Raw genomic sequence first — 121,896 nt, 5'->3', positions numbered from 1 at the left:
GTGGCCCAATGCAGCAGGGCTGTGCTAGAGGAGGTGAGGGAGGCCCAATGCAGCAGGGCTGTGCTAGGGGAGGTGAGGGAGGCCCAATGCAGCAGGGCTGTGCTAGAGGAGGTGAGGGAGGCCCAATGCAGCAGGGCTGTGCTAGAGGAGGTGATGGTGGCCCTGGGGCAGCAGGGCTGTGCTAGAGGAGGTGAGGGAGGCCCAATGCAGCAGGGCTGTGCTAGAGGAGGTGATGGTGGCCCAGGGGCAGCAGGGCTGTGCTAGAGGAGGTGGCCCAGAGGCAGCAGGGCTGTGCTAGGGGAGGTGAGGGTGGCCCAATGCAGCAAGGCTCAGCTGCCAGTGTGGTGCCATGGCCATCCCTGCTGGCACAGCATGCTGGGGGCTGTCACAGCATCATCACCCTCTCCATTGTCCATAGCACACAGTCCAGCTCTGCAGCAGGAAACCATCCCTTCCCCTGGGCTTCTCCCTGCCTGGGAACAGCCAGCAGAGCAGATAAGTGGGGCCTGGCAGCTGTCACTGAGTGCTGTGCTGAGCTGTGCCAGAGAGCCTGGCATGATTTGGCTGGCTTCCAGCTGGCCTGTGGGCAAGTGCCAGCCCTGCACAGTGCCAGGAGCCCTGTGTCAGCTGAGCCCAGAGGGCAAGGGACCAGGGGATGGTGGCCAGCAGGGCAGGCAGCTCTGTGCTGGATGCCATGGGGCTGGTTTGGACCAGGGGATGGTGGCCAGCAGGGCAGCCAGCTCTGTGCTGGGGTGCCATGGGGCTGGTTTGGACCAGGGGATGGTGGCCAGCAGAGCAGCCAGCTCTGTGCTGGGGTGCCATGGGGCTGGTTTGGACCAGGGGATGCTGGCCAGCTGGGCAGCCAGCCCTGTGTGAGGTGCCATGGGGCTGGTTTGGACCAGGGGATGGTGGCCAGCAGAGCAGCCAGCTCTGTGCTGGATGCCATGGGGCTGGTTTGGACCATGGGTTGGAGCCAGCAGAGCAGCCAGCTCTGTGCTGGATGCCATGGGGCTGGTTTGGACCAGGGGATGCTGGCCAGCAGGGCAACCAGCTCTGTGTGAGGTGCCATGGGGCTGGTTTGGCCAGAAGGATGGAGTGGTGGCACTCAGTGTGAGTCCCAGCTGCTGAGTGGTGATGTTTGCTGGCCTGGGGGTTTTGGCTGAGGGACAGGAGCCCAGAGGAGGGGGATGGACAGAGCCACTCGCTGGGCCATGCAGGAGATCCCTTGTCTCGGCAGCTGCCCTGGGGAGGAAAGGCCCAGACAGAGGAATGTGTGTGGGGACAGGGATAACTTTGAGCTGGGTTTATGGAGTGGTCAAGAAAACACAGGAAATTGGCTGCAGCTGAAGGTCCTCCTGCCTGGAGACTGCAGCAGGGATGGGAAAATAGACAAGTGATGTGTCATGGAGGGAGCAGACAGCGCCCGATAGCAGCAAGGTATGGAAAGCCAAGCAGGGTGCCAAAGACAGCAGAGGGCTGTCCCAGTTTGATAGGGCAATAAAAAATGGACTTTATGGGCTGTTGGAAACCTAAGGCAAGGAATCATGTGGAAATGCCAAGCCTGTGTGGAAGGAGAGCAAAGAAGTGGATACAGATTGCTGAGCTAGAACTGGATGAGGGATAAGGAAAATGCTTTCCAGGCCATTAGGAAAGGAGGATGTGAGACAACAGCTGCTAGAGAAGATAGTTTAAAAATCCTTAAGCCTGAGTAACTCACACCCAGGGGTCCCTTCAGGGCTGGCTGGAGCAGGAGCCAGGATCCACAGGGCTGGGAGAGCTCTAAAGCAGCGCTCAGCATGGGAAGGGCTGTGCTCCCCAGCACAGGAGAGGAGCAAGCAGAGGGAAGAGTGCAGCCACAGTTCACTCTGGCTGGAGGTTCTTTGGACCCCTGGGATGTCTCACTGTGAGCACTGTTTGGCTGCAGGAGCCCGTTCTGTAGCGGGAAGGAATTTCACGTGTTGCTTCATGCTGTTTGGATCCTGGTGGAAAAAGCAGCAAAAGGCATGGTGCTGGCTCCACAGCCAGCACATTAAACGGGCTGTGAGCTGGGGAAGTGGCCAAGCAGCCATGGGGGGCTTCCAGCAGGTCTCATGTCCAGGCACAGGCAGGATTCCTGCGGTGCTGGTGGTGCACACTCGTGTCCCTGGCACAGAGCAGCAAACCCACAGCAGGAATCCAGCTCTGCACCAGTTCTTGGCTCTGTAAAGCCTGGTCATGGGTGGATTTAAGCTACTCCCAAGCAGCAGCTCCATTTCTCTTCCCCCAGGGCCCCCAAGAATGAATCCCTGGGATTGCTTTATTTCAGGGTATACCTGGGATCTGAGCTGGCCGCATCATGCCCTGCTGAGCAAGAGGCAGGCAGGAATATCCACAGAGCTGCTGTGCCCAGGGACACCCAGGGACATCCAGGGACATCCAGGGGAGATGCAGGGACACCCAGAGACATCCAGGGAAATGCAAAGACACCCAGGGACACCCAGGTACATCCAGGGACATCCAGAGACATCCAGGGGAGACGCAGGGACACCCAGAGACATCCAGGGAAATGCAGAGACATCCAGGGACAGCCAGGTACATCCAGGGACATCCAGGGAGATGCAGAGACACCCAGGGATACCCACGTATATCCACATACATCCAGGGACATCCAGAGACATCCAGGGAAATGCAAAGACACCCAGGGACACCCAGGTACACCCAGAGTATCCAGGGACATCCAGGAACACCCAGGAATGCCCACGTACATCCAGGGACACCCAGGGATGCCCAGGAATGCCCAGATACGTCCAGGGACACCCAGGGACATCCAGGGACACCCCAAGATATCTAGGGACACCCAGGAACGCCCAGGGACATCCAGAGACATCCATGGACATCCAGGGACACCCAGATACACCCAGGAAGGCCCAGGTACATCCAGAGTCACCCAGGGACACGCAGGGACGCGGAGGGCGCCCGGCAGGGTGGCGCGGCCGCAGTGCCTCCTCCCCGCGGCCAGGGGGCGCTGTCGCTGGCGGAAGGGCGCTCCTGGCGGGGCCGGGAGCGGCGGGAACGGCGGCGGGATCAGCGAGATGCGGCAGCAGCACCGCGGGCAGCACCGGGAGCAGCACCGGGAGCGCGGCCCGGCGCTGCCCGCCGCCGTCGGGGCGCTGTGCCGGGCCCTGCCGCCCCGCGCCCGGCCCGCCCCCGACACCCTGCGCCGCGCCAGGTTCGACCGGCCGCAGGCGGTGAGCGCCGCGCCGCCCGGAGCTGCGGGGCACCGGCACCGGCACAGGGCACGGGCACCGGCGGGACAGCCCAGGGCGGCTGGGCCCGGGGACGGGGCCTGGATGCCAGCGCCACGGGCACTGAGCCCTGGTGTGAGCCCTGTGTGTTCTGTGCAGTCCCTGTTCCATGCAGGCCCTGTTCCATGGGGTCCCTGTTCTGTGCAGTCCCTGTTCTCTGTGTTCTATGCAGCCCCTGTTTTGTGTGTTCTGTGTGTTCTCTGCAGTCTCTGTTCCGTGCAGTCCCTGTTCTGTGTGTTCTGTGCAGTCCCTGTTCTGTGCAGTCCCGGTACTGGGTATTGTGTGTTCTGTGTGTTCTCTGCAGTCCCTGTTCCGTGCAGTCCCTGTTCTGTGTGTTCTGTGTGTTCTCTGCAGTCCCTGTTCCGTGTGGTCCCTGTTCTGTGCATTCCTTGCTCAGTGTGCACCCAGCTGACACACGTTAGGGAGCTCTCAGCAGACTCAATGCTCTGGGAAGCGCTGTGTCCTACTGTGGTTGTAACTCAAGGCTTGGTATTTCACTCTTCTCAGTGTCACCTGGGCTTTGCTGCCCTTTGCCATACCCCAGCTTGGGTCTTGCTGCTTTGCCTCTGAGGCTTCTAGCTTGCACACAGGGTACCTCCCTTCCTCTGCTATTTTAAGGATTTTACGAGTGTTGACTGAAATTCCAGCTGTAAGAATCACTATTTGAGTTTGTCAGCATGCTGTCCCTGCGTGGCCAAGAAATGATTCCCACTTCCAGCTCATTCTGTGCTGCCTCTTGTTTGTGAGTTTCTGACACTGTGGTGGTCAGATCTCACCAGTGTGTTCTTGTTTGACTATGGGTGAGCTGTGCCACATGTGGTTGTGTCAGAGCAGATTTTGGAACACTCTACACGTGGGTCTCACAGTAGAAGTGCTGGGTGTGCAGCCAGCATCAGCTCTTTTCTTTCTGGGTGCTCCTTTCTGTAGATTCTGTGTTCATGAGGCAGGTAATACAGGAACCTGCCTGATCAGATGGTGTTGGCTGGGTCAGCAGGTGTGCTGTTCCATGTGTATGGGCTTAATTGCCTAATTAAGCCTAAATAATATTGCAGATATTTTTCTTGCTGATCTCCCTTCTATCCCTGTCTTTTGCAGAGCCTGGACTTCTGGAGGCTGCTGTACGTGCTTCTGAAGCAGGTCCATGGGGGCAGGTGGACAGAGTCTGATGCCATAGGTAACATCATTCTGGCTGGCTGCAGTTTCCATCTGTCCTGGGGAAGGACTGGCACTGGTTTTGTTGGTTTGTTGACCTTTGGCTCCCTGTTCCCTGTCCTGAGTGCTCCTGTGCCACCAACGTACTGGGTGTCAGGTTTATGATGAGTAAATGTGCTGTGAGGCAGCCTTGCTACTCTTTGGTGTGCTTTGTCCTGCAAACTGGGATGTTTGCACAGCCTCTTGCATCCCTGTGACATTTTATTGCAGGTAAATGTCTACAATGATATGCATTCTCAATGTCTGCAAAGACAGAAGTAGGTTTGGTTTTCCTTTGGTTCCTTCTTTTCCCATTCCCGTGGTTCTGTTGGTACTTTTCTATCCAGGCCTGTGTCAGAGCCAGGAACTGCAATGTGAGAACCATAAAGGCACTGTTTTGAAGTTTGTGTGATTGTTTCAGGGAGGCTGTGAATCATGGTTATGTGGACAGGGCCACTGCTCCAGAGAGGAGCTGAATGCAGACTGGCTTCTCAAAATAGCAGAAGACTGTTTACTTCTTAAATATATGTTATTCCAATACAACACTACTCCCCATCTTCTCTCTTGAGACATGTCTATCTAGGGCCTTTCCATTGTATCAGAATTGTACTGTGATGAATCAAGGTCTCCTCATACCAAATCCACTTAATATTCACTTTTGCCCTTGAAAGCCAAACAGCCTGAGCAACGCTGTATAAGCCCCTGAATAGCTGCAAGGCTGGTGGCTCTGTAAATGGAATTAAGGAAGGTTAAGCACTGTGGAATGCAGAGCAGAACCAGCATAGTTTTGTTGGTAGCTCAGCAGGAAGTCCTGTTACTCGCAGGACTGCTATTTTTCATTTGGCTGTTTTTATTTTCCACTCATCCACAATCTGCTGTGTATATGGCAAGTCTGTTTATTGACTGTCTCCCACAGCATTGTGGATGTTCTGCAGCACATGTGCAACCTTATTGGATCCTGGCTGCTCCCATGCTGATTGCCTGTAGCATTTGGGGACAGGATTTCCAAGTGCATGTGGCAGGTTCCTGGCTCTAGAGAGAGCAAACACAGCCTCCACTGGTACATTGTGAGGGAGCAATGTGTGGTTCTGCTGAGAACTGCCCAGCTGATTTTTGAGAAACCTTTTTAGTCTCAACTTGGTGATTAAAGCTGAAATTCAGGCTGGAGAGCTGTACTGTTTTTCAAATGACACTAATTACTTTTGCTTGGCAAGTGAATGAGTTGTCTGCTGTGAACACAATCAATATTTCACTGCTTTTCTTCTCTGCCCCAGCTCTAGTCTCTTGTGTATTTCATGCAAATGAATTAAGCCTTGGGCATAGGCACTAAATAACTTTCTCAGGTTTGTGTAGGATCCTGTTACACAATAGAGAATTGAAACAGATTCCTCTAATCCAAGTCTAGTGCCTTAGTCCACAGATCAAGCTTTCCTTTCCTGTGCTCTTTTTGTACAACCTCTTAATTACCTTGGTTAAAACAAGGAGAGCAGCAGTTGCCTGATCCCAGAGGAAGGCTGTGAGGACTCCTTTGGTGTAGGGGTTACTGTGTGCATAGAAACAGCTTTCAGGAAAAGAGAAGCCATTCTCCAGTGATCTTGTACCCTTTATTTTTCAAAAGGAAACACTGATCTTTGGCTGGTTCAGGAATCCCACTGAAGCCTGTGGATCAGTGGTTATAAAATTCTGCAGCTGGCTCCTGGTTTCTTGTTCTGTGAGAATTCTTTCTTCACACAGTGAAAAGCAGTTAATTACTGTAAACTTTGGTGTAAAATTGCTGTAAAATCCAGCCCCTTCAACATGTCACAGCAGTTTACTGGACAGTGAAGAGTCAGAGTAAGCTGTGGGAATACTCTGGGCATAACCTTGCTGCTGAAATCATGGTTGAGGGTTTCATGCATTTGGATAGTTGCAGGAAACATTTCTTTGCTGGAATTGCTGTTCACTTTTTGTAGCATGGGAAAGAGGTCTGGAGCTGCAATAGATTTTTGTTTGTTTGACAAGTTTAGCAGAAAACCTTGTTCTGAAGCAGTGGTTTCCCATAATAGCACTACCTATGCTGGTGTTTCTTGTCTGAGTGCATGAAGTAATATATCTGTGTCTGTGCTTGTGCTTGGTTTGTAGCTTCTTTCCTGCCAGGCTAGTGCATAGCCCTTATTTGAATATCATCTTGTAAATCACTGAAAATATTTGTCAGGTCTCATGGTGGAAGAGAAGAACTTGAGCACAGTTTGAAGTGAGCTGAGCCCTGATGTTCATCCCCAGCTTGGTCTTACTTACTGAATATACTTTTATGAATAATATCTGTGGAAAAGGAGATTAGTTGGAAGCCTTGTGAAGGTCTTTCTGTATAAATTTCCTAATCCTAATGCCATAAGAAGGATGTCAGAGCGGTGTCTGGTGTTATCTTCCATCTGACTGATGTTTTTTCCTCTCTCTTGGTTGCACATTATGGAAGAATCCATCTTGGTCCTGGGTACTCACATAACCTTTACTCCATTTATACTTCTGCCTTTTAAGTTGAGCACTCTAGAGGTGAGGAAAACCAAGGAACTTCTCTAAGGTCATAGGAAGGCTCTTTGAGCCCAGCTCCAGATCCATGCCTTGACTCCCAGTTCCTGACTGGTGCACCTCTCTGTGAGGGCAGCATGTTGCAGTGAAAGAAGGGGAGATAAAGGACCAGAACAATACAGAAATTCAGGTGGTGAATTGCCTTGGTGGGTCTGGCCTGAGTGATATATCAGAGCAAGGAAATGGTGATAAAAGAAAAAAAATCAACCCCTGACTTGCTCTCCTTTCTTCCACTTTGATATGTGCTTTTTTGAGGAGCTCCTTGAACTGCAGATGGCAGCATGTGATGCTTATTTGCTTTGAAAAAGGAGGAAGGCATGGACTGATGATCTTTCCTTTTGGAGTATTTCTGCCTTTACCTGTTATGGCAGCTCCTTTCTTGACAATGCTTATAAAAAAAGGAAAGGGACATGTAAACCCTGCTCATGTAAGAATGTTCTCGAGTGATCAAAATAAAATCTGTAATATCTCCATGCACCTCTTGTGCTTGAGGGATTGGAGTGTACATTTACAGCAGGATTTTTAGCAAGTCACAGGCATTTCTGCCACCCTGCCATGGGGAAGGGAAGCTGCTTGTTTCATTCACAGGGTCTGTGGAAAAAGCAAATGGAGTGATTTAGGTCTTTTGCTTTGTAAGAAAGCTTGAAGTGCATGAAACTGTAGATTCCTCTAGCTCCACCCAGCTGTGACAGCTGTCAAAGTGAATGCCCCAGGGAAAGAAAAGAGTAAATCTAGCAGGATGCTTTCACAGCATGGGGGAATATTCCTCCAGCAGTTCACATGTCAGACTTTCCAATCCAGAGAGGATATGTTTGTGTTTCATAAGTTTCCATGAGCTGCTGTTCTGTAAATCCAGTTCCTCCTTGAGCCCAAGTGACTCTTTAAGTGTCCCTCAGTGTCCCACAGTGAACAATTTCAGAATTTTGCTATGTGTGTGAAGAGCTCTCTTTTATCTTGTTTTGACTCACGTGCTTGCTAACTTTGGTGGCACAAAGTTTTGTGCTGAGTGTTGTGCAAACAAATCATCCACTCTTCAGCCACTGCACAGCACTCAGGATTTTGAAGAGTTTTGTCATCTCCATTCTTGCTCATCTTCTTGGCTTACTTCATTGCTTCTTACAATGCAGCTGTCCTGTGCTTGTGACTGCACTTGTCCTTTCTCTTTATTTCTTTCCAAATTGTCTGTAGCCTTAATGAGAGTGAAGAAATAGGGGTCACAGTGGGTAATTGTGTTCTGTTCAGTGTCCTTGCTGTGTTTCTCACACTGAGTTTGCCTTTGGATGCCAGTCAGAACCAATTGTGATACTGTCATTAAAAACCTTATCACCTGAGACTGTGTTCCTGAGCCCACTGAGCAGTTCCAGGTCCAGTCTTATGCTGTAAGTCAGTAAAGCTAGGAACATTTCTTTCTTTGTGCATGTAATTTTTCATTTTTTTTCTAAAAATACTTTTATCTGTCTTTTTAAAGCTTGGGCTCAAGGTTCTGCAGTCCTTCATGATCTGCCTGCATTCTTTACTGCTATTATCACATCAGCACCAAGTTTTCTGTCACTGTCACATTCTCCAAGTGTCATTTTGAGCTGTTTGAACAGCAGCTGTTTAGTACAGAGCCCTCATGTGAAACCACTATTTGTTCCTGCCCTCTGGTTCTTGTCTGCTGGGCACTTGTCATTGATTCAAGGGCTTTTCCTCTCCCTGCACTGCAGTGCCTTGGTTTCTTTGTGCAAACTAAATCCCAGTAGGAAGTCTAAATGGCTTGATTTGGTTGAATCTTCCTTAATCACTTGCTTCTTGTTGCCCTCAGAGAGCTCCAGAAACTTTTTGAGCAGATCTTCCTTTTACAGCTGTTGGTTCTTAGTCAGTATGTGTCATTTTCATTGTCCCCCTAATTATGTTCTTTATTCTGTTTTTGACTTAGTACAGAGCCAAGGCTTACTGGGCAGAACCTTTTTTAATAATACCTTTCTCTGTGTTTCCTCAGTATTTTACAGCCCTGCAGTGCCTGTCTTGTAGCTGTCAGGTAACATTTGCTGGTGTGAAGGAATATGGATCAGAGCCTTCCTGAGAATTTAATAGCCCATGTGCTGTGCTGCATTATCTCTGCTCTCTGGTGCTCAGAGATTTGCAGAGGGCTGTGAAACTCCTATCTCTAAATTCCAGTTCAGTTCAGGAGTAAAGTGATTCAGAGTGTTTACTAATTCATAGCATGCTTGGTGACTCATAAAAAATGGATAGGTGAGTTGGAGTCCCATTCTAGTGAGGGTGGCTAATTACCTTTGTTAATTTCTGAGAGGCCATTACTGGTCTTAATCCCAACTTTGCATTTCTTCTTTCCCCTGAGCAACAGTTCCTGTAATCAGAAAGGGGCAGTATAAAGAAGGCTTTTACCCTTTCCCTCCTGTCCTTCACCAGTTGTTGATTGTTGCATATGGGTAAAACCTTATAAAAGAAAGGCCTTATAAAACATGGTTTAAACCTTACTATTCTGGCTAAGCTAACCTGTAAAGTTCCCATGAGAAAAAAATAATAAAAATAAAAATCAGTTTACATAATAATCTATTCTTATGAGAAAACAGTTCTCACCTACAAAAATAAGAAGACTATCCTGTGAGAATCCATGAAGAAAAAATAAAAACTATCTAGGAAAAAAAACTTGATAAATATGTACACTAGCCATCATTAACCAATCAACTGAGTTTCAATAATTTGCTAATCTATTAAATTCAAACATGATACCTTCTAATACCATATGAAAAGAAACTATGTACAATAAAGATTCAGCTGTTCTGGTTAAAAAAAACAAGTATATCATCCATCTCATTTCTGTCTTCAAGGCAAGGCTGTGACAGTTGTTAAAGGACTAAGTCCCCAGTCTTCTTGAGGCTGGATTAAAAACTCTGCCTGAAGTGGTTAGCTTTTTTATTTTGCTTTTACTCAGAGTTAGGATTGAATGTTTAAGAGATGGATTTTTTTGTTTGGACTTGGTTGTTTATTAAATTTGTTTTAAAGTATAGAGTTCTTTAGTACTTTTAGCTATTAAGCTAAAAGTGAGAAAATGAAGGTAAATTTACTTAGTTATAAGATTTTTTTAAGGGCTAATTATCTAATTAAAAGTTAACATTTATATCATTAATAGTTTTGACTTAATAGCCAATTGTGACTCTACTTCAGTACTTCCTAACTAAAAACTATTATTTGAAACTAAGATGGAGAAGGAACGCATTTTGTCCTGTATTTATTACTATATTCTAAAATTCTAAATTCAAAACCCTGAACTCTAAATTCAAAAATTTCACTGTGTGAAATGACACATTTCTATTCTAACTACACACCAGTGATTTTAACTCTACTACTTAAATTTGGAAGCTTTCTCCAAGGGCTTAAGTCAAAAGCAGTGTTCTCCTGGGGGTGAGTGTCAGCACAGAAAGTACAAAACTCCCAGGTTGGTTCAGGGTTCCATCTGCCCTCAGAGGAGGCTGTGGATGTGGAGGGATGAAGGCATGGCTGCAGGGTGTCACTCTGGGCTGTTTTGTTCTTGCAGGTGGCCAGGTGAGGTTTGTGAAGTGGGCTCTGTGGTACCACGGCTACAGGCGGCCCCAGCTGCAGCAGCTTCCTGCCGATGGCTCTGCGGGCAGCCGTGAGCTGCTGCTGGCCTTCTCCTGGCTGCTGCCCAGCCTGCACCTCCTGGAGCAGCTCCTGGCAAGGAACAGGCTGCAGACAGGGGATGAGACCTCTGTATGCACGGTGAGCATGAGTCCTTCCACCCTGCCCTGCTGTACTGTAGCTCCTCACACACAGCACCAATGTGTCCTTCCACCCTGCCCTGCTGTATTGTAGCTCCTCACACACAGCACCAATGTGTCCTTCCACCCTGCCCTGCTGTACTGTAGCTCCTCACACAGCACCAATGTGTCCTTCCACCCTGCCCTGCTGTATTGTAGCTCCTCACACACAGCACCAATGTGTCCTTCCACCCTGCCCTGTTGTTGCTAGCTCCTCACATGGGGCACCAATTGGCAGTGGTCTCCTGACTGATGCAAGCATCAGTCCCTTATTGTCCTACAGGAAAACCTTCATGCCTTCTCTCTATACACTTCCCACAGGCAGCTCCACACAAGACTCCTCTGGCAGGTAACTCCCTGCTGTCCCTCACACAGCACCCTAACCCTTCCTCCTGGCAGCACCAGCACACTGCAGCTGGCCAACTCACTCCTCTTTAACACCCATCCTCCCTGGCATAGCTGGGCCCTGCTAAGGGCAAGGCTGCTTCCACTCTTTGGTAATTAGCATAGCTGTAACTCATCAGGGGTGAGATTGCCTTCAGCACTATCTGTATTTTTTTTACAATCCATCCTCCTATACCTGTACACAAGTCACCTGTAAAAGCAGCTGTGTTACCAACAGTGTGTGATGGGTTGGCAGATGAGTGATTTCACTTTTAAAAAAGGTCAGCAGTTATTTTCTTTCCCTTCTCTAAGCTTTCTGTGAGCAGGTTATCTGTGTTCTCTCTCTTTATCAAACTCCCACCCCTGCCTGAATTCCCTGATTTCTGTTTCCAGTGTAGGTGAGGCCACTGTGGAGGAGTGCAAGTAAGTGAATCTCTTCAATCTCTCTGCTGCTGGGTTTTGGGCTCCCAGAGTGAGCTGTGAGTGGTTCTGCAGGGCAGGCAAACAGGTTAGCAGTGAATGCTGTTGGGTAAAGCAGGTAAGGATAAGGAAAACAACACTTTTTGCAAACAACAAGGTCTCACATGGCAGCTCCTGCTCTTGAGGTAACTAATGACCTTGTAACCTCTTTGAGAGAACAGAGGAGTGTGTTGTTTTTGCCCGTTAATAAAAGCTGTTAGCACATAGAAAGTCTGTTCTGAAGTAACTATGGTCTAGTCAGACACTAATTACTGCTCAGTCTGCTTCAAAGTGACAGGCTCACAGAATTTTAGCTTTTTGACAAAGGACATTGAAGGTTGGAAACTCTACCTGCTGATAATCTTGTGGTGTCTAAGGTTTGTGGTCTTCCATGAACCCATATGTGTTTTTTCTCTGGTTTTCTAGAGCCTTTTTAGGGAGCAGCAAAGCAGGAAAGTGAAAGTTTGGAAAGCTGTTATTATAAAAACAGTGTCTTCAGAAAGAAAACACTTGTACAAATGGAAAACAGTTCAAAGGAAAGAATCCTCTTTGTAACAACATTACAAGAAGTATTTTGAGGGAAAGGACCACTCTTGCTGCACTACAATTATTTGCTGAGCACAAGAGGCTGAGCTGAGTGGCAGTGCCATCCACTTATGTGAAGGGTGCCTTGAGATTTTAGAAAAAACACTGCTGGAGAAGTTTTTACTTTAAACTTCTCTTTTACCTTTTTCTTGTTTTTCATCTGGGGTAGCAGATTTTTTTTTTTTTTTTTGTCTGTCCTTAATTTCTGTTATGAAAGACTGACAAGTGAAATGTGACATGAATTCAGGGAATGGGGCAGCACCTGTGTTATTTTCTCTGAAGGCTTGAAGTTTTGCATTTCTCACAAAGGGATGAAAGAGCTATGGTAATACAATGTTATCTCTTATGGCCACACACACTGGTGTGTCAATTCTCACCTGCTGTACTTGTGTTTCTCAAGAAGCATGGAATGCTTATTAAATGTTTTTACTCAATAACTGTCCAAAACAGTGTTTGGAAAGGCTTAAGGGTCTGAAATTTATTTTTTGTTTCAGTAGATCAGACAAAAATTGTACAGACTGGAAGCTGGAGTTAGTTTGTGTATGTAAAGCTTTTTCTATTCATGGAAACATTTCTTGTATGGTGTTCATCCAGCAGTGTTCATGCTCTAATAAAAATATATATTTACAAGGTAAAAAAAAGAAGGTAGTTACAGCATGACTAGTGGGTTTTGTGATTCTCCATCACAAGAAAGTTAAAACAAATGGAATTTTGAGGGAGAGGTCCTGTCTTTTATTTGATCAACTAGGCATTGCAAAATCAATAAACTCAGCCTTTAGGAGCCAACCAAATGAAGATCTAGGGCTGCAAGGAGGCAGTGGTGGGTGAGGAGGACATGAGTGGGTCACACCTCATTTTGGTCAGTGAATCAGCTCCTTATAAACCACTCATGAAAGCCTGTTGTTTGTTTGGTTCATAAAAGTGAGGAGTTTTGTTGTTAGATACTGTTATTTGCTGGCTGTTGTTATTTTGTGAGAGAAGCATGTGGCAAAGCCTGCTCATCAGCCAGTGCTCAGCAATAAAACCCCAAAATCTCAGTAAGAGAGGGGGAAGGTGAGATTGTCACTTCCCTACCTGACATCATCTAAATCAGCACACCAAGGAGTATCTGCAGTCTTAAATCTCTTCTATTTCAGTAAAGTGAAGGAAAAAGGTAAAAGAAGAGGAAAAAACCTTCACTTGGGAAAGATCTGTCTCAAAAACTAGAAGAAAGAAAAGGAAATGCTCTTTAAAACAACTGAAATGAAATTCTCAGTTGAGAACTTGAAAAATCTTCCACTGAATGGAATCTTTAATGATTACAAACAATTGAAAATATTTTCCTGAAGTGAAAGTGTTGCAAAACAAAAATCCATGCAATACATTTGGTTCTGTGCATAGCTGAGATCTCTGCCAACATGACCAAAGTGTGAAAGTCAGAACTTGCTGAAAAAGTATGTGTTGGGCTCCCAGTGAGAATAAATTAGAGAGAATCCTTACCCTTTGTCTTCATTTAAAAGGAAAGGAGTCTCAATAGTAATAGGCATAGCTCTAATTCAAACTGATATTCATGTGCTTTGCTTTTAAAATTTTGTCTGAAATCCACAAAGATGAACAGGGTCTGTTATGTGAGAAAGAGAATGGAGCTAATCCCTAAATTAAGTGTGCAATCATGTTCTGACTGTTCTTTCAGTTTAAAGTTTAAAACAAAGGCTGCTGAATTGCAGATAATGTGCCAAATACCCGACATATCAAGGGCCAATTAATTTAAATAATTTCATTTCAGGCTACCACACTCTGGCCTTTTTTTCCTTTGCAGTTCCTTAGCAACACAGTTTTCTTTCCCTGCAAATTGAACACTTCCATCAGCTCTAAAGGATTTTTAGAGGTACAAGGGTGTTCATGATGGACAAGGGGCTCAAGCTCTGTGTGGAATTGTAATCTTTTGATCCCGGCATGGGGAAAGCTCCAACAAGCTGACTTTTGCATGCACTTACATCTTCAGAACCAAAAGTTCAGTGGTTGCTGACATCATGAACCCCAAGATGATGAAAGGTGGTGAGAGGCAGTGCTGCTGCAGTCAGAGCTCACTGTGAGGTAGCTGTGGTGAGGACAGGCATGGTGGGAGGTGCTGGGAGTTGGCTCTTTTGTGTGTTAGGTAAGAGATCCCTTCCTTCAGGGCACCTCCAGCTGGTGCTTTTTGGCAGGGCAGTACAGTCTGCCCTGAGCCAGGATTGTGGTGCCTGGGGCAGGTTCCCCTGGTAGCAGGGCTGGGGAATGATCTTTCAGCCCTTCTTCAGCCTCTTCTAGCATGTGGAGTTTATAAACTGGGAAGGATCCTTCAGCCTCTTCTAGCATGTGGAGTTTATAAACTGGGAAGTTTATAAACTGGGAAGGATCCTTCAGCCTCTTCTAGCATGTGGAGTTTATAAACTGGGAGGGGAAACAGCTAAAGGAGCAAATTGTGTTGTGCAGGAGGAGGGGATCCATAATCCATGATGAACTTCAGAGCTGGGCTGCAGCAGTTCAGGCTCTCTGAGTTTACTGTGCTCATCTGTCAGCAGGTTGGTGACTCCAGAAGCAATAAGTGAAAGTTCAAACCTTGCATGGGCCAGCTCTTTAGGAGAAGTAATCACTAACTCTGTTAGATCTATAGAGACTTCAGTCTGAATTGGAGGCTCACATCGATGCACTGAAGTGTCTGCTTGGGAATTCTCCCTGCTAATTGCATTAAAGCACTGGGCCAGTCATTGATGGACATGGTTTTAACACCCCTTGTGGGTTTCCATCTCAGATATGCACCTTTGTGATGTCTGTCTCAACATCTTCTGTTGCTTTGGTGATCATGTACAGGCAGATTATTCTCAGGTGCCATTTATTGATTGCTATTCACACATAACAAATCCTGTACAATACACAGTGAAAAATACCCTGCACTGAACCTGTCTCCTCCACTGAACTTGCAAGGCACACCTGGGGAATTCTCATTCTCTTTAAGAAGCATATAATTGATATAAACTTGCCTTTTTAGCACATTCAGTATTTGACTAATTTGTATTTACCTCACTTTTTACATTTCAGTGATCTTTCTCCAAATCTGTGGTGGTTTGGGCAGGTAATAGCAGCACTCTGTGAGCAGATATTCTTTGTATTTCCAGGGAGAAATGCTGCCTTTTTTTAATGGTTTTATTTCTACAGCTGAAATTAATCTGTGTGCCCTGTAATTTAATTATGTGTGGAGGCTGCTGAGCTTTTCAAATGGGAACAGTGATGTTAGATCCCTCATGATCATCAGGAGATGTTGTACAAACACTGGTTCTTGTTTCCACTAATTCCCTATGTCTGCTTCTGGCCCTCTGAGTGAAATTGGATGCCCCTCCCCTTTTGTGAATTTTCAGTAATCAACAAATAGAGCTATTATGTCTCTTGTGCTTGGAATTCATGCATGTGTCACTTTGCATGCCAAAGTGAACTCAGTTTAATTACTTCTGGTGGGCAGAAATGGAGATAAACATTCTTTCTGACCCTTGGGTTTGCAGTTTGATTAATCTTTTGTTTGTCATGGTCTAGTTTGGCTCACTGGCTATTTCCAGTATGGTGTAAGGCTTGGTCTAATCTTGTTGTTGAAATGGCTTTCTTTTACAGAAAACTTGACAGTCACTGCTGTTCCACAAACCATGCTATTAGAGAAAAGCTGAAGTAGCAGCCAAGCTCCATGTTCCCCCCAGCAGAAAACCAGGAAACCTTGGGCACTAGTTTCAGTGCAAAGTAGTTTTCTGCGTTTTTTTCCACGACTTCATCAATTCCAGCGAGGACAAGGAGGGAATTTTATTAACCTTATTGATTCTGACTCAGAAGTGTAATTACTTTCCAGATCTTTATGGGCTATATTAGTCTGTCAGCTTTCATTTTTTGGTTGTCCTCCCTTATTCCCTCAGCTTACACGTCTGTTCTCTTTGTCCTCCTGTCTTCCTAGTAACTGTCACCATTTATGTTTTTGCCCTTTTCCTGCTATTACTGTTGCTGGATTCTGTAGCTGCTAAGGAACACTCTTTTTTTAAAATCCATCTGTGAAACCTGGGCAGGATCCCTGAAGTTTCTCCTGCAGAATTTTCCTCACCTCAGTGTGGCTGACAAGTTTGTTGTGGCATATTTTGAACTTGTCATGGTACCTTCTTCCTGTGCTATGCTGGAAGATGTGCAGTTACCAACATTTGTCTTTGCTTGACACAGTGAATGCACAATTAAGAAGTGGGTTTTTGGTTTTTTTTTCTTTTCCAGACAGCATGTCAGAGTAAAACACTCTAAAAGATAAGTCTGAACTAATCAGGAAGTCTTATAATTTATTGAATCTGGTAATGTCTGAGTTGCAGAATTTCTTGAACTTGACATTACAGCTGATGTATTCTGGTGGGGTTCAGCAGCAGGCACTGGAGCTGTGGGAGGAGAAGATGGTGAGGACTGGCTAACAGGAAGGTTTACCATGGTCATACTCTGCTGAAATCCAGCACAGGGAGCTCCTTCCTTGGCTGCTGGGGAAGCAGGAGGGATTCTGAGACGTTCCAGTGCCTCTCCTGCCCTCCAGTGCCAGGGAGCAGCCAGTACCCTTGGTCTGTTCTGATCATCTTCACAGCTTTTGGAGTTCAGTGTGAACATCTTGGTGTGCCACTGCAAGCAAGCTGGGTTTAACTCACTGGAGAGGATCCTTTGGAATAAAGCACCTTTCCCTCTCTCAGGAAGGTGTGGAGAGGGGCATGGAGAGCTCTGCCTCCTCCCTCCTGCAGGGCAGGTGCTGTTCCCCTGTGCTCCTCCAGCTCCAGGTGTGCTGTGTCTGCAGGGAGCTGCATCTTTCTGCCCCCAGGGACTGCCCCTCTTGCCACAGTGGGGAAAAAAAGCAGTGCAAGGTGTTTGTTATCTGTGTCTTGCTTTTCATGAGCTCCTCTCCCAGTTAAGGGCTACCCTATCTTGGTCATAGGATATTTAGTTCCCATGTTTTGTCTGAATATATAATGCAGTGAGCATTGGGATTTTAATGTTCCTTTAAAACCTTGCAGTTCCAGAGAGGAGGCAGTGCTGCTGAGCTCTTTTAAAGGCTTTTGCTGTACTGCAGAGCTCTAAAATAACCTCCCAAATGAGTGGGGAGGGATGGGATAAAGGACTGACTGCTCCAGTGCCTCAGGCCCATGGCTACTGCCAGAGAGGCTTGTTTGAACAAGGCAGGCATGGGTAAAAGCTGCATTCACATTTTCTGTCTTCCCTCAGCACCTTCTCTTTTTCACTCTTTGCCAAGAGTAAGCTCTTGGGAGTGCTGTTGTGAGTAGTAATTCTTACAAAAGGCATAGAAATTTAAAAGCTAAAAGGCCTTGCAGAAACACAGGATTTAACTTTTTTTTATTTTAATTGCTGGATGCAATATGAGCCTAACTTGGATGTTGTGAGCACTTATGTTTGTGGAATCTCACTCTCCTATGCAAATATCTGCAGATTTAATTGGTATGTGCGCCATGTGGGAATGGGTTTTTACACCATCTATCTTTCCCTGCATAAATCTAATCTGGATCCTGCCTTGTCTAGGAGGAAATCCATTTAGTGTTGTTTATGATGCTATTAATGAAAATACTGCTGTCCCTTTCATATTCATCTGTTCAGATTGTTCCTTTTCACATTTTCCCCTCCTGCAGATAGATATATGGCTGTATTAATTAAGAAACCATGTCTGATACTGTTATTTCTGGCTATGGTGTTTAATTAAAAAAAAAAAAAAAAAAGCTGTTCTGTTTAAAGATATGTAATTACAGAAGTTAACATATGTTATGTCACATCAAAACCACTGTGTGAATTATGAGTGGTTCAGAACGAGTGCTCAGTAAAAGCTGCAGGAGCACTTTATTGGCTTGATTTATGTGATTGCCTTGCTTTTCCTGAGCCCTGCAGTGAGCATCTAAATATGCTCCTACCCACCTTTGTGGTACCAGTCTGTGTGCTTAAGATCTGAGTGGTAACTGAGGAAATATTTTCTGTCTGGACCCAGTGGAGGGTTCAGCTGGCAGCTGCTTTGTGTTGCTCTGCTCCAGGATTTGACCTCGTGCATCTATCCATGAGTTATACACCTTATCCATGTTCCAGCAGGCTGGTTTCTCCATGGGCAGCATGAGCAGCAGAGTGCTTGCTGCTTGTCCAGATGTGGAGGCAGAGAGCTGGTGCTTGGAGGGGTTTGGAAGATGCTTGGGAAAGGCACAGCTCGGTGAGGATGAGCTGGGGTCTGTCCTGGGCCGACAGGTGGCAGCTCACAGTCAGAAAAGAGCATCTCTGGGGAGCCAGCCCTGCCACTGCTGTTTTACAGCAGTGCAGGCAGCACAGCTTTTCTTTCCCATTGCCTGCATGGTGCACAGTGAATTTATTGAGGTAAGGATTTATAAGCCTTAACAATTCCTATATCAGTAGGAATAGTATGGAAAGTCTAGATGAAGTTGCACAGCAATGTTTCCTCTGCAGTCTTGCTTAGGTATATCACCAGATCTGCAAGGAATTTTGTATTAAATCAGTTTTTGGAGTTTGTGTAATTCAAGGTGTATGAACAGAGCAGGATCTACTCTGTATCAAGTCACTAAAATCCTCAAGTGGAGCAGGCAGTGGAAAAAATGCTCCCTTCTCACATGTCTGCAAACACACTGGTACCCATGTTGTTCTTTGATGAAGTATTTATATGGTGAAGTACTTGTTTAATTTATCTCCATCCACTGTTGGTACACCTGCTCTCTGATTTCTGATAAGGTGGGATAGCTTTGTATTTCAAACCAAAAAGAACAGCTTCATTTCTGCTGTTGAAGTTGAAGCTTCTTAATCTTTAATTTCTCTCTAAGCACGTTGCATGCAAGTTGTTTCCTCAGATGTATGGGATGTGACTGAAAAGTGATAGAGCACCATGTCTTTTTCACACCCTCCTTTCTTCCACCCCTTATTCTTTTCTTTTGAGTACTTTAATATCTAAAGGCTTTTCTAGTTCACTGTATTTCATGACTCTGACTTGTCTGCTCAGAACAATTCTGCCAGGAGGACTTGGGCAGTGTTGGGAGTTTTTTTATGCACTTCCTGCATTGTCTAACCACAAGCCTATTCACACTCTCTGGGAATGATCTGACACCTTTTTTTTTTTTTTTTTTTTTTATGATTTGACTTGAAATAGCTTGGGATGGAAAGTTTAGGGCAAAACTGACTGAATTCTAAATTCATTGATTTAACAATGCAAAAATTGTTAAATCTATGCTTTTGGGACATAAACCATGTTTAGGTCTGACTAAGTCAGAGGTGCATTTGTGAACCTGGGGCAGGTTTTGTAGTTTGTGAGCTACCTTAACTGGTGTCTTGGAATGTGTATTTGTTCTGGGGCTTAGCTGTTTTATTTCTCCTGGATCTTTTACCCCAGGAGAGCTGGTTCTGCTCAAGTGTGGGCAGGGTGATGGTTCACAAACTGGCTTGGAGAGAGCTCGTGTAAATATATGCTTGTCACTTTGATCAGGCTTGTACTTGCTTTTCTTAGCCTTGCCAAGGAGTCATAATGAAAAGTTCTAGCAGTACTTGGGGCTTTTAGGATAGAAAGCTCCTTTGGGGTGAGTTATGGTGAGAGTGGAAATGAGGAGCTTCGTTCTATCTTTTGCTTAATCAATTTATTTTTTTTAATTGATTACTTTTTATTTTAATTATTTATTTAATCTTCTGCTTCATCCTAAATTGCACTGCTCAGGGTTGCTCTGGCAGGTCCACATCACCCAGTTTGACCAGACCAACTCAGCATGGTGATGAAGGCATGGATGTGACTTCTGTGCTACCAATTCCTGCAGCTGACCCAGGCACATCCCTTCTCTGAGATGGAATCAAAGAGAAGCATTAATTGCAGCAAACAATTAATTGCAGAAAATGCTTTTCTGGGAGGTGGCTGTGGAATGATTTCTTCCAAAAGTGGCCTGGAGCATCCCAAGTGTAGGAGTGCTGCTGAGGTCTCTGAGTGGTTGCCTGGGCTGCTCTCTTTGTGAACTGGACTGAAAAATCTGCACTTCTGTATCTCAGAGTGAATGCAGGTGTGTACCTGGGGTGCTGCATAGATTAGATAAATTCACAGTGGTATTTGAAGCAAAGCCTGTAGCTTGGGCTGGTGTTTTAGTGATTTTTCACCCACTGAGAGAGCAGTAAATAGTCTTAGATTGTAAAGATGGGACTGGAAATTGAGGTCACAGTATAATATGCAAGACCTTTTTTTTTTTTTTTTTACCTTGTTTACTTTATGCCAGGCTAAGTATTTCATAGCAAAAGTAAATTTTTTGTGCAGTTTGTGAAATAAATAATGGAGAGATCCTGTTAAAAATGCATTGGCTGGCTTCCTTATTTTAATATTAATAAGGCAGGTTGCTACAATAAAATTAGCTCTGCATGGTGTTTGTCACTGTACTGCCAAAGCAATTGAGTCTAATGCCATTCCTTCCTGAAATAAATCCCCAGGAGAGCAGTATTTGTGCTGTTCTGAAACCTCTAACCAGGGAAGCTGGAGTAGAACTGTAAATTATGGACAATGCAGATTTTAATCTGGGATTCCCAGGTCTGTCTTTGGCCTTGTGGCTTTCTAGCTGTTTATGTGAGATGTTTTAATGTTCTTTACACGTGGGTTTTCTGTGCTGCTGGGACTAATATCCAAGTGCTTGGCTTATATTGCTAATGGACAGCTTGGTAATCACATCTGTGTGGTTTCCTGGTCCAGAAACCATCCTATCTGGGCAAAACAGGGTATTTCCCCAAAAAACTGTGGAAAAGTGGAACCTGGAGACTTTTTTCTTTTTCTTTTTTTTTTTTTTTTTTTTTTTTTTGGTTAAAGATTAATCTGTGCCTTTTGAAGGAGAAGCCCTTTACCAGCCCTGCACCTCTGTGATTTATAGCATGTGTTTATCTGAGCCACAGAGCAAAAAGGAACAAACCTGTAATATTGATACAGTTTGGTATGTGACCAGAACAGCATTTTTTTGTGCTTATAAATAATAGGATCACTCATTGTAATAGAGGTCCTGTCAGCTGGGGATATTTAGGTTAAAACAAGTGCTAGGGGGTTATTTGATCATGGTTGTAGCCACTCTTCTGTTGAAATCTGCATTTAAGGCAAGATTAAATCTCTTCATTTTACAGTGCACTGTTAGTTTAGAATCCAAATTGGAACTACATCCAGCTTTGCCTGCCAACTGGATCCTTTGAAAATTTTCTGAACGTGGAAATCTGTGAAGCAGGGAAGCACATATGTTTAAATACCATCAAGGTCTGTGGGTCCAAATATCTGCCTAAGTGTTTTCTTGAAAACAGTCATGTTTCAAGTAGACTTTAAATTTCCACTTTAAAAAATGTCTTGAGAATCTAAGAACTGGGAGACACTTCTTTGCAGAATGGCAAACATCCATTCTGAATAACCAGGTCTTTGCAGTTCTGTGTTTTTCCTATTTCTTGTGACATTTGGAATGATAAGTTGTGTTTATTGTTTGTCATTCCCATAGACTGCATGAAATGAGAAGCTTCACTTTAAATGGTATTACTGGCATCAGAAGTAAAAGTACCCATGGCTTCTTCCCCTTTTAATTTGCAATCTGCAGGAGTCTCAGCTGAGAAGGGAGAGATCTGTCGGTACATGAGAATTATCTCTCTGTGCAAGGGGCTGGGGGAGATGGAATTCCCTGTGTTCCTCATGAATGAGGGACGACAGAAATGTGCTGCAGGAATTTCATCAGGAGATGAAGGTGTTGGCTGCTGTTGGTTTTTTATCTGCAGCAGAAGTGGGACAAGATGAACGAATGGAAATCCTTTCCTTCTCTCTTCTTTATTCCAAATTACTCTAGAACAAGGCAAAACAAGCAAGACAGATGATCCAGCTGTAGCTGGCAGTGCCTCTGTGGAGTCCTGGCCATTGCCAGCTGCATGAGTTTTCCTTTTCCTCAATCCTGCCAGACGGGAGATGCTGGATGGAGAAAATAGCTGGGCGAGCACAGGCCCACGATTTTGTCCCTATATAAGTTATTGATTTACAAAATAGGGTCTCAAGAAGACACTGCAGGAGCTAAATCTGCTTTTTTATGTTCTTTGACATATTAGAACCTAGTCAAAATACAGTTTTTCCCATCTGGGTAAAGAACATGCTTGCTGTCTCAGGAACACTGTGTCTTCCTGGGGTATGGAAAATGAAGGATGGGAGAGGAGACAGCTCACCACATCACAGCTGAGAAGCTGATACTTATTCCACACTTCTCTACTTGTTTAGGCTGTTCCCAGTCCTGTACTCTGATTTCTCTGTACTGCTGGAATTGGCTTCACTTTAGGGCGATTTGGCCCACGTACCTTGTAAGTTCACTCCTGAATGACTTGAAAATGTTGACACTCCTGCAAACCAGTCTGGTGTTCTTTCCTGCTTTCAGTGTGAAGAGGATGTGCCCAGCAGCCAGGAAGGTGCAGGTGAAGCAGGAGCAGAGGACAGAGTGGATGTTCGGTACCTGCAGTGGTTAAACGGGAGGCTGAGGTTGCAGTGGTGCGCTTTGCATGCTCAGCACCAAGAGCAGTGCAAACTCCTGCACAAGGTAAATGATTCTTCTAACTCACTGTGACATAGTTTATTATTTAAAAGCCTTGTCAGCTAGAGCTAAATGTACAGATTATTCTTGTTTGCTAGTTCTGCATTTTCTGTAGATAAGAGTGAATCGCTCTGATTATAAGCACCTCTGTCTCTCCCCAGTGTGGCAGAACCATGAGAAAATGTGTGTTGAGTGTTTGTAAGGTTGTAATTGTATAAAAGTCTCTTTTTCAGCTTGGTACATTAGTCACTTCTGCAACCACAGGCTGCTGCTGTTTTTTCTCAGAAAATGCCTGGTAGAAACATGATAGAGCATTCTGGTTCCTCGGACAAGAAGTAGCGATGCAGAACTTTAAGTTCACTGGAAATGTACATTCAGAATGTTAAGCATAAATATCGAAAGTAATAGCAAAATAAAATGCAAAATCTCTTTCCAAAGTGCTAGGGGACATCTCAGCAGAGCCCAAAATTTACCTGCTTTTAAATCAGGAATCAGTAAGGGTGCCTGCACTGCTAAGGTTCCAGTTCTCTTCCCATTTGTGAGTGTGCAGATGCATGTCTAATCACAGACATCTGGGAGCATTCTGTCTGTTCAGGATGGAACCAGCCTTCAGTCCCAAAGCTGGCAGCAATGGTGGCTCCAGAAACAAATTAAAAATTAAAGTTCTTAAAACAATCTTAAAAGTTATTAAGAATTGCTTTCCCTAGGTCCCCTTTCTACATTTATATCTCTTTAGATAACTTAAGTGGAGCCAGCTATTACTGTACTTAAAACCTTCACAGAAATACTTTTCTTTTGAGACTAAAAACGGTTGGGGGACATTTCTTCCCAAAATACACATCAAAAAGTTGTCAGAATCGTCTTCACCTTTGAATGAAGATGCCTTCTTGGTTTTGATCCCGTGTCTGGCAGAGCAGTGCTAAAAACTATAATGAGGTTACATTTTGTTCTTTCCATTACTGATTGCTAGGGCAGACATCTGACTGACAGCCCTGGGAAAGAGGGATCAGGTACTTTGTGTGCAGCATCTAAAATAACCTTTTGCTTCTCACTGCCCACTGCTGATGTGCTTCCCTGCTCTGGGAACAAAGGTGGCAATTCCCTCTAAGTGCCCAGGCAGTCCTTGGCTCTTTGCACTGTGATCACACACCGTGATGGGGTTGGGAGAGGTGAATCTCAAATGGAATGATTGGCACCTTCTCCCCCTGATAAACCACCTCTGCTGAAGGTGTGCTGCTTTTTCTAGTAGGTGAGGCAAATGCCTCCATAACTCATCATCAGTGCTCTGATTTATGTGAGGCTTGACAGTAACAAATCATTAAGGCAGCTCCAGTGCCTCAGCCTGCAGTTAATGAGGCTGAGGAAGAATTAAGAGCAGGTCAAACCTGGGAGCTGGAGCACAAACAGAGATATTCTCAGCAGCCCAAACGAGGCACTGAGGTAATGAAGAGGTGTGCTGATGGGGCAGCAGGCTAAACTTGTTGACAGGGGAGATGAGAGATGGTGACCCTCCTGTGGAAGTTGTACTTTGATACAAACTTGGCCTTTTTTTCCCCCTTTGTGGCTATCTAAGGCAAAATGTGTGCTAAAGTTAGGGCAGTCAGACAACTACAAGAGACAGGTTAGTTGTAAAGGTGCACCACTGCACCACTTAAATCAGTGGTTTGTCTGCAGTTTCTCTTCACTCAGAGTCAGGATTAGAAACACGAAGGAGATGAATTTCTCATTTGGGCTTGGTGGTTTATTAAATCTTATCTAAAGTACAGAGAGTTCTGCAACACTTCTGGCTACCAGCTAAAAGTGAGCAAAATGGAGCTGACTTAGTTACAAGGTCTTTTAAAGCCAAGCAGCCCAATAGAGAACTAACACCTATATTATTTTTATTTTTGACTCAATAACCAAACTCTTGTGACCCACAGTGCAGCACTAACTGTCCAACCAGAAACTATTACTTGAAATCATGAAGAAGGAAGAACACAGAAAGGAAGCAACACCCAAAATCCTCCATCTTGTCCCGTACCTATTACTATATTCTAAAACCTCAAATTCCAAACCCATTACCCTGTGAAATCACACACTTCTATTCTAACTACACATTTGTGACTTAACTCCATCACTCAAATTTGGAAGTCTTCTCCAAGGCCTCAGGTCTAAAGCAGTGTTCTCCTGGGGGTCAGTGCCAGAAAGCACAGAAAGCTCAAAACTCCAAGGTTTCTGGGTTTCAACAGTTATGCTGCAGGTCCCTGGGCCATGATTTCCAGAATCTGGAGGAATAAGCAGGAGGGAGAATTATGTCTCTGTTCATGCAGTTTCCCAAAGCTGTCATTACTGCCTTCTCCAGCAGTCACTGCTGGGCTGAACTGGTGCTGGTGGTGATTGTCACAGTCAGGGGTGCACAAAGGAGAGTGGAACTGAGCCTGACTCCTCCTCGTGTGAACCCACACTGATATTATGTGTGCAGCTGTGGGAGTTCTGTTCAGAGCTGTAATAAAGTGCAGTGCTCTGATTTGTATTTTAGTCTGAATAAAAAGCAGGAGGATAGAAAGGTAAATGTGACTTTGGAAGGACTTCATTACAGTGCCACCTTAATGTCAGCATTTACAGTAACACAAAATATGACATGCTTACACAATTTAACAGCTATATAAACAATAATTGATATTTCCTGACTCTTTCTAGAGAAATTGCTTTTACTACTGCAATAACTTCCAAACTTTTAAACTATTCTATGTGCTGGAAGACTGAACTGCCCCAGTGTGACCTCTATAAGAGCTGCTGCTTTCTCCTAATAAACCACAAACACAGTATGCAAGAGGCTAATGAGTGTTACATGTTTTAATTATGCTGACAGATTTACAGAGGGCTTTCTCTACAAAATGGTAATTACAGCTTTTACTCGCTCTGTTTATAACGTACCAGGTTATGTGTCTCAGCTGTGGAACAATCTTATTTACTGCTGATCAGGAGCTATAATTTTTGTCAACTAGTGGTGACACTTCTGCAGATTTCATTCTGTGATTCACACAGGCTCTAAAATGCCCTTTCCTCTATTTGGGCCTTTCTGAGAAGAGCACAGCTGGAAAATCTTCTCACTCAGAAGATGACAGCTCTTCCTTCCACTCTGCATTTTTCAGTAGGATTACTGCTGTGTCCTCTGTCTGCTGTGTCCTGCCTGAGGTGGATGGGATGGGAGTTCTGCAGTCCCCAAGAGAGGGAAGCCTCCCTGGAGCTACAGCTGCTCCTGTGCTGGGAATTGCTGGTTGGGTGGCCCTGCCTGGCTCTTCCTTTTTCCTGATGAGCTGCTTTGCAGTGGCTTCATCTCCCACAAGGCCTGTTGAGGCTTACAGAAGCACACATGTCCTGCTGTAGGAGGAAGGTTCCTGAGGGAAATCTTAACCTCTCTTGTTTCTGAGGAATTTTGCAGCCTGAGGCTATGAGCTGTTGAATAACATTTTAATGGCTTCTCAACACGGCCAGGTTGGCTGGCTTTGAAAGTATAATGTAGTAATACCATTTTAATTCCCTCGAAATTCTCAGTGGTACATATTTACCTGGTGTGCCTTCAAGTACATGGCAATAAATTACTGTGTAAGGCACGTCTCTTGCTTCCTTCTATTCTCTTTCTTTTCCTTTGTTCTGTCAAGTGCCAGAATATCTGTCTGCCCAGGTTTTGATCCCTCTTGAATCCATAGGAGAGATCAGTTGTTTTTATTTAGTCTTTGCCTTAAAAGATGTGAGTGAGTGGCCTTGCATAGTTTCAGCAAAACAGGAACCTGTAGAGTTTGAAACTTATTTTTGGGAGGGCTCTGTGAAATGCACTGTGCCACAATTGGCATGTTATAAAAAATAGAGGAACAGGTGAGTTTCTGCAAAATGGATGGATTTCCTGCAGGTATTTTCAGTTGGCTTCCATCCTGAAGTAGTGGAGGGTTAGATCAGGTTCAGAGATGTTTTTTGCTTTTTTTTAAGCAGGTGAATATCTGGAAATTATCAGGTCATGGTAAAGCAATGATAATGGTTTCAGTATGCTTGGAAATTAAGAGCAAGAGTTGTATTGTCAGTAAGAATGCAGAGCAGCACTGGGAATTACCAGTGGAATGGTTCCTTGTGCCCCCTCTAAGATCAACAACATAAAATAAGATGTAGTGCAGTGGATGGGATGGGTTGTATCTCTGTATCTGAGGTAGTAAGAGCAAAGGGACAAGGACAAAGTCTTGATCTCTGAATAATAGAGGGCAGGGACTGGCGCTGGGTAATTACCTCATTGTCAGTAATTTATGTTACTGCAATTGTTAGATGCATCTGTATCTTGACATGAAAAATCTACCATGTTACTCTGGGAATTGCTACCTTGTTTGTTTATATTTTGTCTGTTTGGTTTGAAAATCTTTGAGTTTTTCCCCAAGGTGAATTTGCCTTTAGATCTCAGAAGCACGTTCTTAATGCAGCAGAATATTTTCCTCTCATGTAAATGTGTGTGAACCATGAGCAAACCCCCTTCCCATCCTCTCTAGGTGAATTAGGCACCCTGCAGGGAGAGCAGCTTGTCTGAGCTCAAGGACATTTAGGAAGTGGTGCTGGGTGTTGGGGGCTGTGCATAAAGGTTGGTGTGAGGTTCAATCAGACCTGCCTCCACCTCTCCTGGGGATTCCCGTGCCAGGGAGCAGCAGCTGTGCATGTTCTGCCTCTCACCCTCTCACCTGCTACTTCTGCTTTGGTGTTCTTCCCCTTTTTAGCCTTATTTACCTTCTAGCTGTTATCAGAGATAGCAAAAATACAAATATTTTTGTATCCATCCAGTCTGGTCTCAGGGGAGCACCTCATTCCTCTGCTGTTCCAGCTTTGCTGTGTTTGTTTTGGGCTTTACCCAGGGATGCTGCTGCCACCTGCCTTGGAAAAGGGGCTGAGGTTCCCTGCTGGTTCTGGGGCCCCAAGGTTTGGCAGCCAGGGTTACACAAGAATGCAGCAGGGAGAGAGAGGAGTGGCAAGTGGAAAGGGAGAACATTGTGTGGGGAGGTGCTCTTTTATTTTTAAACTCGCAGAGCTCTGCACATGTGACAGATGGTTGTCACCAGCAGAGTTTTGGGAAAGGAACGCTAAAATATTCCCGAGTTTCATGGAAGGGTTGATAATTACCCAGTGCCTGTCAACTTTAAAATAGTTGTCAATACCCAAGTGTGTGATAAAGTTCGTATTAGAATAAAGGAAGAAAAGCAGGAAACATTCTCTGTCTTCTGGTAGAAATATTAATGAAATATGAGTGATTGTCTGACAAATGTGCACTGCTATCTTGTTTGGCAGCTGCAGTTATTACAGTAACAAAGGGATCAGCTCTGAATAGGAGGAATTGCTTTTTATTGTTCCCTTGACTAACTTGGGAAGCTTCTTCATCAAGTAATTGATGATACTATCACCAGTGCAGCTGGGGTAAAGTCTTGGTAAGCAAAAGCCAACAGTATAGAGCAGAAAAGAGAACCTTACTGTAGCTAGGTAGCATTTTCTACTTAAACAAAAATGATTCTGAGAATATAGTTTAGCTCAGTTAAGACTGCTGCTATCTGGGTAAATGGTTTCTCCTTTCATGCCATGCACCAGACCATGTATACTGCAAGGAAAAAACTTCAAGGGAGGATGAAGAGAGAAGCCTCCAGTTTTACTGTGGCAGCAGTGGTTGCAATTCTTGCACGTGGCTCTGGCTGCTGTGTTGGTGGCAGTACTCATGTCTCTTGGGAGAGGGTTTGAACTCACTGGTCACATCACCCTGCAGCTGTTGGGTGGTAATTAATGATGCTAATGCTCTGCTCCTTCCACTGACAAATATCTTTGAAATCAATCTGTTCCAGATCCATTTATTCACAAGTGGCTCCCACGTGGACCAGAACCTTGGACATTTTTCTGTCACAGAAGCAGATCTCACTAGACAACCAGAGAACTACAAGCAGGTAATGCTTCTCCTGTAACTCTTGGATGCTCAGGATGCTCTACACGAACATTGTGAAGACTGCATTCCTTATAACATTTTTAAACTTAGTTTCCAGCAGAAATAAGGGCTTAGATATTGAATTTCCAGTTTCTTCGCTTATTTGTATTCACCAAATCTGGTTTGATAGAGCATAAGCCCAAAGGTATCAGGGTAAGTTTTATAAAACCTGATAGACAAAGAGTGGGAAGACACCCTAGTGAAAGTGCCCCTAGAGAAAAGACTTGTAGAATAAAACACTCTAGAGAAGCTGGCTGACTTGCTGTTGTGTCCTGCCAATAACCACATCAGTCAGGTACAGTGTCTGCCTGTGGCCCTGCCTGAGCAAGACACAGCCTCTCAGGACAACATCATTTTACCCAGTGTTCTGTTTTACCCTGAAGGATAAATTCTTACTGCTCTCAATTACTCAATTATCATAGGTGTTTCACTTCATTATCTGAAGTAGTTTAATTCACTTCTTTTAATGCAGTATAATACATTTGTTTTAAAAAATCACTTTCTAAAAGTTCATTCAGTGTGAAACTGAAACAAGATGGAAATTTCAAGCTCATCCCTAACAAAACCAATATTTGGCAAATTTCTGCAGTCTGTCCAAACCTGTTTGCTCAAAGAAGATATTCTTTCAGCTGTTTGCTTAAGAATGAAAGCAGGCATTGTAAATATTCTGCACAAAGAAATTCAGGAAAGTAGATTTGAAGGTGGGAGGATAGTTTTATGTTCAAAGCCCCTAAAGTAAAGTGCACGTTAATCTTTCATTGCTGAGCATTTCTTGGATGAACAGTTCATATCCAAACTCTTGGTAAGATTCATCTGTTTAGAACATTTTTCTGGAAAACTAAGTTTTTTCTGGCCTTAAATCAGCTTGAGATTTCTTTTCCACCTGTGCCTCACAGCAGCACCTTGCTCTGAAGTCTGTGGTCCTCCAAATCTTAGCAAATACCTGTAAAGGTCTGGCAGGCTGCTATTAGAAACTTCCAGGCTGTGCAGAGGGACTTTGCAATGACCTTTTTTCCCAAAGCCTTACCCTGAGTGTGTCACTGATCTGTTGCAATAAAGCTTAATGATGCTCTTGGCATTTGGTTTTGGCTGCTTTGGTAATGAATCATTCCAGGAGTTTTTTTTTTCCTTGCATTCTGCTCCCTTTCCTGGATGCCTGCTCCAGGTGTTCTGTTCAGGGGAGGCTGAGGATAAAATGGAAGGAGTTTTTCTGTGTTAGGTAGAGTGCTGTAATCAAGAAGGTTTAGTGAGCAGCTGTGTAGTTAAAATCAACAATTTTAACTAAAAATTCCACCTTTCCTAGGCTTAAACAGCAAACACATGAAACAAAACCAGGGTGATGACTGAGAGGCAGGGTGACAGAAGATATTTTCTTTAAATAAACTACAAGTGGCCACAGTGTGTCTCCAGTTTCTGGGCTCTGACAGGTGCAATCCCAAACAGGCTCCAGCTCCAGAGCATGTGTGTTGGAAATTCCTTTCTTATGTCTCTTATTGCTTGGACTCATCCAGAACTGGAATTATTTGTCAGTACAACCAGCTGTGAAACTCTGAACCTCTTGAAGCTCTCAAACCTATTCAAGAAAGGAGTTCTAAGCTGCTCTCTTGTGCCTGATTCTAAAATAAACAGGAGAAATTGCAGGAAGTCATCACAACACTTGAGTGTAGATGCTTCTGAGAGCCTTATTATTGTTATGGTCGCCATTTGAACATTCTTTGTAGGTTTTGTCTGCCCTTACCCTTGTTTCCCAAAAGCAGCTTCTGGAAGTGACATGCTCAGTCTGTATGAAGAGCCTGCTACAACAAGGTGCTATGGGCTTGAAAAGGCTTTATTGTTTTGAGTGTCACTTTTCCAGATGGATCTAATACTCAATATGCAAAGTGATGCTGCTTTGGAAAAATGTAATAAAAGGCCTCTAATTTCCAAATATCTTGCTAGGATTAAGTGAATTATGAGCATTTGAATGGCTTGGTTTTCAAATATTGGTGCAGATGGCAACACTCTGCCAAATGTTTTCTCCAAAAACTGTGAAATTGTTTTTTGTTCTTTTTTTTCCTTTTCAAGTAAATGAGGCATTTCTCTGAAGAGTAAGAGCCTGCTGTATGGATCAATAAAAAGAGCAAGCATGTCAATATGCTTTACTGTAATGCACCCCTCTTGGTGGATAGGGTTATGAATTCTTTTTCATCCTGGGCACCCTTCAAAGCCTAGCAATGCCAAGTGCATCACAGCATCAGAAATTTACTATCACAGAAGGGACTTGGGCTCTGCTTTTTTAAGCCTGGAGTTCATTTTCATCAAAAATACCCTGTGAGAGGAGTTGCTCTGTTTGCATCAAAACAAGAGATGTTTAGTCTGACAGGGAAAGTGTGATAGGATACAGATAGCTGTGAAGTCAAGCTTCACTTTATGAGATGTAAAAGTCATGCTTGCTCCTTTTCTATAGAAGATGCATATTAACTTATTTAAAATGTTCTTTCCTGTGATTTTTGACTGTAAAACACTTTTAGTGCTTTTATGTCCGGGGATTTTACTGGACATTATTATTCTTCTATCATCATAAATGTCTTTGGCACATTCATAGGGCTGGAAGTTTTCCAAACCTAATGGTTTTAATTATGTTTTTCTCTAGTGAGGCATGATCAAAACCCCAACTTTTCCTGCAGTTTGCAGTGGTTATATATATGTGTGAGCTGCAGCTCACTGCTCTGCTCGGTTCCTGTGCTGCCTGGGGCTGTCAGTGGTGTTATTTGAGCTGGAATTCAGTTTCCAGTGGAAGCACAGGAGAGCCTGGGTCAGTGGGGATGGTTCTGGAGCTGTCTGCCTGAGGCTGAGCACACAAATCTGGGAGCTTGGCGGGGTCATTGCAGCTTTTCTTGAAAATCTCTTGCACTTACCATTTAATATCCTAGAATATAGTGCAGAGCACCTCGAGTCTCTTGTGGTCTGATGCATTTTCCAAGCTGATGGGTACTGCTGGATTCCTCTTTCTTGTCTCTCAAGTCCACTTATTTTAATTCTGCATAGCAGTGCTGCCAGTTCAGAAGTTTACCTTGGGCTCAAAAACTGTATTTTGCACTTGAGTCATTAAATTAACTTTCTCACCAAATTGTTGCTGTATGGAGATCAATGATCTTGAAATCAAAGCACCTTAGTGCTTCAGTTTCCTCTGTCTCTTGCATGTACTGCTTTGCATGTGGAATTCAATCTTAGGAGAGATTAAAAGTTGAAACTCAGGTCATTGGTGCAATGTTGGCAGTGCTGGAGTGATCACTGAAATTGTAATGAGTAAAGATGACACCTTTAAATGCCAGTAAATCAATTTGCTGAGTGTGACAGCAAATAAATAATGCAGCTGTCTGCCAGATGGACATGCAGTGAAATTTATAGAACTTGGACGTGAATAGCCAATAATTTTGTTTCAGAATTTTATGAAGAATGTTTATGTTTGATCATTAACATGTTTTAAAGGTGATTTATTTAGCTTAAGAAACTGAGGTTCTTGGTGGCAAGTAAATGGGAGCGAACAAATAGTCTGACTTTGCATACATAATATATGGTCAAGTCCATGCCCATAAAAGATTAAAATGATCTCCAGCTCTCCAAGCAGCAGGGGTTGTGTAGGATGGGATAGGATGGTACAGGCATAGCACTGAGCTGCTTTCTGGACTGTTGGTTTGTCAGGAAAGGAGAAATGGTGGTTTATCAGGAAAGGACACCAATGTGAAGTATCTGTATTGCTTCCTTCACTCAGGTGGGATCCATAAATTTCTTACTGGGTCATTCGAGGGGTAACTGATTGAGATGGGAGGTGGGGTGGTAGTGAACCCTAAATCTTGTGGCAGTTTCCATTTCAAACATCTGTCCCAGATGGCTGTTACAGATGGGTGGCACAACAGGTTTATTCTCTGTGAGAGTAATAGCTCATGGTTTGAATTAATGCAGAGCACTAAAGAGCTGCTGTTCTTTCCAGAACAAATACATTCACACTGGAAGCATTAGGAGCTGATAGTCTTGGAATCTCAGAACTGCATTTGAATGTGCATTTAACAGTTACTTTTCCATGAAAGCTGAGTCTTGGCATCAGGGGCTGTGCGCTTGCATAAAGTGCTTTGTATCTGCTGAAGTTTTTATCTGCAAGGAGAAACCAGTGATTTCACTGCATGCAAGGGACAGCACCACCTCCTGGTGATGCCTTGTGTTTTAACTTTTCTATTTTTCAGAATCTCTGCTGCTTAGTGTAACTCTGAAACTTCATGTTTGGTGTTAGCAAGTTCTCCTCATGGGGGAGTTGGACAAAACAATTCCTTTCTAGCCATAGAATCAAGGACAACTGGTACCCAAAAAGCAGAAACAACAGTGAGGGAAAGGGGGCAAGCCAGGGGCTGAGACTTCATAGGCTGGGACTGTGGTTGGACAATTTGCCCCAATATATATGAACCAAAACTTATAAAAGTGTAAGAACTCGTGACCAGGATCCATCTTGAGTTTGATTTGGGTGTAGCCCTGGCCAGGCTCTTGCACTGCCCAAGGTGAATCCTTCCAATAAATACCTGTTTTATTCCTTTTGCTCTGTCTAGTCTCTGTTCTAGGTCAGCCTTTCCATGTGTGTGGGGGCAGAGCTGCAAAAGCCAGCTCTGTCAGCTATCCCAGGTTATTTGTCTGGCTGCTGAATAATCACTGTGCTATGGTGTTATCTCCAGAAATGCACCCCAGGTTGTTCACCCTCCTGGGTGGAAGTGGAATGTGTGTGGCAGGACAGTCCCAGCTGCTGTGTCCCAGGCTATATTTGGTTTGGGACTTCCTGGAATGTTCCTGGTGGTGACAGGCACTAAATGAAAATAAACAGTGAAACCCCTGTGATAAGCTTGACACCGTGTCACGTTATTGATTTGACACAGACCTGTGCTAGTATTTCTGTAATCAACCCTGTTGTGGTCTTGTATGGTGAGGTGAAGGATATGTAACCTTATTTGAATTTCAAAGAGCCTGTTAGGGAGCCATCTGATAGTTTATAATGTCCTTCCATCTGGTGTACAAGAAGCAGTTCAAGCAACACATTTCTCAGAGTGTAGACACCAATGGAAAAAAATGACATTTATCCTATAGACCGTGATGCTGCTGGGCAGAAGATTTAAGTCAGGAAACAAAGGCTTGTACTGCATGTAAATTCCAGAAAAAAGATTGGGTGTTTAGTGAAAAAATGACCTTGAGCTTCAAGGACAATCTTCTTTCATTGGTATAAATTGTCATAGATTCATGATCTTCTTTGCTGCTCTGGCAACTAATTCTGTTTGGTCTGGCCCTCAGCTCTTTTATGTGTTTATTGTTTCATTCCCTTGGTAAAAGCCATAGTTCTGTCATTTGTGTCCTGGAATGGGATCAGTATTTTGTGTTGTAGCTCCTGTTCTAATTAAGGGCAGCTTTGTCTATTTGTCATCCTGTTTTACTTAACTGGAAGTAAAAAAACCAACAACCTTGAAATTTCTCAAATGCCTTCTGCATAAAAAAATAATACAAGAGTAGCTGCAGTGGGGCTTGTGTTGTGACTTCTGACCATTTATCAGATCTGCTTCCAGGGCTTCAGATGGACCTGAACCCTTGGATTTTGGCATTGTTACATTTTCAGAACAACAGCTAAACTGCTTGGTTCTGTAGCAAGAACGTATTTTAAAATTTTCTTTTACAGCTTTTAAGAGCTACAGGTTTTGCTACTCCAATGCATCAAATTTTTTTTTTACCTGTTTCTAAGCAAGTTTGTTTTTCCTTGATGATTGGTGATGGCTGCATGTTAAAGAAGTTCTTCAGTGATTAAATGAAATTAAGTTTTAGAGCTGCTGACCTTTAATAAATTTCAAGGTTCACCAAAGAATTGTATGTTAGGCCCATGGACACACATGTTTTGAAAAGGTCAATTATGACAAGTTTTTTGAATTTGCATAATTACACTCGCTGTGGCACTTGGGATAAAAATAGCAAATGCTTTGTCCTTTTAAGTGTTTTCCTTTCTTGCTGTCTTTAACTTGATTTTACTAAACCATTCCAGCATTATTCATCAAAGAGCACAGGGAATGTGGAAGGAGTAGGATGGATTGGGGAAGAACCTTTTTGCTCTGTGAAGTCAGGAGCTGGGAGAGGCTCATGGACAAGTGGCATGAATGAGGGCATTGTGGAAGCAAGGTAGCTCTGATGTGAAAGAATTCCCATCAAAAACTGGGAGAGGAGGGAAGCCTTAGCAGCTGAGGCAGTTGGCCTTGGTCCTGCAGTGCTGCCACACTTCTGTCCCTTTGGATTCTCAAGTTACCCTCAATAAATCTCTTAAACTGAACTTCCCATGGTGGGCTGTGCACAGGGCTGCAAGTTGTTGAGCTGTGCTGGGTAGATGTATCCATGAAGTGCTTTAGTAACTTCTAAATTTCCTGAAAATCACATCTTGGAAGTCTCAGCTAAGGCATCCAAAAGCAATGGAAGCATTTTACTTACATCTCCTTGTTTTCATTTCCCATTTGCAGCACGGCAGCAATGCTATTATCTTCTCTCACATGGGTCATTAGGGAAGATAACTTGTTTATCTTCAAGATAAAAATTCTGCCTGTAGAATGGGATTTGAATGATGTGTGACAAATAAGGCTGTGGCTTCCCTCTGAAGAACAACCAGAGTCATATGCCATTTGAAAGGAAGAGGAATAGCATGTGGAGTGTGCCCTTGCCGGGACAGGTTACAAAGAGAAACATTTTGGTTGCATAATTCCAGCCCTTATACACATGGGAGGGTCAAATTAGTGTTGTTCAGGCAGCTTGAATTCTGGCACTTTTTAACTTTGAATGCTGCAGTTTCCAACTTTAGCATTGATCCTGCTGGGCTGTGCATTAGAGGTGTAAAGCACGCTCAGTGCCATGTGCTCTGAGCAGCACTGCCAGTGAAAGGCAATGCTTTTTTCCCCCCCTGTTAAATGACTTTAATGGTTTGTGTTGCTCTTCCAGCCACAGTTACTTTAGACATTTTACATGCCTGGCAGTCAGGTTGGTGAGAAAGAACATGGGAGCTGGCATTAATATTGCAGAGGAGAGCAGATCTGATGATGTGTTGCATTATAGATGGGGCTCCAGCACCTAAATGCGGGAGGCCTGGAGGCTGACACAAGAAAGCCTGAGGGAGCTGAAGGATCCAGAGAGCTGGAATTGTGATGATGGCTGTTCAGAGGAGGTTGGAATGATGGGTTTCATGTGAAGGTCAACTGCAGGCTAAAAGGAAATATATCCTTGATGCTGCTCTATGATCAGGAGTGTAGGCAGCCCTTTCCTGACCCTGTCAGAGACTGCTGGGTGCTGCTTTGTCCTTGGTGACCTGGCATCACTCCCATGAATGGTGGAGTAAGAAATGGCTTTGAACCTCCCTGGGTTGTGTTGGTTGAAAGGTTTATTCTTTCTCTCTGGTTTTTGGTGGTGTGATGTCAGGAGCAGAGTGGCTGCTGTGGTGCTGTCCTGGGATGGGTGCAATTCCAGAGCCCCAGGGAGGAGAAGCTCTGCTGGAAATCTACATTTATATGTGTGTGAAGATCTCACCACAGTCCCTTGAAGTGTGGTGTTTTCTTAGTGGGACTGCCTTGATCACCTTTAAAATTCAGAATAGTTACTTTTCTGTGAGAGGGCTGGTTGGTTTGCAGGCTGTTGGGATTGGAAAAAGCTCTGGGGGGTTTTGTTCCTTCTGCCTGTGTGCATGGGACCCCCTCCCCAGACTTCTGGAGCAGCAGTGGGTATTGCCTTACAAAAGGGGTGATTTCCATTAATTTCCTGTAGAGCAGGAGAGTGGCTACTGAGAAAACAATTTAAAGCAGAAATCCAAAGAATGCTGGGCAATCCAGATATGATTTTTCTTCCTCACATTTCATGGCAAGGCAGGAGTAAGTGCTAAGAAAGCAAGAAGGAGCTGTCAGTGACAGCATGTGCTGCCCACCCTGTGCTACATGGCAGGAACAAAGAATATTATTGCTGCCTTTTTTAATGATTCACTTTACAGGAGGAGAGGGTAGGCTGCCATGTCATTTTCCTTCCTAAATGCTGCAGGCAAGTGGTTTTCACTTCCTTTCCTGACATTTCTCACACATAAAACATGGTTTGCTGTAGGAGTTATTAAAACCTCTTGGAAATGTGGATCCAGGTACTCATTTGTAAAAATGAGGCAGAACAGATTCAACCCTTGTCATCTGAGTAAAATCAGGAAGAATTACAGAGGTCAAATGGCTTCAAAGCTGCTTTTAGACAGTGTCTGCTTGTAGCCAAGCTCCTGATCCTTCTTAAGGAAGGGAAATCTTGGAAATCTCCGGCCTGCTGTGCACTGTGGAAGCAAGAGCAGTCAAATTGTGTGAGATAATGTATATTGGGAGTTTCTAAGGCAGACTCAAGTCGATTTTGGAAGGGAAGGCTGAAAAAAAGTTTTAATAGAAACGACTTTGAATACTTTGTGTGGTCTCCTCGTGGGGCAGGCAGTGGGCCAGTTGTCTTGGGTGAGGAATTATTCCTCTCCTACCCTCCCTGCTCATCCCTGTGCTGCTGCTGGAGGTTTTATTTTTTTTACTCACCCTCCAGAAGCAGCAGGCTTGGCTCCCACATCCTGTCTGGAAGATGGACAAGCACTGTCCAGAGCCATGAAGTAGGTGGAGGTAACAGGAGAAAGGAAAGTTAATTGAAGGAGATTGGAGAGGCTAGAAATGTATGAGTGACTCTTCCTCATGCTGTAGAAAGAAAGAAGCCTCTGCAGGAGCTAAACTGCTTTAAATCTCAAAAGGTGAATATGATCAAAACAATTCTCCTTCCTGAGTGCTCAGTGTCCCTGTCCCAGCACAAGGACCAGGAGCAAACCCAGTGAGACACAGTGGCAGAGCTGGAGCATGAACCAAACCCTTCTCAGAGGTGCCCTGGGGCAGCAGGCACAGGTTGGAACATGAGAAATTCTGCCTGGGTAAAACAGGAAAGAATTGCCACGAACTGATCAAACTCTGGAACCAGATCCAGAGAAGGGGGGACACTTGTGGTGTTGGGCAGAGCCCTGAGCACCTTGCTTTGAGCAGGAGGTTGGTTTAGAGCCCCCAGAGGTTCCTTCCCACCTGTGTGGCTCAGCAGTGTTAGCCTGAGAGCAGCTCCTTCAGCTCACATCATCAGCCATGAATCATTTAGCTGTTGAACTTTTTACTCAATTTCACTTTCCCAGTGCCCCTTCTTGGGAAGGATGCTCTGAGTTTCTTTTTTTTTATTACTCCAGACAGGTTTAGTGCTAATATATTTCTTTAGATATTTTTTTAAGCAAGGTGGCCTCTGGCTGCAGTTAGTGTCCAGTTGGAGGGAACTGGCAGCATTATATAGCAACACTAAAGCAAATCATTCTACCTCATAGCATTATTACCTTGATCTGAAAATTTCCTCAGCCTGCAATTTGTCACTAATATTGCTTTCAGCTAAACTTATCCATACCAAAAAAAAAAGGAGTTAATAGAGCTGCAGTTCTGTAGTTGCCATCACCATTTTTTTGGGGATGACTTATTGCTTAGTACATTTTACTGACCAAGCTTATAGAGTTCTTGGACCTTGAAAAATGATGCAGTGGTTTATCATAGACTCCATAAATTGTTGGACTGTGTAGCAGCAATATGTTAGACTCCTCCAGCACAGGAAAGGAAGGTGTCTCTGGAACACAGAATATACATTCTGCACTGATCATGTGCCTGTGGTTGCCAGCAGCAGAAGTGACAGAATGACACTGAGCTTCACTGCTGCCTTTGTGCTTTTGCTTGTTTTATGCCATACTTAACATAATTTGAATGCTGTGACAGTGACAGTGATATACTATAATATAATTCCACCTGAGACAGTGCAGCTGGAATTAATAAGCTGGAGAGGCAAGGCTGAGATATTTGTCATCAGTTGGCATTCGATTTTATATTTTTTTTTTTTGTTTTCCTGGTGGAAGTGCTATAAACCCAGTGTGGGGAGCAAGCTGTGCAGCTCAGGGGATGCTTTGGGTCAGCACAGGGAGGACAGGCAGGCACTGGGGTCCCATCCTTGGACCAGCATCATACCTGATGCCTGTAAGTGAAGGCTGATCCTGGAGTGCCCCAGAACTGTGGTGATCTAACTGGGACCTTGTGTTGTTCTCCACCTACCTCTGAATCAAAAATTCACTTAACCCATGCAGAAAGTCAAGCAGAGCAGGACCTGTGTTCTCCAGCCTCACTGCTCATGAAAGAAGCAGAGCCCAGTTAAATTCATATATTGCAATGGCTTTGGCCACAGCTGGACTGCTGCTGCAGAGCTGAGCTGAACTGTACTGTCTTCTGGGTGTGAGAATGCAGCTCAGATCATGAGGAGACACTGGTAGAGCTGTTTTATAGCCTTGTAAAATTAAACTTTGTGTGCAATTGGCCCATAATGTTAACTCGGCTCTACTGGCAGGTATTTTTGTTTTTTCAAATAGCCAAGGAAAAAGAGTTATAAAATCAGCTGTTACTCATGTTTTGCAAGAGATTTTGGATTTGTGGTTCTTTTTAAAGTTTGTTGCTTAATTTAAAGGAGTGTGAAAGAGACTAGCAAGAGAAATTAATTGACAGGAGGAACTGTAGCAGACTTTAAATTAGTAGTTTGTCTAGTCAGTAACACATTTTAAAATGTGTGAAAATACCTGCATGCACAAATAGTCTATGATGGCTTGTCAAAGAAGCTAGGCTGGGAGAAACTGTACTCATAACAAGTTGCAATCTTAGACTAATCCACATATTGAATCAATTTTTAAATTAATTGTCTGTGGCCTGTTAAAAATACAGGGCAAGTATATTGGGGGGAGGAAAGGAAAAAAATGAGTGTGGATAATGCTTTGTTTTGTGTACAGAAATGGTCTGAATAAAAGCAGAAGAATAATGGTCTTTTTTTGACATCAGCTGCATGGGGGTTTTGGTTGGCAGTACAATAATAACAGCTGTCAGGCAGTACTGTGATACAATTTGATGCTTTTCTTTGAAATCCTCTAGCTGAGATTTCTCTAAAGTCAATTGTGATTTTTGGTATCTACTGGAAGTGCTTTCACTGAGCTCGAGGTACCTGGTACTGCCTGAAAATTTGGCTCCTCAGGGATGCCAGGTTAGGCACCCCAAATCATTGGTACCTTTAGGGGATGGAAATGTGTACCTTTTTCAATCTTACATATATTGATCTTGGCTGTTGAAGTATAAAACTTCAGGCTTCTTTTTCCTGGTATTTTTTCCATGTTTCAATACATTTCCATGGGGAAAATGCCAAGCTGTCCCTTCATTGACCCGTTCCTCTGAAAATGAATGCCATTAATACATCCCAGTTCCCTGCCTATCAATGTGAAAGCTGCAATACAACTTTTATCTGCCAAATGTCCCATTCTGTTTGTTTGAAATATCATTTTCTCTCAGTTGCATTTTAAACAGCTGTTTTCTGAATCCCTCCACAAATAGCAGTTACATTTTATAATTTGTCACTTAAGTTTTTAACTACTGGTTTGATTTCCTGCTCTCAGCAGTATAAAACTGAGATAGCTCAGTTGGAGCTGGAGCTGTGATGGGATAAAACTGGCATAGGTGGGTGGAAAAGTCATGTATTTTAGTTTAGGTGTTGGAGATTTTGCTCCTATCCAGGCCTCTGGAATGATAATCCTGCACCCCAAACTGTTGTGTTTTGTATTTTATGTGCTGTATCTTCTGCAGAAGATTCAAGTCCTGCTTCCCTTTGCAGCACAACCCTGCCTCACCCCCTCCCAACATTACAATTTCAAAAGAGGTGATGCCCAGCAGACACAGAAATACCATTTTCTGGAGCCAGAGGTCTTTTCCTGTCCCTGCTGGGGTGTTGGCCAAGGTCCCTATGGGATCCCTAGCTGGTGCTGGAAGAAATTCTCATCCACTTGTGTCCTCCAAGAGCCTTTCAGATCCTCTGCAGTGCTTCCCCTGCTCTGTCTTGGCTCTCAGTGATATTTCAAAGCAGAGAAATTAGAGGTCTTTCTTTGCCTTGTGCCTAGAGGCTGCTTATTGTTCAGTAGGTTTGTGCTCTTCAGCTGCTTGTATTCCACACTACTCTAGCGTGACTTTCTGCTTTTCAGGCCTGTTTATTTTTGTTTTAGCCTTCAAGGGATGTGTGGCAATGAGTTAAACCAGCTTTGCTTCTGGAAAAATCACAATGTGGAACTGAAACTTGGAGCACTGAGTGTGTCCACCTACAGTGTTGTTTTTGTCCCAGCCTGAGATGCTTCTGATACTGAGATTTTCTCAGTTTGTTTTGGTGAAGGGGAGTCTCAAAACTTAGCCTTGTCAAAGTTCACTTTGGGTTGTGTGTGCCATTTTAAACCAAATTTAAACCTAAAAACCTGCCTGCTGAGAGGTTCTCATTAGCCAAGGTCTGCAGGTTTTTTCAGTTAAGGGAGTTTTGTATTGGTAGAGGAGAAGATGTGTTGAATTTTTTTTTTGTTTCATCGCTTGGTTAGGTCTCTAAAGCCTTAATCCCAGTAATGGTTTAGTTCTGGTACCATAAATGGTATAACTTCCATTAAAGCTTACCCCTTTTCTTTGCATTTTTTTGGAACAACCTTCTCCACTTAACTTCTCTCCTGTGCTTGTTAGATATTCAGAACTAGAATTCAGATTACCCAAATGCACATTGAATAAAGCCATTCCCTATTAAACAATCATTGAATAGTCTAGTTTTTCATTTCCCTACATAAGCTTTCCTGCTAAGCCAGCCTTGTCTCAAGCCTTGAGTAATTCTCCAGAGATGTTGCATTTGGGTGAGGTTTGCAGGGTTCAGGAGCCCAGTGCAACTTTTCTGTCTGCAGACATGATGAATTAGCAATGTTTTGTTTCTGAGCCAAGAAACTGAATTTATTGCTGAAAGACCTTTTTTTTTTTTTGTCTGTCTAACAATAAAATGATTTTCTGAACATTTAGGCAGAGCAAGTTTTGATTAAAAATAGTTTTGCCAGTGCTATGGTAGTTGAATTATGAGCTGTGGGCATCAGAGATTAAACACTTGTTGCAGGGAGCTCTCTGGAACTGAGCCTGTGAAAAGGGTGTATTATGCTGCAAATTTATTAAATATTGATTTCTGTAACCGTCTACAGGCACTAATGATTTTTCTAATATGGTGGTAAATAATAGGAAAGAGATTAATATCTCTACAGAAGGAGAAATTGCAAATGTGTTTAAACAACATACAAGTTGCACTTGTGGATGCTGAGAAGATCCAGCTTAGGCCTCCTGTTGAGTATCTGTCTTGGTTTGAAAGGCAGGTGTTTGTTGAGAAAGGCAGGAGCCTTTGTTGAAATGGGCAATGTAAACCCCCTCCCTCCAAATTATTATAATTTGGAAATTAAGGAGCTCTCAGGCAAAGATATGGGAATTAGGAATAACAGGTCTTTACTAGGAAAATTAAAATAGAAATGCAGTATTACAAAGAACAATCCCAAACCCTGCCAGAGTCAGAATCCAAGCTGACACCCGTCAGTCAGTCAGGGTGTTGGCACAGTCCCATTCAATGGTGGCTGCATCCTCCTGCAGGGGCAGATGTGGTTCAGCTGGAGCAGTGCTCCTGGAGAAGGTGCAGTTTCCTCTGAAGGTGCAGGGATGATGTGGAAAGGTCTGGCTTTCCTCTGGAATGCAGTGGAAAGAAGGTCCCTTGGTGTCCAAAATCTCAGTTTTTATCTGGGTAGGAAAGGCTTGGCTGCTCCCCTGGCTGGAGCATCTCCCAGTGGGATGATGGAATTTTATGAGTCATGCAGTGGGACTGAATGGGCCAGCAGCAGATGATATCTTCCTGGAGGGAGGATGGGCTGTGGGAAAGATAAAGAACACTGCCCCACCTGGTTTTAACAGATGTTGATAGAATACAAACTTTTGGTTACAACCTGCATTGCAAGACAAGACAGTATCACAGGATAAGCAGGGTTGGGAAGGACCACTGGAGGCCACCTGGTCCCACCTCCCTGCTCAAGGAGGGACCAGGTTACTCAGGGCTGTGAACAGATGGCTTCTGAACATCTCCAGGGAAGTGTCCAAAACCACCTAGCTCATCTTGTCACCTTGGACTTCTGCTGCTGAAGCTCCCACTGTTTCCTGAGGTCTGTGATCTGCCTTTGGAGGTCACAGCCACGTGCTGCAGGAAGCAAGGCAAGCTCTTTACAGAGCTGGCATCCTTCTGCATCACACTGGGCTTTGCTGGCAGCCTGCTCAGCTAGGCACAGCCCACCCTCTGTGGCAAAGCTGCTGTTTGCACCAGGGGTGGTTCCTTTACAATGGCTTAAAGAAGGTGTTCCCACAAAGCATTTGCTCTCAGCATTCATTATGGAATTGCCTCTCCACAGAGATTAGCAATTTGAATTTGTCGTTACTTTTTCAGCCAGTGTAAATATTTTAGAGCAATAACTTCCTCCAGAAGAATGAAGGAAATGGATATGGTTGTCTTAATTTTGTGTAGAGGGAAACACAATTTTCAGGCATTATCCTTAAGCATCACTTAGATACCCATGTGAGGCAGTTTTTGCCTTGCTGCTTCACTTTTTTTCATGAAACGGAATTGATATTCTTCAACAGACTTCAGTCTTTAAATTTCATTAGGAGGTGTGACATCTGGTCCTTGAAAATGGGCAGGCAGCTTTAGTTACAGCTTGGGAGTTCTGTTTTACATTTTGAGAGGATCATGCAGCATCAGAGGTGGAACAGCTCATGGCACGTGTGTGAACTCGTGTTGGTAGTAAATGAACAAGAAGTGCTGCTGTGTTTGGGGGGGATGCAGAGGTACAGTTTGGGCTTTGGTTTCTGAGATACCAGCTCTGTGATGTGTGACCTAAGAGAACATACACCATTGTGGTGCCTTAAGTTTTAGCTTTCATATTTTCCAGATTGTGACCTGCATTGCTATGTGACTCTGAACTCCATATAAAGTGTTACAAGTTCTCCTCCCAGCTCAGTCACACAAAACAATCCTTTTCCAGCCCCAGAACCAAGGACTCGCTGCAGCTTCAGCCCCAAAAAGGGCAAACAGCAGAACTGAGGAGAGAATCTGGGAGGATGGGACTGCAGAACCTGGAGCTGGAATTGGACAATGAACCCCAATTTGGAAATGGACCAAAACTTCTAAAAGTGTGAAAACTCGTGACTCTGAGCCCATCTTGGGTGTAGCCCTGGCTGGGCTCTTGCACTGCCCAAGTGAATCCTTTGAAGGATTTTTAATAAATCCCTGCTTTATTCCTTTAACTCTGTCCAGCCTCTGCTCCAGGGACCCTCTCCAGGCATCACTGTGGCCTCAAAGTCCCAAAAAGCAGAGTTTGTTAAAGAACACAAGAGAAATGCTCGTGAGAAGCAGAGGATGAGGCTGGGGGAAGGAAGCAGCCTGGCAGAAGTGTTCATTCCTAAGTGTAGGCATGTCTGAGTGAAAACCTGTCACCCCTGGGGCATGTGGACACTGTCCTTGTGACCCAGTCCAAGGCACATGGACATACAATCCACTGTCCCTTCCCAACCTTGAACATCTATTTTTTTTTAATGATTTTTGCTAAGGCATCTCACGGATATTTGTAGTACATTATTTCTTTGTTGAGTTCTGCTTTATTCTCCGTGCTGCAGTAGCATCAAAGCCTTGCAAGGCCTGTGCAGAGGATGGCAGAGGATATTGGCATTCAGGAGCAGTGCCTGGAAACTCAAATGTTGGCTATTGCAGGCCTGCCTGAGGTGTTCATACCTCAGTGAAAGGTGAGGATGCTCTAGCTGGGTAGGTGAGTCAGATGAATGCTTCCACACAAGCTGTTCGAATTTTATGTAAGTAATGAAGCAGTTAAAAGAAGAAAAAAGGCAGCAAAAGCGCCCAAATACAAAAGATCCCAAAGGGTTTGAGATGAGGAGGCAGCTCAGGAAGCTTTGATTGTTGTTAGGTGAGTTAACTGCAGCAGATCCTGCAGAGGTTTGGTGACGTTTCAGAGCCATTTCCTTTCAGTTGTGCTGTGAAAGCAAGTGGCATATGGCTCTTCTGACATTCCAGTGAGAATAAAGATGATGGCTGTGCTTTTATTAAGATCACTCTTCTTTTGGAGGCTCAGAATGAGCAGCTCCCCATCCCAACCTTCAGCCCTCTTTAGCTGTAGTGAGATGTGCTCATACTGCAATCACACACAGCTCCTGGCCACATTACAAAGCTGCTTTAAAGTCAAGTAACTTCCCTGTTGCCTGAATATTTAATCAACTTTTTGGCTGAGTTTTACTGCAAGCCTCAGGTTCCATAATGTAAGCCATTTGTGCTGTAGATGTACCTATGGAAAAAAAAAAAAAGAGAGAAAAGGAAAAAAGAGACAGAAAGCCAATTCTTCCACCTTTTATATCCCAGCTGAGCTTGAAACTAGCAGAGTCATTAAGCATAATGCCAAGTGTCTGGTGTGTGAGCAAATGTGTAATAATTGTATTTTGGATCCAGCAGTGTTTTAGAGCAAACTGCATATAATTTCCAGCAGTTACTCTTGCAAAGTGGTTTCCTTTCTTTGGTTCCTTTATCTTCAAGTAATATCTGCATAATAAAATTGCAAAGTCAACTCGTGCTTTGCACTTACTTAAATTATGTTTTGTACTAAGTAACTAAAGCAAACTAAGCTAGCAGAAGATAGTTGTCTGTATAAAATGGATTTAGCTTGCACTGGTCTGGTCCTTATCATTCTCCTCAAGGCCCTACACTCTGTGGTCATCTCAAGAAGTTGTCTTTGGTGTCAGATTGGTGTTAAAATTGTTCACTTCAAAAGTATGGTCAGAACCAAAATTGTTAAAGCTCACCAGATTTATAGCAAATTTATTTGTCTTATCATTTTTACAAGGGCTTTTTTTTTTTTTTTTACTGATGTGTAAATATTTAGTCTTGGAATGTCTCCTTCACCACAAATGTGTGTGCATGCATGTGTATCATGCATATATTTGTGAAAAAATTGTAATTTGGGTAGTTATAATGCAGCATCTCTCCTTTGAGTGCTCTCAGGCAAAGGGAGGGATTCCTCATGCAGCAGACCATACAGTTTATAAAATACATAACATTTTAGAGGGAGTTCTTCCATGCTGTTTCAGAGTGAAGGGATAGATGGGGGAAAGTACTTTTGGAGAAACAGCTTATTTTTGTGGTCAAGAAGCACAGATTTGAAGCTAGTCATTCACTAAGTATTTATATCAGAGCTCTGTCCCTTTATTCCCTCAAAACAACGTGGAAACTCAGATTTTTGTGTTGATAAAGTTGGTACATTTGGAGTGAGGGGTCAATCAGTGATACTGGAGAAGTGCTTTACTTCACATTTCCCCATCTGTTTTTAAAATGTCCTTGTAAAGGATTGTCCCCTTTGTGTACCTCAGGCCAAGCACACAATTCATGGAGCTCCCAAGTGACCAAGGTGAGCTGATTTCCTTTCCTTTGTCTCCTTTCCTGTAGCTGTTCCAGCTCCTGGAGTCTGAGACCATGCAGCTGGAAGCCTTTCTGGAATGGAAGCAGCTGGAACCAGTGTACTGGCAGTGGATGGTAACAAATCCAACTGATCTTGAGGGGTGCATCTTCCTTGACTTTAACATAACTTCCAAAGGCCCTTAAGTCCCACAAAATTAAATATTACAAACCATCTGTTCAACAGCATGTGACAAAAAGGAAAAAAAAAAAGTAAAGTAAGGGATGCTTTCATAGTTCTCTTTCATTCCTGTTTTCTTCAGTAGGACTCACCCAGCTAAGCTGAGGAATTGCAGGGCAGAATGGCAGAATTTCATATAGTTAACACAAATGAAAAGGTCTGATCTTCATCTTTTTTAATAGTTTTTAAACATAGCAGTTGCACATTTTTGTAAAATTAAATGGCTTTTCAGAAGAGGGTCTCTAAGCTTTATTGCAGTCTTGAGAACAACTAAATTTGCAGGCAGCTGATATTGAAAACAACTTCATTTTTTCCCAGCCAAATAGTGTGTTGACATTGCTGATTTCCCCTTGAACTGTGTTGAATGATCATAAGAAAATCAATAACCCTTTCTCTGTGCATCTTAGGATTTCTCAAGTGAGTGCAAACGATGCCATCCATCTCACTTCTCTCTAAGACTTTTGCCCATTCAGTGTTGCTGAAATAATTCTTTAGCACACCACATTAGCTGTATGAGCTTACAGAATTTTGAGAATCAGTGAGCTGACTGCTAATTGCCCATGTGCCTTTTTCTACACTAAAAACAAGGCAAAGGGCAGTGTGAAATTACCTCACCTGTCATGAAGGACACTTCCAATTGTCATTAGTTCCCTAAATGGTTTTTGCTTTACATGTTTACCATCTTACAGTTTTTTGGAAAGCATCAACATTAGCACAGGCCTGGCTCCCAGCAGATAAAATATAACTGCAATTATTTCTGTGTATCCACCAAAACATTTGCCTGTGACATGCTGAAGAGTGTTAGCCTGCTTTCTGGAGTTAAATTCTAAATAAATACTTGAAAACTGACCAGCAACATCTTTTTTAAACTATGCAGTGTGCTGGATGGTTTAAATTTGCCTTTTTCTTTTGTTTCACTGATGATGGTGGTTGTTCCTGGGTGCAGTAGGATGTATGGGAATGAGATGTGCTTTGAAAAGAGTAGTTTTCTCTTTTTACCAAAGTTGTGTTTTGCGTTGCTGATCTGATGGATGTTCTTGCATAACTGCTGCCAGCTTTTCCTGCTGGTGGTGGGCAGGAGCACAACAGAGCATGACATCCCTGCAGGGACTGGAATGAGTGCAGTAATCACAGAATATCCAAAATATCCTGGAAGGGATCCACGAGGATCAGTGAGTCCAACTGCACAGGACAGCCCCAAAATCCCACCACGTGCCTGAGAGCACTGAATGCTAGGTTCTGTCATTTAATCAATTTTAGAGTAAGGCACAAACAGAAGAGCCCCCAAAGCCCTTGGCTTTATTTCCCTGCAGGCTCTCATCCTGTCCATGTCCCTGTGTTCTGTGAGCTGGGCCACAGCTCCTGCAGGAGCTTCTGCAGGGTGTCCTGTGCCATTCTTAGCTGTCTTAGGAAGCTTTTTCTTGCATGAGCCTAAGAATCTCTTGCTGTGAATTAAGCCAGAGTTTTTAACCTACCTTCTGAGAAAAAGAGGAGAAAAAAAAAAATTCCCATCCTCTTTTTAGCAATCTTTTATATAAGTGAAGGCTGTTAGCATGTCACTGCCTTCCCAGTCCCTGTCTCTAGGCTAAGCAAAAGTTTTGATGTCTGTGTGTGTCCTTGCAGGCCATTCATTGGAGCTTTTGATGTTTGCTGCTGCTCTCATCTGGGACTTTCCCTCCCCTCTGTCTGTGTTTAACTTCAAGTGTCTCACCTGTATGTCAGCATTACAGTCACTCTTCTGTCCCTGAGACTTTGTGACTTTAGCAGTGTGACATTGGTGACTTCTGGCTCTCTGGTGTCTCCTCCAGCAGTGTTGCTGCTGTGCCACTAATTATGCACTTGGTTTTTCCTTGCTGGTGTACAGACCACGCTGCTCAACTGCTGAATTTCCTGCCAGCGTTCCTAAATTACTTCTTCAATTGCTAAAGATAATTTTGAATGCAAATGATGTCCTTAAAAGAGATTATGACCTCTTCTATTGAATGCCTTCTTGATAACAGTATGGAAATAAATTTTAATACTCCATGAGTGAGGCCTGTGTCCTTTAGTTATGCTGTGCTGTTCTGGCTTGAAAAATGTGTGTTTCTGCACAGTCTGTGCACCAGAGTGTATAGATGGGCTCTGATTTTTGGTTTTAGGTTGTTTTTTTTTCCTTGAGTATTTCAAAAAGCAGTTGCTACCTTGGAAGGCAGTTGCACAGTTAATTCTCAAACAAGCTAGATGGTCATGGATCATGGTCAGGCAGAGCTGCCAGCTCCTGGCCAGGCTGGAGCAGGGATCTCTGGGTGTTCCTCAGCTTGTGGAGTTTTCCATGGGCACAAGTGATCCTGTGGCTGTTAGAGCAGTGTCAGCATGCACCTCCCTGGGCATCCCTTTATTACAAAAAGCCCTAAAAGTGCATCCAAGCTCAGAATTTGGGAGGAAGCTGCAGCTGATCACCTCCATCTCAGGAGTGTTACTTTATGCTTTAGTGCAGTGGAGAGTAGCTGACTGTGCAGTGCTTTCTAAAATAAGCTAGGTTAGCAACATAAGTTTTCTGTTAACTTGGAAATATGTTATAGTGAACTGAGGGGGTTCTCTCTTAAAATAACTCTGAAATTGTGGAGCAACTGTATATTGAGATGGCAGCAGTGAATTCCTAGCTCTGAATTACCAGCAGGATGGGGGGAACCATTTTAGCTCCTGCTGGAAAGTAACTTTTACTGCTTTTTGTTTAGGAAACCGTGTTGGATAATATGGCTGAAGAGGGCAGTATGTGTGAGTCCCAGGATGCTCACATGGAGAAGAGAATGCTGCCAGAGGTGAGCTCCTGCTGCCCCTGGGCTGAGAGGCTGGCTGGACAAATGGACAGAGTATCCAGAGACCTGCTGGCTCTCCAGGAGCAGCTGCAGCAGCTCGTGGCTCAGCGAAAGGCAGCGTGGTGGGAGAAGGTAAGGCAAGGCTCTGGCTGCTGCTCATGAGCACTGGAGATCTGCTTTTTCCAGCTCTCTGCCCTAGGGCAGGCTCCCTGTGCCACCCTTGCTGCAGTCACAGTGCCAGAGCTGTGTTGATGCCCACAGCATGCCCAAGTGCTCTTTCAAACACAAATCTGTGTGCTGGAACAAAACAAGTGTTCTCTTGGAAGGGCAGGCTTCAAAGGATAGGCACTGCAGAGGAGAGGAGAAAAGAGGAGGAGGAGGAAATCATGGCAGCCCCCAGAGGGGATGGATGCAGCAGTAATGGTTTCAGTGAGAAAGTAAAGTATTTACAGGGAAAGGGGCCAGAGCTTGTCAACTTTCATTGAATTAGGAGGCTTTGAAATGTCTGATGGGGGAAGGAATAAGAGGAATTTGAAACCTGTGAAGCGAGGGAAGAGACTGAGCACAAGATTTGATGGCAGAACAGACTGGCTGTGGGAGGCTGGCTGTGGAGGAAAGCAGGTGATCTGAAGGGAGTGTGCTGGTATTTGCTGTGTAAGGATGGGGAGACACTGGGAGCTGTGGTGGGGCATAAATAAAGGAGATGGTAATGCAGATGTGGAAGGTGAATCTGAGTATCACCATACTGGCACAAGGAGAACAATGAGGACACAGGCATAAAAAAACAGTGATTTTTTTGCAGGCAGCAGTGGAGAGAAGGCTACCACAGAATGTACAAAACCTGTGGATGGAGAAGAAGTGAAAGAAACAGCTGGGGCAGACAGAGCAGTAATAAAATTGCTGTATCACCACTTTGTGTCTGTCTTAACTCACAAGAGGGCTCTTTTAGCCCAGAGTATTTGATTTTTTTTTTTCTTTTCAGTGGTTTTAGATTGGGGTGTTGGTAGACAGGATTGCAGATCAACTGACAAAATGGAAACTGGCAGGTTGTCAGATCAAAAAGTATTTGCCCAAGAGTTCAAAAGGCATCTGGCATGGGAAAAGTGTGTGGAGAGCTAATTGCTCTCTTCCACCTTAAGCACAAGGAACTAATTAGGATCATTTGGACAGGGAAGGCACAAGGAGCTGCTGCTTCACACAGAGTACAAAACTTCTTCCCACAGGGCACTGTGGGTATAAGCAGTGTACATGGATTTAAAATCTGCTGTACACATTCTTGGAAGCTGAAATCCATCAAAGACTATAAAATATGCTGGTACAAATTGCAACCTTATGAGTTAGTGGGAGAACAAATCATTGCAGGCTGGGGGAATATTCTGAGGAAGTATATCCATGTATTTACATTTAAGAGTCTTGTCTGAGCACTTACTGTCACTCACTGTCAGTGAAGGGGTACTGGACTAGGCAGATATCTAGAATCATCAGATTTGGTTGTTCCTGGGCAAAATGGGAATGACTGTTGCAGGACAACTCAGACGCCGAGTTCTAAAAATAAAATTTCCAGTGCATGATTTCTAAAGCAAGATATGCTCTGACTTCTCTTATATGTAACAATATATATGCTGTTAAATGATGTTATGTGTTATGTAATATCACACTGTTTTTTTTTTTTTAAGTACTTAAATTTGAGGTTTAAATCCAGAAAGAATTTAACTGATGACTTCTTTGAATTAGATGCACTGGATTTGAATGGATTTGAATAATGGTTGGTCATGTTGCAGTGTTTCTGAGGTCCTCTGGACATTTTATGAGTTTGTGACTGTGATAAATGGAGTGCATCTTCAGTGTGTTGTTAAAAGGCTGGTTTACCACAGATGCCTTCTCTTCTACATATGCCCTGAAACAGAATTGTTTTGTAATGCTGCATGACAGCATTTTTTGGAATGCTTGGGGTCAGATGGCTCTCCATCAATCCTCTTTATACCAAGCCTTGCTTTGCATAGTGCTGCTCGCGTGATGCTTTCTTCCCGTGGTCTGTCCTTTTTCCCCACAGCCAGGATGCTTGCTGAATGCAGGCTCCTCTATCAATTGTATGCTTCTGACCTCTTCTTTCCCCTGGAGAAATAAGCTTATCAAATCTTTCCTTCTATATTATTTTTTTAATCAAGCAAAGAGGAGATACGGCAGTAGCCGAAGCCATTATCACTAACTTTGTATCTTGCAATACTGAGACATCTGGAAATTATCTTGGCTCTTACAGGCATGCCCAGCTGAGGTACAGCACAGTTTATTACAGCTCTTATGTCCACTACCTTGTACTTGACAAAGAACCTGATAATCCACAGAGTGCTCCTGTCTGTGCCAGGCAACTGGGGAGAAACTGGACAGCACTGGGGGCATGTGATGGAACATGCCCTGCTGGGGGAGAGACAGCACAGCTCCTGCAGAGGGAAATCCTGGCTGGGAATCTGGCTCTTCAAAGAGACAAGAGCAGTGGCTGGTTGCTGTAAAGCTGTTTATTGCATGAATGCATCAGTTTTGAAGGCAAAGAGTTCAGTGTTAAAGTCCATGCTAAAGCTTTCTGGCATAGAGTCCCAAGCAGAAGCAGCAGCAGCAGCTCCCTGGCATTTCTTCTTCTTCTCCTCCTCCTCCTCTTCTCTTGTCTCTGTCTTCTTCCTGTGTTCTCTTACTTCAATACAGGGGATTTTATTCATAAATCATCCAATGAGCTAAAAACAGAATTCTAAAACATTCTTTCTGCACTTATCAGAACCTAACTTTAAAATATGAAAGTAGTGTCAGTCCTTACACATAATTTAAGCATATAGTTCTATCTGTTCACATAAATGGGAAAGCCTGCAATTGGTCCATCTCTTTATTTTGGGCTGTGTAGAGGTGTTTCAGGTGTGTTAAAGTCATTGCCATGTCACTATGCCTGGTTTGCAGCACTAAACATAATTTCTTACAGTTCAGGATGATGTTTCAGGGTCAATGAATCTATTTGTTGCAAGTTTGATCATTTGCACATTGTGATTCTGGTAGTTAAAACTGCCCATCTCGAGTCTCTTAAAAATAAGGGAATTATTTTGCTTATTTTCATTTGTTTCATTTTTCATTTCCTTGTTTTCTTTTGTTTGTTCCTGCCTACCCCCAGCTGTTTCTTTGGTTATGTGCTTGGAATGACCCTAAAATGATTTAACCTTTCAGAGACATTCACTAGAAGGCATTTGAATGCTGCCATGGGATTTGGGTGATTTGTGAAACCCTGATTAACAGGACATTTTAACTGATACCCATCTCTAGGCAGCAATGTGTTCAGTATCTTGGAGGAGGAAAGGCATATGACAGAGGTGTGATCTGAATATGGGCCTTGCTTTCTGTTAGCTTTGCTCTTTTCTGTGCAGCACTGGGCAAATAGTCATTTCTTTGGTGACATTTTGGGGATCTGGGAATGATCAAAAAAGGGAGGGAAAGGGTTAAGCTTTAAGAACATTTCTCCTCTCAGAAACAAACTTAACTATAAAAGATGAAATCTCCTAATCCCAGAAGTGAACTTGTTTGTTTGCTTTTTCCTTTCTGAATATTCTGTTACCTGCTCCTCTATTAGAGGGGAGGATTTGATTTCAGTCTGTGTTAAAACATTTGGCATCCACAAGCTGGAATGCAGGGTAACACATGGTAATTGTTTCAGTTTTCATCACCTAGATGCTTGTACCATTCCCAGCTTTTGCTGGAACTCGGGATGTTGTGTCCTGGGATCCTCTGTCTTCTCTTGCATTTCCAAGCAAGCCAGACTCCTTTGAGATGGCAGTGTGATTGGGATGGAGCTTGCTCATGCATACATCTCTGAGGCACAGACCAGAGCTGTAATCTGAGCTAGAGCAGGCTCTTTCCACAGCAGAATTCCACCCAGGAATCCTGGTGGCTGTACCTGCTTGGCTGCTGGTGAGACTGCAGTGCCTGACCCTGGTTATGGACCAGACCCCCATCATCACAGTGGGAGAGCACTGAAACCTACATTTTGTCTTTCTTTCTGTATTCTTCCCCTGATCCATCTCCTCCCCTCCATTCAGTAATCCCAAACCCTTGCAGATGTCTGCTGGGTAGGGATGGGAGGATGCCCAGAAGGGATGCTCTCCAAATTCATGGCGTGTTAGGGAGGGGCTGTGCAGGACAGGGATGTTTTGTTTTCTCTTCCTGGGCAGGGTGGGATGCAGGTGAAGGTGGTGAGGACTGAAACACAGAGGCACTTTCCCTCCATCCCCAGAGTTCTGTGGTTCACATAAGCATTTTGATATTGCCAGCTCATCACAGCACTCTGCCAAAGACCTTGGAGAGTCTGCAAAGAGAGATCTTTCTTCTAAGGTCCTTACATTTATAAAATACTTAATGGGTTTTGATTCATTTTGATTTAAGGCTTCAATATTTTGGATGGGAAAGCAGCTCCAGAAGCTGATGCTGGAACATGGTCCTACATCCTCCTGTTTGTGGTTGGGTATTTTTTTTGTTGCTCTTAGCAAGATTGAGTTGAATTTTATCTACTCACAAAAATACACTTCCAGAGTTTTTCTTTATGCTTCAATGATTGGTGAGGAGCTGTGGGTCCCTAATAGCCACTGCTAGGAAAAGATGAAGTCTTGTTGCCACCTCTAGGAAAAGATGAAGTCTTGTTGAGGGGCATGGATGGGGCTGGCTCCTGGTGGGCTGAGTTCTTCCTGCACTGATGCAGGGTTGAGTTGTGTTTCCTCTGCCTTAAACCAGAGATTTGTGGCAAAGCTACAGCTGAGCTCTCACTGAAGAACTCTCCAAGGTTTGTCAAAACCCCCCTTTTTTTTCCCTTTTTTTTGTGAGCACACTGTTTCCATCTCATCTTTGCTGTTGGTGCTGCTCATTCTCTTTGCCTGTGCTCTTTGCTAACATGAAGATGTTAGTGTAGCCAGCAGTTAATTATCTGTGCTGTCTGGGCTGGAGGAAGTGGAGGAGTGCTGGGGAATGGTTCAGTGCTGGTGCATTTCCTCAGTCAGCACATTCCCTTTCCTGGTCCCAGAACGCTTCTGTGCTCCACTCTGTGTTTGCAAACCTCCATCTGGAGCCCTGAGCAGCTGTCAGTGGAGCTCCTCATGCTTGAAGGAATTGAAGAACTAGCAAGACCACAAGAGCAGCTTTTGGAAGTGCATGGTTGGCTGGGCCCAGATGCCTGGATAGGGAGGAGAGCCCACAGAGGTGAAGCAAAACATCCATCAAAGGGAGGATGGCAAAGAGGGACAAGTCTGCTGCCTCTTATGGGCAGTTCCTGCTTAGTTAAGTGTAGGATTAAATCTGCTGCTGGTGCAATTGCAGATTTAGGCTACTGGAAACCGTACAAGTAAATACTGATCTTTACATTCACTCTTTCTCTTGGATTTTCTTGCATTGGTTTGTTTCCTCACTCATCAATATTCCTGGCAGGAGATCTGAGGCTCTGCTTGTTTCTGGTGAGTGCCTGTGGAGATCCAGGTGATTATTGATGGATTCCTTTTTGGGATGGAAGGAGAAAAGGAGCCACACCTGTGCACCTGGGTCTCCTTTTGGCTGCAGGATCTCAAATCTGATGTTCCAAATTAGCCTGGTTTAGGGCTGGTGTGCATGTGAAAGTTACTGTACATTCTGGAAGATTGATTGAAAGACTCTTGCTTGTCTCTGAGAGCTCTGTGTAGGCTGGCCAGGCTTGAAGCTTGCAGCACACAAAGGCTTGGAAAGATAAGTGTTTATTCTTCATTTGCAGATGCAACTTTTTTGTGCAGATTGCTGAGGGAGTGACGAGCTGTGTGAGACACAGAGGCTCTCTGTGTGCCAGTGGCTAAATCAGCAAACTGATTTCAAACACACACACAAAGCATAACTGGAAATAAATCACCCAGCCTGACATTTTTCATGGGGCTTATGTAGGCTAAAAGACTGCAGCTCCTTAGGGAGGAGAGGAACATTAAAAACTCGAGTGCTGTCTCCTGCTCTGTGTGCAGAGCACAGAGGGGGTTTGAAGGAAGCGTGGGTGAAAGTTTTTCTTGCTTCCCAGAAGATGCTGCTTTCCCTCCCTTTGCCAAAATGCAGAATGTTTGCTCAGGTGACAGGATCAGCTCAAGCACCATAAATAACCAGTGTTAAATATTTTACTTGCATTATTTACGAACATGTTGGATACTGACCAAGGCAATGAAACATGTAATAAATGCAGCTGGAGAATTATACTCCCAGTAAATTTCAGATGAGCTTTATTTAATGATAAAGTGTATTAAAAAAAAAAAACAATTGCAAGGAGAGAATGTGTTTTGTAGCCACTGTAAATGTTTTAGTGCATTTTTAAGAAATAAGTGTAGCACTTAGGCTCTCACAGTTAAAGCACACAATAAAACAGGGATGAAGACTGGGAATGTCTGCAGGCTCAGATGCTAAACAATAGAGAAATATGACCTGTATTATTTATATATTTGACCCAATAACTACCATCACCTTTAGTGCAATATTAACTGTCTAACCAGAAATTGCTACCTGAAATCATGAAGAAGAAGGAAGATGAACATAGAAAAGAGACACTAACTCAAAATCCTTCATCTTGTCTCATACCTATTACTATATTATAAAATCCTCAAATCTTAATGTGAAATTCCACACTTCTATTTAACTACACACCTGTGACTTTTATCACTTAAATTTGGAAGCCTTCTCCAGGGCTTCAGATCAAAAGCAGTGTTCTCATGGGGCCAGTGCCAGAAAGCACTGCAGGCTTAAAACCCAAATTTCTGGGATCCAGCAGGTCCCAGCTCGTTCTGGCTGGCAGAGGCTGTTTTGGGTACCTGAAGCACTGTGAGTGTGTTGTACTGCACCTTGCAGAGTGGATTTTGGGGACAGGAGCTTCAGGTGCCAGGCTGACTTTGCAGACTGTGGGGATGGGTTCTCCCTGTGCCAGCAGGAGCTGGGGTCCCTGAGTGCTTTGCAGCACTGCTTTGGGTTTTTGTGTTTTTGGTTTTTGTTCTTGGTGAGTTGACAGAGGTGCTTTCAGAATTATTCTTTGCATCCAGGCGCTCAAAGCTTAGCTTTGTTTCCTTTTTTCTTGAAGCCTTGGCCTTGTTCTCTCAGTTGCCTGCCTGAAATCAAGGGTACTTGATCATAAGAGAAGAAAGTATCCACCTTGTTTGTGTCTTTGTCCCCTGTGCTCTTGGAAGAGCTGACATAAAAGTACATCTGTAATTTACTGTTGTCACATGTCTTCTCTCCAGCCAGAAATGCATCTAAATAAAGCCTTAGTACTTTTCTGAGCTCCAAATTCCCCATTTTTTCTTCATTTTCCTGGCTCTCTCTGAGCCCTGAGAGCTGTTTGATGGTGTCCCTTTGCAGGCTGTCAGAGTCAGCCTCACATCCCCCTGCAGCTGCTCCTCATCCTCAGGCTGAGATAATAAACCCTGCTGAGCACACTGTGAGAGTCCTGCCTGCAGAAAATGCCTGCACTCAACCCCTGAAAGTGCTTTCTGTAGAAAATCTCCACTTGGGAGTTCAAGTTCTTTTTCCTGTGCCAGAGCTGTGTTGCTGGAATGACCTTGGCTGCTCTGGATGCAGGGTCCTGCCTTCCCCAAAAGCTGGGATAGGATGGGAGCTGCAGGACTGGCTGCTGGGGTGGTCATGCAAAGCCCCTGGAAGGGACAAGGGAGCATTTTCCAGCTGGAAACAAAACCAGTTTGGGGGTGAAGAAACTCCCTGGGCTTTCTTTTTATTTGTAATTCTTGGGGAAGAAAAACAAACAAAACCCTTTTCTGAAAGTTTGCATGACTAGGTGATGACTTCCTCTCATCTCTGTTTTAGGAGTGGTTTGTACCAACACTGCTTTTGTTTGCTGTCCATTCAAGGACCCCATTGCTTGAATATCAAGTTTCACATCCTGTTCTCTGGAAGCAGGATGATATAAGTGCAAGGCACAAGCAGCACTCCTTCTGAAGTGCCTACTTTCATGTTGTGCAGTGATGAAAGTGTTCTAAAAGCAAAGTGGGACCCTCCAAGCCTCTGCAGGCCACTTAGATCTGAGATGATCTATCATCAGTGTTTGTCTCTGCTGCCCAAGATAAAAGTTTGGTAGAACAAATTGAAAAGTAAGTGAGCAATTTATTATCCAAAGCAATACTTGTCTGTTGCCTTCCTTTGTAATTTGTAGTTGTCAGGGTCTTTTTCAGAGTAGCTCTGCTGCCTTTTTTGCAAGTGTCTGAATTACTTACACTGACATATTCTGGTTTTCATATCATATATTTTCAGTATGTGCCTATTCCTGCTTTAATTTGTGTGATCTTCTAATTGAATTCAAGGATTTGGGGAAGTCCAGAGATAAAATTGTGGTTAAAAAGAAATGCATTATGAAAGGCTGGAATGGTAGAATGGAGCTTTTAAAATTACTGTAAAATGCTCAAGGTTTCAAATTCAGAGAAGAAAATTGGGGTTTTGTTCTCTTATTTCCTGTGGTGTGCATTCAGAATTGGGTGGCAGATGAACTTTCACAGTCTGGACTGTGTCTCCTTGCAGTGCTGTAAAGAATCTGCAAGTTTGCTGGTCCTGCTTGGAGCTTCTCAGGGCAGAGACTGTCCCCATGGTCAGGCTTGCACATCTTTAAGAAGTAAGTGTAGCACTTAGACTCTCACAGTTAAAGCACACAATAAAACAGGGATGAAGACTGGGAATGTCTGCAGGGCTCAGATGCACAAGATGTGAGTGACCACCTTGGCAGGGAGCTGAAGAGGTTTGGGTGAGCTCCTGCCTCCAGAGCACAGGGATTCTGCTCAGCTGGGATGCCCTTGCTGGAGTTTCATGTCTGCTCTTTTTGTGCTGGCATCCTCTTCAGGTGAGCAGAGGTGGTGCAGAAATTTCTTTGAAGGCCATTTATTGTTTTAAGACCTGTCCTTGTCTGGATCTACAGTAGTATAATTACATTTTTGACTCCTATTTGGTTTTTTCTTTGGTGTCAGTTGTTCTCCTCAAAAGTAACTGGAAAGCAAGTTACATATGCCAAAAATCAGAAACAGCATAGAAAATACTATGGAACAGAATCATGGAATCATAGCATCATTGAGATTGGGAAAAAACCTGCCAAGATCATGGATTTGCTAACAAATCCAGCACTAAACTATGTCACTTAGTGCCACATCTATATGTCTTTTAAATCCCTTGGGGATGGTGACTCAGCCACAGGAACTGCTTTTATCAGTTGTGTGCCCTGGTATTGCTGTTTGGAGGGGGTTTTGTATTCTTTTGGTGGAAACCCTGAAAAATATTAATGTTGTTCTCTTTTCTTAGTCCTGTATCCTTTCCCTTTATCTTAAGCTAAATTGACTTCAATTCTTTCCTTGACTCCTGTTAATGAATTTAGAGACATGAGTCTTAACTACAGAGCTATTGGATTATCTTAAAGAAAAACCAAACTGAAAAGCTCCCAAAACAAACCAAGCAAACTCCAAGAAATTATGTTCTCCATCCCAACAAGATCAGGTCACTCTTGTTATGAAATTATCTGAGTCAAATGCTTTAATTAGCATCTAGCTTTCCATTGCTGTGCTGCCTCACCATCTCTCCATCAGAGCAGTGTGGATGCTGATCTGAAGGCTTAGGAAGTGCTCTGCAGTATCTGATGTTTAGCTGAAGCAGGGAGCAGCAGTGCCAGCTCTTCTCAGATGCATCTCAGGGTGTTCTGGGTATTAAAATTGTATTTTTAGTTATCAGATCTGTTCCTAGATAAGATAGGTAACCAGCTTCTCCCTGGCTTCCCTGTCAGATTGTTTTGGAATAGCAGTAGGTGCACCAGGAGCCAGCATTCTGATGCTGAATGTCTTGCTTTAAAATGCAGAAGATTGGAGATGCATACATTCCACCCTAATTGCAGGAAATTGCAGATCCCAGCAAAATTTGGAATGCAGCTGCTTGTATAATTACATCTTCTGTCAGTTGCTATAGCTCAGCTTTACATCTCTTCCAAAATATCTGCATAGTTTATGGGACAGATAATGCCCCTGTGAATGTTACTTTGGGATCACCCCTTTCATTTATTCACCACCAGTTCCAGAGGACTGAGGTTTTCCTCCTGCTGAGCTAATAACAAGTGTTACAAATTAGTGATTATATTAAGGTGACATTTTGCTTTAGCTGCTGTAATTGTTGTTAAGCCAAAAGACATAATTTAAGTTTCTTCCTGTTGCTGGTGTTTGGTTTAGTAAGAAGTACCAACTCCTGTGCCTCAGGTCAGCTTGATTTTGATAAAGGTTTTGATAAAACCTTCCCATTTTATGGCCTTTGGGAATAGAGGGTAATGGGTCATGGAAAAGTTGTTAGGTTATTGGAAACTAAGTGTTGCTGTCTGCCACTGGTCATTGGAGGGCAGATAAGACACAGATCACAATTCAGAGTTTAATGAAATGTGTTGGCCCCACTTACACCACCATCACAGGTGGGAAATGCTTGAAAAAAAATGGTTGGAAAGGATTAACAGAAGAATAAAAAAAGGGATGAATTGGGTCTGGCTTTTTGGGAAGTGAGAAGAGTGTGATTTAACCAAGGCAAAGTTCATAACTGGAGCACGTTCTGCAAATTCCTAGGCAGAAGTGGAATTTTGAGAGCATTAGACTTTAGATGAAGGATGGTGTGAGCAGACCCAGGGGCTGGGGTGGAACTTGCTGAAAAGGAATGTGTTTTGAACCAGAACTGCATTTCACTGCTGGGGTAGGGCAGTGACAGGGTAGTATTTTCATCTGCTGGAGTCTGTGTTTAGAAACCCAAAACTATATGTTTCTAGTTTGCCAAAATGTAGCAGAACATTGCAGAAATTACCAGGTGAGAGACTGTAGCCTGTGCTTTGTGATAGGTTAGACTATTCCAACAGTTTATTATGACTTTAATCCTCAAATGTATGAAAACTGGCATTAAATGGGCTATTTCAAGTCTCTTTGTGTACAATCAATGCTCTCACAAGAAGAAAGAAACCTCATTTAGGCAGGACAGTGTGGGAAGTCTTCAGCTATTAAAATAGAAAGTGATGGTTTCTAGCTCTTTAAACTGGTTAGTCTTGAGTGTGTAGAAATTGCAGCAGAAAATTAAAACCCTTGAAAGCTGACAGCAGAGAAGCTTGATTCAATGAGACAAGGCTTATAGAGCTGCAGGACTAGCTCTGTAACTTTCTTACAGGCTTGAAATTACATTTGGGCAAGTTACTATAAGACATGAATTTGAAATTAGGGTAAGGTGTTTTTTTTATAATAAAACACCTGCTTACTCAGTGCTGTAGTGTTCCCAGAACAGCTGATTTCAGAAATTGCCTTTGCTTTAAATCGTGGGCTTTTGTATATAAGCAGCAAATGCCTTTAGATTATTTTCTGAAGGTTGGGAGCCTGATTTGCCTTCCCAGAAAATGTTTGAACTTCATGGGCTCTGCAGGGTCAGGTCCCCCCTGCTCTGTGATTTTTCCCAGCAGTAGGAGCTGCAAGATTTGATTTTTCTGTCAATTATGCATTCACAGCATCCCTTGGAATAGTGCCTTTCCCTGCTCCTCTGGGGCTTCATGGGTTACTGTCTATAGCTCAGGAAGGAAAGCATTTGTCATACCCTCAACCATCATTGTTAAAAAAAAAAAAAAACAAAACCAAAAAAACTAGACATTATGTGTGAAAAAAGCTTTGGTTTTATGTCTTTGGGATCACACAGGCCTCTTGGGTTGCTGATTTTTGTTCTGTACCAGGAGAAGAAGTGCTGGCATGTTCAGTTCCTGCTGTCTCTGATGATATTTGAGACAAACTGTGCTTGGTTTGCACCTCTTTGGGTGCTGCTTTTCCTGGCTGCTCTGTGTGCAGCAATGCAGAATGAGTGAGGAAATCCTTGTACAGGAGCTCCAAGGGCTTGTGGGAGGGAATCCTGGGATCCCCCTGGCTCTTTTGGTTATCTCCTACTTTCTTGTCATATTTACAAGTATTTCTTCTGTGCTTAGAGTGGACTCTGCTCTTCCCCCTATGTCATTGATATTTCTGCTTATTGCTTCCTTTTGCTTCTTCCTTTTGTACTTGGTGCTGTTTTATCAGTGCTGAAAAGGAGGACTTGCTGAAAAGAAGTCTGCAAATCCTTGTTTATCCCTTTTTCTGTATCCCAGGTAGGCTGTCAGCTGGGATTGCAGCTCTGCAAGGCATTTCTTGGGGGGTGGCAGTGGAAAAACTGAACTGTGAGGCAGCACAAGATATAAATAATGATGCTTTATAAAGTGTTTGTACTGAAATGTGTTGGGTTATTATGCCCTGATGGCAAAGGAGCATGGCTTGGTGGCTTGGGTATTGTGTCTGTTTATATTTCCTAATTTCCTTTCACTGCCCAACCCCAAAAGACAAGATCTGAGATTTTTCTGTTTGTTCCTTGTGTCTGGGAGCACAAAGGAGGCTCCCAGGCTCATTGTATTTTCTGGCAGAGGCAGTCATCACAGTTTGTAGTATCTGTGCAGCTTGGCAAGGATAATTTGTATTTCATCCTCTATGCTTATGGGATCTTCTCCCTGTTCCTAAGGGAAATATGAGAGGAGGAGTGGACAGATAGAACTGGAGACAGAAAATGTGCCATTCCTAGGCTTGTGCAGTGTGTTTTTCTGAACAATGCTGTTCTAGCTGTTGCTGCAAAACTCCTGGAATAGCATGAAGATATTGTGATTTAAAAGTAATGACACGATTCTGGTCTTTATCACCCACTTCAAAAGAAATTCTGTTTGGTTGGAGCTGGGAGCAATACAGTCATGAAATGGAAATGCTTCTGTGATTCCCCCTCCTCTTCCTGGAAGTGGAAGTTTGGACCTTTCCTCACTGCTGCTTTTTAAACCTTCACCTCTAGCTAGTGGCTTCCTTCAAGGATGCAACTGCGAGTCTTTCAGGCTGCCATGTGAAATTTTACCAAGCTGAAATATTGACTTCCAGCATTTGGGGGATTGTCACTTCAGCTAGGCCATTTCTGGGAATGATTTAAGCAACATGATGGGGTTATCTAGATCTCTTAGCATCTCTTTGGGATGTCTTGCGTGTTGGTTACATTCTCCCTGAATAAATTCACATTTTCTGCTGTGCAGCAGAAAAAGAACTAGTCTGTGTGTCATTTTTACTGCACACTTTATCAGTGAGTTATGAAAAAGGGGAGAGCTCAGCCTCTCTGGCATGACCCCTATGGAATGAAACACAGGGTTCTGAGAAGCTCATCACCAGAAAGGTGCAGGCAAATGTCAGGGAGCTGAGGAAAGTCTCCTTTTGAGGAGGAATCAAGTGAGCTGAGTGTGTGGGACATCTAAGCATTGATGGAAGCAGAAAGACTGTGGCAAATTGGCACATGGTCAGGGAGGTGAGTGTGGGTAACACCATTCTGGCCTCAAAGCTGTGGAACATGCAGAGAAGCTGGAAGGCATCTTACTCAAAATGTGCAATGCTACCTTTGCCACGATTTGCCCACTGAAGTCATTGTTGCCAGCTTTAATCACAGCTAGAGGATTCACAGGACTGAAAATAGGTGAGCTGGTACTGGCTGTTCTTTTCATTTGGGCAGCTACCTTTGGTTGGAAGACACTCCAGAGAAGGCTGGGCTGGGGAGGTGCTGGGGGAGTTAATCATGTTGTTTGCAGGCTCAAAGCCTCTTGTGTGCATTGGTGCAAGAGTTAATCCACCATGCTGGATTAACCAAGCTGCCTGCTCAGTTTAGTGTTTGGATGTGCTTCCCCTTGGGATGTTCCCCTTCCCAGCTCTGTACTGGGCCCATCCTTTTCTGGCTTCTTAGAACATGGGAGTTACTGCAGTTTTCCCCTTTGCTTTTAGTTCCTGATGCCTTCTGAATGCTGAAGTTACCCAGAGGAAAACATCTGGGCACACTCAGGGCAGTTTGGCCACTGTCCTGTCCCAAAGCAGCTGTGCAATGAAGAGCTGGGAAGGGAGAATTTGACCCACTGCAGAGCAGGATGTGTGCCAGCTTGATCCCCTCTGTGCTTGGAGTGGAATTCCTCAAAGTGCTCCAGGTCCCTTTGGGATGAGGATTGTTCTGTGCAAGTGGAGAAGATGATGATCATGTTGTTGTAGTTATTTGGAGAGGATGTGCAGCAGCATTCAGACAGCACTACACACCTAATTGGGAATTCAAATTCCAGCTGGTAGATTGAGGCTGAAAGGCTGAGCTGTGGGATAGAAATGGGCAGGCACAAAATGCTGAGGCTCCTAATCTTTTACAATATGTTTGTTTAATACAAAGTGGTCTATTGAGATTGTTTTGCAGAGTAGAATAATCGTTGTGTGCTGACTAATGGGAGACAGCAAGCTGTTAAAGAGCATCAATTAACCATACAGGAGAAGATTATTGAGTATTTTCACAAGCATTCAGGATGTGAGGAGCAAAGGATATTGCTTGAAGGTAACCCTTGGAGATTTTTAGCAGTTGAAATCTATAAACTGCAACAGGAGTGAGTATTTGTGGCCATACATATGTTTGCAGAGCCTTCCAAGAAGAACAGAACTGGAGTTAGCTTTCCAATTCCAGACTGTGCTGATAGGAAATAAACAGTGCTTTGCTGAAATTGTTATCTTATTTAATAATGATAATTTAAAAAATTTATCCTCCTAAGTTTATCTAGTGTTATCCCAGGAAATACTGGTCCTTTTTATAGAGGATAGCATGTGGAGGTAGGTTCTGTTCCACTTCTGTTTTCCTGGCTGTGGGGCTGTTGTCCTTGTCCTTACAGCTGTTCCTGCTTCCCAAATCCTACCCCTGCTGTTGCTGTGGGTTAGAACTGGATGCACTCAGTGCTGAGAGGAGCTTGCTGCTCCTCCATCATGTGCCTTGCTTAATGGATAATAAAATTCTCCAGTTTTGACTAGTGGAGGGTATGAAAACCTATGTTTCATTAAGAATGCTTTTATACAGCCTTACTGTGCTTCTGCTGGAGTTTAATGTGAAAAATAAATAACATCTTGTGGGCTCTGTTTGCTGACTGATGTTGTTGTTTGTAACTGATGGGAAATTTTTGCCATCCTGGATTCCACTGTTAAATCCACTTTGTGCAAACATCATTTTCCATTTATTCATTGGCTGTGGGGAGACCAGATAACATTGGATTTATTTTTTCAGTTTTGTTCCTTCTGAAGTGGTGTTAGAGAGTCGCACCTCAGTCATTCTTACAGCCAACAGCAAGAGATGTCCCTGGGATTCCTTGGGGATTATGATAAAGAGGGACCCCTGGTTCTTGGACAAGGACAAAGATAGACTTCTCTCAGCTTCAATTCTCTCTTCAAATGCCTTAATCAGCAGAGGTCTCCTTTAACAGATGGTTCTGCATCGATAAAGACTTTAATGTGTTAGTAAAAATTCACAGAAATTTACTCCTTTTCTGATTTGATTGATTTTCTTAATCTCCTTTAAGCGGAGGCTGAGGGGTGAGAAGAACTCATCAGGAGAGTATGGAGAGGATTAATTACTTGGCTGCAAGACTCATGAAGATATTCTGGAGGAAGATGTGGGATGAGTGAGCGGAGCCCTGGTGAAGTTGGTGTCATTTCAGGAATTCAATGTGACTGCAGCCCTCACACCTGCAGTGTTCACTGTCACAGTGCAGGCTGATCCCCTGCCTGTCATACCCTGCTGCATTGTTGCAGTAATAAAACCTTTCCCCCCTGATCTGGGGGATAAAAACCCCTTTTTCCTCCCAGACAGCAGCTGTCTGACCCTGAGCAGCTGGAGCTTGGCAGTGGGAAATGCTGCAGGTGCTTTGCTACCTTAGAACTCTCGTCCTTGCAGCTGGGGCTGCTTTGAGCTCTGCCTGATCTCTGGTGCTTCAGAGAGCTGCCAGAACATCCCTGACTTTACAGGGAACTTGTCAAAGCCCTGATATGTGAGGTACTGATATCTTAATGCAGATCTGCAGATTTGAAACCCCGAGGAGCTGTTGAGCTTCACCCACGGGCAGGGAAGGGAGGGGATTGAGCAGTTTCAAGGCTGGAAGGGGTATCATTAGCACTGACTTGACCTGAGCTGAGCTTTGGCCAAAGGATTCATCCCTGGAGCTGCAGTGAAGCATTTCATGGTTCATTATCCTCACAGCAGGAAACAATGTCTTACTCTGGAGCTGAATATCTTAGCTCGAATTTTCATCCATTTGTTCTTCTTATGGCTTTGTCAGCAAAGTCTGATCTTTGCCACCTTTTTTTCACCACTTCATTTTAGGAAGTAAAACAAACTGTCTGTCTCCATGAATGAAATATTTTGCACTCTCTAAGTTCCATACTCTGAGATTTGTTTTTGGGCTGTGGGTCATTATGGGTAACCTGCCTGTGAATCCTACTCTCTGTTTCCCTGTGGTTTTTTGAGGCACAAACTCCAGAACTGCACACCAGTCTCAGGAGAGCTCTGGGATTTGTGCAGGTTGCAGAGGCAGCATTGCTTTTGGGAAACTTTGCTGCTTTTTGACTGAGTGGATTTGGCAGCTTTTTGCCATAGCAGAGACAGAAAATCCCATTGGGCTGAGAACCATTTCCCTGAAGGCCTTAGCAGGGTGCTTCTTTTACAGATGTTTCCCCACTGACAAGTGCATTTTGAGATGAGTCACTGAATTCATATTTAATCCACTAGTAAAATTGGCAAGGCAGTTACCATCTTGCAAGTTCTTCAGATCAAATTGTTAGAGAACATTAAATCAAATGCTTTGGAAAAATCCCAGTATATACAATTGCTTTTATAATCCAGACTGTGATGCTGTCAGAAGAAAAGCTTTTATTTTATTGGGGCCTGTCTTCAGTGAAAGTGTGATGCCTGCTACTCATTTTGGTCTTGGCCTCTGCTTGACTTTGCTCCATTATTTTCCTTTTTCTAATTGTTACCCCATAATGAGAAGTGAGGATTAAGGAATTGCTTGCTTGCCATTGTCACCCCTACATTTCAGCACTGCCAAGTGAATAAAGCATTTGCAAACTGAAATAATGCTGTTATTCACCAGGCAATGAATCTGCTATGACACCCTGGTGGCATAAAGAGAAGGTCACTCTGTGGGTCTCCCTTTTTGCTGCGTGTGTTTTGCTCTGAAGCCAACCCACCCCTCCCCAGGGCAAGGGAAGCTTGTGTGCAAACCATCCTGGAGGGAATCTGCAAAGCAATGACTCCAGGCAGCTCTCAGGGCACTGAAGTGCCTGGTTGAAAGCTTGGCTTCATTCAGTTTGCACTGCCACACTCTTGAGTTCACACTCACAGCCAGCTCTTCTTTTTGGGACATCCTAGTCCAAACCTGATGTTTCGTGTTGTTGGAGGAGGAATGCACTCTTCCCTTCCTGTTCTTTTTCTTCCCTCTACAGGTGGCAGCAGCAGAAGAACTACAGAAGGAGAGGTTCTGTGCCACTGCTGGGAAGATTCAGGAGAGTGTTGACCTGAAGCTGAGAGCTCTCCCATGCCTTGGTGCCCCGAAGAACAAAATGCACGGTTCCTGCAGGCTGGTGCTGAGGAGCAAACACCCTGGCAGCCAGAGGGGCACTGCTGGGTGTGTGCCCAAGGAGGCTGTGGCAGCTGTGGGTGCTGCAGAGGTGATCAGGGAGCTGCAGGGCAGGGAGGCCAGGCTGCAGGCAGAGCTGCAGCAGCTGTGGGAGCAGTGCCGGCGCCGGCTGCAGGCAATTGCAGAGGGCTGGGAGGGAGTGATTTGTATCTCCCCTTGAAGAGAGAAACCAAGCAGAGGGCTGGGAGGGAGTGATTTCTATCTCCCCTTGAAGAGAGAAACCTGGGCTGGGAGAAGCAAAGCAATGGAGTGGCTTGGTCACGTTGTGAGAGCTGAGGAACCGAATGTAATTTCTCATTCTTTAGCCTGGGAACCATAACTTGTACTGGGGCCACAACCTTGGTGCTCTCTCTGCAGCTCCTTTATTGCTAACCTTGCCAATTAAACTCTGCATTAGGCCTTGCTGGGAGTGTGCATAAATCTCCCTTTTATCTTCTGGGTTTCTAGTCCTTCTGCCAAGCACTGGGCTCTTTTACAGTGCTCAGCTGCGAGGCACGGCGAGCATTCAGGCTGTGCATTGAAGTACTAATTGCATTCAATATTTCCCAGCAATTGGAAGAGTTCATTAGTCAGAAGAAATCCAAGTATTGGAGAACATGAAAAATACCAAGGCTTAGAGAGATTGGAAATGCTCAAGAAAGTGTGTTGTTTTAATTCAGCTGCTTGCAGTATTTGTGGCAGCTGTAATGTAGTCACAATAAAGAAAAACAAATACCCAATAATAAATAAAGCACTGCACTGATTTCATTTACTGGTGTGATGCACTTGGAGTAATTGGGTTCTCAAAGAGAGCAAACTAGAAACCCATTCCATCAGGTTATGAGTCACAATGAGATGGATAACTTATGGATCTGCTGTAGGAAGTTTCTGTGGTACAGAAATACAGCCTTAACTTCCAAGCCTAAGGAGTCTCCAAGCTCTGTCTCTGAAGGCTTCTTCCCTTGGAACAGTGAAATGCTTTTCTTTTGGCCTTAATTTTCTCCCCTTTTCTGGTTTGCTTTCACCAAGGAATATTTTTATATTCTAGTTGTACACTTTGAGAAATAAATAATATTTAAATAAGCCAGTCTACTTTTCATTTGTGAGTTGCTGTGAGCAGTGGGATTTCTCTTGTCTGGAGAAGCAGCCCCTGGGAGCAGGATATTTGTGTGTGTGTTGTGCAGGGCTGTTAGTCACAACCAGTGTTCCTGCTGGCAGCTGGCAGTGGGAGTGACACCCAGTCCTGCAGCAGAAAAGCCCTGTGGGCCTGGCAGGATCCCTGTCTGGGGCAGGTGGCCCCAGGCTGCTGCTCCTGGAAGGATCTCCACGGCTTTCCAAAGCAAATCCACACCACTCTGCTTTCCAAACCATCTCTGTAGGTGCAGGGTACCTGTTCCAGGCTGGTACAGCTTTGGGCAGGTGTTGGCTCCAGGGCTGCTGGCATTTAATGTACGAGAGGACTCATTCAGACACAGGTTTCACAGAAAATTATTCATGAATGGGAGCAAAGCAGTATATCCCAGAACTACCAAGAGTGGAAGCACCAGTCTCTCTCTCTTTGAGCATTTTATATCTTCCTTTAGCTTTTACACAAGGAAATTTTCATAGAGCATCACATTTAGGTTTAAAATGTTGCCCCCAAAAGACCTTTTCTTCTGGGATGTTGGGTAGAGAAGAGCAGGCAAATATTCCTGAGCATGGTGAGGGCTCTCAGATTCAAGTGCAAGTCTAGGGGCTTCTCAGTGCTGGATGCCAGGATTTATTATCCTGTGTCAGTTAAACTGGCAGGAGTCACTTGGGGGTGACTGATTGTGTTGGTTGATGTGGCCAGCAATGTGTATTCTGTCCCCATCTGCTGAGCCGGGTGGGGCAGTGACCCTGATCTCCTGGCACATATTATCTGCTCATGGGCCAGCTTTAAACCAGCTGGGCAATCATCTTTATCTTTCCCACAGCCCATCCTCCCTCCAGGAAGATATCATCTGCTGCTGGCCCATTCAGTCCCACTGCATGACTGATAAAATTCCATCATCCCACTGGGAGATGCTCCAGCCAGGGGAGCAGCCAAGCCTTTCCTACCCAGATAAAAACTGACATTTTGGACACCAAGGGACCTTCTTTCCACTGCATTCCAGAGGAAAGCCAGACCTTTCCACATCATCCCTGCACCTTCAGAGGAAACTGCACCTTCTCCAGGAGCACTGCTCCAGCTGAACCACATCTGCCACTGCAGGAGGATGCAGCCACCATTGAATGGGACTGTGCCAACACCCTGACTGACTGACGGGTGTCAGCTTGGATTCTGACTCTGGCAGTGTTTGGGGATTGTTCTTTGTAATACTGCATTTCTATTTTAATTTTCCTAGTAAAGAACTGTTATTCCTAATTCCCATATCTTTGCCTGAGAGCCCTTTAATTTCAAAATTATAATAATAATAATAATTTGGAGGAAGGGGGTTTACATTCTCCATTTCAAGAGAAGCTTCTCCCTTTATTGGCAGACACCTGTCCTTCAAACCAGGACACTGATGTCCTGGGATCAGCCCTTTGTCACCACACACACTGTTACCCTTCAGTGTCCAGCCTCCTGCAGCAGGGACTGACCTTGCCCCTGAAGAAGTGCATTTTCTCAGGTGGAATGCCAAGAGCAGCAGTGCTCAGCGTGCCTGTCCAGTGTGTGTGTGATGTACAGAAGTGCCCACAGTGACTGGCAGAAACCTGCATGCACAAACCACTGTGCTGGGGGAGCTGCCAGGAGAGCCAGAGGGCTGCAGCTGGAGCTGGGGCTGCTTGTCCTGCAATGTCCATCACAGGGGCTGCAGCTGGGGCAGCTGGGGGTTCGGCTTTGCAGCTGGGGTGCTGTGCTGGCACGGTGTCAGGCTCTGCACACCTCGTGCTGAGAGCATGGGTAAGCACTGCATTTATCTGCTGGCACCCGTTTTGCATTGCCTTTTGTTCCAGGTACCAATTAGCTCAAACTGCAGCAGCTACTCTGCAGTTCCTGTTGAAGGTCAGCAGTCTGTTCTGAGCTGGCAGTGGTTTTAAATAAAATATTGCAGCCTCCTTTTTCCTTTGATTCTCTCCTGAGTGCACGAAGTGGAGGATGTTATAAGGGCTTGGTGCTCTCCCACACCGAGTTTTGGAGGATCGTTTTTGCTTTTAAAAGTCACAGCAGCTCCCCAGGAGCTGGAGACACAGGGGCTGAGCTCTGGTCATGCCTTGGTGACTGGTCACAACTTTTGGGGCATATCAATATGGCATCTGGAATACAGCTCTGCAGTCCTCATGAGCTGGGTGAGCCATCAGCTGTCTCTGCACTGCTGCTGGGAGATGATGAATGATAAACACCCCTTAAAAGCTTAAGAAATTATCCCTGGATTAACACCAGCTGCAGTGAGGGCAGGCAAGTGAGCTGAGTGACCCCCGTGGCACTGGCTGTGGTATAACCTAGGAACAAAGAGATGTTTGTCACCTCACGGCGTTACCATGGCATTCCTGGTGTTTTCCTTTCCTTGCTGGGGCCTGGCCCTGTGTCAGCAGCTGAGGATGCTGCAGAAGGGGGAATGGCTGCCCTGGGAGAGTGTGGCTGCCAGCATCCACGTGCCTGCTTGGTCTGGCAGATGCTGTGACAGGAGGAGGGTGACTCTAGCAGTACCTGCCGTCCATGGGCTCCTGCATGCTCCTGAAACGTTAAGCACTACTTCACAGCAATGGGAGAGTGCTGTGAACAACCCACTGCAGGCTGAAAAGAAAGGCAGGAGCTGCCAAGGGGTTTGCCCTTTGCCACACCACCGTGCTGGTTGTACGTTTCCTTGTGAAAGCAGGAGTCTGCCCTAAGAGTGTTGATGGAGTGGAGGAGAGGAGAGCAGGCAGGTGTGGGCTGGGGGAGTGTGTGAGTGGGGGGTGGCTGGTGGGATGCTGTCCAAACACCTGGGCTGGGCAGCAGGGTTTGGTGTGCCTTCTGCTTTGCTGGAAGCACTTCTCCTTGTTGGTGCATCCTGGAGGGTGTGGTTTGGGTTTGGATCCAGCTGGGGACTAAGTAATGCTGGAAAGGAGAGGAGCCTGTGCTGGGAAAGCAGCAAAGCAGGGATAAATTAGCACCTGGCAGAGATGCAGCACGGGCTTGTCAGTTATCACTGTGTCTGTATTTGGCTTGTAATGCAGGATGTAACCAGCAGTATGTATTCTATCACCAGCTGTTAAAACCAGCTGGGGCAGTGTTCTTTATATTTTCCACAGCCCATCCTCCCTTCAGGAGATATCTCCTGTTAATGGCCCATTCAGTCCCACTGCATGGCTGATAAAATTCCATCATCCCACTGGGAGATGCTCCAGCCAGGGGAGCAGCCAAGCCTTTCCTACCCAGATAAAAACTGACATTTTGGACACCAAGGGACCTTCTTTCCACTGCATTCCAGAGGAAAGCCAGACCTTTCCACATCATCCCTGCACCTTCAGAGGAAACTGCACCTTCTCCAGGAGCACTGCTCCAGCTGAACCACATCTGCCACTGCAGGAGGATGCAGCCACCATTGAATGGGACTGTGCCAACACCCTGACTGACTGACGGGTGTCAGCTTGGATTCTGACTCTGCCAGTGTTTTGGGATTGTTCTTTGTAATACTGCATTTCTATTTTAATTTTCCTAGTAAAGAACTGTTATTCCTAATTCCCATATCTTTGCCTGAGAGCCCCTTAAATTCAAAATTATAATAATTGGGAGGGAGGGGATTTACATTGTCCATTTCCAGAGAGGCTCCTGCCTTTCTTAGCAGACACCTGTCTTTCAAACCAAGAGACCCTGGCAGGGAAGAGCTGTCCCAGATGTTCACTTGGTGACAGGTGACAGCACAGCCTGGCCACGTGAAGCCAACCCTCCTGGCTTTTTGCTTCATGCTCTGCTGATGCTTCACTGCAGGCAGGCTGAGATACTGCTGCAGTCTTTAAAACAGACTCTGCTGATGGATTGCTTTCCAGCAGAGCCTTCAGAGAAGTTTTTACAGGACTTGTGTGTGTGTGCAGGCTCTGGTGGGTGTTTGTAGGAGAGCACAGTTTAACCCATGGCTCCAATGTAAGTGGTGCTTGCAGCTAGGAAAATGGAATTGGCCATAAATACTTAATTGGCTGATAACTGTGGCTCACACTGTGTGGCTGGAAGTGTTCCTGCCCAAATAACTGAGCATCACTTAGCTAGCAGCCAGAGCAGGAGGTTCCCCTTGCGAGAGGGGAGCGCAGCACCCGCAGTCACCGCTCCTGCCTGCTGCCAAACAAGGGCTGCAACCCATCTTCACAAAGAAGAGCAGTGATTTCCAGCCTGGAGTGCCCTGGGCTCCCTGCTGGAGGATGAGCTGCTGGCAGCTGGTGTGTGTGGTGCAGCTCCGTGGGAGTTCTCACATGCTGGGTGGTTCAGCTCCCTCTCCTCTGACCCTCAGCCCCTTCCAGCGACAGCCTCGGGTCTTTCACCCTCACACCTCTCCTCCTGGAGCCAGCAGCTCGTGTGGAGCAGTCTGACAGTGCTGCTGCTCCTCAGCTCCCAGCCCCAGCCTGGGAGCATCCTTGCAGCCCCTCCATCAGCTGTGTCCCAGCCCTCAGGCCATGGCCAGGTCCCTGTTCCTACCCTAAACTGTGCTGTTCCCTGCTGCTCTGCCGTGGGAGGCAGAGAACACAGGTGTGCACCCTGCTGGGAGCACACAGCCTCCCATGAAAGCTCCTGGCCAGGCTGGGGATGCCTGGCCCAGCCCCAGCTGCTGTCCCGATGGGATTTGTGCTTCCCAATGGCTCTGCCAGCCCCACCATCATCCCCCAGCCACGAGGTGATCATGTCCCCTCAGCCAAGGAGCTGTCACCTTCACTGGCAGCTGTGCCACCTGATATCCCAGCGTGGATTTGGTGTCTGCATCCTGTCCTGCTGGCTTGCTTCCTTCCAAAGGGCTGGAGAGCCCTTCACTCACCCAGAAATACCCCTGCCTACAGCTGGAACCTGCTCAGAGGGAATGCAGCAGCTGGGGAAAGCCACTCCTGTGGTTCCCTGGGCACTGGGAGGGTCAGCAGGAGGAGGGGACAGGCAGGAGCTCTCTGTGTGGCTCCTGCTTTCATTTACCATCAAGTGCAGCTGAGAAATGCTCCAGCGTGGCTGCCTGCACCCACCAGGGACCAGCAAAAAGGGATTTACTGGGGCAGAGTCAGAGCAGGCTCCCAGGCCCTGCTAATGCTCTTCTTCTCCCATCTGACCTTATTAAATCAGCCTGGCTGTTTCCCCCAGCTGCTCTGGAGGGAGCAGGGCTGGGAATCCTCTGGGAAGAGCACATGGCTCAGCGGAGCAGTGCAGGGATGTGGGGGATGAGCTGGCCCCAGGGCTTCCTGCAGGAGCCACCAAACACCCTTTATGCTACAAACACAAATCCAAGCACAAAGCTGGTGTTTTCTGCCATTCCAAGTGCTCCAGCAGCTGGTGGGGGTAAGCAGAGGACTTTGCCACGTCCTACCAGCCTCTTGTGCTTTCCTGGGCTTTCCTGCCAGCCAGGTGCCAGGAGCACAGAGGGAAGGAAGAATCCTTAGGCTGACCATGGGTCTGAGCACAGCTCATCCTGTGGCCAGCACAAGGATGCCAGGAGCAGCCCCTGACCCCAGTGAACGAGCCTTGGCTTGTGGTGTGAGGAATCTCTGCAGGAATGCTTCACAGCCCCAAGATGTGATATAAATTCATTAGTGTCCTCTAAGCAAAGGAGCTTCCTAATTAATTTTTATAGAAGTATCTTTCTTGTTTACCCTGATTAATATTAAAAATGCTAATATGTGTTTTTTAATGCTAACCACTGGCAAGGAGACCATGCTATTGCCATTGATTAATGCCAGCTCTCATGCTGTTGACACAGTGCCTCCTTGCTTCCCAAACTCCTTTAAAAATGAAATAAAGCCCCAGTGAGGGGTCCAGGCTGCCTGGGGGCTGGGGCAGATGTGCTGGGTGCCACCCCAGGGGACAGGGCAGTGTGCCCAGCCTGTGCTGCTGTCTCCTATTAAACCCTGCTTCCCTGCACTCTCAGGCCATGCATTTATTTCAGCCTTGTATTTCCATTTTATTTCCATTTGTATTCCCCCATTTTTGTTGCTACCCTCTCGAGGCCAAGGCCAGCAACCAAAGGCATCATAACAATAAAGCAAGTTATTTGCTTGGCATCATTGCATCTGCCAAGCAGCAGTATTAATTTTGTCTCTCAATGAAGGAAATACTCTGCTGATTAGCCACGGGGGCAGCATTTGTTCTAGAAATCAGCCTTTAATAGGCCTTTATATCATGCTGTAATTCATAATGCTGAGTCAAGAAGAGCTTTGCACTGACACCCTTGGGGTCTCCAGCTCCGGGGCTGGCACGGGATGGACACAGATTGTGTCCTGGTGGAAAGGCAAATGCCATGGTTTGGGATGTCAGGGCTGTGGGGAAGGGACAGTGTCACCCCCAGGTGCCATTCCTGTGGGGACAGCCGGGGCTGTGCTGCCCTGCTGCTCCCTGGGACCTGCCATGGGACAGGGACAGGCTCTGCCCAGGCTGGGAAGATTCCCAGGGAGGAGATCGCAGCCCCAGGGGGGTTGGAGAGCACACTTTGTGCAGGAACACTCTGCTGCCCACCAGCCACAGCCCTGCTCCAGCCCCTGGTGCCACTGGTTTGGGGTCCCTGCATTCCCCTCTGTCTCAACACCATTTTCTCCAGCACAGGAATGTGGCACCAGGCTCTGAGCTCTGTTTTTCTGCCAGGGACCCTACAGAGAGCACAGCAGTGCCTGTGGCAGCCCGGGGGTGGGCACAGGTGGGAGCCAGCTTCCATCCCCTGGCTGCTCAGGGGGAGCTGAACGCCCTGGGCAATGCTCAAGGAGCAGATGGCATTGAATTTCTAAGAGTAAAGATGCTTTTTAAAGTTGGGTTTTTTCCCCCCCATCAATTTCTCAGAAATTGTCTTGAAAAAGTGGGTTAGGACAGAGCAAGGAACAGGGATTTTTCTGTTTTGGCTGCAGGGACTGTGTGTGCTGATAAATGATCCAAAGGGGCTGTGTCCTTTTAAGAGTCCTGCTGTGAGAGATGCTCTGACTGCCTCTCACCCATCCCATTGCCACCTCTGGCTGTGGGGATGGGCCTGACCCTGCTCACCCATCTCAGGATGGAAAGGGTCTGTCCCTTTCACCCATCTCAGGATAGAAAACTCATCTCAGGATGGAAAGGGACCTGTCCCTGTTCACCCATCTGAGGATGGAGAAGGACCTGTCCCTGTTCACCCATCTCAGGATGGAAATGACCTGTCCCTGCTCACCTATCCCAGGATAGAAAAGGACCTGTCCCTATACACCCATCTCAGGATGGAAAACTCATCTCAGGATGGAAAGGATCTGTTTTTTTTCACCCATCTCAGGATGGAAACCCCATGACCTGTCCCTTTCACCCCGAGGCTGGCAGGAGGTCAGGGCTGAGCTCAGGCAGGTTCTGGTGCCCCTGCATGGGCTGCAAGTGCAGCCTGCCCTGCACTCGGGTGGGAGCTCGCTTATCCTGCAGATGGAACATCCCAGCTGTGCTCCCTGGGAACATTTCAGTGAAATGTAGGGTCTGGAGAACCTCGACATGAACATTACATCCACAAAGTTACTGTTTCATGAAGTATTTCTTTAATAGCGGGAAGTTTTAACGCGGTTCCAAGTGTGTTTTTGTGGGGGAGGTACATCCTTTTAGGGATGCTAATTTGGAAACAAAGAGCTGCTGATCTGATAACTAAGGACCTTTCCTGACATACAAACCCCCCAGGGTCCTGCAGAGCTCCCAGGCAGCATCGTGTTCATGCTAATTTGTTCTGGGGTCTGTGCAGAGAATTAGGCAGTTCAGCCTCTCTGCTGACACAGGTTCAGCTCTCTGCTCATCCAGCCTCCTGAATAATCTGCATTTCACTCCTCATCCCGCCCCTCTGACATTCAAACCAAGAGAGAAATCAGGAATTCTTTCAAATGGACCTGAAGTTTTTAACTGTTTCAGTCTCCAAAAAATTCGGTGGAGGGTCATCTAGATGACTTCCCCAAAATACAATCAGGTAATATGTAATCAAACAATCAGGCAGCCTGGCTTTCAACTGGTTGGGTGTTTTCCCTTTTATTTTTGGGTATTTCTGCTGCCCTGATCCCTCCCATTCCTACACTGTGTGTGATGACACCTTCACACACGAAGGGAGAATCCCTGGCATCTCTGCTGGAGCTGCACATCCCTCCAGCTCCAGAAACAAACCCACACGAGATAAAAGGGAACGATGGCTCTAATAAAAAGGATTATTTTTCCACTGGCCAGCCCGGGAGTGTCACTTGCTAAGTGTCAGATGAAATGGGCTAATGGAATGGATTAGGATCTTAATAGCACATTTGATTAGTGGAGCTCTCACCTCGGGGCGCTCTCTCGTGTGTGTTAATGAGCGCTGCGGGGCACGGCTGTTAATGAGGCTGTTAATGAGCAAGGGCTGATGCCAGAGCCCCCGGCAGCCCGCGGGGAGAGCCGTGTGTCTGTCCAGCACGGACACTGCGCTGCAGTGTCTGGAAGAAAAGAAAAAAAAAAAAAAAGGAAAAATAAATTTTTTAATAATTTTTTATCTGTTATATAATATTGTATATATATTATATATATAGAATGCGTATATAATATAGAGAATAGAATAGAATAGAATAGAATAGAATAGAATAGAATAGAATAGAATAGAATAGAATAGAATATATTTATTATCCATTCCATTCCATTCCATTCCATCCTATACTATTGGAACCCTTGAAACTGAGAGTTTTGGGCTTTCTGTGCTGACAGGAACTGACCCCCCAAAAAAAACACTGCTTTTAACCCAAGGCCGTAGAGAAAGTTTCCAGAATTAATTAAATAATAAAATTTGGATCACAAGCGTGTAGTTTTACTAGAAGTGTGTAATATCACATAGTGGAAAATGTAAATTTTAAAGTTTTAGAATACAGTAATATATAAAAGGCAAAATTAAAGTTTTAAAACAAAAGTATCGTCTTTCTTCTTCACCTTCTTCTTCATGAGTTTAAATGATTTTATATAATTAAATAAAAAAATTCCGCATTGCGAACCACAAATAATTAATTATTAAGTTAAAAGCAAAAATAATTTGTTCATTCTTAATTAGACAGTTTTAAGTTTAGCCTTGAAAAACCTTATAAAAAATAAAATATATCTCCATTTTTAACGTGTTAACTAAAACTACTGTACAACTCACTGTAATAAAAATAAAAATTAATAAACATCTAAGTCAAAACAAAAAATAGCATCTTTCATGTTTTTTGGGTACCAGTTGTCCTTGATTCTCGAGCTAGAAAGGAATTATTTTGTCCAACCCTGTGAAGAGCCCTTACCAACACCTAATATAAAGTTTCAGAGTTACACACTAAGCAACAGAGATTCTGAAAAATATAAAAGATAAAACCCAAGGCATCATTTCCCCCTTTAGAGGCTTGACAAGGCCTTTACCTTGTCAAGTCTGTATTCTAATTATCTACTAATAATAGGTATTTAATGACAGATAAATATCTAACAATAGTATCTGACAGTAAATAAATATCTAACAATGGATAAGTATCTAATGGTAGCACATATCTAACAGCAAATATTTAATAATAGATATGTATATAACAGCAATTAGCTAACAATAACAATAATAACAATAAACAATAATGAACAGTAATAAACATCTAACAGTAGCAGTGTCTTGTACAGTCGGGTGTTATGCAAAGAAAATAATGATTATCATGAATAGTCCTTTAGGCACAGAACAGGAATCATTTAAAACATGTTTTTGTCTGCATCAGTCTCTGTTTCTACAGCTGTTTTAGGAGCAGAAGTTTTCTAACTCTGGAAGTGAATTTAGGGTCCTTTGCAGTAACTTTGCAGTGAGGTTGGTCAGCAGGACTTGGAATGGTTTTCCTCACTTGGCTTGTAGAGCATCACTGTCCCACCACTGCACATGGACCCAGTCTCCAGGAATTGTTCTATCCAACTCCCCCGTGAAGAGAACTGCCTAACACCTAACAGGAATTCCAGAGTCACACACCAAGCAGCAGAGATTCTGAAAAATGTAAAAGCTAAACCCCAAGGCATCAGTGCTCAGCTCTGGCATCCTGAGGGCTCAGACGAGGATACGGGAGGGATGTAGGGAGGGATGATGGGAGGGATGATGGGAGGGATGAAGGGATGCAGGGATGCAGGGATGCAGGGATGCAGGGATGCAGGGATGCAAGGATGAAGGGATGTAGGGATGCAGGGATGAAGGGATGCAGGGATGCAGGGATGCAGGGATGCAAGGATGAAGGGATGCAGGGATGAAGGGATGAAGGGATGAAGGGATGAAGACATGCAGGAATGCAGGCAGGGATGCAGGGATGCAGAGATGCATGGATGCAGAGATGCATGGATGAAGGGATGCAGGGATGCAGGAATGTAGGGAAGCAGGGATGCAGGGATGCATGGATGAAGGGATGAAGGGATACAGGGATGCAGGAATGCAGGGATGCAGGGATGCAGGGATGCAGGGATGCAGGGATGAAGGGATGCAGGGATGAAGGGATGCAGGGATGAAGAGATGAAGGGATGCAGGATGCTGGGATGCAGGGATGCAGGGATGCAGGTATGAAGGATGCAGGGATGCAGGCAGGGATGCAGGAATGATGGGATGTAGGGATGCAGGGATGCATGGATGCTGCAGGCTGGGCACTGAGAGCTCCTTTCAGCACAGCTGTGCCCCTGGGGCTCCCAAATAACTCCTGGACAAATGTTCCCAATGTTCCTGGTTTCAGTGTCAGGCAGTAAATAACACAGAGCCATAAACAGTTAGGATGCTGGAGGAAGGCAGGAGTTATAAATTGCTGATGCAATAAGCTATCACATATCCTTAAGGAAGGGATTTAAAATATTTAAGTGAATAAACATACAGAGCTAGCCCTACTGGGTGTTGGTGGGCTTTTTTTGTGGTATTTTTGGGGGGGGGACAGTTGGTTTTCTTGGGTTTTGTTTTTTTTTTTCATCAGATTGGCCCTGAATCCAGCAGATTCAGAGAGAAGCACCCTGCACCCACAGCTGGCTGCCAAGAGCAGGAGCTTCACTGTCCTGTCCTGAGAGTTGCCACCTTTTAATGGTGTTTGTTATTTCAGAACAAAATAATTGAAAGGCCAAGCCCCTGAGTGCCTCTCAGTCCAGCTCTGGTGGCAAAGCACCTTCTTCCCAGAGTTTTGCCTTGTTCTGAAGTCTGATGGATGCTCTGGAATTCTGTACTGCTGGGATAACCACATCCCAGACACTGGCTACCTTCCCTGCAGGGTGTAGCATCCTTCCTGTCCCTGAACTTACAGCATCCTTCCAGCATTTCTAAAAAAAGAGGGAGAGGGACATTTGATGAGGGAGCAGCCTCAAACTGCAAGAGAGCAGGTTTAGATTGGATTTAGGAAAGAATTGCTCCCTGTGAGGGTGGGCAGGCTCTGGCACTTTCTGGGATGATAGGATCCTCATCCTGTGAGCCTTTGACTCCAAAGAGACACAGAGAAGGGAGAATTCATGTAAGGAGAAAAACAAGAGAGAAAACAGAGTGCTGTCAGCAGGAGTACCACAGACCCCTGTGAGCTGGAAAAACAGGATCACCCTCTGAACTGGAGTCTTGGCACTACCCAGGCAGCTTAAATAGGTACAAAACAGCTCCAAAGAAGCACAGAAAATTAGAATTTAACAACCCCATGCATCCAAGCGTGGGCAAGAGTCCCCAGCTGTCCTCACACAGCCTGCCCCGCATCCCTGCAGGTGAGGGACACTTTTGGGAATGTGCCTGGCTGTTAAGTACAGATCTCTGGGGCCTGGAAAGTGTCTCAGTAATTTGGCTCACCGTTCCTAGAGCAATTAGTCTGGAGTAGGTCCGTGGCTGATGTCAGCAGGGTTTCCATGGCAATGGGCAGATTCCCGAGCAGTGTGTGTGAGCGTGGCTGTGTTCCCTGGCTGGGCAGGGAGCAGCCCAGACCTTCCCCAGCCATCCCAAAGCTCCAGTCCCCCGGTGCTTTGTCCCCTTGCTGGCTGCTGTGATGGCAGGAGGGAGCATCCCCCAGGGGTGAATGCCTGAAGGAGCAGCAGCTCCACAGCAAAGTGACAGACTATCTATTAATGGCAAATGGCACCAGAAATTATGTGGAGAGCAAGGCCAGGCGAGTTATGGCCTGTCTTGTGTCGTATTTCAGCTCTGGAAGAACATTTACCCAGCACCCAAAACCCTGGGCAGGAGCTGGGATTGGGGAAAGTGGAGTGGCTGCACCCTGCTTGACACAGAAACCCTGCCTGTGACAGGGGCTGGCTGCACCACCTCATTAGTGGTTTGTCTTTTCCTTCTGCCTGCACTCACAGTCAGGGGAGAACGCTCAAGAGATGGATTTCTCCTTTTTGGACTTGGCTGTTTATTAAATCTTATCTAAAGTACAGAGCACTTCAGCTCTTCTAGCCATCAAGGCAAAAGTGAGAAAATGGAGATGGATCTAGCTATTTACAAGGTCTGTTAAAGCTAAACAGCCCAATTAAAAGCTAACACCGATATTATTTATATTTTTGACCTAATAACCAAACACCTGTGACCTGCAGTGCAGCACTGACTGTCCAACTAATAATCACTGCCTGAAGCCATGAAGAAGAAGGAACACAAAGGAGAGACAACACCCAAGAATCTCCATCTTGTCCCATGCCTATTACTATATTCTAAAACCCCAAACTCCAAACCTTTCACCCTGTGACACCACACACCTCTATTCAACTACACACCTTTGATTTTAACTCCATCACTCAAATTCCAAGTTTTCCACTGGGTGACATTTTGCATTTCTACTCAAACTACACGCCAGTGATTCACACTTTTATAAGTTTTGGTCCATTCCCATATTGGGGTTAATTGTCCCATTCCAGCTCCAGGTTCTGCAGTCCCATCCTCCCAGATTCTCTCCTCAGTTCTGCTGTTTGCACTTTTTGGGGCTGAAGCTGCAGCGTGTCCTTGGTTCTGGGGCTGGAAAAGGATTGTTTTGTGTGACTGAGCTGGGAGGAGAACTTGTAACACTTTATATGGAGTTCAGAGTCACACCCCAATGCAGTGCAGAGTCTGGGAAATACAAAAACTGAAAAGTTAAGGCATCACAGGGAGTGGCTGGAGATCCCTGGCACAGCAACATCTTGTGATATTTATCCAACCTCTCCTGTTCTCATCCCAGAACACCTGCACTGAGAGCCCTGGCTTAAAAGTCACAGGCTGTGAGATTAATTGGGCTGTCAATTCTATTTTCCAGCAAATGAACTATCCAGAGAGTCTTTTCCAAGGTCCTATTTTCAGTGGGCAGAAATGTCATTTCAACATTTGGAGAGAAATGTAGGTGGGAGCTTTGTGAAACAGAATTTATATCCCACTTGCTCTGTTTTAAAGCTGGAGCTAAGTGGAGCAAGCCTTAATGGCCAAGGAGAGGATGTGTTTGATTGATTTGAATTACTTCATAGCTGCAGGGTGAGCCAAGCACTAATTGATGTTAGTTCTGCTGTGGGGTGAGGGGAAGGGGGATGAGACCTCCCATCTGGGAGGGGCAGTGAGCTTTTTTGGGCTCTAATGTGCTTTAGATTTGGGTCAAAACTTTCCAACCAGCACTCCACCAGCCTGCTTTGAAATGTGCTCCTTCCCAGCCAGGAGCTCAGCAGAATTTGGGGGGACTGGGGGGAGTCTGTGCTGGAAAGTGAGAGGAATGAGGGATTTGTCTTTACAAACAAGCTCTGGGTCTGCTGTAGGTAAGACTAGCACTGAGAGATAAAAGAACCAAACCAAAACCAAAAAAAAAAACAACAATGGGAAAGATTCCATTGATTGATGAATGGAAGAAGATATTTGCCTTTACAAACAAATCAGGTTTGCTGATAAATGGAATTGGATATTGAAGGATGAAAGAAGCAATGGGGGAAACCCATGAATTCTATAAGAATTAAAAATTAAAAGGGAGGGTTGTACATTAGAGGGGAATCTCATGTGTCAGGTGTTCTGGGAAGTCTGTACCTCTCAAGTACCTCAGCCCATGGGGAAAGAGAGAGGGAAATGTGGATAGAAATTGGGATAAAAAGGGAGGTTGGGTCCTCCAAAAATCTGAGAGACCCCAGGGGAATGGCCCATGGCCTCTCCCTTTATTCCAATAAAGTTACAGCACTCCTCTGTCTCCTTTTTGGACGTAAACCTCTGGTGTTTGTGGATTAATTTTCCTGGCAAAGGGGAGCTCTGGTCCCCTCTTTTCCCATCACTGCCACAGCACCTGCTGCCTTCTCCAGCCCCTGAGCCCATTGTGGCTCACCACACCCAGTCTGTCATTAACCAACGAGAAATTAAGCTTTATTAGCTTAAATGCAGATGCATTTTCAACAGCCCACTAACCTTTCCATCTCGAGTCTTTGCTTGTGTCTTAAAAATCCACTTTTAGTATAAGACTGTCAGATTTAATCCTTTTTAAATATCCTTTTCCCTGGTGAGGCAGCAAGATTTCCCAGGCAGCCCTGAAACTTGCAGATAAGATTTTACTGCAATAAGACATCCAGATGAAATAAAATCTCTATTTCAAGCAGCCTTTTGGGGGGTATCCCACTTTGTGTTTGTCTAAAAGTTTGGAGCTCCTGTTTTCTCACAGGGCAGCTCACAGAGGTGTGGCTGGGCAGAAATCAGAGTTCCTTCACCTCTCACAGGAGGGTCCTGGCTGGGCAAGGAGATCTTTCAGGGACAGATAGGTTTGTTTTTGCATTTCCATGTGTGTGTGTGTGTGTGTGTGTGTTATTTAATATTTTTTAAAAATAATTTTCAGGCCAAGTGTGGAGCTACCTTCTTCTGGGTCCCTAAAAATAGCTGTGAGCAGCTGAGGAGTGTGAGCAGGAGTGTGGCTGTGTGCCTGCACGTCAGGGATGGCCATTTAGAGATGCACACCACAGCTGGATTAAAGGCTTGATGGCTGCAATTAAACTTCCAGCTTTCCTTGCTGAGCTTCTCTCAGCATTTCTCCAGCACAGAGGAGGGGAAGAGCCAGCAGGAGCCCAGCCAAAGGTGCAGCCTCTCACCCCTGGGGCAGCTCTCAGGGTTAGACAAAACCCCCTTGCAGCTATTCCTGCATCATTCCTGCATCATTCCAGGTGCTCTGCAGGAGGAAGGAGGGATGAGGAAAACCTGGGCAGAGCCCACTCACTTCCAGCAGCTGAGGAATCTGAAATTCTCCATTGGAATGAGCTTGAGGTTCAGCTCATGAACAGGGGCAAAGCCACAGATCTGAGCACCTGGGCATGGCACAGAAAGCAAGCAGCTGCCTTGCCCCCTCTCAACTCTCTCTGTAGAAAAAAATAAATATAGAAATATATACAGAAATATATATAGAAATATATACAGAAAGCCAGCTCTCTCTATGCAGTGGGAAGACAAGGAAAAAAGGAGGATCCAGCCAGACCTTTCCTTGGCCCCAGTGCCAGACCCTGTGGTGCAATGGGAATATCTTTGCTCAGGTGGGCACTGAGGAGCAGGACAGCCTTTGAGTCTGCTTGCCAAGCTGGTTTGGGGTAGAGGAACACAGCAAAGCAAGCAAAAGCCATATTTCTGCTCACCTTTACACACAGGGCTGCTGAGAGAGAACTCTGCTGTGAAGCACTTTGCTGTCTGAGGGTGAAAATTGCTGGATGAAAGCAGCTTTGTGTATAATTTTTGCTTCGAGTACAACTGTTATCATTTTAAGTCATCTTTAGTGCCTGATTTTGACATCTTCTTTTTAACCTTGCAGACTTGTTTTCATTGGCCTGAAGAGCAAATCTGCCCATTTCCTAGCTGAAACAACTTTTCTGGTGGAAATTGCAGCCAGGTCAGAGCTGAGGCTAACACAATATTTTCTGGGGCTGCTGTACAGAAATGGTGTTCAGGTGAAAACAAACGAAATGAGGGCCCCAGAGAACAGCCAGAAAGTCACAGCTCTGAGCTGCCCTCTTTTTTCATTACAGCAGCAGTGCTTCCTTTGAGCTGCCCATTCATTTCTAGGTCTTTATAAAAGAGGAAGCAAGAATGAGGTAAGAAAAGAGGATCAATGAAACCAAAGGAGTGGAAAGCAGCAAGGCCAGGCTCATATGGAGGTTGATGTCCAGCTCTCAATAATTCCACCTTCACTGCTGTGGCACATTCAGAGTTCAGCAAAACTAAGACCCCTCATTAACTCGTGGCTGCTCTCCTTGGGATCACAGTGGAGAGGTGTGAACCAAAATAAAACAGGATGGAGCTGTGCTGGTCTCAGCCATGCCAGCAGTTTTGTGCTTATGGGGATGCCTGGAGAGGGTCCCTGGAGCAGAGGCTGGATAAAGTTAAAGGAATAAAGCAGGGATTTATTAAAAGCCCTTTAAAGGATTCACTTTGGCCAGTACAAGAGCCTGGCCATGGCTCCACCCAGGATGGGCTCAGAGTCACAAGTTTTCACACTTTTATAAGTTTTGATCCATTCCCATATTGGGGTTAATTGTCCCATTCCAGCTCCAGGTTCTGCAGTCCCATCCTCCCAGATTCTCTCCTCAGTTCTGCTGTTTGCACTTTTTGGGGTTGAAGCTGCAGCGAGTCCTTGGTTCTGGGGCTGGAAAAGGATTGTTTTGTGTGACTGAGCTGGGAGGAGAACTTGTAACACTTTATATGGAGTTCAGAGTCACACCCCAGTGCAGTGCAGAGTCTGGGAAATACAAAAGCTGAAACTTAAGGCATCAACAGGAGCCTGAAAATCAGGACAGGGGGTCACCAAGGTTTGGGCACAGCTCTCACTGCCACCCACCATGGCTGGAGTCCCCAGCCCCCCCAGCTTCCATCTGTTTCCCTGAGCTCCAGGCAGGTTCAGGATCTAACCCTGTGGCAGGAGTGACCTGGGCAGTGCTGCAGGCTCGAGAGGCAGCCAGCTGGGTCAGCCAGTGTGAAATCTGCCTTTTGGTGAGAGCAGAAGAGAGAGCCTCCATCACCTTCGCTGGTGTAAATGCATGCCCTCCTCCTTCCAGTCACACCTGCCTCTTCCACGCTGCCAGCCTTTCCTGCCCACAGGAGCACCCTCTTCCTCACTCTGCTCAAATTCTCCTCCTTGGAACAGTGGCACCATCACCAACAGTGAACATTTTATTGTCCCTTTGCTCCTCATCCCAATTTCCTGTGCTTCTCATGGCATCCTCTTCAGACACCTTTCCCTTTCTGTTTCCCAGCTACTGTTTTCTGATTTCTAACAGCTGTCAGGCTAACTTCTGGCTAAATTGTTCCCTTCACTGTTTCTACAACACTTCCTAAAGAGCTCTTTCACTTCCTATTCACAGCCATTTAGCTTTTGTTTTTTTTTCCACCCAGTCAGTTTTGCTGGTAATTTCCCCAGATTTATTTCAGCATTTTTGGAGCAGTGAAAGGTTCTATTGCTGGCTGGGGCTGCCCTCTGCTCCTACCGACTATAATCAGATCACAGACACTAGTCCCCAAGCAATTTCCTCTTCTTCAGCAATTAAATCACTGCAGCATCCCCTTGCATCTGGGTTTCTGGACCAGGATATGTCCATCTGAATTCCCCCTGCTCACACACATCCCCACTGGAGCTTTCCCCACAGCATCACACCCCTGTGCTGCTGGCACCAACTCCTGCTTTAACACATCAGACTTCTCCCCTTCTTTCTTTTTCACTTTGCCACACAAAATTAAATCAATTGCAAGCTGCCAGATGAAGCCACCTGCATGAATGATCAGCAAGGTTTTTATCCCAGGCACATCTCCTGCCAGCTGCATCATCCCTGTGACATCAGCCTGCAGCTCCAGTATTTCCCAGGTGCTGTGGAATTCTCCTGCAGCCATAAAACAGAGCCTGGGCCCCTGTGTCCCTTTATCCTGGCTCAGATGCAATCCCCCCGTTGCACAGAGGGCCTGTTAAGAGTTTTTGCTGCAAGGCTGGAAGGAGAATGATTTATAGCCCAGGGATTCAGTGACATCTTTTTCTTGTTAAATCATCTCTTTCTTACCCAAGGTGGAGGACTCGGTGTCTTTGTGACAAGGAAAAAAAAAAAAAATCAACTGGCTTTTTTGTCTTGCCTTTTTTTTTTTTTTTTTTTTTTTTTTCTTATTGCATCTTCAGCACAGATTTTGGCTGTGCAGGTACAGGGAAACCTGGTCCTCAAAACTGAGGTGAAGCCCCAGGCAGAAAGAGCCCCAGCCCCAGCCCTGCTCCTGTTGTACTGGGAGCTGAACTTGCCTCTGCAGCTTCTCCCTGCTCTTTCCCTGCAGAAAAAGGCTTTGCAGGAAGAAACCGAATGAAAATAAAATAAAATAAAATAAAATAAAATAAAATAAAATAAAATAAAATAAAATAAAATAAAATAAAATAATTAAAAAATAATTTAAAAATTATATACTATAACAAAAATAAAATATAAAATAAAATAAAATAAAATAAAATAAAATATGAAATATGAAATATAATAAAATATAATATCTAATAATATAAATAAAATAAAAACCAAAAATGGAAATATAACAGTATAATATAATACAATATAACAAAAATAAAATAAAATAAAATATTTAAAAAATAATTAAAAAATAATTAAAAAAATTATATACTATAACAAAAATAAAATATAAAATAAAATAAAATAAAATAAAATATGAAATATGAAATATAATAAAATATAATATCTAATAATATAAATAAAATAAAAACCAAAAATGGAAATATAACAGTATAATATAATACAATATAACAAAAATAAAATAAAATAAAATAAAATAAAATATTTAAAAAATAATTAAAAATTATATACTATAACAAAAATAAAATATAAAATAAAATAAAATAAAATAAAATAAAATAAAATAAAATAAAATAAAATAAAATAAAATAAAATAAAATAAAGCCTGGTTTGCCTTTCTGTCCCAATTCCAAGCTACCTTTAGTGCCAAGAGCAATCAGGATCTGTATTTTTCCCCTGGGAAAGGCTTGGTGCCTTACCCTGGTACCAGTCCCAGACTGGATGGTTTCAGCCCTGCCCCACTGCTGTGGTTCCTCTTGTCCTGCTGCCTGTGGGTTTGTGGGGCTGCTGGGGTTTCACATCCCTCCATGGCTCAGACTGTGTTTGCTGGGTTCTGCACTATAAATTTTCATTGCTGGGAAGAGCTGAGGGCTAAGGATGCTTAAACTGTAATAAATGCATAAATTGTTCCTGAAGACTCCCAAACAGCCTGATGGAGGCCTGGGGAAGACACAATTACCTTGCAGTGCAATTGAAGCCCTCAGAGAGGTCACTTTATTTTCGCAGCCCTTAATTTTTTATGACAAATGGTTCCTAATATGCAGCTGACAAAGCTGCTCATGGGCTGCTGCTAAGTGAGAATATGAGAAAAGGGAGGGAAGGTGATTGTGGGGCTGCAGAGAGTGACACTGTGCCTCTCACAGCACCTCTGCCACTGCTCCCTATGCACTAAAACACTGGGCACCAGCATCAGTGCTTTGTTTTAATTTGTTTTGTTTTGTTTTGTTTTTACTTGGGATTAAAAACATGAGGGAGATGAATTTTTTTGTGTTTGGGTTTGGTTGTTTTTATTATACTTTATATAATCGTATATATTTATTATTTATTATTATATTATTATATCATTATATTATTATATTATTATATTATTATATTATTATATTATTATATTATTATATTATTATATATTATATAGTATATAATATATAGTATATAATATATAGTATATAATATATAGTATGTATTATTATATACTATATATTATTATATTATATACTATATATGATTATGATATATGATATAGTATATAGTATATAGTATATACTATATACTATATATTATTATATACTATATATTATTATATATTATTATATTATATTATATTATATTATATTATATTATATTATATTATATTATATTATATTATATTATATACTATATATGATATACTATATTATATAGTATATAGTATATACTATATATTTTATACTATATACTATATACTAGATACTAGATACTAGATACTAGATACTAGATATTATATTATTATTTTTATTTTATTTTAATAAATTCTTATTTAAAGTACAGAGAGTTTTGTGCCACTTCTAGCCACCAGCCAAAAGTGAGTAAAATGAAGGTGAATTTAGCTAGTTACAAGGTCTTTTAAAGCTAGTCTAATAGAAAACTGACACCTATATTATTTATACTTTTGGGTTAACAATCAAACTTTTGTGACTTGTAGTGCAGCACTGTCTAACCAGAAACTACTGCCTGAAATCATGAAGAAGAAGAAGGAAGAAGACAGAAAAAAACAACACCTAAAATTTTTCATCTTGTCCCATACTTATTACTATGTTCTAAAAACCCCAAATTCCAAACTCTTCACCATGTGAAATCACACATTTCTATTTTAACTACACACCTGTGACTGCTCTGGCAGAGGAAACCTCATCCTTCATGAACAGAGAAGAACAAACAAAAAAAAAAAAAAGCATAACAGAAAAAAAAAGTAATCTAAAGTTTTATTTTAAGCATTTTTTTCTTATAATTTCTAATAATAAAGCTTCTCTTTGTACCATTTAAAGTTAAACCTGTTCTACCTTCCTCCTAATCCTATCTCACAACAAAAAAAAAAATTCAAATTAGTAAACCAAAACCACTGCACTGCTGCATTTATCTGCTGCATTAACTCCTTGGGAGTTACAACTTACTGAGCTTTGAAATGGAGCTGGGAGTCAGGATGGAAGGGACTGACAGCTCAATTTTTCAGGAATTTATTGTCCCCAGTATTAATTATATGACCCACTTTGGTTGCAGGCTTTTATCTTTGCCTGCCACTCGTTTTGCTGTAAATCTCTGCCCGGGTGTCTTGGCTCAGGGGGGTAACCACATAATTTGGTTCTGTGTATTCATTAGCACTTTCTGATACCACAGTAAAACCTTTTTGCATAAAAGTGGCTATTCATTTTCCAGCAGCAAGTGTAACAGACGGCCAGTGTTACCCATAAAAATAGCACTTTATCCCAGGCTCCGTGGGAAGCAGAGGGATCCCTGCCAGGCCAGCTGCATGGGGTGCTCAGAAAGGAAGGAAAAGCAGGCTCTGCTCTGTCTCCTGCAGAGGGGATGGGATGTGAGGGACCCCAGGGTGCTCCTCTCAGCCTGACACCCAATCCCATATTCTGTTTGTCCCTGCCCTCCCCAGCCCGGATAAATACAAGGCGCTGCCTCCCCGGGCTGTTTTCACACTCCTTGTGGCTGTCTGCCCCTGCCACAACAAGCACTTCCCATTTTATCCCAGCTAATAAACTAAAACTCTCAATATCCAGCAAAATTTAGATTGCTGTATTTTATATAGATGGAGCAATGCAGCGCTGGATCAAACCTTGGTTTGCAGCCTCTTCTTATAGTATGGTCTCTCATTGTAATCAAAAATTTTTTTGTTTTTTTGCTGTCATAAATTTGCCAGATATGGTCAAATAAACATCTGTAAAGTCTCTGGGCAATAGTCAGGTCTCATAGATAATCATCTGGTCTTGGCAGATAAAAACCAGCAAAAGTTGGGAAGTCTGGTCTTTGTAGATCACACAAAGGGAGGAAGACTGATTTTCCAAAATCTATCAGACTATTGGAAAGTCTAGTTTTGCAAGTTGGTAGTAGATACAACTTATTTAGAAAACATAATATTCATAACAGGGGGATTTAAAACAGAATGCTTTAATCATATATTTTCCTATCTAGCGTCCATGCTTCACTTCAGACCTTAGTATTCTGGTTTATACAAACCCCAATACTTTTATGATTAACACGAATTTTTTTATCAATTATTGGGTTCATTACCAGCTGTTATTGGGTTCATTACCCAGGCAGCCTGCTCCTGCTCTGGAGCAGGGATGCTGCCAGAGCCGGGTCCTGCTGGGTCCTGGGGACAAGCATCCTCCCTGCTCCCCCCAGCCCCAATTAGGCATTCAGGAAGGGCTCCTGTCAGAGGATGTAATTCCACTCCCACACGTTCCCCGGAGAAATGAGAGTTAAACAATGAAAAGATTGATTTTCCAATGAATGTCAATTTGTTTTCTAACTGAAATATCAAATTACGGAGAGCTGGGAGGAGGGGAGTGCAAGAGGGGACTTGTTTTAAATGGGCAAACAATTAATTCCCAGATTCATTACAACGATTGTAAGCGAGGGTACATGAAACAGTAAATGCATTTAATTTGGAGCCCAGCATTTCCCCTGATGAGCTCGGCAGCTACAATATGCTCTTGCCACTGGAGAAGCTCCCCTTCCACTGCAAGATTTAATTACCTCTTCATTACCCCGGGAAATTGATGGGAGACTGATGTGAGGCTGGAATCTTCTCAGGATGCTCCCCGGGCTGCCTGCCCCACCGTGCTGATGGAACAAGGCTGAGTGGGGCTGCACACCCCAGATACGCCCTGGGATCCCTGCAGTGCATGTCCCACTCTGTAGGAACAGCATCCCCTTGTTCCCCTGGGTGTGTATGTTGGGTTGATGTGGCCAGCAATGTGTATTCTGTCCCATCTGCTGAGCCGGGTGGGGCAGTGACCCTGATCTCCTGGCACATATTATCTGCTAATGGGCCAGCTTTAAACCAGCTGTGCAATCATCTTTATCTTTCCCACAGCCCATCCTCCCTCCAGGAAGATATCATCTGCTGCTGGCCCATTCAGTCCCACTGCATGACTGATAAAATTCCATCATCCCACTGGGAGATGCTCCAGCCAGGGGAGCAGCCAAGCCTTTCCTACCCAGATAAAAAACTGACATTTTGGACACCAAGGGACCTTCTTTCCACTGCATTCCAGAGGAAAGCCAGACCTTTCCACATCATCCCTGCACCTTCAGAGGAAAACTGCACCTTCTGCAGGAGCACTGCTCCAGCTGAACCACATCTGCCCCTGCAGGAGGATGCAGCCACCATTGAATGGGACTGTGCCAACACCCTGACTGACTGACGGGTGTCAGCTTGGATTCTGACTCTGGCAGTGTTTGGGGATTGTTCTTTGTAATACTGTATTTCTATTTTAATTTTCCTAGTAAAGAACTGTTATTCCTAATTCCCATATCTTTGCCTGAGAGCCCCTTTATTTCAAAATTATAATAATAATTTGGAGGGAGGGGGTTTACATTCTCCATTTCAGAGAGAAGCTCCTGCCTTTATTGGCAGACACCTGTCCTTCAAACCAGGACAGTGTCCAGGGGCTGTGCAGGGATGGAGATGCCACCAGAGCAGGGCTGGGTGCCCCACACCAGCTCCTCAGAGTGCCCTGATGTGGCAGCAGGAGCAGAGACAGGACAGGACAGGGCTCCTCCACAGCACCACCCTGCACAAGGGCACAGGGAGGGTGGCTGCTGCTGTCTGCCCCACCAGAGCAGCTCAGTGCCTGCTGACACAGATCCTGAGGATGCTGCATCAGCTCCTGGGCCTGGCAGGGACCAGCAGGATGGCTGTGCAGTAAATGAACACACCCAGGCAAGCCCAACTGACTGCCCAGGTAATTAGCTAATGAGCTGAGAGAAGCAGGGCAGAGAGAGCAGCTCCAGAGCCCCTGCACATGCCAGGCATGGCAGCAGATCAGGTTTGGATTGATGCCTTGGGTTTTAGCTTTTCTATTTTTCAGAATCTCTGCTGCTTAGTGTGTAATCTGAAACTTCCTATTAGGTGTTAGTAAGTTCTCTTCACAGGGGAGTGGGACAAAACAATTCCTTTCTAGCCAGGGAATCAAGGACACCTGGTACCCAAAAAGCAGAAATGACAGTGAGGGAAAGGGAGCAAGCCAGGGGGCTGAGACTTCATAGCCTGGGGCTGTGGTTGGACAATTGGCCCCAATATATAAATAAACCAAAACTTATATTATAAGTGTAAAAACTCATGACCAGGATCCATCTTTGATTTAATTTGGGTGTGCAGGGATGGAGCCCCAGCCAGGCTCTTGCACTGCCCAAAGTGTATCCTTTCAATAAATGCCTGTTTTATTCCTCTTGCTCTAGTCTCTGCTCCAGCTCAGCCTTTCCAGGCAGCAGGATCTGGCTGATGTGACAGGTGATGCTCAGCAGGGACCATGGTGGCACTGGCACCTCACCCTGCTGATTCCAGCTGCTCCCAGAGCAGGCAGGATGCAGGATGCTCCAAGACCCTTTGGACCCCTGGCACTGCTCAGCAGGGACAGGTTTTGTCCAGCAAGGATAAGGAGAGCAGTGTCCCTTGACTCAGGTGCTGATACATGGGTTTCAAGTGCAGCTTTTGAGGTGCTTCCCCTGGAAAATCAGCTGCAGACAGAGCTGTCAGCAGTGCCAATGTGATAACAGCTTCCCTTGGCAGTGCTGGTAAACAAGTGCCTTGGAAACCTCTGCTGAAAATAGAGTTGTGGCTGTCTCCTGCTCTGCTAAGGAGGAAGGAGCATTTCCCCAAAAAGCCCCCAGATTGCTTAGCCTGCAGGTGAAAACCAGAGCAGTGACAGGGTCCAGGGGGAGCCCAGGACCTGCAGCTTCCCCCAGGGGTGCCAGGCTCCCAAACCTGCACCAGGGCCAGGCTGAGCTGGGCTGAGCTGCTGATTACCTGCCCATCTCCTTAAAGACAGATGATCCATTTTATGGGCTGCCATAAAAGCACAAGGAAACTCACACAAATCAGGCAAAGCTGCCATTTCCCTGGAATGATCCTTTTTTTTTTTTCTCTCAGCAGCAGGGACCCACGTGGGGGCCATTAGCAGCACTCCTAGGAGACGCTGGGGAGGCTGCCAAAGCACACAGCCCAGCACAGGACAGGTCCCAGAGTGTCAGCACAGCTCCCCAGGGATGGGGAGGCAGCACAGCATGCTCCCAGGGGTGCCCAAGAGCCCTGGGACAAATTCTGGCTTGCCACAAACAGGTCCATGTCCTGCAGACTGACCCTCTGGCTTCCAAACTGCTCCTCCTGGTACCATAAACTGAGGACAGCAAGGTGATTTGAGGTGCTGGGAATTGCCTGGGGTTTGGGGGAAAGGCATTTTCTAAATTCTTTGTTTTACTGCAGAGTGAGTGGTGAGATTGCCCCTGAGGTTCCTGCCCTGCCTCCTCCAGCTTTGTTTTTACCTTCCAGCACTGCAGAAACTGTTGAAACTCTGAGATGTGAGACCAGCAAGATATGATTCAGCAGGAGCACTGCAGCACCTTTTAGGAGCAAAATTAACGGTCCCTAATTAGGATGGCAATAATGAGAAGCTATTTAATAATTCATTCCTTCCTATGAATTATTCGGCGTGTTCTTCACTCCAGGGCCCTGTTACTTGGCAGAGAACACCTCTGAGCCCTGGTGGGGCATCCTCAGCTCCCCAAGGCCAGAGGGGCAGCTCTGAGCTGCTTCCCCCAGTGCAACCCTAAATGCAAATCCCTCCAAGCACAGAAAATCTCATCCCAGGCAGTATTTCAGCCACAGGAGGCTTCTGCTTCTGCAGAGGGAGGAGGGAGCTGTCATCTGCATGCTGGTGTTTATGGCTGGAGCCTGTTTGCTCCTGTTAACTCCAAGTTACTAAATTTACAAGGGAGCATGTAAATCAGCCGTGGCCCTTTGCAGGGATGGAGATGTTGTCTGCAGGCTGGGCTGTGCACAGCAGCTCTGAGCTCAGCTTTCCCAATAAATGAGTTTTGGCTGTGGCCACGGGGCCACCTGTCCTGCCAGCCTCCAAAGCAGGGCAGCACCGTGCTGGGGGCTCCTGGGTGACAGTGCCAGCCACCAGCCTGCCACAGCCTGGCCTTGGCCACCTTCCCTGGGGCTTCCTGAGCCCCCCAGCCCTGCTGCCTTCGCCAGGGTCTCCTGGGTGAGGTGCTGACAGCAGCACCAGCTCTGGTTGCATTTCTGATTGGATTTCTGGTTGCATTTCTGGTTGCATTTCTGGTTGATTTCTGATTGGATTTCTGATTGCACTTCTGGTGGCATTTCTGGCTGCACTTCTGTTTTCATTCCTGGCCATGATGTTTTACCTGCCCTGGCTGAAGCCCCGTGCCAAGGCTCATCTTCTGAGAGGCAGAGCAGCTTCTCCCCTGGAGCACAGTTAAATTCATCCCCCACCAGCCACCCCAAAATGCCAGCCCTGTTGCCATGGCAGGCTCTGGCTGCCCATATCCACCCTTCAGAGAGATGGCTCAGGAGATTTCTGCCTCCATCCAGAATCCTGAGCCCCAGGCCACTGGTAATTCCTCCCTCACAGTCCTGACTGACTTCCCTTGCAGAGGGCACTGAATTTTCCCCCTTTTTTTTCCCCCAGCCTTTCTGTGCAGGCTGAGCCTCTGGTCCAGGCTCTTGGCACCCAGGGCTGGGTCAGGCCACAGGGACACTGAAGATGTGTCACTGGAACATGTTGTGGCATCTCTATCCTCATCATATTTCCTTCACTTCTAGCTGAGCCAAATTTGGGGAATATTTGGAACATTTTTTCTGCCTCTTTCCCTTTCCCTCCTCCCTGGCTCTGTTCCCAAGGCAATTTCTCCCTCTGGCTCTGCCCTGGGATTGGGAGCTGCTCACAAACACATTCCTCCTGCAGGACTCCTCACCCATCCCTGGCCTCTGCTGCTGCTGAAGGAGCAAGGCACCTTGCTTGTCACAGCCATACTAATTTAACAAAAAAAATTTAAATTAATACCTTTTTTTGCCTTTTTTTTCCCCTGTGTGGTCATCATTGGGCAAAACCTCTGTGTTGTTTTTTTGGTTGTTTTTTTTTTTTTTTCCCCTGCATAAATCTGTTGGCTCAACATGCTCCAGCCCTTGTCCTGCCTGGCTGGACCCTGAGGAGGAGATGGGTTTGGAGCAGGGAAATGCTCTTCTGGCCCCAGTGGGTGCTGGAAATGCACAGCCACAAGGTTCCCATGGTGTCCTGAGCAGCTTTTCTCTCTCTCACAGACATGATTCACTAGCAGAGCAGCCAAAATAGGCTCAATCTGTTCTGGGATTCCCTCACTCAGGTGTCTCTCCATTTCTGGAGTTTTCACAGGGACTGCAGAGGGACCATTCACCTCCTGGCTTTGCAAAATGAGTTGTGTTGGACATTTGCACTATCATTGCATTTTCTTTTTCAGACCTCTTTTAATTAAATGAGTTTTCCTTTCATTTTGTCTTTTTCTGGCTGATCAAGAATAGCATTGAGGATATGGACAAACCCAAGAGAAAAAGGTCATTTGCAAAGCAATAATTTTATTTTTTTCCACCTCCTTTCCAACTGGCAAGGATTCAAGCCACCACCCACAGGCTGGTTTCAGTTTGAATTTTACCAAGTGCCAGTGAAGTGCCTCCTCCTCCCACTGAAGGATTGCTCCTGCTGCTCCAGCAGGCATCCCTGCAGTGAGAAAAACGATGCTGCCAGGGTGGGATGCTGCTTCTGAGATGGGCATGGGGTCCCAGATGGGCATCCTGGGGCTGCCACAGCAAGCTGCCACTCTTGTTTTTCCCCCTCACATTTTGCTCTGTCCTGTCACACTCATCTGGCACGTGGCAGGAATTCCCTAAATTCCAGCAGAGCATTGATTTTCCACACTCAGCAGTGCATTTCCTCTCTCCAAAGGGCAGTGCATCCCACGGGAGCTGAGGCAGCAGCTGGACCCAGGCCAGGTGCAATCAGCTCTTCTCCTCCTGCCAGCCTTTGGCCCCACTGCTGTGCCCTGCTGGTCCTGCCCCCTCTCCTCTCTGCCCCTCCATTCCATTCCATTCCATTCCATTCCATTCCATTCCATTCCATTCCATTCCATTCCATTCCATTCCATTCCAATTTCCATTCCATTCCATTCCATTCCATCCCATTCCCATTGCATTCCCATCCCATTCCATTCCCATTCCATTCCATTCCATTCCATTCCATTCCATTCCCATTCCATTCCATTCCATTCCATTCCATTCCCATTCCATTCCATTCCCATTCCCATTCCATTCCATTCCATTCCATTCCATTCCATTCCATTCCATTCCATTCCATTCCATTCCATTCCATTCCATTCCATTCCATCCCATCCCATCCCATCCCATTCCCATTTCCATTCCCATTCCATTCCCATTCCCATCCCATCCCATCCCAGTGTCCCTGCCAATGGCTCCTCAGGCTGCCTGGCTCCTCAACACCAGTGCCTCACAATGAGCTTTATTTCTGAGCTGTTAGATGGCAAGGGTTTAATTTCCCTGCCTTTATTCCTCTACCTCCTGGAAACCTTCACCTGCAGTATCCCCTCGTTCCCTCCCTCCTGAGTTTACGTCTCAGTGACTGTAATAAATTGCAATGGAAATAATGCTCTGTATTTCCAGGAACTAATCAAGCATGATTGTGCAGCCAGGGCTGCTGCTCAAAGGAGCAGATCTCCCAAGGGAAGGAGGGATTTAAATCCCTGTCTGGCCAGGAGAGCAGGGAGGCTGGAGGGGGAATGCTGGCTCACCCGGTTCCTTTCCTTCCCCTCTGGCAGGGATCAAACCCAGCCCTCTGAAGCATCAGGAACTGAGAAAAAAGCTGCCTTGTTTCACCCAAATGTTAGCCATTCATTTGGCAGAGCTGGCTGCACTCCAGGCATGCCGTGCATAGGAGGAGCCATCCCACTGGGAGCCTCTGAGAGGAATTTGGGGCCAGGGAGCTGCTAATATCAGCAGCAAGATGAAAAGGTTTTGTGTACAGCAATGTCAATCACGCTTCCCTTTGGTGCTTCCCTCCCTGCAGGAAGGTGCAATAATAAATCACACACGGTTTCACAAGCAGTCCTGTTCTGCTTGGCCTTGGAGGCAGAAGATGAAGCCTGAGCAGCAAGTGGGAGGGAAAAAGCAAGGACTCCTACGAACATCAAGGAAAACACTTACCCACAGCTGGTAAGTGGAAAACACTTACCCAGCCATGCCTGAGCCAGCCCAAGGCCCCAGCCAGCCACAGAGAGGCTTGAAGACATCCTGGGGAAGAAGCAGCTCTGCCTAAAGCCCTGCATTATGTATTTCTCAGCAGCCTGCATGAGATCAAGGCGCTGCATCCCTCAGCAGGGGCTGGCTCTTTGATGAGCATCCTGCCTGCTGCCAGGCACAGCACGAGCAGGAGGGTGTGCCCCAAAGCTCAGGGAGGCCACCTGCACATTGGGATTGGGAAAAATGAGCTCCAGTTTCCTGGTGGGTTTTAAAAAGTTTAATAAAAGACAATAAACAAAAGGTTACAACGGCCGGGTGCTTGGCATTCACTTTAACTCAGAGAACACTTCATTAAATGCATCAACCTGTTGCATATTCATAGACCTTCATGCATTATTCAAAATCACAATGTAAATCAACATTTTTTTACTTTTAATTTTTTTTTTCCTTGTGGCTCCTTCTTGATAACGGAGATCAATAAATTCCTTCCCTGGAGTTCTGGTGATCATCACCCCGACCTTCATCCAGATAGGATAATCCAAGAATGTGAAAAGCTTTCTGATTATCTCTTTTACCATCCTCTGAGTTAGTCACATGAACAAAAGCTTTTTACATCTCTGTGTTATAGTCCAGGGAAAAAAATATTGATCACAATACTATTTCTAAGTATTGTTAACAGCAGAATGGAAAGAAACTCTATTCATACAGCAAAGTTTTCCAAAGTTTTGTATATATATCATTCATGTTAATATTTGTGAAAAGCCAATAATATAATATAATATGTAATATTATTTATATATTATATATTTATATATGTAATATAATATGTACTTATAACAGGATGCTGCTCTGGCTCCCAAAACCACCTGTGCAGAGATGGGACAGGTAGGTGACCTTGTCCCTCAGAAAGCACTGGCAGGTCTGACTTGATGGATATTTTTTAAGCTGACTTTAAGCCTGCACTAAGACCCATAAGCAAGCTGTAGAAGAGAGAAATTGAAGATTTTGTGTAGGACTTCATGCTTAACAGAGAGAACCTCTGGGAGTTTGCCGATGTGCAGGAGGAGCAGAAGAAGAGGGCTGTACTTGAGGTAAAAATCATGGTCTGAAAACAAGGCAAGAAGCCTCTGCCCCTTGTGTGCCACATCAAAGGTTCATTTTCTGCTTGTCTCAAATGCTACCACACCTATGACAGCCTTGAAACCTCAAAGTGGGATTTAATTTTAAATGAGGTTAGCCAAGAGCAGCAAACAGATCTGTTTAGGTTCGTACTGAGAAGTTTTTAAGCTTATTCCTTCTTTGGTTTTGTGGTGGTTTTTTTTTTCCCCTGCTGCCTGTAGTTGCATAAAAAAATCTAAACCTAAAAAACCAAGCAAAGATTCTGATTAATCATTTCTGATGTTTGAAGAAGAAAGGCTTTGGATTCTTCTGAAAACAGAGTCCTTCCATGCTGGGCAAACAGAGTTACCCAGCAACAAAAACAGAGGGAGCAGGAGGCGAGGGGAGAGGAGCAGAAATGAGGGATGTGGGGCTCCAGGAGGCTCTTTAAATGCTGTTTATTGTGTCCAGATGATACAGCAATTTATTTATTTATTATTTAAAGTGCTATTTATTGTATCCAGATGATGCAGCAATTCACAGGTCCTGGGTGAGAAGAGCCCAGCCCATCAGCTGTAGGTTTGTCTGAAGCCACTCCAGCTCTGGTTACAATGCATTATGTACTTTTTATTGCAGAACATCTTAAATACCTTTACTATCATCTATAGCCCATCACAACTACTGACATTACTATATCCATGTTACTACTTTCCAATCACAAAAAAAAAGTTAGTGTGCTACAGTTTCAGCTAGAAGTTGTTTTTCAGTTTTCTTGGAGTGGAAAATTCTGACATCTTTCTTTCTACTTGCCACATGGCATTTTTGTTTGCATGTGAAAATCTTTTTGCTTGGTAAAAACATCTTTTTTGGAGGTGGGTTTATCCTTTGCTCTGAGTCAGAAAAAGCCTTCCAACTCATTTTACCCTTTGGCTTCTTAGTTATCCAGTAAGACTGGCTCAGCAATTCTTTTCTTCTATGTCAAAACTTGCTATAATTTCTATTTCTTCTTCAGATTCTACATTCAAAGATCTTTCTGCTATACATACACATCTGTGAAACCTTCCTGCCAAATCCTCATCCTTCCCAACACCCCCCTGCCCTCCTGGAGGCTGCTGTGCCACGAGCCCCCTTCCCCAGCAGGGCTTGGGGACAGTCCCCAGCCACCCACCTGCTCCTGTGCAAAGAACAACACCCCAAAAACCAGCACCCTGCTCAGGCCACCCCAGAGCATCCCCTCAGCTTGTTCCAGACAGTTTGTTCCAGCTCCACCCTGGCTCTTTGAAGAGTCATCAGAATCTGTCTTTGAAATGCCACATGATGAAACAGCTCGATTGGAGTTGTGGTGGAACATCTGAGGGTCAATTACACTCACTGCATAAAAAACATTAGGGCATCCTGTCCTTAATCTTTTTTATGGCTTTGCCTGCTTTAAAAGCCCTGTATATAAACAAGGCTTTAAATAAATAGACTTGGAAGCATAATCTCCTCACACAGATTTTTACAAAACTCTGTTCAAACCATCTCAATCTTCAGGACAAACTAAATGGGCTGAAACCATTATGTCTCCCTGTAAAGTGGCTTTTAGAGATGACCCTTCTTCCAGCTCTCTGGGTTTTCCTACAAGTGTTTTTAGATGTGCAGGCAGATCAGTAAATGCCAATCTCCCCAGTCCTATCTCCCCTCAGCTTTTTCCTTTTTATTGGTCCGAAGATCCTGCCAGCCCATTTGTGCACAGCATTAAACTCCTCACGAGCACTCATAACTCCTCTGCTCCCTGACAGTGCCTTCACCCACAGCTGCACAGCACTTTAGAAGAATTACACTGCATTTGCTACCTGGCTGATCAGCACAGTGCTCACCCATTAATAAAAGCCTGCATGACCAATGCCCTGTTGGATCATCAGTGGGGTATTTTTAGAGGGGCTTAGGGCTAACCTGTGCTCACCTATGAACACAGAAAGTCCAAAATTCTCACTTTCCAGTGTTCCAACACCCAAGCAGCAGCTTGAAGCTGTGAGCTCCTTGCTCCTGACCAGCTCAAAGTGCTGCCAACACCCTTTGAGGTTTTTTTTGCAGCAGAGAAGTTGTAGCCAAGTCACGGTTGGGAGAGGGGTCGGGCACAAGATTTATGGTATAACATGACTTACCTTGTGCTCCCCTCTATGGCTGCTGTGTCCCCCCTGTTGTGTCCCCCCTGTGGCTGCTGTGCAGCTGTCACTGCTGAAATGCCCCAGGAACATCCAGCTGCACAGCACTCAGCTTTCTCCAAGAGCTCTTCCAGCAGCAGCTGAGGCCACCAGAGCTCCTCTCCCCAGCCCCCTGTCCCAGGCTCTGTCTCCTGCATTTATTCTCTTGCTGGACCCCTTTCCCCTTTCTCCCTCCCAAAATGCAGGTGCCAGCTCCCTTTGTGTGTCCCTGGCTCAGCCTCAGCTTTTCTGGGCTCCATCACCTGCAGAGCTCTCCTGGTCAGACCCAGGCACAGCATCACATCTCCAGCTCCTTTCAGCCTCTGTGCATCTCCTCCTCTTCCCAGCTTGCCTCCAGGGAAAGGGAAATCATCTTTTCAGTCCCATGGAGGGTGCTAAACATCTGTATGGAAGCTTATATGCAACTCAAAAGTCATTATTAGCCTTGTTCATTAAGCCATTAATGATGCTAAAGCATGCAAAGCACATTAAAAACCTCTTCTTCAACAGCAAATACACCCTGTGGCTTTTAGGGTCAGTGCAATCTCATATATGTGGCATTAGTGCTGCTGCAGTGCTTATTCTTTTCCTAGAGTATGAAGTTACATAGATCTGACCACCCCAGTGAATCAACATGTCCTTATCCAAGGAGTCATCTGGCAAAAAACCCTGAAAAAGTCACTTTTATGGGAATAATAAATATATCATGCCAAGCTTCCTTTAGGGGTCCTCTCTCCCAATGACCTGCAACAGAATCTGGTGAGATACTGAGGCACCTTGTCCTATTTTCTCACCACCAGGATTTGAAATGGACATCAAATGACTGGGAGCTGCAGATTAGGATGCCTTCAGCATGTGGGGGATGCAGCAGGGGCTTGGCAGGGCTGCTCCCACCAAGGAATTTGGTGCTCACTGTTCCTGCTGTCAGGAAAATTAATCCACAACACCAGAGGTTTATGTCCAAAAAGGAGACAGAGGAGTGCTGGAACTTTATTGGAATAAAGGGAGAGGCCATGGGGCATTCCCCTGGGATCTCTCCAAGTTTTGAAGAACCCAGCCTCCTTTTATCCTAATTTTCCCATCCACATTTCCCTCTCTCTTTCCCCACTGGCTGAGGTACTTGAGAGGCACAGACTTCCCAGAGCACCTGATATCTCAAATTCCCCTCTATTGTACAACCCTCCCTTTTAATTTTTAATTCTTATAGAATTCATGGTTTTTCCCCATTGCTTCTTTCATCTTTCAATACCCAAATCCATTTATCAGCAAACCTACAGCTTGTAAAGGCAAATATCTTTTTTCCATTCATCAATCAGTGGAATCCATCCCATTGTTTTTTTTTATCTCTCAGTGCTGGTTTTATCCACCAGCAGACCCAGAGCTTGTTTGTAAAGGCAAATCCCTCATTCCTCTCAATCCCCACTGCCTTCCCCTTGCTCCTTGGAGGGAGGCAAAAGGGGATTTTGGCCTCTGCCCCTTGCTCCACTCTCAGGTGATGCCAAGGTGATTTTGGTGGCACTTACAGCACCCCTGGGAGCTGTGACACCTTTCAGGCAGCACCACCTCCCTCCTGGGGGCTCAGTGCCAAAATCTGCTCTGCTTTCAGCTCTGCCCCTCAAACCACGGTGGCTCATCCCAGCACGAGATAAAAGTGGTTTATGGCACTGTGCTAACAATGTGATTTGTTCACCCATTACCCAGAGGTGGCACAATCTGTGCTGGTTAAAGGGAAATGTTAAACCTGTCACTTCAGCAGGAGGCATTAGAACCTGCTAAATGGGTCAGGCTGCTGAAACAAAGATTGCCAAGGAGAATTTATGAAGGGCTGCAAAGGGACAGGTCTGGGAATGCTGCAGCATCTCTGTCACTGGCAAGGCAGGACATGTCCCCAGAGGCCCTCAGTGGTGGCCACATAACCCTGAGGAGTTGCCAGCCAGCTGGGGTCTGACCCAGCCCCCAGGATGCAGGTGCCACCTCCTTCCCACCCAGCACAGACAGGGGATGGGCTGTCTGAGCCCCCAGAATTTCTCCAGCTCTTTCACAGGAAATAAAACCTGTGAAATGCTCACATTTAGCTGTCAGGCTTGGCCCTTGCTGCTCATCCATCAAAGGTGCAGAGAGAGCTGCTGCCTGTGGGAGGGATCCTGGCTCCAGCCAGCACTGCTCAGTAATTATGTGGAAGGGCACAGCAAAAATCCTGCTGCTCCTGAGAGAAAAGAGTCCTCCAGGGTCCTGCAGTGCTGCTGCTTGCACAGCCCCCAGCACCTGAGCCAGGCACTCGTGCTCTGCCATCCCCATCCCCTCAGCTGCCTGCTCTGCTTAGATTGAAAAGGGAAAAACAGCTCCCCAGCACTCCAAGGACAGGGGCTTTTGTCTCAAACCCTGCAGCCAAGGGGTTTGCCTCCTTATCTGGGAACTTCTCTGGTTTTCAGCCCCTTCAATCCATGCTGGACCCCAACAAGGTTTGTGCTTTGTGATGCAGGGATAGGAGAAATTGGAGTGCTGGTCACCCTGGCACCATCCAAGGGCCCAGGGATATTCCTTCAATATCTTCAACATCTTCACCAGCTGACCCTGCACATCTCCCCACCTGCTGCCTCCTTCCCTTTCCTGTGTTACAGCTCTCCTAGCTGATCTTTTCTTCTGTGGGCATGCCATGAAAGTGATGGAGGTGCTGTGGCTGGGGCAGCAGCTGTGGGTATCCTGCAGTGACTCTTCCAGGCTCTCTGCAAACCCCAGCAGCTGTCTCCAATTCGATTACACGTTTTCCTTGCTGGAACCAGTGGCTGCAAAGCAAGAAGTGTTATTTTGGCTAACAGAGAAGGTCAGGGGATGAGGAAGAATTCCTCTTTCCAGTGCTTGGCAACCAGGGAAGAAATTTATCATCGTGTCCTGTCCAAGCCTCCTCTGGCACATTTGAGGCTATTTCCTTTTGTCCTGTCACTTATTACCTGAGAGAAAAGCCAGACCCTCACCTGGCTATAACCTCCTTCCAAGAATTTGTAGAGTGTGATAAGGTTCCCCCTGATCCTCCTTTTCTCCAGACCAAAAACCCCTCTGTCACTGCTCCTCAGTGACAGACCCTTCCCAGACTTGCTGCTCTTTGCAGCCTCAGTGTCTCCTGTCCCTCTTCCCAAGATTATCCAGGCCCCTTGATGTTTGGAGAGGCTGCCTAGAACAGAGGTCAGACAGTGCTAAAGCAATAAAGCAGGGATTTATTAAAAGCCCTTCAAAGGATTCACTTGGGCAGTGCAAGAGCCCAGCTGAGGTTACACCCAGGATGGGCTCAGAGTCACAAGTTTTCACACTTTTATAAGTTTTGGTCCATTCCCATATTGGGGTTCATTGTCCCATTCCAGCTCCAGGTTCTGCAGTCCCATCCTCCCAGATTCTCTCCTCAGTTCTGCTGTTTGCACTTTTTGGGGCTGAAGCTGCAGCGTGTCCTTGGTTCTGGGGCTGGAAAAGGACTGTTCTGTGTGAGCTGGGAGGAGAACTTGTAACACTTCATATGGAGTTCAGAGTCACACCCCAGTGCAGTGCAGAGTCTGGGAAATATGAAAGCTCAAACTGAAGGCATCACCTCTGGATTGCATTCCTTCCTTTTGTTGAGTCATGAACTGCTTGGCTTTGTGTCATCTGCCAACTCACTGAGGTGCACCCCACCTCACTGTCTCTGCCAGTGATAAAGATATTAAAGAGCTCTGCTTCCAAGATAGAGCCCTGAAGGGCTCTTAATATAATATAAAGCAATCAACAGCAATAGAAAAGTATCTTAAAACCAGGTATTGATTTCCTGTCCAATGGGATATATCTCAGCCACTCTCCCTGAAGCCACACTCTGGGGCTGTGACCCCTGCTTAGGCTGAGCAAGGAGACCCTGGCTCACCCCACTGTCTCCCAGGGAGTTAGATCAGAGCAAAACAGGAAAAATGAGATGAGGTCAGCTCCAAAAGAGTCAGGAGGAGAAGTCCCACACCAACAGCCACAGTCTGGAAACAATATTTTAAATGGAGAGTCATGGTCTGCATAGTCCCCAGCTGCTTTCTCATCTCCATCTGCAGTTCCCTGCTCTGTTGGTCTGCAAGAGCCATCCTCACACCCTGCCTGCCCCATAGCCCTGTGGATCCTGAGGATCCACAGGGGCTCTGTGAGTGTCTGGGGCAGGGTTCTTTCCAATTATTCCCTCAGGAACATTCCCAGGCCGTGCAGATGCTCAGCACTGAGTGCAGCCTGGGGTGCTGGCCTGCCCTTCCCTCCCTCCCCAGCCCTTGGGACCACGTTGGAACACTCAGAATTATCCAGAGGATCTCAGGGCTGCAGCCCTGCCCAGGCAGAGCACAGAGCCACTCCACACCTATTTATTATTGTCACACCAGTGCCAAAAGGGCTGTGTCTATTCTGGGAAATCAGGAAGTGACTAACAGGAAATGCAAAAGGGCTCGTGTCTGCTGCCCATCATTTTCCTGCTCCTGAAATCCACCCTGAATCCACCTGTTCTTGGCTGCTCAGTGTGCAAACAGCCATGCTGGAACCCAGAAAAATGAGATTTTGAGCTTTGTGGCACTGACCCCCTGGAGAACACTGCTTTTGACCTAAGGCCTTGGAGAAGGCTTCCAAATTTGAGTGATGGAGTTAAAATCACTGGTGTGTAGTTAAAACAAAAGTGTGTGATTTCACATGGTGAAGCGTTTTGAATTTGAGGTTTTAGAATATAGTAATAGGTATGGGACAAAATTGAGAATTTTGGGTGTTGTTTCTTTCTGTCTTCTTCCTTCTTCATGATTTCAGGTAGTAATTTTTAGTTGGACAATTAGTGCTGCACTGCAGGTCACAGGAGTTTGGTTATTGGGTCAAAAGTATAAATATTATAGGTGTTAATTCTCTATTGGACTGTTTAGCTAGGTTTACCTCCATTTAGCTGGTAGCTAGAAGTGTTGCAAACTTGTACTTTAAATAAGATTTAATAAACAACCAAGCCCAAACACGAGAAAATTTATCTTGTTCATGTTTTTAACCCTAACTCTAAGTAAAGACAAATAAAAAACTACAGCCAAGCCACTTATTAAGTGATGCAAACACCACCTTTACAAGCCAGGAGCAAAGAGCAGCACTGCAGGGCATGAACCAAAGGAAGGGCTGGCACCCTGTCTGCTGCCCACCTCTCCCTCCCACCCAGGGAAATTCCTGCCACTGCTGCAAATTAGCAGGAAAACTGGCAGGGATCTCTTCCTAGGCAGAGCAAAACATAATTGGCATAAATGTCAGCATGAGGAAGGTCTTTATCAGTCCATTGATCAGAAAAAGGATTTATAGCAATGCTCTGGGTTGCCAGCATGCTAAAAAAAACCACCCAACCAAACACGAGGGAACTTTTAAATGGTCTTTTAAATGGTATAAAGATATGATTGGTGTTTTAGATGTTATACTGAGTGTCACTAAACATGAATAATGATCACCAGTTGCATATTAGGACCTAGGTGCATACCTGGGTCCAGTAAAGTAGAACACCATCAAAATATCTCAGAGGAGCTGAAGGCATTGAGGGAAGGCTGGGATTTCCTTTTTAATCAAAACTGATCTAGGGTGACTAAACCTTGTGTTGGGGGTGATGTGGCACACTCAAAACTCTTTCCCACGGGCAGGTGTCCTGTGTTCTAGCTTGGCAGCAGCCAAGTCAACATGTAGCAGGTCAATACAGTCATTTTTGCTGCTGTCCTCCCACAGCAGGCACTGTGACCCTGCCCTGTGCCAGGGCTCAGCTCCCTGCCTGCAGGGCTGGCAGCTCAGCCAAACCCCGAGCAGAGCTCTGCCCCTCTCCTGTGACTGGGGAGACAAATCACTCAGGCTGCCTGAGCAGCTTTATTTTTAGAGGAGCCTCTGAATTATGCATGAGAGAAGGTGGCATTTTAGCATGGGGCTGCATCAGTCCCTTCCTGACACAGGCACTGGGGATCCAGGCAGGCACCTGCAGAGGGTGGGAGAAAAGGTTTGATGCAAGTTCCACCCCACAGCTGGATCAGGAGAGCTCAGCTCCCAAGAGCTGCCAGGGGTGGGTCCAGCTGCTGCCCACCTGCACACACATCCAGCTGCAGGCAGGTTTTCAGCAGTGGTGGTGCCTTCAGTTGCAGCTTTCACATTTTCCAGACTCTGCACTGCATTGGGGTGTGACTCTGAACTCCATATAAAGTGTTACAAGTTCTCCCCCCAGCTCAGTCACACAAAACAATCCTTTTCCAGCCCCAGAACCAAGGACACGCTGCAGCTTCAGCCCCAAAAAGTGCAAACAGCAGAACTGAGGAGAGAATCTGGGAGGATGGGACTGCAGAACCTGGAGCTGGAATGGAACAATTAACCCCAATATGGGAATGGACCAAAACTTATAAAAGTGTGAAAACTCGTGGTGGGCTACACCTCATCTTGGGTGAACCATGGCCAGGCTCTTGCACTGCCCAAGGTGAATCCTTTGAAGAGCTTTTAATAAATCCCTGCTTTATTCCTTTAACTCTGTCCAGCCTCTGTTCCAGGAACCCTCTCCAGGCATCAGTGTCCATGCAGGCTGCAGGGATGGAGATACTGGGGGAATCTATGGCTGGGAGATGCTACAAAGCTCCTTCTCATCTGCTTTCCTGGGGAAATGACCAAACAAGAGAGTTTGCTACAAGACAGAGGTGATTTTGGGGTGTTTTTTCCCTTCCAGATGCACTGTTTGAAAGGGTTCAGCCCTGCTGGTTTGTTTTCCTTGGTCTTCCTTTCCCTGTTTTTCAAGAGGCAGCTTCCAGACTCAAAGACTCTTGGGCTCTGGGAGCAGCTTTGGAGCAGCAGATCCAGATCCAGGCAGGCAGGAGCATCCCCCGTGGAACTCTGATCCTTCCTGGGATGGCACAAAGCCCACGGGTTTGGCCCTTGGAAGAGAGTTTAACTTCAGAGCTTTGAGCAGACCCTCCCCACATCCCCCTGGAGGCAGAGAGAGGGGCTCAGCCCCGCTGTGACACCTGGCTCAGGGCAGGGGGAGAGGAGCCAGGGGCATCCCATGTGTCCAGGAGATGGGCAAGGATGCCAATGGAATAAGCAAACATGTTGCTAGGAGACACCAAATTTGGGATCAATAATTCATGAGATCCCTGCAACGGAGTGAATAATTTATGGGTGTGGGAGGCAGGGGGGGAAATGGGAAGAGGTTCAAAGCCCTCCCCGTGATGACTGCTCCCCTGCCTGCACGCCTTGCCAAAATCAGCCAGCCTCTCATGGGTGGAGAGAGAGACCTGGGGCTTTCTCCATGCTTGGGAGAAAACTCCAGGACAGCAGCTCAGCCTCAGTGTCAGTGGGGCCCAAACAAGGCTCAGAAAACATGGCCATCTGTTCAGAGGCTGCTCACCATTGCAGGCTCCCCTAAATGACTGTACATTTGGCAAAGTGTTTTTCCTTTCACCAAACATGGCAGTTGCTAAGTCATAATGTTAAATAGAAACAATCCTGAAGGGCTCCAGTGATCTATTAGAAATGTTTCATTTAGAAATCAAGCTAAATTTAAATGAGAATGGGTTTGTTCTGCAGTACTTACCAACGCTGTTTGCTTATGAGTTGAATCAAGTGCTCCATTCAATGTGAAATAAGGATTTGATTTTTTTTAAACACATCTCTGGTCACTGAAACAGTAAGAATTTTTTTTTTTTTCTAGAATGCTTCTTGAAATTAATTTCTGCAAATGAGTTTAGGGAGGGAAGTTGGCTGATAACACATCCGTGTTTGGATGCTTCCTGAATACGATTTCAAGGTTTTTCCCAGACTCTCAGGAGACAGGACTCAAGCTGACAACCAGCTTTTCCCTGGCAGCTTCCCTGCACCTCCCTCCCCAGCTTGGAGGGACCAGCTCCTTTTTCTTGGGAAAGGCAAGGTGCCCTTGGGTGTCCAACTGGGGAGTTGGGAGCCATCCTCTGGTTTGAAAAGGATGCCCAAGCTAGGAGAAGAAAATAATCATCTGTATATATAATATATTATAATGCATTATATATATTAAAATATAAGATGTAATAATAATTGTATCTTAATAATCTTAAGAAAGCCCAGTATGCTGAACCTCCTGGGAAGGTTTCTGGTGGCTCTGTATAAAACCCAGTATTCATTAGCATTCAAGGGGAAAATCTCTGCTTGGAAATGCCTCTGCTCCTCACACGCCAGAAACACAATTGGTAGAAAACAGCCAGGGCTTGATTTGCTCTGAAATGCAATGGACTTTGGACAGGAGCTGGTTCCAAAATTGCCTGGTCCTACCCAGGCTGTAGCAGTGAGTGAGTGAGCTGCTCATCAGGTAACATCACTTTGCCACTAGCAAAGCCTTTGTGAGCAAGGAGGGTCAAATGCAATTTCCAAACCCAGTTATATCCTCCTGCCAGACTTGGGAGCAAGGCTTTTGCACCCTGCAGCTCCCAGCTGGGCAGAGGGGGTGCTGGGCACCCCTGGGAAGCACTTTGGGAAATACTGGAAATGGAGAGAAATTATTTACTCAGAGCCTGGCAAACAAGCCAGTGACCTGAGGGGCTTTCAGTAACAGAGAAACCAATTTTGCTCTATCTGCTCTATTCTATTTCCTGACTGTGGGCTTTATAGAGTGCTGGGCCCTGAAGAGCTGACCTTTTCCTCCCAATGTATTTTTGGGGATAGAACTGCGAGAAGCTCCGAAGCACAAATTAAACAAAATAAGTATTGATGTGCTTCTGGCTCTGAGAAAACTGGGAAATAACTCCAATTTGTGCACCTGACAGGAGCAAACCACACACCCAGAGCTGGCACAGAGCTTCCAGCAAGGAGATGCTGTTGGAGTCTGTAAATCAGAGACCTCTCTGAATTCTTTCAGAGGGAAATCAGAGTGCAGGGATTGAATCCAAACCTTTGGATGGATTGAAGTGTGTTAAGCCACTCATACACGAAGTAGAGGTGTAAGTTTAAGTTTTAGATAAGTAAGTAAGTTTAAGAATATGTTTTGAGTGCTTTAAAGAGTAAAGGTCTTAGACACCATTGTAGAACTAGTGAATGTTGAAAAACATAGTCCTAGGTACTAGTGTTGAAAACAAGTCTTTGTGAAGGTTTAGACAAAATAAAACTATAGTAAGAATATTGCTTACATTTTTCAGCTAGAACAAGATAGACCATATGTGTAGTTTGTATGTAACCTGGCGTGCTAAGGAGCTAGAATTCTAGTTAAAAACTAGAATAGATTAAGAAGAAATGGTTCAGGTTTTTAGCTTATTTGGTAATTTGTGTATAAGAATTTGTGTAACTTGTGTTGGGACTTTACTTCTATTTAGGACTGTGATGGTTTTGAAAGCAAAACCAGTGAGAGACTCTAAGTCAGAAATACAATTTAATAGGAAAAAAGAGAAAAATAAAATACATGCAATAGTAGAAAAGAAAAACAGCTGACAGAGTCAGAATACAATCTGACACCCCACTAGTTATTGTGGTGGTAACAGTCCAGATGAAGTGGTCTTCTTGAAGCAGTGCTCCTGTAGAAATCCTGGCAGTGATCCTGGTAGCTCCTATCCTCTGGAATTCAATGGAAAAGGCCACTCTGATGTTCCAAATCTCAGTTTTTATCTGGGTAGGAAAGGCTTGGCTCCTCCCCCTGGCTGGAGCATCTCCCAGTGGGATGATGGAATTTTATCAGTCACGCAGTGGGACTGAATGGCCCATTAACAGGAGATATCTCCTGGAGGAAGGATGGGTTGTGCCCCACCTGGTTTTTAACAGCTGGCCCATTAGCAGAGGATATCTCCCACAGAGATAAGGATCACTGCCCCACGGTTTCAGCAGATGGTGATAGAATACACACTTTTGAGCATATCTTTACATTGTAACCTAGGAGAAGACTCAATACGAAAACATTTAGCATGGACTTTAACTTGGGACCCTTTTATTGCCTTTACAATAAACAACTTTATAGCTTGCTAGCTGCTCAGCTCTTTTAAAGAAAACAAACACAACCCAACAAGAGGGATCAGTTCCCAGCCTCAGCAAGAGCAGAGCTCAGCTGGTCTGAGCCCCCTTCCCTGCACACACCGTGCAGTTGTAAGACACAGGCACATTACAATGATCTGCAGGATCTCTGCCTGGAGCCCTGCCACGTCCTGGCTGCATTCCCAGAGGACACAAAGGCTCTGTAGCCACGTTTCCCTCTCCCCACTGGAACCCTGAGGCCTGGGAGTTTTGAGCTTTCTGTGCTTTCTGACTCTGACCCTCTGGAGAAGGCTTCCAAATTTGAGTGATGGAGATAGAATCACTGGTGTGTAATTTAAATAAAAGTGTAAAATATCACATGGTGAAGGGTGTAAATGTGGTAAATGTATTACTTAATTAGTGGCTTGTTTTCATTTTCTTCTGCCTTCACTCAAAGTCAGGATTAAAAACACGAAGGAGACGAATTTTCTCATTTGGGCTTGGTTGTTTATTAAATCTTATCTAACGTACAGAGAGTTCTGCAACAATTCTGGCTACCATTTAAAAGTGAGCAAAATGGAGCTGACTCTAGCTCGTTACAAGGTCTTTTAAAGCTGAACAGTCCAATAGAGAGCTAACACCTATATTATTTATATTTTTGACCTGATAACCAAAATCCTGTCACTTGCAGTTCACCACTAACTATCCGACCAGAAATTGCTACCTGAAATCATGAAGAAGAAGGAAGAAGAACACAGAAAAGAGACAACACCTAAAAGCCTTCATCTTGTCCCATACCTATTACTATATTCTAAAACCCAAATTCCAAACCCTTCACCATGTGACACCACACACTTCTATTTAACTACACACCTGTGACTTCAACTTCATCACTCAAATTTGGAAGCCTTCTCCAAGGCCTTAGGTCAAAAGCAGTGTTTTCCAGAGAGTCAGTGTCAGAAAGCACAGAAAGCTCAAAAATCCCAGGCTCCTGGGTTCCAACAGCTTCCAAATTTGAGTGATAAGAGTTAGAATCCCGGGTGTGTAGTTTGAATAGAAGTGTGTGATATCACATGGTGAATTGGGGTTTTTAGAATATAGTAATAGGTATGGGACAAGATGGAGGTTCTTGGGTGATGGCTCTTCCTTCTTGTCCCTTCTTCTTGATTTCAGGCAGTAATTTTTGGTTGGATAGAATGCACTGCAGTGCAGGTCACAGAGGTTTGGTTATTGGGTCAAAAGTATAAATAATATAGGTGTTAGCTCTTTATTGGACTGTTTAGCTTCAAAAGACCTTGCAACCAACTAGATACACTCACATTTTTCTCACTTTTAGCTTGTTATCTAGAAGTGCTGCAGAACTCTCCGTATTTTAGATAAGAATTAATAAACAACTGAGTCCAAATAAGAAAATCCATCTCTTTTGCTCCTATCCTGACTGTGAGTGAAGGCAGAAGAAAAAAGATTAGCCACAAATATGGGGTGCTGCTGCTGGCTGCCCAAAGGCACTGATGTGTGCCTACATCCATCCATGCATCCATCCATCCATCCACCATCCACCATCCATCCACCCATCCATCCACCCATCCATCATCCACTCATCCATCCATCCACCATCCATCCACCATCCATCCACCCATCCATCATCCATCCATCCATCCATCCATCCATCCATCCATCCACCCATCCATCCACCATCCATCCACCATCCATCCACCATCCATCCACCCATCCATCCATCCACCATCCATCCACCCATCCATCCATCATCCATCCATCCACCCATCCATCATCCATCCATCCATCCATCCATCCATCCATCCATCCATCCATCCATCATCCATCATCCATCCACCCATCCATCCATCATCCATCCATCCACCCATCCATCCACCATCCATCCATCCATCCATCCATCCATCATCCATCCCCTGGGAGCTGCTCCTCATGCTGGCAGCGCCAAGGCGAGCGCTGGTTTTTGACTTTCCCAACAGTAATTACTGCACAAGGAGCCTGTCAGTCACTGTGCTCCGTGGTAATCCAAACCTCCACTTTGGGAAGGCAGGGCGGGTTCTGTCTGTTCCTGCTCTGCTCCGTGTGGGAAGAGCGCTCACTCACGGCTCTGTCTTGCAGCCAAGCCGTGACAGATGGGTGGGCTGGAGAGAGAACAGGACGTGGTGACTCATGGAATTGTTCCAGCAGCTCAGGGGTGTCACTCCCCATCCCAAAATTGTGGGATGTCCCCCTTGCAGCAGCTGCCTGGCACAAGAACTGTGTTGTGACCTCTTTACAGGGGGCTGGTGGGGCTGCAGGAGCAGCCAGCATTGCATTCCCTGCAGCACCTTTGCATTCCAGCTGCAGGAACTGGTGATTCATGCCCACGAAGGGAACACAAGCAATCCCCACCTGTCTAAACCCACAGCCTGCTCCATTAACTCCCAGCTCCCTCTGCCCCCGGATCAATTGTAAGACAAAGCTGCAGTCAGCACCTGGCAATCTCCTGCTCCTGAGCCCAGCCAGCTCCCACACACGGCCTGACAGAGCTGGCTGGGAGCCCTGCCCGGCTTGGGAAGGGTCTGTGTGCAGTGCCAGGGCTGCACAGGCAGCTCACTGGCTCTGGGATCTGCTGCCAGAGACAGAAGGATGCTCCACACCAGTGACACGAACCCCAGGGTCTGTCCATCCCCAATGGCTGTCCCAGCTCACACACACTGCCCTCCCCTGCTCCTTGCAGCCCTGGAGATGTTTGTATGAGCTGAGCATTCCCAAGGCACATTTCCCATGAGTCCAACCTTTCCAGCCTCTGACCTCAGGGCTGGGAGTTTTAAAAACCAAACTTCCTTGATGCTTTCAGTTGTAGCTTTCATATTTTCCATATTCTGCACTGCATTGGGGTGTGACTCTGAACTCCATATGAAGTGTTACAAGTTCTCCTCCCAGCTCAGTCACACAAAACAATCCTTTTCCAGCCCCAGAACCAAGGACACGCTGCAGCTTCAGCCCCAAAAAGTGCAAACAGCAGAACTGAGGAGAGAATCTGGGAGGATGGGACTGCAGAACCTGGAGCTGGAATGGGACAATTAACCCCAATATGGGAATGGACCAAAACTTATAAAAGTGTGAAAACTCGTGACTCTGAGCTCATCTTGGGTGTAACCTCAGCTGGGCTCTTGTACTGCCCAAAGTGAATCCTTTGAAGAGCTTTTAATAAATCCCTGCTTTATTCCATTAGCACTGTCTACCCTCTGTTCTAGAAGCCTCTCAAGACATCACCCCTAAAGCCATGGCTGCTGCTGGGGCTCTCAGTGGCCACTGAGTGCTGGCCACCAGGGTGATCACTGAAAATCTTTCTTGACCAACTCAACTCTCAATCCATCTGGCTGAAAGGGGCACAAAAAAAGGTCGAGTTAATTTTTTATTTCCAGGCTGGAAAATTGCTCTGCAGGGCTGTCCCTGAGAAGGGCCCAGCACGTGCAGGAGCCCAGTGAAGCAGAATTTCCATCTGACACGGTGCCAGACGGGACAGCAGCAGCAGCTCTGCCTCCAGAGCCAAGGCACAGTGCTGTGGTTGTCTGCCTACAGGTGCCTGAATCTAATTAGGTATCTCAGCACAACCATCATTTTAATTAAGTAAAGCCAACTGCCTCTGCTGGATGTGCTAGTGCCCAAAATTCCCAGGCAAGTTTCCATTGCATCTCCCCCACCCTGTTCATTTCCTCCGCTTTGTAAACACTGAGCTTGAACAAAAATCCGATTTTTCCCTCAGGTACAACATGACAAAACCCCAGCAGCAGGCAGGAGGCTCCTGAGGCAGCAGGAATGGGCCATGAGCTGCAGATCAGGGGCTGTGCACACTGTGCAGAGCTGGTGCAGGGCTTTGGTCCAGGCTGCATCCCTTGAGCAGGGGATGAGGTGGCAAGGGCAGCCTTTAACCCACAGCATCAGCTGCAGTGGATTTCCAGCTACAAAGAGACTGACTGGAGCCTTCACCAGAGCAGCCTTTATGTGACAGTGAAAAGCAGCAGCAGGACTGGGAAGCATAAAACACAGACCAAAAGCACAATTCCTTTAAAGAAGTCTCACCTTTAGAACTGATGTAAAAAAACAGAAAAAAAAAAAAAAAAAGTGAAAGAAACAGCTTTAAGGACTCAGTTCATTTGGGGGCTAAGCCTTTCTAAGGTCTGTGGTACATCTCATTTAACACCTGCACTTCCATGGCATCCAGAGACCCTCTCCATCAGCAGCAGCACGCTGCCAGGGACCCCAGGAGCTGTGCCAGCCTTCGGGCTGGGCTGGTGGAATTTGTTGGCTGTGTGTCCCACACAGCCCTTCTCCAGGAGCATACTCACCTGGGGGCTCAGCCCAAAAGGCTTTTTCCCACCTCAATGGATGTACAGGATCTCCTCCTGCAGATTCCCACCTCCCCAAACCCAAGCAGCACCTCTGGGAGCCCAAATCTGTCAAATTCTAAGGGAACAAATGATCCACAGGCAACAGCTTCTTCAAGAAACAAAATAAAACAATATATGGGAGACCACCTGCCTGAAAAGAAATCGCTGGGGCTGCTGAATTTGTGAATCCAACCCTACTTAGCTTTTTTTAATTACTCCCATAAAGCCAGCAGTTTTGAGCACACATGCAATACTGAGAACAAATCTAATTCAAATCTAATTAGCTGTGCTCACGTTAATTGGATTCATTGTGTATTTGATGCTCAGCTCTTCCTTCAAGTTTTATCTTGGAGCATGTGTTCATAATTAACCCAAATTTAGTGTGCAGTTAAGGCCAGCTCCCTGAGAAAGGCTTTGCTCTCCCTTTCCCTGTGGACAGTCCCTCTCATTTGTTGGGGTCTGTGAGGGATGCAGATTCCTGCAGGGAATGTGGCAGAGCAGTGGCTCTTCCAATCCTCACTGAGATGTGGTTTGGGAAACATAAAATACACAGAAAAATCATTGAGTTTAATGAGCTGAGCCAGCACTGCCCAATGGAGAGAGCCCCAGGGGAGATGCTGGCACCTCTGGGTGATGCTTGGGGGCTGAGTGCCAGGGCAGACCCCCCTTCTGGCCCTGCTTGAGGCTTCTCAGCCTTGGAAAGGGCTGTGCTTCCCAGATGTCACCTCTGTGATGCCTTTTTCTCTGCCTCTTCTAGATTCTCCCCCCTTAGGGTGAGATCCAGGCCCTGCTTACAAAAGCCTGGCTCAGAAAGCTGAGTTCAGCCTTAGTGTCTAAGGAGAGCCAGGAGAGCACAGGGATCCTGGAATTTAGTTTGTCTTTCTGCCAAGGAAAGTGTTGAAGGTACAAAGCCACAGGTTTATGTGTAAAGGATACAGAGAATAAAATAAAAGGAAAAAAAAGGGTCAATAGCATAATATTAAAAGCTGACAAGCATTTGCTCAGGCCAATTAATAAAGCCACATGTACATCTTGCTTTGAACAATATTTGCTGGTAATAGCTAAAAACAATGGATAAAGCTTCATTATTAAGTTTACATATTTCTACTGTCTTGCTTAACATATTTTCCTGGGGTCTGTCTTTACACAGCTCACAGCCCTCTTGTTTCTTGCCCTTGCATCTTCAGCATTCTTGCATTTCTCCATCCTGAGATCTGCTTTCACACAGCTTTCTGAGAGTTTTACACCTTTTCTATTTCCCACATGTGCCTGTCAGTGCTGAGGTGCAGCAGAATTTCTCCACAGCTGTCCAGGACAGGGGAGGGACAGGATGGAGGGGATGGATAAGATGGAAGGCAGAGCAAAGCTCCTGGAATTGCCTTCCCAGGGATGGAAGGCAGAGAAAAGCTTCTGGAATTACTTTCCCAGCTGTAAGTTCCTGAGCACTGCTGCCCAGGAGTGAGGGAAACCTTGGGCCAAGTGTCTGGGAGGAGAATTTGGGAAGTTGTATTTGCCTCCTCCTGCTCAAAGCAGAGAGAAACAAAAAAGTGGTGGAGCATCCATCCCTCATCCTGCCCCCTTTCTTTTTGAGTTGGAAGCAATAGAACTCTTGGTTCCATTCAAAGGAAACCATAAGGGATAGTGACAAACTGGTCACATTGGAAATCCTCTTTCATCCAGGAGCCAAGGAAATGGTTTCTTGAATAATGGTATGACATTATTAAGTTACTTGCTGCTTGCAAGCCACAGAAGAAGCCACAGCTCTGTTTTGTTGACAATGACACAAAATAACCATGACAAGTCATTCCTGCCCTTCAAAATTATCAAAGGGGGGAAAAGAGCAGAGATTTGTTGACTTGTCCAGCCCTGCACCCAGAGGAACCAAAGTGATGCTGAGGCAGAGCCCTGGGTTCCATCACTGGATAAGGGCAGAGCATCTGTCTGAAATATGATTTTTAAGAACAGCATTACACAGAAAAAAAAAAGAAAAAAAAAAAAGAAAAAAAGAAAAAAAAAGGAAAAATAGACTTGTGACTTTTTTTTTTTTTGTTTTTTAAAGAAATGAATTCTTTGAAAGGACAGCCCCTTTATTTTTCTTTAATGCCTGCAACGACACCTTCCAGGGTTCAAGGCATTTGGCTGCTGACAGATGGGGGCTGTCAAAGGGAATTCCTGCCAGCTGGCAGAGTGCAGGCAGCCCCAGCTCCACCAGAGATGAACTGCACTGCAGGAGCTGCGAGGGTGGGCAGGCAGCAAAGCCTCAGGAGCCAAAGTCCACCCTCTGCAAAGAAAGGATGGAGTTTTCTGGAATATCCTGGGACCCACGAGGATCATCAATCCAGCTCCTGGCTCTGCCTTGAGGGCTGAATCCTCCTGTTCACCCTGCTAAGTTCAGCACAGCTTGTTCTGTGGAGTTCAAGCAAATTCTGACTTTGACCTTTTCTAGCCCTCCATCCCCCTCCTCCAAAAAAGAAGAAAAAAAAAAAAAAAAAAAAAAGGAAATGGAAAGAAAGTCATTGGTCTGTGTTCAGATAAAACAGATGTGGTAAAGCAGAATAGAGTTGGCTGGACACCTTTTAAGGCAGCCATTCAATTCAAAAATTGCTATTTCATCAAAAGCTTCTGGAGGAAGATGTGAATTTGGGTATAATTTCCCCTCAGAAGAAAGAAGAAGCACGTAGCCTGCAAAACCCTTTATCTCCCCATTTGTGCCTTTTAGAGCAGAGTATTTTCCTCCTCCTCAGTGGCTTTTCCAGATTCTCCTGGATTTGCAGAAAACCCTTCAGCAGCTCAAGCCATCCTTGCAGTTTTCCATCATCCAGCTCCCTAATAAAGAATTTCAGCAGAGCTATAGAAATCAATATGAAATCCATCTTTGCTGAATTCCTTGGTGTGCTGCACACGGAGGGGGAGCTCAGGGAGTACAACAAAACCACCCCACTCCCAGTTTCCCCAAACCTGCCCCTGGAAACAGCCTCACCTGCAGCACATAGCAGATGTTCCACTGCAGATTATTTTATTTTGTCAGAAATCACCTGGGAGATGGGCTGGGGGAAATGCAGGAGCCTGGCAGGGACTGCTCAGGGTTTTATGTTTTTTTTTTTTCCCCTTCCTGATGGATGGCTGGGTGATTTTTCTTCGCTCTGGAATGGGATGCAGAAAGCTTGACAAATGGGGAGGAGGGACATTCCTTGCGCCAGGATAATTCAATTTTATCGTATTCTTCACTGCACACCACGCTGCCTCCAGCCTGCTGGGGGTGAGAATCACTTGACAGAGAGTGTGACATGCAGAAAGTGTCACAAAGCTCCCTGGACGTGGCTGTGCCTTTGTGCTCCCCTCTCCAGCCTCAACTGCTCCTCCAGGGTGGGAAATGCAAAGTGAAAGGGCTCTGGGAAGTGTGATATTGGCATCTGCTCCCCAAAATCTTGGGCTCAAAAGGAAGCCCCATGTGTCTCTGCCAAGCAAGAATTTCCTGGGCAAATTCCCAGCTGGTCCTTGCTCTCCATCTGCAGCCACAGCCACGGTCCCTCCAGGGTGATGGCATTTTCTTCTTCAGAATTCTGCTGGGATTTCTGGTGAATAAAAGCTTTCCCAGTGTCCCCAGTTTAGTAGCTGAGATGCAGGACAGGCACTGCTCCCCTGTGCCATGTGGGGTGGCTTGTTAAGCACTTTGTAGTGCTCTGCCATGAAGGGGGAAGTAAAAATGGCAAACTCCACTCTCTGCTTTTTTTTTTTTTTTTTTTTTTTTTTCCTGGGGCAGTTTATCACTTAAAGGTCCAAGGGACACTCCAGGGAATCAGAGAACTGTCCCTGTTGTCCCCACATCCCCTGACTGTTCCCAGTGTCCCCAGGACATTCTGTGCCACCTGGATCACATCACCCTTTCCATGTCCTCATGTCCCCTCACTGCCCCCTGCCCCCTCACTGCTCCCAATGTCCCCCTGTCTCCTGACTGTCCCCAGTGTCACAACGTGCCCCTGTCCCCAATGTCCCAATGTCCCCACATCCCAGTTTTCAGCCTGGCCAATTTTTCTGCCTCTTGACTTAAGCTGCATCGATGCTAGGCAGCATTATTGTTTAAAAATAGAAATGCCACGCAGTGCTTGAATCAAGCATCTTGCAAAAACCTTGGGGGCTGAATAGAGTTAATTTGCTCAGTAACCTTCACCTGCCAAGCCAGTGTTAGCAGGAGAGCCAGGCTTGATGGGGGAGCCTGGGGCTGGATTTTAGCTCCTCCGTGTATAGGGGCACCTGTGGAGGGAGGAGCAGGCAGAGGAGCCTGGGCAGTGGATGGGATGGGCAGTCCCAGCACGGATAGTGGGTACCACAGAGGTCAGGCAGCTTTGGGAGGATGCAGGATGCAGCAGGACAGCTGCCTGAGTGTCTTGGGTTGCAGTACAGGATGTGGCCAGAAATGTGTATTCTGTCCCCATCTGTTGAGCCGGGTGGGGCAGTGACCCTGATCTCCTGGCACATATTATCTGCTCATGGGCCAGCTTTAAACCAGCTGGGGCAATCATCTTTATCTTTCCCACAGCCCATCCTCCCTCCAGGAGATATCATCTGCTGCTGGCCCATTCAGTCCCACTGCATGGCTGATAAAATTCCATCATCCCACTGGGAGATGCTCCAGCCAGGGGAGCAGCCAAGCCTTTCCTACCCAGATAAAAACTGACATTTTGGACACCAAGGAACCTTCTTTCCACTGGATTCCAGAGGAAAGCCAGACCTTTCCACATCATCCTTGCACCTTCAGAGGAAACTGCACCTTCTCCAGGAGCACTGCTCCAGCTGAACCACATCTGCCCCTGCAGGAGGATGCAGCCACCATTGAATGGGACTGTGCCAACACCCTGACTGACTGACGGGTGTCAGCTTGGATTCTGACTCTGGCAGTGTTTTGGGATTGTTCTTTGTAATACTGCATTTCTATTTTAATTTTCCTAGTAAAGAACTGTTATTCCTAATTCCCATATCTTTGCCTGAGAACCCCTTAATTTAAAAATTATAATAATTTGGAGGGAGAGATTTTACATTCTCCATTTCAAAGAGAAGTTTCTTCATTGGCAGACACCTGTCCTTCCAACCAGGACACTGAGGGAGAAGGAACCATCAGCCTGGCTGGTGTGGGGTGACAGAGCTGTGAGGAAGGTGATGCTGCCCTTCCCTGCCTGTCACAGCTGGGTCCTGCCTCGCCTCAGGTCATTGCCAGAGCTCCTTCCCTCTGCACTAATAGGATTTGGGAGCTTAGCTACCTTTGTGCAGTAATGACAGCTCACCCCAGAGCCTTGCAGGCATGGCTGCTTGGCTGCCTAAAAGCCTGGAAAACTGCTCAGGAAAAGGAATTCCCCCCGTGGGAGGGCAATTGGGCCACAAGCTCCCTGCTGGCCATGCTGCCCACAGGAGCTGCCAGCCCCACACTGCCCCATGGGGACACGGGGGTCCTCTGGGGACCTGTGCCCTGTGCCACCCACCCTGCTCCCCAGGGCTCTCCAGCAGCAGGGGTGCTTTAAAGCTCACAGAAAACCGTAACAAAATTCAGAGTCTGGAGCAGTTTTGGCTGGAAATGGGGAAGATGTGAGTCTCCAAGAGACTTTGGCTTTCCTACTCCAGGGCTTGGCATCATCCTGACCTCACAGCTGCCCAGGGAATGGCTCATGTTTTATTTCGCCCTCTTGGCTGACCAAAGCAGTATCTCCTCTCCTCTCCCTCCTTCCCACCCAGCTGTTTCTTTCTCTTATTCTTTGACACAGCCTGAAGCTTCCTCAGGTGCCTGCCCTGGGTACCCAGTCTCTCCACCACAGGAACACAGCCTGGCTCTGCCCTGCCAATGCTGCCGAGCCTAGGAATTTAATTTTTTTTTTTTTTTCCTTTTTCCAAAAAAAGATGAACTGTGCAATTATTCTCCTAATGGAAGTGACACGTTCTCCACACACAGACACAGAACACATGGTGCAAGACTACATCCTTCTAAATGATTCATGCAGTTCATCACCACCACGACTGTCTGCTCCTTTCCAGAGCCCTGTTCTTCCCATGCAGCTCAAATTCTCAATCCCTTCCTTCTGGCCCCCCATGGCTCCAGCTGCTGGGGTGTTTTCAAACACTGGGTAGATCTGATGCCTTGAGAGGCTGACCTGCAACAGAGCTTAGGCAGTGTTAAAGGAATACAGGTATTTATTAAAATATTTTAAAATATAATAATAGTAATAATAATAATAATAATAATAATAATAATAATAATAATAATAATAGTAATAATAATAATATTAGTAATAATAATAATAGAAAAATATAAAATACCTATATTAGATATAGTAGATAATATATAATATATAATATATAATATATAATATATAATATATAATATATAATATATAATATATAATATATAATATATAATATATAATATATAATATATAACGTATTATACATTATATTTACTTCTGGCTTCACTCCTTCCCTGCTCACAGCTCCACTGGAATGAGGCTTCAAGGTCTGGAGAAACATCCCACAGGGGAGGTGGTTGGAGCAGTTTACCCCCGAGAAGAATCTATTTCTCCTATAATGGAAAATTCCTTCCAGGAAAAAAGCATCCATTGAGATGCAAATTCACCGTGCTCTCTGCAGAAAATAAACCCATTTTCCCCTGCACAAGGCTCCAGTAACCTACTTGTAATAGCCCTGCTAGCACAGTGATATCTCCAGCTCCCCAGGAAAATTAGTGTACATTAGCACAGGGCAGGGGAGGGAACCTGGGAGCAGATCCTGGCCTTGCTTATCCTTGGGACGTTCCAGACAGAATTAACACAATTTAACTTCCCTGACTCACACATTTTGCTGAGGAACTTTAAATGAGTTTTTGTGTAGAAGCCTGGTCTGCAGTATGCGAATCAGGAGCCTCTTGGGACACTTAGAATTTTTTTTTTTTTTTTAATATATAAATACCCCACCACATGCAAAGCCTCACACTGGGGGAGGCAAGGCAGAGCTGCCATGTGCTGCTCACTTAAAATCAGGAGATAATTATCCACTGAGTGAGGCTGGAGCTGATACCAAATTATTCAAGACCTTACAGACAAAAAAGCTGTGTTTAAAAAAAAGACATTGCTCAGGCAGTGAGAGAAGTACTCAAATGTTGGGAAAGGCCAGAATTGTGGCTCCTGCACAACTTTAATTCTGCTCTGTGTGCACTGAAATGAGTGAAAAGCCCCGGGAGGAAGGAGTAAGTGATCACTTAACCAAACACTGCATGGTAATGTAGATGGGGGCAGAACAGAGGTCAAACCAACTACCATAAAACTAGCCCTGCCTAGTTTCTGGTGCTTGAGCTTGCAACCTTCTAACAGAGTTTAGTAAGATTTCCTGACCTCTTTCCTTTGAGTTTTCAATTCGAGGAAAGGGAAATGAAAAGGAAAAGGAAAAGGAAAAGGAAAAGGAAAAGGAAAAGGAAAAGGAAAAGGAAAAGGAAAAGGAAAAGGAAAAGGAAAGCCCCCAAGGGGCAGGAGCACTGATGGGCAGAGCCTTCCTGGGCCTGGATCATTTTTCTCTTTCTGAAGTGAATCACAAGGGCAGCAGTTGC

General features: G+C 45.2%; 1 protein-coding gene across 2 annotated transcripts; it reads left to right on the top strand.

Moving 5' to 3' along the window:
* The first annotated feature begins 3,065 nt into the window (after positions 1-3,065).
* On the top strand, positions 3,066-67,856 carry TEDC1 (tubulin epsilon and delta complex 1). 2 transcript variants are annotated; one of them, XM_056497441.1, is made up of 8 exons: positions 3,066-3,227; positions 4,380-4,458; positions 10,585-10,787; positions 22,675-22,833; positions 28,671-28,769; positions 46,268-46,354; positions 49,175-49,387; positions 66,601-67,856. In XM_056497441.1, exons 1-8 carry the CDS (start codon positions 3,072-3,074, stop codon positions 66,952-66,954), a joined length of 1,350 nt encoding a protein of 449 aa, XP_056353416.1. In that variant the 5' UTR covers positions 3,066-3,071; the 3' UTR covers positions 66,955-67,856. The 2 variants fall into 2 exon arrangements, with proteins under 2 accessions (XP_056353416.1, XP_056353417.1); XM_056497442.1 differs by lacking the exon at positions 3,066-3,227 and adding an exon at positions 3,315-3,359.
* Positions 67,857-121,896: the final 54,040 nt, after the last annotated feature.

Source organism: Oenanthe melanoleuca, chromosome 8, assembly GCF_029582105.1.
Source record: "Oenanthe melanoleuca isolate GR-GAL-2019-014 chromosome 8, OMel1.0, whole genome shotgun sequence".
Classification (NCBI taxonomy): domain Eukaryota; kingdom Metazoa; phylum Chordata; class Aves; order Passeriformes; family Muscicapidae; genus Oenanthe; species Oenanthe melanoleuca.
Note: the sequence above shows the minus strand (reverse complement) of the source record. Positions and strands in the feature narration are given on the sequence as shown.

Bases quoted from the DNA above. Each gene is read 5' to 3' on its own strand.
- TEDC1 (XM_056497441.1), top strand. From the start codon at position 3,072: ATGCGGCAGCAGCACCGCGGGCAGCACCGGGAGCAGCACCGGGAGCGC. The intron at 28,770-46,267 runs GTAATGCTTCTC...CCTTTCCTGTAG, and splicing joins AACCAGAGAACTACAAGCAG to CTGTTCCAGCTCCTGGAGTC. The intron at 46,355-49,174 runs GTAACAAATCCA...CTTTTTGTTTAG, and splicing joins CAGTGTACTGGCAGTGGATG to GAAACCGTGTTGGATAATAT.